Below are 144,179 nucleotides of genomic sequence, written 5' to 3' on the forward strand. Positions count from 1 at the left end.
CAAGCATAAGCCACAATAAAAACAATGCAATAAATACGTAAGGTAATCATTGCATTGTAACATAATTTTTTACGTTAATATAATTTTTTAAATACATTAATAAATTATGTCATAACTAAGACTTGAGAGGGTTGTAAGCAGACGAGCAAAGCAAGGCGGGTAATCCGCCGGCTTTGTGCAAAACCTGGGATAAAAGCCCAGAATCGCATTGCACACATGTCACGTGACGTGAAGGGGTGAGTGTGCGCGTATCATTAAACATATATCGGAGTATCGCATTTACTATCGCGGACGGCTTCGGCACGGGTGGTTGCTGGCAGAGTGAGAGTGCCATATATATAGAGAGAAGGGGAAACTCGGCTCGGCACTCCAAAGTACACAGCCTCCGCGATTGCAGTGGTGTACTCTTTCTCGGTTTCCTTCCACCAGATTGTCGTCTGATATTCATTCCCTCGCGGGCCTCGCGCCAGTGGTAACAGTCGGCCACAGACGACGTGGTTTCCGCACATTCCGCAAAACCTCGAGAAGGGCACGGCATCTGCAGAGGATCATCAGAATCCGCCCTGGGCCGCTGACACCATGAAACTTACGCTGTTCACGTGAGTACGCCGTCGACGATTCACGATTCCACCGAGATTAATACCGAATTAATCGATTACCTCAATGCCCCCCCAAAATGAAATCAATAATTCAAGGTCTTTATTTTAAATGCGACTTCCCCCATTCAAATGGGAACTTTTTATGTCATAGATCTATTTTATTTTCGTTATTAAGCTCCTTGATGACGAAATTGCAATTACATCTCACTGGTAGTGGCTACCACTTATGCAACGAATTTCTCTATTTTCTTACATTTGCTTTACAGTAAATGACAGGTCTTTCTCTTAAATATACGCGTCCAGAAAAATTATAAAAAAAATGTAAATAATTACTTATTATATAATTGCAATTAGCGCGAAGCATTTATATCGTTTGTAAAAATAAGCGAATCAAAGGAAGAAAGTTTTCACGATTTAATTCTTCATCTGCTGATTTCGACCGCAAACTATTCGTAGAGTATCGCCTTCGAGAGACAACCTGGGCAATTGGCAATTCCAAGGCCGATTAACACATTCGTGACTGAAAGGTACAACGTACGCTACCGGTCGTTTCAGATTTAATATCTGTCATCCTGTTACCTGTAATCAAAATTGTTGTGTTTGCCTGCGGAAATTGCGGCTGCCGGGCGTCAATAACTTTCGATCGCGGACGTGGATCGATTTATGACGCTTAATAGCCAATACGTCCTGGATCAGTTTGACGTATTGGTGTTTCCACACGGTTTGAAGACAATGCATACCGGTTGCCGGACGATAAAACACGTGTCCCGCTTCTACAAGAAGTTATTCAATCACCGCGTTTTACAAACTGTCGGCTATTGATTACTTCACGCTGCGCTCCCCTTTCGACGACGATTTCGATTCGATTCATACTCAGGCGCGAACGCGCGGTTGCGAGCCGAGTATTAATAACGGGATGCAGAGAGATACGTTATGCAAACGAATGGCGGTAGCTGCTCGAAGTTCTTTCCTGGTTCTGACCAGGAAATTGATTAGAAAAGCCATAACAGCGAGAGTGAGAGCGCATAAGAGAGGGATTATTATTGAAGTCGATTAATAGACCACCATGTTCACTGTTACTTGAGCAGAAATTCGTATAAATACCACGAGTATCACCGTTGCTTCTCCTTGACATTATACTAACGAGTAACGGTGATATGTTTTCGCTCCTGTATTACAAGTCGACGATAAAAAAAAAAAACAGAGATATTTATTACACCTTATGCTTCATCAAGGCAATAGAAATGCATCAGATATGTGGTGTATAAATTTATTGCAGAATTATAATCAAAGAAGTGGAAAGCTTTGAGTAAAAAATATAAGAAAGAAGAAACATAATGGAAAAAAAAAGATAGATGAAAAAGGAAAAAAACTAAAAATTTAATTTTAAAGAAAAAAAAACATTCAAAAAAAATTAAATATAATATCTTAGTTTATGCAAAATATTATATTTAGTATACTTTAATAGAAATTACTGTCTTCATTTTTTTTTAAAGTTTTAAAATATTTTTTTATAAAAGAAGTTGTTCGTTAAACCTGACGATAACTATTTTAAAACGTATATTATAGAAAATGATTATAGACATTCTCTTTTTAACAAATATAAATCTTTTTCATCAAAGAATGACTGAAGAAAAAAAAATGTGTGTAAAAAGAAGAATTAAAAAGTGTCAAAGGACAATGGCGAGAGGAAGATGAGAGGTGTAAGAGACTTCTTATGCAGGACGGGAGCGATGCAAACCCACGCATTAATGCTAACAATGTCCTGCAGGCGGAATATAATGCGAATGTAATTGTTTCCTTCCAAGGCGAAGTTCTAGTAACTTTAGTGATCCTGTGTCGCGACAAGACATAATCAGATGGAGGATGAGTTACTTCACTCACGAGATGTAAATCTAGATTTATGTACGTCAGAGGATATTATGCTAACACGAAAATATATTCCGCATTCGGACAGTTTCGTAGACCTGTATACGACAAGAATTATGTTTATTAATTACGCCGAGTGACTATTCTCGTTTACCGGTGAACCGGTTCGCTGATAAAAAGAAAAAGTAGATCGCAGATTCTACAAGCGGGTAAATCAATTGCATATATAACTTCTTCGGGCATAACTTCTTTTGCACTTTATTTTAGTTTTCTACTTCTGAATTAATTATCATCACTTCATATTCTCAATATTTTTTTTAAAAATACTTTCCTCGCCGGGAGAAAACTTTTATACTTTTGATATATTCAAAAACTTCTTTATTGATAATATTAATAGTAGTCATACAGCGTTTGTGTAACTTTATTAAAATCAACAATATCAGAAAAAGTGCAAAAAAGAAACAAGATCAATTTCAAGTGGCTATTAAATTATGATAGTTCTCATAAAAACCGCGATAACGATGTAACTAATGCCATTAACATTTATATTACGATGTAAAATAGATTTAATCCTTTTATGCCCATTAACGTCTACAGGTGCTTTGAAAATGTGTTCAACGTGTGCTGTTGGCATCTATAGGCGCCTAATTGTAAGTTGGGTCATTTGATGCTAATGGCGCTTGTACATACTGGATTAACATTGCTTGACATATGTTTTTAATTCAATTTAACGTTTCAACGCTTTCTATATACTCCTTATAGAATGTGCGACGGAGCATTTCGCCATTCACAGCATCGGTTGCGATTGAACATCTGCCGTCTGCCACGCGCATCACGTATTAAAATCAGTGAAAGGGTTAAACGTGTCATAGTAATTCTCTACGTCTCGTTAATAATCACGAATCGATAAGTTAAGTTAGCTGCAAACATTGTTATAAATTAAATTACATATTTATTCTTATTCAGCACATCAAAGTTTTATCCAAATACTTTATCAAATTAAAATATATATATTTTAAAAAGTTCAGAATTATAAATGTAATAACAAATAATTATAATATCTTAAACTTTTAATTATTGTGCATATTGAAAATTAACAAATTAGCATTGCTTGCAATGCTTAATGTAATATTAATAAAAAAATATATTCGACACGTATGTCTTTTATTAATTTTTTTTATAAATACATATTTAATAAAATTAAATTAAATTAAAAATTAGTTAAACATACAATTTATTATAAAAAAAAATCACCATTTACTTAAAGCAAAATTTTAAAAGCAAAAGCAAAACAAGAATATAGGCCCAAAAGAATAACAGAATTGAGATTATTAATTTTCGGCCGTTTGCACTTCAATTAAAATGTACGGATGTATTTTTCTTATCCCGTTAAACGTAGCACATGTCCTTACTAACGGTAAAAGCATGACTTCGCGCAATGAATAATGAGCAACGTTCCGTTCCATTTTGAAAAATTTAGGAGTCGAATTTTTATCCTCAGTGCAAATATTCATGTAGAATATTAATGAAATACCTAATGCATCCACAGGACAAGAATATTTATCGGAAACATGATTGTGGTATGCAGTTTGATAAATGAGACGCGTTATTTTCAATTAACTTCGCATACAGAGAAGCTGCGGAACAATTTTTATTCTTCAGAGTGTCCTTTTAGCAAGAAGCTTGATCATTACTTGCGAATAAAGGACTTCTGTGTAATGACGTAATAGCAATTATAGCCAGAAGCATAAAGAAATTTGTGTCAAGAAACTGCAAAAGGCCAGCAGAGAAGAAGAAGCTCGAAATTATAAAAGTGAAGAGTATCTAGCTTAAGACATTGAAATGCTAATATCTGCAAGATGTTTTTGTTGCTTTTGAAAATAAAATTATCATCCGGACAAATTGTATTCCGAAAGATTAATTTATGTTAATATTATTGACTATGAAGATACGTTATCAATAATGGAATAATGATTATGCAAAATGCAATATTTGCATAATTATGCAAATATGATAATTATGTTGTTTCTTTAAATTTTTCTTAGAGAACATTTTATTCAATTTTATCCTTCTGACATTGTTTAATTTAGTACTATTATTAGACATATCAGACATGTTGAAATTCGCGAATGGGACTTAGGACGCAAGTATTCCTTGTCTCCTAAGATGTTAAAGCCTCCTTAAAATTAACAAGGTGTTATTTGTTAACAAGGTTTGACGTCAAGGTAGACATAATACAGAATAATCTTGAGAAGAGAAATTCTAACATAATTAGACGGTACTATTTGATTAAAGGGAAATACACTGGGAATCTACTCGTGAATTCTGTATAAACAATGATTAAGTTTCGACAAGTTTGTCGTAATACATCTCAAAATAATATAAATATTTGATGGAGTATTACGCAAGCCTCTTTTCAATGTAAGCTTAGAAATTTTCTTCCAAATTATTTTAATATATGAAATTATTGTTCCATAATTATATTATGTAATTAAATTAATTACGTAAGTAAATTATTCAACGATAAAAATAAGTTACTAATTTTTCCGTGACTATCTCGCAAAGAAATCGTGTACATCTTTACTTGATTGAACATCTTTACTTGACTGAATGCGATTATGCACGTCCCACGTGACGAATGCTAATCTGTCTGTGTAAGCACGACCATAATTAATGACTGAAGAGATAAATGAATAAATTACAAATGCAAATCAATTTTGTTAATAAATAATTATCACTCCGCACTTAATGAATTGAAGAAATAAAATTCTAATTATAATTGAAATTTCAAAAAGATTTAATTTGTATAGTTTTCGATTTCATCAATTCACATAAATCGCAAATTATTATTTTCTAATATTGCGAAATATCGAAGCTTAGAAATTATTATTAAACCTGTTTAAATTTAAAGAAATACATTTTTCTAAATGGCAAAAACGATGTTGTTATCCGGTTATCTCCAGATATCAGCGAGGTCGTCATCATTCTCGTTTCGATTCACGCGTTTGTGCAGTCAGTCCAGCGTGGGTATTCCCGTGGCGATGTACCGATCGAGATCACCAGGCTCGTCTCCCGCGAAATCCTTCGAAATTTCTCCCCCTTTCTTCTACCCGGGGGCTCCCGAGAGTTCGGCTGGTTTTCTTGACATTTGTGAGCCGTCTCACGTATGAATGTCCCGTCGTAACGGCGCGGCCAGGCCAATCCCGAGCGCCACGAGCGCGCGAGTTGCACGAGAGCCGTGCAGAGAAAGTGAGTCTCGTGTACGTGAATGTCACAGGTCAAAATCCACCTGGTGTACGCGGATCTACTACGAGCGAACGCGAACGCGAACGCGAATGCGAACACGCGAACGAGCAGGCGGCGCGCCGAGCGTACGTAATAATCGTTGCAGTGCACGTCGCCAGTAGGATCTTTCGTCCTCGGATTTCTTTTTTGATCCTGGCGAAAGTTGCGATTGTCGGACAACTCGGCCTGCGTACTACGTCCTGCGCAAAATTCGCGTACAAATTTGCCCGACATTTCGATCTGTTTTCATTTAAAAAAAAAAATCGCGACTTATCGCAGATGAGAGCTCGAGAAGCAGGCGGACGTAGAAAAGAAGAAATCCGTGTGTTTCTTGAAGGAAAACAACACTTTTGAAAGTCCAAGATCCAAAACAAAAATCAAAGAGAATTGTAAAATAGAATAAATATTTTAAATGAATTAAATTCAATTTAAAACTTAGACGCGAAAAAGAAATTTTACTCTTCGATAAAAAGAGTCTTCGAAGGTCTCTTTTAAAAATAATAAAAATCAAGAATTATATAAGAAATATTGCATTTAAATTGTAAAGAGCAACAGCTGCGTAATCTCGCGAGCCAGCTTTTGGTTCTCAGAGCAACACGCCGACTTGCATATTCCGCTATTTTCTAAATGCAACCTGTCAATTTAACCGCAGTAAACGCCATAAACTTGTTTCGTGACGGCGTTACGCTGCTACTTAAATAACATACTTTTTTAAGCTTAAATACGTCTATAAGCAGCGGCACAGATTGTCACGGTTTTTCACACAATCATTCAATGGCTTAACACTTTTCTTCTCGGTCAGAAAAATCATTTTCTAAAGACGTGGCTTGCGTATACGTTTACGTTTTGTAATCTGCAGCTGTCGCGTATCTAACACAAAACGGCACCGCTCTTCCGTAATTCTTTATGCTTATTGATCTATTTTACAATATTACGCGTATGTTATCTTCAATTCTTCCAATTTTTTTCTTAAATAAATATAAATCTCGGCTATTCCATAAATAAACAAATGTATACAGAAATTGAAACATTATTCTATAATTATATATTTCTTCTTCTTCTTCTTTTAATGAGCATAATTTGGAAAATTTAATTTCAAAAGAATTATATAGTCATTACATACATATTCCGTCCGAAGAATAAATAAATCAAAATTAAACATTAATCAGAAAATGTAATGTGTGTGTGTAATCGTATTTTTGCAGAATATTAGCCCTTTGTATAATAGCCGTCTGCAGATCAGCCGAAGAGGAATATGATTACGTGGAGGAGGCAGCGCCCGTGACGCCGGCGCCAACAAAACCAGCAAGTGGTCGACTAGGAGGTCTTTTATCATCAAGAGGACGCGCAAATGTGCCAAATGTGTCAGGAAAAAAGAGAACATCGGTGAGATTGCAATCTTTTGTATTACGCAACATGTAACATTCTATCTATATTATTAACTTATAATTTATATAACTTGTATTATAACAATGCATACGAGGTAAATCATGAATATTGAAGAATAAATCTAATATTTTTCTTTTTCTTCTTTTTTTTTCCCTCTTTTAGGCACAGTCAACGACGACGAAACCGGTAGAACAAGCGCCCGTAGAAGAAGACGAGCTGGAAGGCGAAGACGCTTTTGATGAAAATCAGGAACACGAAGCGCCTACGACGACGACTGAATCTGCGAAGAAGCTTCGAAATAGCGGTGGCGTTAGACCTTTCAGGTAATTATTTATGTTGTAAAGTATAGATATTTATCCAGATATCTTTACAAATGCGTGTTTAATATAATTTCAGATCAAATGAGGATCTCCTAGCTGCCTTGAAAAGACGAAGAGCTCAGACAGGACCTAGTAGTCATTCACGTGAAACTGCCGCCACACATTCTCCAGTGGAACATACCACAGCCAAATCAAAGTAATGCAATATTTCAAAAACATATTATTCCGTAACTTCTATTGATTTCTTTTTCAAGAAAAAAATTAAAAAGTAACATTCACAAAATTTTGTAAATTATTCCAAACGTCGTGTGCGTTGCATTCACGCAAAAATATTATATTATAATGTGTATAATATATGTTTCCAGAGCTACCACAAACAGTCGTAGCAAGGTTACCACAGGTAACGAGGCGAAAACATCAGGACGCGGAAGGTTCGGAGGAAGAGGTAAGACTGTTCAAGAAGAAGTCGAGGAGACGCAACGAGAGGAAGTCCAAGTGAAACCCAAAACCAGTTCTTATCGTAGGCGCACTTAAATCAATCGCCAATTCGTAATGAAAATTGTCTGAGCTTGTTGATTTTTTTTTAAAAAAAAGACGCGCATAAATTAAATTTGATTCTATCAGTGCCCGAAAATAGTCGTTTTCTTCACACTAAAAGATCTTGTAAAACAAGTTTACCCGCTAAATTTTTACGCATGCCATTGATTTAGAAGTTACAGTTTTGATTTCCGTGTACGTGCATCTTTTATATATAATTAATAGTAAATAAAATTATAATTCATTTTGGATATGAATTATAAGAAGACACGTTCTTCTTGAAGAACAACAGCTTCATTTATTTCTTGCGGTGCGGTATTAAAAATATGATCGATGAAAGTGAGCGTATTGATTATTATATGACAAGTGTTAATCAAAAGGAACAAAATCTTTTCCTTATTAAGCTTTGATTGACGCGTGTAAGAGATGAAAAGAGACGATGGAAAAGTCATGTGTACATAGCAAAATACTGCCGTCCGTCAAGCACCTAAATCATTTATTGTATAAATGTAAATTAATGTCACAATAAAGTTTCTCTGGAAAGATATTTTAGGCTGTCTTTTAATTATTTTTGACATAAATTTTACAAAACAATTATTTAACGAATATGAACACAGTTACTATATTCTTTGAATATGAAGAAAATGAAACGTCTAAGCTCAATAAACAAACTTGTCCAAATTAAAATTATTAGTTCTATATAAAATTATATAGATGTTTTCTAGATGTAATCTTTTTACCATATATATAAAAAAAGTTTAAGCTATGATAATTAAATTGAAAAGCAAAAAATATGATAACAACTTTTTAATTATAACATAAATGTAAAGTGCTATTGCAAATAAGAAAATTATTTTAATCCGTTTATATTTATACAAATTAATCATTATCTTAATCTTAATAATTTTTAATAAAACATTTATTATTATTTCATTTTTTAATAAAATATGATTATTACTTTGAAAACATGATAATCTATAATTATAATATTAGACATATAACATTAGACTGTCAATCAACTGTATGATATGTGCCTTTTCAATTAATTGTAATAGTAATAAATGGATTGTCAAGGTTGTTTTATTAAGAGATATATTTTCATAATTTTACAGTGTCTTATTGTTCATCAAAAGAAAAATATAATTGAAAGAGAATAAATTTTGCCAGATTAAGTAATCAGTTAATTTAGATAATATCTTAATTGTATATAAAAATTATGAATCAATTTTTTATGTACAAATGTGAAATCATATGTGCAGAAGTTTATTTATCATCATGATGAGAATAAAATAACATTTCTCTTTCAACTTGTGATACAAATACTATAAATATGTATTATATAATTAAAAATTGAAACAATTAAATATTTATATATAGTGTAATTTATTTATAATAATTAAATTTCTTATATTATTCCACAATTTTCCATTTGGAAACGAAAATCTGTAACCATTATATAAAGCTGCAAAAACGTATTACTATTATTTTTGTTTCTTGTATATTTTTCATATTATTTTATCTTTTTAGAGCTCAAAAGTAAAAGAGCGATGATTCATTATTTAAAATTTAGACGATCTCGTAACGAGCATATTTAATTACTGACTCATCCAATGGGCGCTGAACATCTAACTCTTCTCCATTATTGTCTCGTCACAATTCGCAAATGCTCGAGCCGTGTAAAAATAATGCACACGCATCCTCGCGGAATGTGCACACGGGAGAAAACGTCCTACGACGAACTTCGGAATGTTGGAGGCGTTCGGCGCGTGCACTCCCGCATTCCTACATTATGCGAACATGGCACGAGAAGTGCCACATTACCTACCACTCCCGAAAACTCCGAAAGTTTGGTGCGACCGACCCACTTTATTGTCGATAAATAATCCAATCACGACTTCTTCACAACGCTCGTTTAATGCCTTTCACCCCCAACTGAAATGTCTCTTGCACGCCCAAACTCGCGATATGCAGAAATGTGTAGCGAGATACGATCGGAACGAAGCGCAATTTAAGCTTCAAAAAAAGCAAAGTAAGTGTATAAATAACTGACTTGTAACAATAGTAAATTCTGCATTGTTCATAAATGATAAATCCTTCGCGTGAAAGAGCATCCAGCGATTATTCATCGTTCAATATTGCACATTTCTATACATATTGACTCTTGCGACACATTGGCGACATAATGGATTTTCGGCAGAGAATTTAAAAACTGGAAAACCACGATCGGCAGGTAGCAGATCACAATACAAATCTGCGACTGATCCAAAACTAATCGAAACGTTGGCGTTTATATGAAATGACCTATAGGCGAGCATAATTCGTCTGCGAGCACGAGAGCGCTGAACTTTAAAGTTCATCGTCGATTCGACTTTATCGGATGGATAATTCGTAAAAGGGATTCGCGGTTTCAGCTGTCCTATGCAAATTTTGATCGACTGTAGATCATAAGATGAGAGGACCACGAAAGAATTCAAGAGAGAGTGTATATAGAATGTTAGAAAACGAAAACAAACGAGGGGGAGAGGGAGAGAGAGAGAGAGAGAGAGAGAGAAAGGTGGTCGCGACAGTGCTCATAAGAGCAAAGTGTACGACAGGCAGAAAAGTGAGAGGAGGTGGCATCTGGTCGGCCTTGAGGCCTTTACGAGGAACATTTCACTCACAAAGAACATCCTGAGTGTCCTGACACCAGGATGCCACGTTTTGGCCACGAACGACGAAAGGGAAGGTGAGAAAAAGAGAAAAAAGCGAAAGCACGTTCATGGCTTGTGAGTAGAAGCACAGTCGCTATTCTTAGAAGTCAAGGAAGAAAAGAAAATGTCATGGATGGAATAAGACATTTTGACCTAAAAAAAAAACCTGCAGATTTCTGATAAAAAAGTTGACAAACCACATGGGATAACAGTAAATAATATAATTAATAATAATTTAATTCCTCAAGAAATAATTCCTTAATTTAAGAACGTTTACTTCGTTTAATTTTAAAGTAGATTTTAAGTTAAACTTCTTTCTAAAAAAATACAAAATTTTAATTGCAACATTTTTGCAGCTTAATCATATTTCGTTTTTTTTATCTGTAAGTCTTAATAAAATCCAAAAGACTGGCAACATTGAAGACAAAAAGAGAGCTATAACATAATATAATATAATATATATATATATATATATACACACACACATAAAGAGAGCTAGTATAGCGAATCAAGATAATAACAAATATAACAATCAGAAGAATATTTCTCGAGTAATTAGTTTGCATCCACGACTACACATGTATGTGCAATACTCTTGCATGTGTGCGAAAGTGCCTACGTAAGATTCTAATCGTGAATCGGGAGTGATCTCGTCCGGTTCACCGGTCATCCTTGATCGCGACAACATTCCACCAGGAATTTCCCTCGATATCTGCCGTTACTACAACCGACACGTTGACACATCCCATTATCTTTGGCAAAACCGTTATCGTTATTGTAGAAAGAAAGCGCAATAAATGAAAAAATTTCAAACAATAGATGGGACAAAAAATTTATTTCATTTTCAACAAATAAAAAAATAGTGCATAATAAAAGGAAACAAACTTTGGTACGTCTCTATTTGTGGTTTCTCAGGCACGCGCAAAACTCTTTGCCATCGCGATTTATCGCTGTTATTATGGCAAAGGTTAAATCTAACTTCATCTTCAAATGTTATTTCTTTGTTTATTCGGATTCCCTAGCAAATTTAAGAACATCTTTTCCTTGACGAAGATTACGTGACATATGATGTTTGCCGACAATCTTCATTTTCAACAACATTAAACATGCTAGTAATTATGGTTTAACCGTTAATATTCTATAAAAGTTTCACTAGAAATGAAACATGAGATATTTTATTATTTGTACGCATTTCTGAATCTCTACCTGTTATTAGGATAAAATGACTGTATAAATACATATATATATATATTTGCGTTTAACTTCAATGCATATATTATAGCCAATTACATAACTAAATGTCTGAGATGGTCATAATATACGACTTTTAAGTGTGAACAGAAATATCCGTAGGCAATGCAAGAAGTCCCATGTTGACCTTTCGATAATGTCGTAGAAGAGATTGTATGAGAGTAATCAAATTCCTATACAAATTTTCTTGTAATCTGCACATATATGTTCCAGGTTATGAAATATTTTGTAAAGTATGTTATTTTTAGGAAAAGGATTATTTTTAATACATGTTACTTATCTTGCTGGTTTTATGATATATTATAATTTTTTTAGCTTACTTAAAATCAATTCCTTAATTAATTAATTAATAAAGGCAGCAATTTATCACCTGTTTGATTACTCGGAATTCTATTGTCATTATCCCAAAGAGATATAATCTAAGATGAACATGGCAATTACCGATACGAGGAAACGAACGATGACTATGATGACTAACATATGTATCTGAGCGAACTGCAATTGCGTTCACTGACAAAATGTTATTGCGACATACGGAAATGATTATAGGAATATGACATTCATTATAACTCAGCGTATTGCACAAACTGTAACAGTGCATATCCTCCGCGAAGAAATAAGTGTGTTTGGTGATTGCACGCGCGCTCTGTGGCAGCTCGTAATTACATTTCATTTGCGAGAATAAAGGAGAGTGTTACGTTGGAAAGAGATACCCTGGTCTATCATTCCTCGCGAGGCTAAAGATTACTCAAGTTGCCACATCAACTCGCGTGAATACATTCATCTCAGGATGATAAATAATAATACGATTTATATCTGTTATTTGACGAGAAATATTCTCAGGAGCGAGCTACGAAAAAAATGTAATAGTATATTAATTAATGTAATTAACTAGCTAATTAAATAGATAAAAACAATTGTTTATAAACGATTTACAAATTTTCTGTAGTGTAAATTTTAGATTTTCCAAAAATTACTTTCTACTAATTTTACTACTTTATACTAATATTGACCGCAACCGCAACCGCACCCGCGCACGCACACTTTTAATATTCCGATTTTAGTTTTTTAAGTTCCTTAATATTGTTTTGATATCTGTTATATCAAAATAAATTAATTTGCTACTTTAATTTGCCACTTTAATTTGAAACTGGCCCTATGTCCTTGTATTAAGTGCCTTTAATCACGATGAAAGATTAAGAAGAAGACGATCCTCTAGCAGTTTTTCCTTTGACGATAGATCAGAGTGAAATTGGAGATGGGTTTTCTGCTTGCTCAAACGCAGATTTTAACACTGAGATTGTTATTTGACACCTAAATCTTCCCTTTCGATAATTTTGTCTTTTATAAAATACAAAACAATTCTCAGCTCCTAATTTTATTCGCTTTTAGCTCCTAATATGTAGTATTCATTTTTCAATGTACTCTCGAAACCAGATAAATTCTTTTATGTTCAAGAGCACGTACGTATTGAAGAATCGCGTGTCACGTGTTTCCGGCCGTTCGATTAATCAACCTTGTATCGATCTTTAGAATCGCGAACAGGATGTCTCGTTTGCCAACACAGCTTTCCTGTCTCGATTGAACGCTTGTTAATAATAAGAAAAAGGCGCGACAAATGTCGTTGACGTTTTACGACGGTAGCGAGTAGGATTGCGATTCGAGCGGTTTATATCCCGATCAGCAAAATCAATGGTAACGATAATAACAACGCGGTAAAGTAAAATGAAATACCGCGCGGAGAGAGAGGTGATGGGAGGAAGAGGAAGGGACTTTCTCTCTCGAACGGAGAGGAGATCCTTATTCACTTTCCCTGATAATCGCATCCGTCCACGCGCGCTAAACGTGCAGGACCAACCGCGGCCAGGATAATGCGACAGCGAGAAAGGTAAATACGTAAATACTTCTCTTTTTATTCAATTGTAAAAAAAATAGTATACACTTTCGATGAATCCGGAAAGTCTTGTGCGAACGGCGTATATTATAACACGCGACTGTAACGAGAAAGCAGAAATTACAAGAAATTATTCGGAAGAATCGGACGAATCACCGTGACGGATAATTTGTAATTGTTGTTACCGGCTGGTTACCTAACGGTGACTGCAGCGATAAACGCGATATTCGCCTGTAAGACCTACGCCTATTTGGCTCCTTTTTTTTTATCTAGCTTCTTGCGTAACTTTTTACACTGAAAAATACCCAATTGCATAATGCGCGATGCGAATCGTACGCGAGGTACGATGCCATTCTCGGGGAATATGATGCATTCGATGCGCTCATTGAATTAACATATCGATATAAGAAAGCGATACACACTCGAGTGACAGTATAATTATAACGTTTTCACCGGCGCCCCGCGATTGATATTGGGTACCCACACGATACATGATACATACGTGTGTGTGTGTGTGTGTGTGTGTGTGTGTGTGCGTGCGCGCGCGCGCGCGCGTGTGTGTGTGTGTGTGTGTGTGCGCGTGCATCAATGTTAAGGTCACTATACAAGGTATCTCACTATCACTAGTAAAGGAAATGATACCTCAGAACATTCCATATCGTCAGATTTAGAAATAGCTTTCATTAAATGCCGTCATAAGAACGACAAGAATTTTCATCGCTGTGTAATAATATAAAGTCGTAACTTTATTAATCCATTTGCATTCATTACGTTCTTTAGATAATTTAGATTAATATTATCGGTCAATCTTATGCGAGACGTCCCTCTCGGCGATGAAATTAATTTACGAAAAAAATTCCCTTATCTCAATTTGCATCCTTTTACATTTCGATTATCAGAAGTATATAATAAAAATCAGAGAATAAGAAAATTATGTATAAGCGAGAAATTATCTTCATACTGAGAGATAATTCCTGTGATTTACGATTTAGCTCTCAATTCGTTTACTTTTCTTCAGACACGGAATATTTCACGCATTCGCTATTTCGTGCAACAAAATGTAGAACTTTGTGATCGTCGCGGTGCAAAGTGGGTCAAGTTGATATCCGGTTTCGCGAAACCGGAATGCCCGGCCGCATGCAAGATCTTTCTCTACGAGCAATTCTCAAGATGCATTTCGTAAAGCGATAGCATATATTAGATGCACATAAGATCTCCACGTTCAAAGAAAAGAAAACAGTGCTCTCATAAAAACTTATTTTCTCAAGAAAAATTTAGATAATTTCTCTTAAATTTTACAAGAGACGTCTCGCTTAGATAACAACTAATACATTAAGAGAAAAATAAATCCAAACAAAGTGCTTTTGAAAAGTGCTTTTTCAAAATGGTCATAATATTCCGTTATTTCTTTGAGGAGGAAATAATGTATTGTGTTATTACATAAGGAAGCGCAACTGTAGATACTCCGAGAAGAGCGAAAGAAATAAATTATGAGAGAAATACGTTGCGGATGTGCACTTTCATGCGTACGTCTCGTCGACGATGGACATCTCGGACATCTCCTATAAACTCGTGATAAATGTGCATTTGCAAATGGGAGACACGAGAATTATTTCCAAGAGACGTTATTAGTCGACACGTGCTAACGTCAAGCGAGAGAGTAAATGGTGGACAAACGAGGAAAGAAAATGCCTGAACCGGTTGATCTCGACAGAGAGAAAAAGAGAGAGAGAGAGAGAGACGAGTGGGAGGCACTTTCCATGAAATTCCTTTGGGCGCCTCGGCGGATTTCATCATCGCGCCTCGTCTGCCCAACGAAATCGAAAACACTTTATTATCACTCGCGAATGCCGTGCTTCTCTCACGATTTATTCGCAACAGCAAAGCCCTTGAAAAGCCTCGTAAAAAGTAAGTGAAGCAGAAGTGAAGTTTCAGAGAAACATTTCTGATATTTGCTCTGATTATCAAAATCGACTCGAAAAGATTCTTCTTCTTTGTATCTTATTCCCTATTTCTCTTCTTCTAAATGTAACTTTTAAATAACAACATGTAAATTATTAGAAATGTACGATGGCTGGAAACTCATAATGAACTATCCTATCGTATATGCAATTTTTATCAATGATGCCATTGTCTTCGCTTGTTCATTAATATTTATGTGACGTTAGAAACTTCGATTCTTTCCTGTCCTTAACATTGAATGAGTTAGTCGTGTTTGATTCTAGATATGCCAGAAGATATTTTGTAATGCCGTGACTCGATTTCACTTCGATGTATCGCATTCGCGAAAGCTTTACAAACAGCTATGGCGAAGAATATAATTTACACCCAATGTTGATTTCTGTCAACGTTCGCCAAATACAGTAACAAATATATTTTATTTTGAAAAATGAGATAAACATAACAGATGTGAAAAATATAATTTCAGTGCTTGTCATAAATTTTTACTGCTAATATAAATTATTAATATTTTTTATAATGTTTTTATAATGTAACATATAAAAATGAAGATTGATCTAAGTGAAAATTCAATGACATTTTTTTATGTTTTGAGGATAAAACCGATGAAAATGTATTCGTATTCACAGAGAAAGCGAAGTTTATAAAAGTGAATCCGAACTGAAAACGGCACACATTATACCTTATTGGTAGTAACGATCATTTATTGGCGACATGCCATTTGTCCTGATGTTTTTACATTTAATCAGTTTCTTTTGAAACCGTCCAAAGCGTGTGGCTACTCAAAATGCTGACTTCTCGGGAGAGTTGCCATCGTCAACGATACTTTTACGTGAATCGTCACGTTCTAAGTTCTCCGACAAAATGTATGCGATTAAAATACTTTCTACTTACTGGAAACCTTTAAAGACGCTGTATGTCTTGTAAATACATATTGATATTTAAATACTTAATAATATGCAATATTCTTATTAAAACTTCACTTAACATAAAAAATATTCTGTTTATTTAAATAATTAATAAATAATTAATAAATATTTTAAATTATGATATATGATATCACATTAGTGAAGTCTACATTAGTCTTTAGACACAAAGTTATTTTATTTTCTAATATATAAAACAATAAAATAAACGCCTTTCCATGCGAAAATAGAATGTCGGAAGATCAAAACAGAATTTACGTCAATTATATATTTTAATTTCGAATTTAATAAATACCAAAGAGATCGTCTTTCTTCTAGCACAATAAGATATTTAAGTAAAATTATCACGTTAAAAATGCTATTAATAGAAATGTCAATGTCATTGAGATATAGTATTGTCCATGCACGTCCGTCAAGTCACGTCGAAATTATGATGCGTATACACGTAGATCATGTAAATGGAATCTGCGTTGAATTGCAGATTCAAGTAATGCAGGAAAATATTTTTGGAATTATGATAATTATGATAATTATGATAATTATTACAGATTCAACATTAAGAGAATGTTTAAAGATATTGGCGAAAGATATCATAAAAATATAGCAATATTTCTGTCAGAATCTGTGCGCCGAAAGCATTATCCAACAAGTAGAGTAAGATACAGAAAAACTTCACGTGCTATCAATGTATACAATAATATCGTAAAGATTATTTATTAATTATCTATCAGCGAATAAGTCTCCAATTAGATTTTTTTAGTTCTAGGTCTGGTGTGAGATAAACAATCTCACCCACTTCCTGAGAAAGTGCTTCCATGCTATCCATTCCGTATTCGCATACCTATAATTATTATGATCAAGATCCTTTCGTGGATATAAGAAACCATTTTAGAGGGTAATTTAATAGTAGCCGGTAGTCTAAACACCTGACAATGAAATTTGAAATGAGGTAAGAAAAAGTCGCAGAGCAGAGAATGGACTTTTCACTGTGAGTTTTTAAAGTAACGTGCAAATATTAAAAATGTCTTTATCCTCGCGGTGCCGTCGAGAATTCCAGTCAGGAATATTATGCGAACTCGCGAGCTGTAACTACTTTTCGAAAGTTACTGGGAAAACGTCGGTTGGTCCTTTAAAGGTCGATTGGGATGCAGCGCGAGTTCCGCGAAAGTGCAGTCAAGGTTCTCCCGTTTCTCGCGAACATGCTCACGTGTACATATCTATCCGCTTTTGTTAAAGTGCGCACGTATGTGTACCAACGACCTCCGCTCGAAGAGACACGCGATCGAGATCGAGAACCGTTCCAAAGCGACGCTGGCAATCTGAGGGAGTCCCTCCCCCTATCGATAGAAAGGAAAATAGCACGCCATTCTTACGGCCCAAGATGCAAAGTGCATCAGGTCATTTCGCATGCCTTTTGGCATTCGAAAGCAGCTTTTTAAGAATAAAGTAAAGAAAGATAAACTTTGAAAATAAATTTCACTTCAAAAATAAATTTTAAGAATGAGAGATGACGTGATCCACGCAAAAGTGCGAATCATCTCTTATTTTTAACATTAAAAATCATTGTCAAATATTCTAAAATCTTACACCTTTCTTCTCTCTGAATTAATAGCAAATGTTAGCTTTTTTCTTCGTACGCGCGATTATTTTGCACCATCTCGGTCAACGAGGGATCATTATTATTTGACAAGGCCGCTGGACACTGGTGATTTTCACGTGCACACAGAAGCATGTTCGCACATAGCAGTCAATGGCCGACCGTATTTAGCCTTCGACTCGCATACAGAAGGTCCGTCGTTGCAGCGGATATTGTACGCGTCGTGATGAATGGCAATCATTTCTGAGTTGATTCAACGCCCATACATAAGTTGTAATAATTTACACTACGAGTATCCTCCCCCCTCCCCCGTTATCAAATAATTACTAAACAGAAGATTTCAAAACAGAATGCAACAGAATGCACAGAAAAGTGTCATTCTGTTGCTAAAAAAAAGATAACTTAAGCTACACTCCATTTTTAAAGTAACAATTATCTTTATAAAGAATATTTTTTTCGATAATATAATAATATCAATCTTAAAATATACCTATCACCTTTGTGCAGTTCCCCAGTTAAAAAATAAATTTTCCACAAACTCAAAATTTTTAATTCGTAAAATTCGAAAACTCATAAACATCTTGTAATTCTGAGGAGACCAGGTGTACAAAACTGTACTTATCATACATTTTTAGAAAAATTCATTATTATGTACACAAAAAAAGAATTTATTTTCTTCTAAAGAATACTAAAAAATTTTATCGAAGAACAATCAGATTTGGTTAAGCAAATCAATTTTTTAGTTTAATTTGATATTCTTTATTAAAATATTATACTATAATACTACTACTATACTATAAATATTGTACTATTTAAATATTATACTTGCTAGGATCCAGGATATATTTTTAATAAATTTGACGAACTTATGATAGATTTGCGAATGTATTTTTAAAATACTTGAAACAAGTAATATTTATTTAAATGTAGTATATAGTTTTCAGTGTATAGCTATTCACGTTCATAAATTAAGATTATAATTGTATGAAATAGAAAATTAAGTAGCGCAATAATTTGACAACTGATACATATATCTTATAATATAAAAATTATTTAATATTAAGCAAATTAATAGTTAAAAAATTAATTTGAGTTTTTTTTACATGAGGTATTAAAGTTAATTTAAAATCTGTCTTAAGTAAATAGTATTGAAGAAACAACCGAATAAACTTCAAAGATTAGAGATTACTATCAGATTGAGGCTTTGCGAGTATCAATCGATTTCTTACTTCGATGTCAATAAAAATACAACAATACTTGCGGACAGAATTTCGAAAGATTTATTATCGCGTTCTTATTGCAAATGTTTCGCTTGCAGCGAAATAGGAATTGTTTGGAAGCCACGGGTTTAGGCGGGTTTTCGAGACACTGGTGGTTAGTCGTTACGAAAGGACCGTGGTGAAGATTGTACATTCCGCGGCTATATTGGATGCAGCGGAGTAAACGATCATGTTCTACATAGTCCGGCTCCTACTCTCGCACCCGGGTTACTTCATTCTCGCCGGAGGAGTAGACGAGCTCTCGCTCGCGATTTGAATATTGTTTTAACGAACGACTCTCCGCGCGACGTCTCGCGTTCCACTCGGTGCACAATACAATATTCGAACGTTACGTTTCGCCTACGTGGCGAAGACGTTTGTTCCGACGATTGAACCCCCCGCGTTATGTCACCCCCATTCGCGGTTTAATAGTCCGGCAAAAAAGACATTGTTCTCTCTCGCGTTTCTTCACGTGCCTGCCTATCCGAGGGGCGCGCACGGGTGCTCTCCTTGCCGAGAGAAAGTCTCGTAGATACATATGTATGTACGAGACTTACACGTACACTTACACGTGCATTGCATATACGTATCACATTGGCATACGCTTACACGTGTACACGTACGTGTACGCCTACGAGGAATCACTGCGAACCGTCTTCTGGCTTCGCGAATATAAGCACCAGTTGAAACACTCGACTGAAGAATCTGGTCGATGATTTGATACGTGATTTATATCTAGTCAATTATCACCTTTGAGAAATGGAAAGGCGTACGTCTTAGAATTTCGATCTCTTTTAAAAAAAAAGTTTGACGAAATAAAATTACGAAATTATAAATAGCTTTTATGTAAGATCTCACTTCGAAATTCGTGTTTTCAGATATATTTTTTTGCTTTATAAATAAAAGTTATTAATGCAAAATAATTCCTAGAGCCAATGAGAACAATTGTTATATGAGTAGTAAATAGTGAGTAATTGGAGTTACATCGTCGAATTTGTAACAAAAAGTTTAAAAAAATTGTATGTACGTGCATGTTAAGAAATCTAATAAAATCTCGTTTGTTTGTTCCCCATCTTTTTACTTCGCTAAACGAAATAGGAAACACTTGAGATTTAAAAGATCATCCGATTTTCCTTTAAAATATGTCGTTTTATAAAATTTCCTCCGAAAATACGGATCATACCAATGTAATTCGATATTCTCCACACCCGATTATCATACCCTGGTCCTGGAATGGAACGACATTCTTCTTGCGCAACGAGACGCCAAGACCTTTAACGCCGCAACTGTCTTCTGATTCTTGGCGCGACGCTTCGGGCTGGATTTATACGCTGTCGGTTTCACTGGGCCTTGACACCTACGGTGACGATTGGCGCACACCATCTTTGCAAATTATTGTTAGAAAAGTCTTGCGCGATCTCTCGTCAATGATTATTTTGAATCAAACGTGATGATCTTAACGAATCAAATCTCAATTTTCTTATATCGCTCTGCTTTCGTCTCACTCTGCTTTAATACATTAATTAAAATAATATATCGAATTTTGAAACGCGACTTGTCGAGACAACGTAATTAAATAGAAATCACTCAACTTTGCAATTTTGACTTTCTCGTATAAAGTAGCTAAATAGAACGAGAGAGATTATGAAAAAGTACAAAAAAATTTACTCTTATGTCGAAAGATAAGTTAACAGTCGAGAAAAAAGTTTGCAACTTTCAAAGAACGACGATAAAAGTTGAACGTGACGAAGATAGAACTCCAAGAGTTCTTTCTTTGTTAAGTGTAGGAGGAAGTGAAGATGCTGCAGCGACTTATGCAATGGCCCCAATAAAGATTATCGATCCTTTCAAGCACGTTTCACTCTTGATGGTATCCATGACGGAATTGCGCTTCGCTGGTTGTCGCTGCGAGGAAAAAGACATGCTCGAAGAGCAATTCTACATTTCACGGTCTCGTACTCCTTTTCTTATTTTGTCACCATTCTACGAGGATCTCTTTGACGCGATCGGCTCCGCATTTCTAATGTGAGAACCGCCTTTTCGATGTACCCGAAGTGACTCAGGCAAAATTGCATATTACGAAAACATCCGTGTTAATCGAGACGTTCTCGAAATCTTCGTGAGATGCGCGAGAATGGAAGATTCCCTCGATACGTTTAAAGAAGAGATTTAAATAGAGTGAGAAACAAAGATGAGCTGCATGAGCAAAATTGCATCAGCAGTACTAACTTTACCTTACGGTAAAGAGAAATTTTAGAATCGGCAAGAGGAAACGATCGACGAGCGATTGAAAGCCTCGCAAATATTGCATCTCAAACTTGCATCAATCACTTTCTAAATATGTCGTTATTCTCGCGTATTTTTAGAAGAGATCGTCTCGAGTCGTCGCGCGTTGCTTTCAATTCTCGGCGTGAGATAATAGAACGGCGAGAACCGAGCTTCTCGAGCACTCAGTAGAAAACAGTCACTTCGTGAAGTTAGGTCAGACGTCGTGAGAGAAGTCAGGTAGTTGGGCCGAGATACACGCCGCCAGGCGAACGTGCAGCCAGGATCTCTCGGGTCCCCGGTGGCCCCCGGTGTGATAGATCGAGTGTATCAAGCCGAGTCGAGTCGAGTTCGACTACGTAGTGTCCACTTTTCATGGGCTGGTGGGGTGCACTCCGAGTGGCCGTGGTGGGTGGCGGTATAAGTAGAGGTCTGCATTCGCCACCGTTCTCATACCCTCACCACGTCCTTCGGCTACCTCTTACTTTTACTTAGTGCCCCTTTTCCCACTTTTTTTTTCTCTCTCTCTCTCTCTCTCTTTCTCTCTCTTTCTCTCTCCCTATCTCTTCCTCTCTCCCGTCTCTCTCGCGTGCACACGCACACGTACACATACATACTCTCATACTTGATCTTTCTTTCTCTCCGTCTATCGGTGCGCGTTCGCTTTGCCGTTCGTTCATTCGTTCATTCGTATCGCGCCTCGTCGGCGAAGTCGCGTCACAAAGCTGGACGGAGGTCACGAAGTCGAACGAAGCGCACGTATCCTGGAGGATCGACTCTCGTCCAGTGAACACAATCGGCGTGCAATTGGAGGACGAGTGCCGGTCACGAAAAGAAGGCAGAGATGATCGCGAGTGTCCGGTGACGATATATATACATATATAGAACATTAGCAGTATTTGCTAGAGAGAGTACCTTGATATTCTCTCGAAAGTGCCGATATACTGGGTACATACTGATTCGAGAAGAGTTTCGTTAATCCGAACCAGCTGTTTGCGTTTCACGACGAAAGCAGAACGAGAAACGGCGAGCTGGTCGAGGAAAGGAACTGTGTGCAGTGCAGACATGTGGTTAAGAAGCGTGCTCCTGTGAGTACTTCAGAAATCAGTCGACAATAATCCGTCGCGTCTCGGAGACTTATCTGAGAGAGCGATCTCAGTGACGAGCGCGTGTGGGAATTAGATCTTTGTGAAATCAAATCTTATTGCTGTGAGAAATTTCACGAAGTTAGTTATTTTATAAAAAAAAAAAAGCAATTTTTTTGAGAAATAATAAATAATATGAAAGATATTCATATAGAATTTTTTCTACATATGAAATTTGTGTAAAAAATGTAAAGTATATGAAAATCTGTATTCAAGTTCGAAATAAAAAGTTTTTTCTAAAAACATTTTTTCCTGTAAAGGGAAAGTAATCAATTTCAAATTTGATTATCGATTAAGAAGAAAAAGCTATAACTGCTACTCCAATGAAAGTCTCTTCTCATAAAGATAACGAGTTCGCGATATGAGTAATTGTTTCTGAATTTATTACAAATTTAATAGAATAGAAAATTATCGGATACCTAAGATCTAGTTCATCAAATAATTACCCTCTACGATCTGCTATTTAAAACTTATCTCGATATATTACATTGATTGTTTAAAAAAAAAAAATAAATCAATTGATAATCAAAAAATTCATTCTTTAATCTATTAAAATTTGAAAATTTTAATTGTTTCGTATGTCATAATGTAAATCAAGATATTAAAAAAAGTTATATAAAATAAGAGATATCTTGCCTCTAATTACATGTTAAAGAAATTTTACATATTAAAAGTTTCTAATATATTAAGAATTCAGGAAGTGATAAAAAAAATTTGATTACCTAATGCCGGTTATCCACGAATAGTAATGTAGAATTTTAGATTCGACACAGTTTGCCTGTTTAAATCTTAATTTCTCTATCTTAAATTTCTTTCACCATTCAAAATGATAATTAGTTTCAATCACCTCATGCGTATCTTTGATGCAATCAACACGCTATTCGAATGCACTGCACTTCTAAATTAGTTCCTATTTACGTGTTATTTGTATACAAATATTGAATATTTAATATTCGCTTTCTGATATAATTCTTTTATATTATAATATTTTACTATTGTTATACACTACTGCGCACATAATAAGAAAACCTTGCAACTTCCCCACCTCAAAAAAAAAATAGAGCGAAGTTTCTATAGATCCATCTCGTACAATTTTAATCAATATTTTATCCCGTTTTCTTATCTTAACAATTACAAGATTTCAATAATTAGGATAAGCCAGCGCACCGAGAAAATTATCTTAATATGCAACATATATGCAACATTTGTAAGAGTCACATTAATCTACGTCCGTTCTACCATAACTAATACGGTAAAAAAAAATTCTTGTTTAAAACGACTTATATAAAATCACGGTTAATGATTATAAATGATTATCGATATAAAAGAAAGCGATTTTTCACGGACACAAGAGATATTACGCTTCTGAATTACGAGAATTATCGTAGCGAAAGGTGTGTTCAATCAGGGACTTACTCTCTTAGATACGCCAATTATTTACTGTTTCATTGAAAAGAACGTATATGTATATTTATCTGGAGAGAAACTTCCAGACATGTCCTCAATTTCAAACTGTCGATCAAGAAAAGAAATTAATCCAACTGGATCATGACATTATTATGTTTAATTATACATAAATCATTATAAAATATGTAAAGTAAGGATTAACTAAAAGGAAAATATATATCATAAGTAGAAAAATAAATTTACAGATTTATGTACATAAAATATACATACTCGAATAGAAAGTAACTAAAAACAAATACTCGCATAAGAAATCTAGTTACTGATTAGTTACTAGTTATTTTAAATTTATATTTTAGTATATATCTTAAATTTTATAATTATTTATTTTAATTCATTAAACAAAATGTTAGAAAATAAATAAATATGATATTTTTTTAATAGAGTACGTTATTAAATATATTAACATTTTAACATTATTGATTATTATTATATCACAATGTCAAAGACATGTTATTCGTTTAAAACACAATGAATAAAATATTTTTAATTTCTTCATATTTAATGATATATTTAAAAATTAATTTTTGAAGTTTCAAATAATACCAATTATTACTCATTTCATAAATATACATAATTAAAACATCAGGCGGAATCATTGGCAGAAGAAAGTTTAGGTCAGTAGATTTTAAATGCCTCATTATTTGCATTTCGATTTTATGATGCTTTCTGCAATAAATAGTTGCAAATATTCCAAGAATATTCCACGAAAAATCTGACCTCAAATTCGTTAGTATTTGTGTTTATGTTATTTTAAAGAATTAAATAAACTCATATAAGAATTAAAACAGATCTAGATTACTGAAAAATTAGTTAAATTAGCTAGTATTTAAAAAATGATTTATTGGCTAAAGAAACTACTATATTATAAAATATGTCATTGAGTTTTTGACTAATTATTACATATGTTTTTACATTATATATTTTTTTCTAATTTGTGATGCTAATAATAAAAAAAAATGAGGGGGAAATTGATAAAAATTTTAGATAAATAAGACTTAGCATTTTTTTTTTTCATTAACTTTTAACAAATTTATGCATAGAGAGCCACGTTTCGTAGGCGGTGCGAAAAAAAATATTTACGAGTTGGTAATAGGCTTTTGCGGTAATATTGTAACTTACGTAATGCCAGTGTCTCGTGCCACTGGAGATACCTACGTACGCAGTGTTTATGCAGATACGCTTATAAGCGAGACCGCTTTCTCCATACGATTTCGCGATGAATTCTTGCATTTGCAAGCGTCAATTTTCGACCTAAGATTAAATTAACCTAAGATTAAATTATGGGATGCACTGGGATTATGCTTCTTAATCCTGTAATTATCAGATTTAAAATTTTTTACTTATATTATACGTTTTATAAAAATATTAAAAAACCGATAATTTTAAAAAATATATTTTTAAAAATATATTTTTTGCAAATATATAGGAATGGTACAATTGTAAACTGAAATATACATTCTATTCAAATATAGTTACTTAGCAGTCTCCTATCTAACTTGATCGCAAACGAAGGTGAAAAAGAATGTGTCTTATATTTGTTCTACTTTACTTGCAAATGGAGGAAAGGAATAATTTACAATCCCAGTCGTAAGCTATTCCCGCACCGGAAGATCGCTCAAACGGAACGGTTTGTCGGTGCATATTCAGCAGCGATTTCCTGTTGTAAATGTCGTAGGCTTATTTCTCTTCCATAAGTACAGCAAATTAATAACAGAATAGTGAAACATTGATTACATGATAAAACTAGATTTGACATGATAAAACTCGAATGTTTTTTTTTTAATCTGCAGAATAAAATTGATTGTAAAACAAATAAAAAAAAAAAAAATTATTATGAACAGTGAAAATTGTATATAAGAAAATTATATTTTGCATTTTTTTAAATATAGAAATGTAACACAGCAAAACAAGTTATAATTGGCGGTGCAAAACTGTTGTAATATTAACATGCACAAGTTATTTTAACACTTTGCATCAAAGATACATACGTGGCATTGCATCAGAGAGATCACCTTTTAAAATAATAATTCCGTGACCACACAGTGCCCTTGCCGGGCACCATTTTGTCGGAGAAAAAAGCTCTGGGCATTCGTGTTAATTTCAGAAGCGGCTCTCCTTCGTTCATGAAGGAAATTGATCGTCGTAACCGATCGTCCTTGCAAATACAACGCCATAAATTCAAGATTTTCATTGTCTCACTACTGTTTTTTTGACCGGATCAGTTTCTCTCTGTTTTTTTACAGCAGAAATATAGAAAATAACTTTATAAAAATCAAAATTTTATTGATATTATATGAATGGCTGGATAGAAATAGCCATGTGTTAATAACGTTAGGTTAAAAAGTTCATAAATTCCAGAAGCTATCATATAGACATCAATCTCTGCAATCTTGGAAAGAATGAAAACAAGATTGTATGCTAATATCTAAATGTTTGTTAAGACGATTTTAATATATTCCCCAAAAATAAATTAAATTAATATAATAAAGTTATTTTCCAAAAATTAAAATAATTCTTTTCACATCTTTATTATTATGTATTATTTATTGAGAAAAAAATTTATTCATTTTTAGCATGTATTAAGTACAATTTTTTACGAAGATTAAATTGCTTCCTTCAGTTTAATTCAGAAAGTTCTTGGAAGTGTTGAAATATTCTTAGAAATGGCACGCATTTACGTTTTACGTTATTGGTGAACTTTAATTTTTGCGCAATGGGTGCGAAGAGTGCCAAGAAAACCGGACGAGCGTCGGATGCAGCTTGCGATTCGACGACCAGATGTGAACTTTCACCACCAATCAAGTCTTGCATTAGCTACATTCTGTCATGGTTTACACTTCGCCTCAATACATCTTACACGCGCTTTATCACTTTCGCTGATAATATATCATTATCGATAATATATCACATTTGCAATAATATGATAATTTTCTTTTGTACTCTCCTTATATTAATCACATATCGATTTGTGTAATATAGAAATTGACACTAGTCAAATTTTCTTTGTGACTTTATGACGTTTAAAAATAATCAAATTAGACTTATTAATGTGTCTTTGCATTAAAATTTACAGAATATGCGGCATCATTGCGGGCACGCTAGCTGATAGTTCATCGGATATCGTGCAGATACCCGGTGATAGTTTGACACGAAAAAATGTCGCAGCGACGACATATCAGCCACCGCGAGCCATCGCGATTGAAGGTGCATTAAATTAACTATAACAAAAATTTAGAAAATTCGCGTAATTTCAATAAAATGCAAAATAAAATAATTAAACACATCGGTCAGATAAAACAATAAGATCCAGAAGTCTTTACAAATCTAAATAGTAAATTTGTGGTATAATTGTGATGAATTACAACTTTTCTTACATTTTGTAATATTTTTATTTTAATTAATCGAGAGATTACAAATTTTAATAAATTTTCAGAGTTCGTGACATCACACAAAGTGCCGGAAGACATAGCAAAACCATTAGATGATGACGAATACATCGACGAAAGGAAAGTCGCGCTTAAAGACAATAAACAAACTAAGAAATTTGAGAATACCGAGAAAAAAGCAATTATTCTCGAGCCTGCCAGACGTTTAGATTTAGCCGAGGAGGATGATTTAGATGGTTTCACTGCAAAAAGACAAGCACGAGTAGAACTCGAAAATTTTAGCGACACTGGGAAGGTTCTGCAAGAAGGCAAAATAAAGAAAATCGATTCTAAAAGGCCGCGGCCAAGCGAACAGGATGAAGTTATTCCGGGCGTCTACGTCAGGTAAATTATTTTTTTATAAAAAAACTTGTTTAATCAGAAATATTTCCATAAATAGAACGCAGCGAGACAAATTTCTGACGATCCAAAGTGACCATTGATAAATAATTAATGAATGAATATTTGTATCCTAATTTGCCATTTCTTTAAATGTTTATCGATATCTGAACACCTAAAAAATGAAATATTCTAATTTGTCTAGTTTTTTTATTTAGTGAAAATTTAGTTAAAAATTTAGTGAAAATTTGGAAGAATTTATGATTTCGTCTATTTTTAGTAATATGTGATTCTGCCTCTTCTCTCTTTCCCTTTTAGTGTAACTACTTTTACATTGCATACAAACATGAAATGTGAAATAAAGTGTCATAAAAAATTTCTTTCTTTATTTCAACGACGATGCAACGTTATTTGCATATCTTTAGCGCGGAATATCCAACAACTATGCTACCTATCCTGACAACTCCACGTGAAGCACGTGGCAAAGACAGCCTTTTTGACTTCGTCCCCGTAAACATTATTCGTGAAGATAGTAAAGATGGCTATTCACGTTTCCCGGATGCGAATTTTGGAGATCTGGGTGATGTGAGTTTGGTACCGGCTGGTACGAATTCTCGTATACAGGTACATTATGCATTTATGAAATACAATAAAATATATATAACAAGAATTTCTTTTAAGCAATATAAAATTACACGTAATCCCATCTGTTCTATTTCTGTACTATTTCTTTCTAAAAAATTATATTTGATATTAAATAAAATTTCAGCTTGCTTTTTTTACATCCAACAGGTGAAGAAAGGACCGAACGGGAAGGATTACGAATATGAGTACGTGTATTATTACTACGACGAGGAGGATGAGAACAAAGCAGGTACGGCGGGTTCGGCTGTGACGAATTCTTACGACATTCCTTCCTCCAGAACAACCTCCGTGCCCAGGAGAGCAGGCACCGCCAGCAACAGGAGCAAATACAATCCCGTGGAGAGATCGAGCACAGTAGAGCCTAGCAACAATGAGGTCATACCGAATAGAAATGGTAATAGAGGCAGACAACTGGTCGAAACTGAAGACGTTACCGACGAAAGACTGCCCGCGAATACTCGTTTCCCACCGAGGTACCTTTCTTATCAGAATTATATAACATTTAATAAACTATATCAATTTGAAACTATATAAATATTTTGATTTCTTTGTGCAATTTCTTTTAAAAAGTGCAATTTCTTTTAAAAGTGCAACATTTCTTCAAAAATGAAATTTTCTAGAAATATATATATATATATATATATTTTTTTTTTCTTTCTTTTTCTACAATGCTCAAATTTTTATCATCGATAACTTTACATTTCGACATCAAATATGACTAATTATACGATTGATTAACAGATCGAGATCGAATCATAATACGGGCACAACGGAATCTTCACGAACTCGTAATAATCGTCCGCGACCGAGCTTGGATTTGGTTGATTCCAGTAGTTTCCGGACTCATCAGGAAGGTCCCGAGTTTCCGCAAACCTTACCAAAAGGACCCGTTAGATTTCTAGGCGTTACCCCTAATGAGGATAACGAAGACAAACCTTTAAGCAGAAGCCGCGGAAGACCGCAGAGAATTCAAGAACCCGCTCCTGTCGAAGAAGTTGTCGACGATGCACCGCCACCTAGAAGACGCGTGAGCACTACTGCTTCAACTGAAGTAATTATTCTAACTATTAAAATAAATGAATAATTTATTTTAAATTTTAAATTTCAGATATAAAAAGAATATTTAAGTAAAATTTAAAATTTATATTAGAGATTCCGATCAGATATTCTAATAAAATTGCATCAAATTAATAACAGAAATGGAAACATTAACATTAACTGAAATACAACGCACTCTCTGCGAAAGTTTTTTAATTTAAACTACTAAAATAAATATTAAATAATGCTTTGTAATTAAATGCATTTTTAATACTAATTAGATTGGAATTAAATTCGCAAATATTTTAGTATAAAAATAATCATAATTTTCGTGAATAAATGAATTTTCAGACCGGAGTGGAATTAAGCAGAGGCCAACCGATACGTCACAGTGAGGAAGACGATGAAGAGGAAGAAGTCGCACCGGAAAAGCCCGATAACAAACGTATATCTTTAGAAGACAAGACGCAAGAATCTAGTGAGACAGAAGCTTCACCGGTTCATCCTAGCATTAGCTCTGATACCACGGATAACCCAACGACAGAATATCCATCAGTTATGGACAAGGTTGCCCTAGATCTTTACGCCTTCCTGCAACAAGGACAAAGTAATCTGATAGACGCATCTAGCAACGAAGCTAACGAAACAGAGAACAGTACAACATTACCCGACGATGAAATCACAACTGATTTGGCAATAACGACGGAGCCTGCTGATTCTACTGTCACTCATGAATCCACTAGCACGACAACGACGACGACAACGACGACCGAACCGACGACGACCACGACAACAACCACCACGGAACCACCGACTACCACCACTCAGGCTCCCGCGGGAAGAGGAAAATTCCGACGACCTGGAATTGGCGGTCCAACTATCTCCAGAAACCGGTATATTTCAGAATAAATCTTTAATTTATTTCTCTTCAATACTCTACTGCTCTAAAAATTCTTGCTCACATATCTTTTAATAATAACAGTTATAATATAAATAATATTATTATAAATATTAACAAATATTATATTTAAACAAATATAAATTAATATTAATAAATAATATCATTTTTCTTTAATCTTCATTAGCTTCAAGTCCAATGGCGGCACTAGCACGACCGAAGCACCCGCAGAACCGACTCAGAGAACCCGAGGACGTTTCGGTGCCAATGGTGGCTCGAACGGCGGTGGGTTCAAACGACCTCGACCTGGTGGTGGCAATCACAAGCCGATTGAAGAGGATACCGTGCAGAAGGAGACCGCCAGCTCGGCGAACGCGGAGAAACCGCCGTCCGGACGCGGCAGATTCCGTGCACCTTCCGGCGGCAGAATCGCCGTCTCCACGACGACGTCGGCGCCGGCGTCGAACGGCGCGACGTCAGCTGCACCGGCGCGACCTACTTTCAATAAAATAAACATCAATCGAAGACGTGGACGGCCGACCACAGCCGCGCCAGGAAGTGAGGAACCCCAGGAAGGTGCAACGCATTCCGAGCAAACCAGCCAGACCGTCGCCCAGACTCCAGCGGAAAGCGCGACGCCAAAGTCTGCCGTTCGCACGAGACTTCCTGGTGCTCCTGCGATCAGACCGGCCATCAGACCGGGTGGTAGGGTTAACTTAAGACAGAAACCGGGACAGACGACGACTACCACGCTCGCACCGGAAGCCCCCGAGGGATCCGTTGAAGAACCGGCCGGAGAAGGAACCGAGGAAGAAACTCACGAGGTTGGCAGTTAACTTTTCACGTTTGCATTTTTTATAATATAAAGATATTATAATATTATAAAATAAAATTTTATAATAAATATAATATCTTTCTCTCTCTCTCTCTCTTTTTTTTATGGAAATATATTTCCTTTAATGTGTTTTTAAAAATTTTAAATCTCTATTGTCTAAAAAAATGCCTAACTAATACCTCTCTTATAAAACATACTGTTTAGAAACCTAAATAAGTAGGAAATGATACAATGTTTGAGAATTAGTTGTAGATTTATTTTTAAATTTAAACGAACGAAATTTAAAAACAAAAAATTTGTATTTTCGTGATTTTTAAAATAATTCTCTCAGCTGATCCAATCTAATTGTATAATCATCGACATTGTTTTATAAAGATTGTTTCTGTTACCGAGCAAACCTTGTAGTTATGCAAATATTTCTTTCTCTCAATCTACGAGCAATTCCGCGTGCCAAAGGTAAGATCAATTCTGAAATTCTACCTCGAATATGTATGTATATGTATATCGCGAGATAATTGCATGCTCTGCGAGATTAGGTACGAGGACACCGTGATGTCACTCGATAAAATTTTCTCTTGGAGTTACTTTCACTGGATGACCTTTCGAAATGTCATCGGCGAGATGGCGGGAGATGGTTCGCGATCGCTTTTCACCTTTCGACTTTACAACTTCGCGGTCATCGTGAGCTATAAATGCTGAACATCAACAAGTACAAAACATAACTAGCTGGAAACTGAGAGAAAGAGAGAGAGAACAAACCAGCTAAAACGATAAATTTTGATTTTATGAATAAAATTGAACGATAACAATTAATACTTTTTTTTAGTTTCCAGATATTACAGACGCGATATTTATCTTTTTAAATAAAAAGAGCAAAAATAATATTGTTACACTATTATTAATTTTGAAAGTCCTCCTTCCAGTGGAAAATAAACTTCGAGAGAATAATCGATTTTATCTGCATTTTTTAAAACGTGGATAAGAATCTAAAAAAGTATCACTGAAGTTGAAAAGTTTATTCTTAATTTTATTTTTTAATCATATTTTTAATCATATTTTCTTCCCTGCAAATAATTCTAATATGTAGCAATGGAATTCAAAAATTATCACGTATTTTAGCGAAACGTCGAGCTCCAAGGAAGTAGCAAATCATACCAAAATTGCTTGACTAATCATTTCTTCTGTTTCAGGCACCAGCGGAAATCAGTTCACCCCCGGCACGCGCTACCACAGCGAACCCCCTGAATAAACTGCGTAATCGCAATCGGCTGCAAGTACAACCGAAGGCAACGACAAAATCGCCATCGTTGCCACCGGCGATCAGAAGATCGCCTCTGCTACCGCGACGCAAAGTAACCGAAGCTCCGACGATCCAATCGAGTCAGGAGGAGACCGTCTCCGAGGAGGAGATCATCCCCGAGGAGGCCGAGCCAACCGAGGTCACTTCCGCCGAGACTAGCACAGCGGCCAGCACGAAACATGAAGAAACTCGCGGTCTAAGCGGTCTTTTGGCACCCCGACGCAGGATACCGGCGCGTCGTCCTGGTCAAATAACCGCCTGAGAATAAAGGACGACACCCGGCATCCTAAACTCCCCCCCTCTCCCCCTTTCCCCCCGCGAGCCAACGTCTAAGAGTCCGAATGACAATTTCTGTAATTAACCAATGGCGTGGAAATAGAAGAAATTATAAATTAGTCATCCTGTCGTTCCTCCCCTCGAAGGATACACTGTCAAAGATAGATCTTATTCCCTTTCTCAAAATGTTTTTTTTTTTCTGATCGGTAAAACAGCATCTCGCGCGTTATAAACGAAAAGGACAGGTGTACATAGTGTCTTTTAAGAAATCAATTTTTCTTAAGAGACAAAGTTTATAATACTATTTTAATTGCTCTCTAAACGTTGCGTCGATGTGACGTCCATTATATATGATAAAATATCTAAATCACTGCTTTTTAATCAATATTGTATTACTCCATGAATAATTATTAATTCATATTTATGAACGTCACGTCAATTTTATATACACACATTAAATCGTTTTTTCGCCAAATTCATTATTGATGAAAACAAGATTCAAAAATATCAATATCTTTTAAATCGCATAATTCAGATTATAACAAATGTTCTTTTCTTATTACATTATTATTTACAGAAATTAGAAATAATATTTAGTTTAAGTGAAGTAGACAATGCGAGCTATGGGTAGATATCAATGATCTTATCGTAAACTATTAATCAATGCATTTATTGCATTAAATCGATTTGTAGGCACGATATACATCATCTTCGCGCGAATGACAATCATAATTATAACTCAATGCAATAACAAGATAAATAAGTGTTTCCAAATCTACTGCGATAATTGTGACTATCATATATTTAATTCGGCGAGTTTTATTTAATGATTAGCGCTTGCGAAGTTATCAAAGTACTATTTCTAACGTGATGCATAGGTGTATGCGTATGTAATAATATCCTCTTTAGGGGATAATATTTTTAGGACTATGCTACTACGTGTGCAATAAGGGTACTTTTGTAATTACAATGTTTCACGATACACTGTAAATATTGCAATTAAACATAAAGTTAATTGTGTTACATTTTCTTTTCATTTTAAAATCCATAAATCCCTGTCCAAAAATAAAATTACATAATTATCTATATATCGTAGCATATATACAATGATTACTTAAATTAATTTGAATGCAAATTATATATAAATTTTATAAAGTATACCAATAACTGATTGAAGATTTTTAATTATTATACGATTCTTTATATCGTATGTATAAATTTTACATACGTATTTCCTGTAATTTTCATAAATGCGTTGCCTCAAGATTAAGATAAAAAGATGCGTAGCGGCGAGGTTGTAATATATAATATTAATCTGTAAAATATAAAAGGTTATTTAATAACCTCTCACTTCTCTTGTGCAATAATTTATACGTTTATATTGTCTACATGAAAAAGATTCATACAAACCTCACGTTAACAATATCCAATAAAAAAAACCCATAACAGACAAAATCTTGAAATATCCAGTACCCCGGGAATAAAGGATTATATAGTCACCGTAGTTCTCGATTGTTCGGACACTTCTACATCCGCAATTGATAACTCCGTCATTTCACGACTTATTTCCGCCGATGTTCGTCGAGCCCGCCGCCGGCGTCGCCACCGGCCGACGGCGACTGCGTTATCTCCGACGGAGGCGACCAGGAGACTGAGGCCGAGGCTCAGCAAAGATGGTGAAGCGCGGAGAGACAGATGTGCAGTTTTGATGTTCCCGATGTCTAAATCGCCAGTGAATAATCGCGCGGACGGCGGCCGATATGCGAGCGGGCAGTAGTCTTCGCGCGTAGTCCTCAGGTGCGACTGAGCTGAGGAGGATTCGCGACCGTGGATCGGGCATCGGTGATCCTGGATCCGTGTCGCGGCACGAAGGTACGCGCGGAGGCGCAGGACGTGTGCCTTTGTTTATGGAGATCAGCTGTGCCCCCCCAAACACATCGCGTCATCCTTCCCTTTTCGCGCGCTCCCGCGACCAGCGAGTTACGCTGCTATTTTCGTCGGATAAAGGTCAGCCGAATGCGGGAACGGGCCGACCGAAGAGCGTCGCACGTGTGACGTGAGGTGCTGCATCGCGTCATTGTCCCCGAAGGAACCTGAGAAAGAGCCCTGCTCGAAAAAGAGGGGAAAAAAAGGGGGAAGGAAAAATGAAAGAGAGAGAGAGAGAGAGAGAGAAAGAATTCCGACTTCCCGCGGTGATCTTATACCTGAAGGAGAAAAAGATTAATTGTTTCCGGTTTTCCTAAGCGAGTTTTCGTTGCCTCAAGTTAAACTTTGGTTTAGATCCTATCTTTTAAGTCGCATTTCATGTCGGAGTATCGCAAGTCTTTGTCTTCTTCGTGCCGTGAGTTTGGACGAATTTCGCACGTGAGACGTGAGACTCGTGGGTCGCTTACTGCAAGTGTTTTAGATTTTCGAATCACTTTGAATCGTTGCTAGGTATTGCTATTCGGGGCAAAAGTGGGCGCGAAAGAGAAGTGTCCCGCATATTAATATTAATTCTAGGAAACGTTCAAGGTGAAATGTGCAATTCGATGAGTAATCAGTTAGGTGATAGACAAAGTTAATCCCGTGATAAGATGATACAATAAAGAAAATTTTTCGAAAGGAATGATAATAAAGGAAAATTTATTTAAATGCTATGCATTTGGAATGTATTTAGCAGTTCCTTTCGCTTCTAGCTCCGTGATAGGATAAGAATGTGTGTCATTCATAAAGAATAAATAATTATTTCAGTGCATAAGTTTATTGTATTATCTTTGTGCTAAATCCAAGTTAATTGATTATTATACTTTTGATTGCCTGTTTATATATTTTTAGATACAAGATGACGACAATTATTAATAAATCTAATAGCATAATATAAACTTAACATTTATATTTTCTAATTTTCAACTTTATAAAATTACTTTAAATTATTAATATATATGGAGTTATCTAATAACAGATTATAAATAATAAAAGTTTAATGAAGTGACTTGTGTAATAAAATAGAAATGAGATTCTTGCCTATTATGTCAATATATTATATCTTTTAATGATAAAATATATTACATTTAGAAACTTTTATTTTAATGTGCCTTAATTTAGCAATTGACTTGTATTTTAGATGCTTGTGGAGCAACCACCAACTGGTAGCTAAATAAATTTTATGACATGAAAGAATGAAACGAGAAACTGTCATTACCTGTGTAGAGCCTGATCGACGAGCGCAAACGGTAAGATCTAAAGATTACACATTTTTACATTCTAATTATATATATATTTTTTTTCAAAGATTGCAATTTTATATTTATATAAATAAAATAAATGATGGTTTTCATCATTTGCATATTTAATTACTACAATCTTGTTCATGCATTGAAAATGTATTATCAGCTTATTATTAGTTAAATTTATTACATCTAAATATTTATCTCATGATATTAATTTTTAAATGAATTACTCTAAGAATTGTATATATTTTTACATAAAACGCGTTTGCAGATGACGACAGTACTGGACAGTAGTTATCAACGTATACAACCTTACGAGGGGCAAGAAGAAGATGCAGATGATGAAGACGATCGGGAGGAAACGCCTCAAGAATCAGGAGTTATCATTCATGTAGTACCAGAGGGAAACAAAGCACGATGGAATCACATCGAAGATCTGGATTCGTTTTTCACGCGAATGTACCACTATCATCAACAGCACGGCTTTGTCTGTATGATGCTCCAAGAAGTTTTGGAATTAGTGCAATTCTTTTTTGTAGTCACCTTCGTTACTTTTCTTCTTCACTGCATCGACTACAGCAAATTATATAGGTATGATCTCAAACGCTTGCGAAAATTGTCTTGCGATATATGTATTATGCCAAACGATATTTAATTGGCAATTTATACTTTTAGTGGTGGCGGAGATGCTAACGATACCAGTCACAAAAGCGATGCTATAATGTGCATCGGAGATTGCATTAAATCGATTTCTTCGTTTTATTGGGGCCTTCTCGTAGTTGCGGCAATTTTCTTTACTCTCCAATTTCTCAAGGTTTTATATCACCTAACGCAATTCTGGGAGATCAAAATGTTCTTCAATACAGCGCTCAAAATTGCGGACAGCGAGCTAGATAATTTCACGTGGCACGAAATACAGAAGCGTGTGATAGAAGTGCAAAAGGAGCAGGAAATGTGCATTCATAAAAGAGAACTTACAGAACTAGATATATACCATAGAATATTAAGACATAAAAATTACATGGTAGCTATGATCAACAAATCTCTTTTACCTGTACGGCTGAAAGTCCCCATCATTGGAGAAGTCATTTTCTTAACACGAGGATTAAAATATAATATAGAATTATTACTCTTTTGTAAGTATAGTTGCAATTGATATATAATGAGATAATTTATGATAGAAATAATAATTTATGTCATGTATGTTTTTTAGGGGGACCATGGTCACCATTCGAAAATAATTGGCATCTAAAGGAGGATTACAAAAAACTGAATAAAAGGCAAGAACTCGCACGTTTATTATCTAAACATATTCTATGGGTCGGTATTGCAAATTTCGTCCTTTGTTTCCTTATTCTTCTATGGCAAGTCCTGTATACGTTTTTTAATTATGCTGAGGTGAGTAATTGTTTGTGAGAATTTTAACATGATGATTTTAACATGTAATAATAACGTACGATAATAATATTATCGACAGACTATTAAACGAGAACCAAGTGTCCTGGCAATGAGGACATGGTCTCTATACGGTCGATTGTACCTGCGTCATTTCAACGAACTCGATCACGAATTGAATGCGCGTCTCAGTCGCGCGTACCGTCCTGCTTCGAAATACATGAGTAGTTTTACATCTCCGATAATGACAGTACTCGCAAAGCATACTGCGTTTATCGCCGGTAGTGTATTAGCGGTATTACTGGTTATAACGGTAATTTACGAGCCCATATTCTCGATGGAACGCGTGGTTGCCTACATGACCATGCTGGGCGCGGTAGCAGCAGCCGCAAAGGCGATTGTGCCCGATGAAAACCTAGTCTGGTGTCCCGAAACTCTTCTAACCGCCGTGCTAGCCCACACACATTATAGACCGGATAGTTGGCGAGGCACCGCTCATACGCACACCACCAGGGCTCAAGTAGCGCAATTGTTTCAGTATCGCGCAGTACACCTCCTGGAAGAGCTGGTTTCTCCATTCGTGACGACGTATATTTTGTGCTTCCGTATGAGACACCAAGCTTTGGAGATTGTAGACTTTTTTCGTAATTTTACGATTGAAGTAGCTGGAGTTGGTGACGTGTGTAGCTTTGCTCAGATGGACGTTCGCAGACATGGCAATCCTATGTGGCAGACTGTAGCGCACAGTCCCACTGTCTCACCGATGCCGGAAGATCAAAGTGTGGGATACGACAATCAATATGGCATCGATTCAGACAAGTACCATGTACCGATGTCAAATCATTATACCCAAGCAGAGGACGGCAAGACCGAATTGTCCCTCATACATTTCACTCTAACGAATCCTGAATGGAAGCCGCCGTCCCATGCGGAAAATTTCGTAACTGCTTTGAGAGAAAGAGCTAAGAAGGAAGTAACTGCCGACTCTAATCCTTACGATAATCCCCTGATAGCTAGTTTGAATAGTTTGTCCGGTCTTGGCGTAAGTGATTTTCGTTTTATTTATTGGCGAATTTTACTAAAATTGTTTATTTTGTTATACCATTAATGTTAATATATTATTACAGTATCGAGATCATGTATCGAATATTATTCGAAGCACGATAAATCAAGTGAGTGTACCTAGCATGAGTAATATCTTCATAAATCAACCGGGCACATCGACTACATCGGTCGGCATCGATCAATCATTGGCCACAAAATCAACCGTTTTACGTCGAGGCGTGTCTAGGACAGAAGGTCCGTTGCACAATGATAGAGGATTCCTATACGATTTGCAGCAAGGCATATCGAATCAGTCGCTAGGTGCTTCTGTGTTTGGATCGGGCCACAGTTATATCATGGAAACGCATACGGATCCGTATATACCTACAGAATTAACTGCTGCCGACATGTCTTTGTCTACATTGTACCTGCATGAGCTTCATCATAGACAAGTAAGTATCTCAATTATTTTTATGTTGTAATAAACTTTTCTAATGTTAAAAATCATGATTTTGGAAAGAGTGCTCAGATATGTCAAAAATAGAAATATCTATTTTTTTAGGTAAGAAGAAGAGGTTACCAAGAAATGGCAACAAGAAGTATATGGCAGCGTAGTCCGGTTCAAGAACTAGCGACACTTCCTGAGGTTAGACAAGAAAGAATACCACTCCTATTACATCAAGATTCCTCTTTAAGAAAAAACAGAGAATCCTAACGCTAGAAATTTTATTTAAATAGTGTCTGATTCGCGCAATAACCGTAATTTTTAACGAAATAAAGTGATTTTTATCTGTTTTATTATGACGAATCCATGATTTATTTTATAATAAGTAAGTAGACGCGATACATCCAAGAGTGGATCTGTCCGAACACTTTTGATGTTATATAGAGGTTACGTCTTCTAAATATTTTTAATTAGACAAGATGCGGAGAAAGCATAATGCTTCTTTCTCTCTATTTTCCTTTATATCTTCTTTCTCTGTGTGTGGCCAACGATCTAATAATGCCTATGCTTAATATCAAAGGCCTATCTAAAAGTTTACATTTTATATGTAAAATATGCATACTTAACATTATTGTATTTTATGTTTTGACATAATGGACAAACTTTATGTAAGAAGTACAATTCATTTAAGAGGTTAGATGTAATATAAAAGTAGAAGGTTTAGCATTTTTAGAAATAATATCAATGTTTCCAATATTTTTTGTGATGCTGATGAATTCATGACTCTTAATATCTTTAAAATTTATCTTTGAATTGAGCATGGCATATCATTTCTATATTAAGAGATCGTTATATTGTTTCGGAGTATTAAATTATAATTTTGGATCCATTTTCTAAATTGTTGCTTTTATTTATTAATTATTAATTTTACTTAAAATTATTAATAATATAAATTTAAAACATTATTCAAGTAATTTTATAAATTAAAGTAGGTTGATAAAATAACATGTCCTTAGTTATCTTTATATGATTTTTTTTTAATTTTCCTCTATTTTTTTAAATATTCATAAAAATTCGAAGATTGCTTTTTTTAAATACAAAAGATTCTACTTTTCATTATATTAATTTTCATATCTAACCTCTTAATATTCAATGAACTTTATTACAGCGTATGTCAAAAGTTTGTCTAATAATAATAAGGATATTTTAATTGTAAATGAGTTAAAAATGTAAAGACTAATATAATCCTTTATTAGGAGAAAAGCTAAAAGAAAAAAACTAAGTTTTTCGTTCAGTAGAGAAAGACATTAATAGTAATTGTTCAATAATTTTAATTGCCTCTCAATGCCACAATTCTCTAGTCATACAAAATTAATATCGCGCCGTAATATACTTTTCTTTTTAGAGATAAAGTGGTTCTATTTATTTTTATCATTTTATTTTTATTAACTATTACGTATGTATATTTGTAGCATGTACATACACACATACACACACATACACATATATATATATATGTGTGTATATATATATATATATGTGTGTGTATATATATATATGTATATATACATAAGATATATACATATTATATATATGCATATATACATATACATATAACGGCGGTTGAATATTAATGGCTAGGGTAGAATGTACATAAAACATTTTCAAAGATCGCGATAACAATATAATTGTTAAAGGTACGAGCTGTCCTTTGACGTAACAGAGGTTGTTACGAAGTAGATTTAAGACAAAAATTTAGATTACTCTTATTCTTTGTTTGTATATCAAATAACTTAATACAAAATCGATAATTTTTAAATGAATTAACGTGTAACGAGTAACATTAAATAAGAAAATGCGTTTTGCTAAATCTTATATTGATGTGATTCTCATGAGACGAGAAATATTATGCTGTAAGGAACATCTGTAATTATAATTATAACAAAAATAAAAATACATTTCATAATAAACTGATCTTTATTTAATTCAGGCAATTACGCTGCATATTTCTTATATTTCATGATCAATAGCGACAAGTTTTTCGGATATTATCGATGAGAAAAGAAATTTAGCTGTATCTTTTACGCCAATTTGTTTCAAGCAAATTATTAAAATCTTTGTTTTCTAGACGTGTTTAAAGTTCTAAAGGTAAACATTTCAAAAGATATAAACAGGACGCTGCTTCTGAAACACAATCTTGATCTTCAGTTATCTCTCGCGCGGAAAGCTTTTGTTTTGTAAGAAGTAATCGATAGTCGGATAGAGAAAAACGAGACTAATAAAATGCAAATATGAATGCTTGCCAAGAGGTTGCAGCGTCAACTACCAAATTGTTGGATGCTTCTAAATACAATCTACGATGTAATCGCAATATCAGTGAGAAAATGACGAAGAAAGACTTTATTTACAACATCCCTACATGTGTGCAGTCAACAAGAAAGGTATATCTTCACATTTTCAACGACGAGAGTTACTTTCTGAGATTTCTTAGACATAATAATTTCAAGAAAACTTGTGTTATCGATAAGTGTATTTCGAGCCAAATTGATAAGAAATAAGAAATGTAATTTGCAGTTTGAAATGCAGAAGCAACCAATTATCCTATTACGACGAAAAGAGATTGGCAACTCCAAAATGCCGCATTACACTGTAATTTCCGACAAAATGATAGACGACGGTGGTAGCGGTGATGCGACCGTTGTAAGTTCTGTATTTCATTTTTTATTATCCACATTTCAAAATAAGTTTGATTATTGATTGATAAGTTTGATTTTATAAAAAATAAATTTGAACGATACAGAATGATACAAAAGGAAGAAGAAAGGAAGAATCACAGTATTTCTTATTAGTAAAATTTTAATATCTCTTCCTATATTCATTTTTAATATTTCAATTTAAAATATTTAACAAGCTACGATTAACATCAATAGTCAATAATGTAACGAAGGAAAAGGCGAATACGTCATGTGAGATAAAAACTAAAAGACAGCATTAAGCTGTATCCTGATTCGCGTTTTTTGCAATTTTCTTCAGTTCATCTGCCGTTTGGCGTTAAAAGCCAGCAATCTTGGTCAACTTTTTCTCTCGAATTCTCCGCGGGGGTATCCGAACTACTTTTTCTTCTCAACGTTTCTTGTAAACGATTCCATGGAAAAGCGAAAATAATATGTGGGTGTCAATGACGCGGAACGATTCGTTAAACACATCGAGGAAAATTTCCGAAACGATCAATAAATATTTTAAAGTTATAAAACTGCACATTTGTCATACTTATTGTTCTAGTAATTTGATTTTATACTTAATAGGATAGGAACACTAAGCGTGACGAGTGTGCAGTTTCATCATTTTAAAATGTTTGATCGTTTCGAAAATTTTCCTCGATATGTTCAACGAATCGTTCCACGTTATTGACACTCACATATTATTTTCGCTTAATATTCTCATATTCACTTTTCTTAAAATGATCATCTTTAAACGATCGTTCCCTCTTACATCTAAATATTGTTCTACTTTTTAATATCGATTTGCAAATGTATCGACTTGTTGAAAAAATAAAAAATAAAGTTTAATTATCATCGAACTTTTTAGGCTGCCAATCGACGTACTTTAAAATACGCGTGTAATCTCTGTCAGGAACCAATTGCTACTTTACTTTCTCTGTCCACTCACGTCAAATTTCACTGCCAGAAATACTGTAAAATATGCTATTGGATTCTCCGTGAAAACGAAACGATGGAGCGACATATCAATAATCATCACCGAATTTCCGAGGATCATAAGTTCGTAGTAGCTAAGAACTCGTTTAAGAATATCCTCGTTGCAAATTGTATTAATCCAAATAAAAAAGGAAAATAAAATAGGAAATAATAGGAATGAAATTAAACGATGGAAAAATAGATTTTTCTGCTTTGATTAAATCTAGGACACTGTGTACATATCACAGGATGTAAAAATGCGTTTTGTTGTAATATCTTTGTTGTAATACTTATTATTTTTCTTATATTTTTGAAACATGAATAACACTATGTGTAATTATATTTTATTCTCTCACTTTAAGATTTATTTGTCACGTGAGAAGCCAATATCACGGACAGACTGTTTCATCAAAAAAATAAAAGGATTGAACTGAGAAGATTGTCGTTTTTTAGCTAGCATCCATGAAACACACATACATATTTTAAAATTCTAACGACTATGAATAATGTTGTTCTAAAAAAATTATGATTATCAGATTGTCGGGTGAATGAACGTAAGAGAAATTCTCGGGGGAGAGAAAAAGTTAGAGAGAAGGGAAATAATTTATATTCGTGCAGATAATTTATCTGAAAGATAAATCAGGTTGCATGCTTTCTATTTTTCCTTCATGAGGAAGATTATTTTAAAACTCATAAATTTTTTCTGGATTGTAAAATCCGGACAATCTTCTTGGATCAGCGTTACTCTTATTTTATTAATTATTCTTAATTTAAAATTATACTATCGACGAACTTATGTATTGTATTTAATTTAATTCTTATCAGTAAAACAAATTCTTTTTAATAATGTGAAATCATTACGAATTATATTATTTTATTTTGTTGCTTTAGATTTCCTCATGCTTAAATAAAAAAGTAGAAATTAGGTTAATTACGCTCCCGCGTGTTAGTCGACGTAATCAGTAATACGACGACTGCGATTATATGGCACTTCCGGTTTTCATCGCGTGCACGACACGCATAGTAAATAAGCGTCATTAATTCCACTTTTAAATTAGACATTTTTTCGTATCTAGATACTCGTTCATCACACATGATTGTTATACAAAAGATCGAGATCTATTTTCATCAATCAATTTAATATCGTACATGCATTATTTTTTTTCGAAATAGTTTTTCTTTTCATTCAGTCAATACACCGAGGACATCACAATGGGGCAACTGTTATTTCGCGTAAATTTTTTATTCGTTCCGTGTGATAAAAATGTGTGATAAAAATCAGAAACAAAATACTACAAGAATACCATATGAGTTACCGTAATGCATTACTTAATATGATTGTGTTCGCGCGAGTACATGTCAGAATCAATAAAGAAGTCGGCGAGAAAAAGCAATTACAGCGCATCTCCAATGAGTCAATTCGTACGTCAATTTGTCCGTTACATTTACATAAATATTTATTATTGGTTAAAGCAGAACCTCAGTTATATTCGAATGTTGCAATTAATTGAACAATCGTCGCGAATAAACGACAGTTTCATCAAGTGAGTTCCGTGCGATCGTAGAACGTCTGCGACATTCGCACTGAAAGAATATCTTGTATACAAGAATATATCTCATTTCACATCCATGAAATATCAGGAAAAGAAGAAGAAGCGTTTGTAAAGTAAAGATTGACGAATATAATAATATAATAATATAATATAATAATATAATAAGACTACATGTGAAAAAAATAAGAATAAAAATTTAATCGTATCTTTTCTTTCCACTCTTTTTCTTTTTCCTTTGTTCGGATTGTACGTCATACATTTGTTTTATTTTAAATACATAAATAAATAAATACATAAATAATATATGTGCGCCGCAACAAATTTAACGTATCGCGAACTTCATTGTTTTTAAGGAAGGAACGATATTTGATTCAGCATCCGCAATTACACTTCTGTATTTAGTAAAAAGTCTAAAATTATCTAAATCCAGTCGCATTCCAGTGTTTATGAACGTGTGAGACAAATGATCCTACCTCAAATATGATTACCTCTATCTTCCTTGATTTTCAATAGCTCTGGTGCTACGACTCTCAGTGTGGCGTTTACGTTCTCGCAGCAATTACTGCAGATAATTGTTTGTCCACGTATTGAAAGATCCTTTCCCAGAAGCTTCATGTTCTGCAAGATGATTGATTTTATGTTAATTACAACGCGACGCGAGAGAAGCGCGCAAGTTTTTCTCGCAATACACGACCGTGAAAATAAGAATATTCAAAAGCTAAGTTCGAAGGAAATATTTAGATCAACGCTAACATCAACAAGCACGAGTTTCGAAAAAGTTAATATATGATTTTTTTGCTTGTTTTAAATCTATGCTAAAATGTGCAAATGTCTTTCATTAAATTTACACTGAGAAATCCAATTTGTAATGTCCCATGTGCTACATATCCTGCGATTATAAGAATGTAAAGAGAGAACAATGATAATATTACGTTAGCGTACATTTCAACACAACGTGCTGTTTTCTGAATAAACCACGTGGCACTGAATCAGATCGATCCATTTGCCACGTGTCATCTCATTTACAAAAACGATTTTATAAACAAATGGATTGTTTGCCGGTAAAATTATCCGTTAATTTTCTTATCAAACTTTTTAAACATTAATTTCAGATTTACTTAATTATTAATATTATATAAAAAATATATATATTTCGGATTTGTACTTTTAAAAGTTCTTTTTAATTTATTTCTATCTTTTTAATTTATTTCTATAGTTAATGATTAGTATAATTATAAATATTAAAAAATGAATTTAGCTCAATAAGAGAAAGCTAAAGTAATTTAATTTTTTAATGTAAAATAATATAATCTATGTAAACATATTAGAAACAAAGTTAACTTTAAACAATCTTATTTACGCATATAGACGTAGGCAACACATATCATCATCGTTACAATTTTTCTATTTGAGTCACTTATTTAATGTTTTCATATATATACACTGAGAGCAATTAATTATAATCAAGATTGTTCCAATCAAGATAAAAGATACGTGAGTCATCGATATTATTCGATTATCATCACTCTCTCGTGTTTATTTCTCTCGTATTCTTTTTTCTAATTGTAAGTCTATCTGAAGATGCGTCCTACAATGATATCTTTGACATCGATTACGCTTACCTTAGCAACTGTAACATCGATCCTCTTTAGATTTTTGCAATCAAGTATCACATTGCATTCGCTTTCCCCGGAAAGTTTCATTATATTAGCACGCAGACGTTCTGCCGCTGGAAAAGTTAGTGCTTCTTCGGGTATAACGACTATTACAGTTTCCCCTTCGATCTATGATCGAAATAAAAAAAAAAATCCATTCATTACCGATGGTTAACTATTGTACAGTAACAAAATATTTCAGATGATTGAGAAAACACATACATTCAATACGGATATTTTTAAAGCGATTCTCCGCGTATTCGCGATCGAAAAAGATTTTGAATTTAAACACGTACAAATTTATTCAATTATTGAACCAGAAATTAAAAAAAAGAATTATGCCCAATAATTCATTCAATAGAATATAACATTGTTTTATATACTATATATACTTATATACTATATATAAAAATAGTTGACAAAATGTGATTTTTAAAATGTGATAAAATAAAGAAGAACTTGTTTACTACAAAAAGAAAATTGGAAAGAAAAAAGTATCGAAAGACGTATTCATTGGTTCATGTATTAATGGCAGAATAATTTTACAAAGGATGACAAGTTTTAATTACGTTTAAACAGTAAAATTGAATAAGCTGAGAATATATAGCGATAACAATTAAAAAGAATAGCGCATTTATGCGCTTCGATAATATATGTTGCATATATTTTCTTTTTTAACGATCGTATCAAGAGAACAACGGTCGTTATTTGATTTTTAACTATTAAAATTATTAACAAACTGTCTGTAAAATGCTGTTTTGTGAATATATTAAAAAATAATTATTATTTAGAAAATATTCATTTTGACATTACTCAATAAAATTACGTATTTTATAAATAGTGAGATAGTGAGAATAGTGAGAAAATTTTTTATAATAAAAAGTTGGTAAATAACATTTCTAAAGAATGATAATTGCAGTATATTGCAGTATATTAAAAATTATTCGATCAAAAGATGTACGAATCTGTTACCTGTTCAATTTTCGTTTGAACGGAAGGCCGCGCTGAGAAATATAACAATGCTATAAGATTGACAACAATGCCAATTAAAATACCGTATTCCAAACCAAGAAAGACGCATGGGACCAACGTCAACAGCATCACAAAGAAATCGATCTCTAAAAAAATTTAGATTAGATATTTTATTATTAATTTTTTAAAATTAAGTCGAACTTTTACATCTACCTATTTGTTTAACCACGTATATTATAATATTCGATTTAACTGCTTTTTCCTAATGAAGACAACTTCACATAATGTGAATTAAGAGATATTATATTTATTATTAATTGAAATTAAAGGCTTATTGTTATACTATTATATTATTGTCAAAGATATCTCTTTTTTGATAATAATAGGTTCAGTAATAAGGCTTCAATTTTAATTAATAAATTTCTAATATTCTAATTCAATACATTAGAAGTTAATTATAGCTTCGTGTAGAACGATATCGAGCATTTGCGAGTCAGCGCGTGTCAATGCCGAATCTATCACGAAATTGCAGATGAAGTTAAGACGAAGACGCCCCCGACCAAAATTAACGACGGGAACAGATTGGCGCTGCTCCGTCTTAACAATAAATGCCACCAAGAACATGCTCGAACATTATTGTTTCGCGCGGGCTTTTCAAGAACAAATACATCGCGAGTGCACCCGAGCGTGGGTGGCGCTCTTGCTGACGCCAACCCCTTTTGTCCGGCGGGTACCATTGACGACTGACGCGGGGTTAGGGGGTTCGCGTGCACGTGAATCGGAACAAGGGAGAGAACCAGGAAAAAAAAAACGAAAGAAAAGAGGCGAGATCCGTGGGACTTACTTCTGGCACGCCACAACAAGGCGTACGTCGAAAAATCGAGCATGTAGTACATGGCGCATATGATGAGCCCGGCCAGCGTTGCCTTTGGTATGAAACGAAAAGTAGAGGTCAAGAGACCAACTGCGAGCAACACCAAACTACCTGAAAAGATCCCGTAATCGCAATTAAACAATGCTCTGGAAAAAAAAAAAAAAGATAGATCTTCGCGTTTCGCTGAAAAATTAAACTATTTTTGCACTCCAATTCCCCGAAAGACCAATCGAACGTGCTCGAGTCTTTATTTAATGTAACCTCGCGATAATTTGATATGTGAATAATCAGAGAACATTAATTTCCATTAAAAAATTCTATTATTTTATTAGATATTGTGTAGTATATTTTTAGGTTTTAATTGCATTCTGAGATACCCGTTTATCGACAAATCGATTAGCACATAAATCACGTTGGACTTTTAAGTGATAGAACTTTTTATTCATTGTCTCATCTACCTGTAAATATTCCTCCTAATGGAGTTTTAACGCCTGATGCATGATTGACAGCCGTTCGCGTGAATGATCCCGTAACTGGCATCGAACGAACGAAGGATCCGAAAATATTACAGACTCCTAGAGCGATCATCTCCTGCGTGGCGTCCAAAGATTTACCCTTTGCTAAAATAATTATCTTATTACTTTCACTAAGCAAGTAGACTGGACTTTTATAGCTTTCAAATGTATAATCCGAATTTAAGCATATGAGCGCGAACAGACACGAATAAACTTTACAAGTTTTAATGTAAACGACATCATCTCGTATTAGTTTATTTAGCTGATGTGAATTAAGTACAAACAACATTTAACGAACGTTTTTACATCGCTAAAAGCTAGCAGTAAAATCTTGCGTTTTTTTTTTTTTAGAGTAAAAGCACGATGCTAAAACATCACTATGTATATCATGCATTTCGTACAAAAATTCTTTTTTCGCTATAAAGCTTTTACTCTCTGAAATTGTGTGAAAGCAGTAATCTAATGATAAAATTTAATTTACCGAAGGCTTTCGCGATGGCTATGTGTTCGATGATCGATACGATCGGTATCGTGACCAATGTCGTTCCCATTGCCGTAGTCATTTCCACAAAATTGTACGTTTCATTTTTAAAGGTTGTGGAAAATGGTGGAAGCGCGAATGGTGGCAAACCCTGACCCATCGTGTCTGAAATGTTTTGTCTGTTAGTCGCGTTTCACGCAACAATGAGTGAAACATACATTTCAATCATATCTGCTCATAAGAGAAACAAAAATCTTTTTTTTTTAACAATGCACTATCACGGGACGAGAGCAAACTCTTATTTTCTTGCGACTCTAATATAAAAAAAAAATTATTCTTTATCGTAATTATCGTATAACATGGATGAGCCTTGTTTCAAGAAATGAATATATTTTGATTAGGTTAAACATAATTTAAAAGTTAGTAAATTAATCTCAAACAATATTAATTAAAAAATATTTACCCTAATAAGCGTGTTTTTAAAGTGTTTTTGATTTCAATACTGGTACGAGAGGAAATATCGTACGCGTCAAATTCGATGATTAATCGGTGGCAAGATTTATTATAGCAAATTTATTTTCCAGAGTATATCGACAAAATACAATAAATCTTCTAGAGTTAATTCTATGAATTTAGAATATAAAGAAAAGCGTCAAAAACAAGATAATCGAAAATAAAAATATTCAATAATTGACTACTTCGTTCAATTATCAAAGTTGAATTTACATCAAATTCATATATCTTGAGTAAAACTAACACGGCGATTATACCAATTCTTAACATGTGTCTTGATATTAAAGAATCGTAATTAAAGACTTTGATATTAAACAAAAATTCATCTACCTACCCGTTAATTTGAATGGATTCTGCCCGTTAATATAAAAAATGTATGCCATAACAGTTCCTATGACTACGACCAATGCATTGCGAGACAGAGCGAGAAGCCACCCTATCTTTTGAAAGATTGTTCCCGTACGTTTTCCTGGTATATTCTGCGAGTAGAAAAAATACAAATAAGGTCCTCCATTATTATATAGAATTATCAAAACAGGAATTGAATTTTTACTGCTATGTATGAAGACTTGTACTTTTGAAAATTTATACCTTAAGCAAAACTAACACAGCAATTGTACCAATTCCCAACAACGTGTCTTGATATTTTATCTGGTTGAGATTCTTAAAGATTGCTATTAAAGAATCCAGAAAACTTTCAGTTCTGCCAGGAATGCCTAGAAGTGACTTAAATTGGGAAGATGCTATATTGATTGCAGCAGCTGACGTAAAACCAGTAATTACCGGAAGCGATATAAAGTCCAGTAAAAAACCTTTAAATGAATAAATATCGTTCAAAAAAGATACATCACGCAGCAATAATATTTCGCCATTATTATTATTCGTAAACTGTGATGTATCTGTGATACGTATCTCTTATTTTTGAGTGTATTAAAAAAACATACCTAAATGAAAAATTCCTAAAACAGCGATGATACATCCTTTCAAAAAGGCAATTAATATAGCCATGTCAGCACCATATTTTGCGACCAAGGGTTGAACCATAGTGGCCATAATGGCTGTTGGACCAATAGTGATGTTTTCACATGAACCAAAAATGATATATATGAATGATGCCATAAATGCTGCGTACAGTCCATACTACAAGATTATAACATATTGCAAAGAAATTAACTACAACAATTTAAAGAAGATATGACTGAATTAATTAAAAAAATTATGTATACCAACAATTATGTAAATGCCAATAGTATTTATTAAGCATCAATATTATTTATTAAATGTCAATACAATTTATCAAACATTTACTAAATACTTTACGAAAATGATAAATATTAAAAAAAAAAAGATATTTTTATTTTCTATATCAATAAATATTCACAATCTTTAAAACATTTATATCGAATATCTTTTAAATAATAACTTTTAAAAGGAATTGACTTAGATTAAATAGGAAAATGTTCAATAGTCAAACTCGAGTTAAACTGAAAATAACTAATTTCATATACTTCTCGATTTATTTACACAAGCAGATTGGCTCTCAGAAATTCCGTTTTATCTCTATGACTTATAATTGAGATACGTCTATCAATGTGCTACGGGATGACGTGATGCAAGATTTATGCGGCAGTTGCTCTCTTTTTCGTGACCTTTACCTCAGGACTTAAACCAGCGACGATACCGTAAGCGATGCCTTGAGGCACGGCAGTGAGACCGACCGTAATACCGGCCAATGCATCGTGCAAGAGCCACGTGGGTTTGTATCGTGGCAGCCAGTCAAGAATCGGCAATCTCCGCACTGCATACTTGCCGCACTTATCTTTCTTATACCACTTGGCCACTAAAAGCAGATTTATTTTTTCGCGAAATTGAAACGACTACCGCAATTATTCGTAACGTTTGAGAAAGACTAGGCGGATCGGACGCGTGACTTTTCAAGATATCGTGCATATTTGTCAAAAGAGATTCTTAAAAAAATTAATTTGTCAAAAAACACATTAGTCTCTTACAGATATTAAATTTTGTTAAAAGTTAATTATTTCTTATTTTAGTTTATTTAACTAATTTCCCCGCAAAAATTAACTTAACTTAATTTAAATTTAATTCATTTATTAATTGCTAATCGATCAATTTTCACAAATAATTGAATTTGAAAACAGTATGTAGAGAAAGAGAGAGAAAAAAATTTGTTATTTTTTCAGTTAATATTGTTCAGCATGGCTTCAATTTTCACTCATGTTATCTAGTTACAAGATACTGACTTACTCATCTATTCTTCGATTGAGATCTTGATATCACAAAATTAGCAAGAGTGACACGAATCTCGTATCTCACTGGCGAAATACTTTTGAAATCTGCGCGTGCAAAGTAATCCACTTTTGACGAGAAAAAATGCAAGCAAAGGAGGAAAGGAGAAAATAAGCCGATCTGCTTGCGATCTCATTCGACACGACCCAAATTCTCCGCTTACTCACTTTTACATTCGAAAATCGTTCTGCTTTCGTCCAATAATCTATTCACTTTTGGTTATGTAGAAAAATTACACGTGTGTTCTTGTGACTATTCCGCACGCAAGTTTGTCATAAAAATGAATGATAAGCAAATTTCCGGTAGACTGGTTCAACATCGAGCATTAACAGCAATTAACTCTTGCAAACCTAATGTCACATAATAGAGCACTTTGTTGAAAAAAAATTATCCGTGCATTTTTTTAAAAAATGACTTTTAAATAATTTTCAAAATTAATCATAAAAACGACATAAGAATATTATAATTTTATATTAATAAATATTTAATATATTAATCTGTTATAGTAAAAAGTAAAATAATTATACAATGTATGAATTACAAAATTGATACATGAATTACAAAATATGGAACTGAAAGAAATAAAAAAATGAAAAAGATTTAATCAATTTGATGTGTAAAATTTTAATATGGATTTGATATAAATAAATAAAAAATATTTTAAGCAATTGTAAATTTTAATTTTAATTCAACTCTGGATTGTGTTTTATTATCTTTATTTAACAAGTTTTTTATATATATTTCACGTACCACAAAATGTGATGAAGATATCAAAATGATTAATAGAGAATCTTTTTTCTCTATATTGTATATATTAAGCTATATTGAGCTAGAGCTAAAAGAAAAATACAAGCTCGCTGATTGGAACAATGTTGACTAAACCGGTTCTTCCGCTATTGAACACACACAACGCACACTCAACACTGAATATGTGACTTCATTGACAGATATTTCATGCCGACTGATTGTGCTGAATCAGACTGAGTCTCAAAGTAACGGTGTATCATCATCATGTTATATTATCAGACTGACATTATGTAAACGATTCGTATCACATTATCACCGGACATCATCTCTTATTAGATTAAAATTCATTGTCAGATATAATCACGATCGGATGCACAAAAAAATCGCCGCAGTTTATCATATCCTAAAGTTCGTTTCACAGCGAAGTCACGAGATGTTGCTGTCCACAGAGATCTCCAAGACGAACACTTGGTTTTCAATTATATTTATTGAAATAGGAGGAAAATCACGTGTCAGATCTTAAGTCAAGTCGATCGTCGGCATTTAAAATAAGAGTGAATTATAAATAGGCGCCACGTGAACACACTGCTTTTCAGCGATCATTTTCACTTTTTGAGTGAAAAATAATAACTCGCGATTTGATATTTCTATCTGGTTCGTGTGAAAGAGGAAGCTACACTGCGATGCACAATTGATATGACCGATGTGAAATCAGCTTAAGCGCGCGTTACGGAATGTAAGGTTGCCATGTCGAAACGAAATATAATAGCCAGTTATGAAAACTTGCGATATCGTGAGCTCGTCGAGAGAACAACAACTCTCTTTCTCCTCCCGCCTTCAACTGCGGATGGCAGCACGTTGCTACCGGGAGGGGACACCCGTTATATTAAGCGAAACTCACGCTAGACTTCGCTACGCGCGGCAAAATTACCGCATTTTGATTATTCATTATGTAATAGCCATGCCAGCGAATACATTTAATCTGTTTACAACTGTGTTATCTACGTGATATCTCGTGATAGTTCCGAATTTTATCTGAGCAACTTGGAGATAAACAGAAACGTATATATATATATATATGAGTAATCCTTAGTAGAGAATCAATTAGAAGCAAACTACAACTCGTAGTTTGGAAATTTATTTTCAAAAAGAAAAACAAAAGAAGCGACATATAACTGTCTGTTTTCAAGAAGATTACTTATTCTGAATTTTTATTCTTATCAACGGTGACGTGATAACCAATACCAGCGCATCTTCTCGCATGTACAAATCGAGTACACCGATATCACATCGGTTTTTATCTCCATTTCGAGTTTCCGTTCGCCAAGAGGATTCTTGAACTCGACTACTCCCATCGTTCTTATTACTCCACTTCAATCCTCTACATTCGCGCGAAACAAAACATACAACACTTTGCGTGGGAAGTTATTGTCACGGCGGAGAAATGCTGCCCGCTCGGATTTCATAAATCGCGTCCGAATACCGTTCTGCCTCTCGCCTTTTTCCCACAAGAATGGCCATGACGATAAATCATCGCGCGGCTTGCCACCTCGATCGCGTCGTTTCGCGTAGTCGCCCGCGTAGAAAACGCGGGGGGAAAGAGAGAGCTCTCGATTTCTTTCGCGATGGGATCCTCTTCTGGTGACGCGTCGCGACGCGTCCCCGGGGGACCGAAGGGTGAAACGACGGGGATGCAACTATGAGGGTGCAACGCCTGCGCGACATCGCGTTGGCGTGCCGCGTTTACGGGGGTGCCGACGATGAATGAGCCGCCGGCGGCTTTCCTCAGTGCCGCGCGAAACAGCGAAAGTCTTCGCATCGCGACGCTACCTCGCACGCAAATAAAACAAAGCGACGCATCATTTGCCCCGAGAGAAACGTGGTGAATATTTCGAAACTGCGATCCCTCATTCGATTCAGCTTCACATTTGACGTTTCGATCGATGAGCGCAACGCTCAAACGCTGTTGTGTAAATTATCTCTGAGAGCAATGAAAAAACTTATTCCAACTTGCCGTGCAACGGAGGTATAAATTCGTCATTCATCAAGTTATATATAGTCGGAATTTGAATTTTTATTTTTCAAGCATGAGTACAATTGACGACCGTAATCTTCCTTAAAATCGCTAAAGTTGTTCGATTTAATACGTCACAAGAAATGTGTTCGTCATTAAGTGTCATGTTTGATCGCTAATTTATCGATGACGAAATTATATCAATTTGATATACTATTTGCAAATCTAAAAACTTTGTTTTAAAATTGATTCATCAATCATTTTATTTTTATTTTTATTTGATTGTATAATTTTTGACCGACAAATGCAGTTTTTGATATTTATTTAATAAATCATTTATTAACTCTTTCGAAAACACATTTCTCTATTTCTTTGCTATTTCTTAAGATTATTATAACTTTACAATTACATGTCACTTTTTTATAATAATGCCTCAAAGATAAAATTAATATATCGACATATATAAATATATATTCGCAGCATTTATCGATATATATTTTACAATTATTTATAACCGATAATCATTACACTTATCTTGTCACGTATTTTAATTGATACGCACGTGAGTAATTTAATAATCATGCAATCATTGATTTACATCGATATAATCCTCGACAGGAAAAAATCATATTTTAATTGACAACACTTATCTAATCGCATAGAAATTTTAATTGTATATATAAACAATATATTGATATATAAACGATACAGTCATTTTTTTATCTTTGATAAAAAGATATGTAATAAAGATTTACAGAGATTACGGAACTTTCATTTTGTGCATAATTATCCGGATATTTGCAAATCAATATTCTATGACTAAAATGTTGCGAAAAATCTTTTTCACGACACCAGAAATTAATAAAAAAATTTTTGACAGTTTGTAATAACATTTAATAATTCACAAACAATATAAAAATTTTAGACAAGATATTCTTTGATCATGTGGAAGTTTGAATGTAAGAAAATGGCAGAAAGTGGCATAGAAAAAAAGATATATATCAATATTTTCAAGAGAGTTATATAAATGTTGTAACAGGTATCACATCATTAAATTTCTAAACCATCTGTATAAATTTGACGGAAAACAAATCATTTAAAATCTGTCGTTCTGGATCGTTTTGTGCTGCGAGAAAATTATTCACTACGAATTTCCGGTGATTGCAAGGCCACCCGCATCGGATGTAAAGTGCGCAAAAGAACCGCTTAAGTAATCCTTACGTCCGAGAAAATAATCACGTCCGAAGGACGACACGCAGAATGTAATAATGGACGTACGACGTAATTTTGAATTACCTAATCATTCCCGTATGTCTTCGTCGACACTGGAAAACTGTGACGTTTCTTGCACGTGCGATTACGAGTAGTGCGATTAAGTAAGAAAATCGAAGAGGATTCTGTAAAATAAGTCAACGCGGTTGACGCAAACTTTTTAACGGTGATCTGGCAACGAATACGATAACGACACTGGCGTGATTGCGGGATAATAAATTTACATGCGGCGGACAATTAAATCGGTCGTTAGTGCACGTTAACGCGATACCCGCCGACGATCTATGCACTCGACAACGACTCGGGTCCCGACGCGCTAATAAGACAGTTGAAGAAAAACGAGAAGATTTTAATCTTGGCGAGTGGCTTGTGCTCGCGTTATTTCACCCGCCGTGCTATTTGTCGGTGGAAGAAATTCATTAAGGCGACTTCGTTCATCATTATTCTGCACGTCGCCGCGACGAGTCGCATCGGCGACGAATTAGCGCGGACGGTGGTGCAAAACGTGCAAAAACGAACGGGGTGCCAGGGTGCTGTCATGTCGCGCCGCATTTCTCCTCTGTACCCGCGATCTCGAAATTCCTCGTCATGAACATCCTAATGTACATTGTCCGAAGCGAATACGAGAGATCGCCGGGGGAGACCGCGAAACAAAATGCCGTAATGGCAAGTACGGACATCGATTTTGTCGGCCAGGATACGACAAGGTGAGTCGGATTTTTTTAACAACTTGTAATTAAACTTATAACGTGTAACGTATAACTAATATAACATATGAATAATTAATATTAAATTAATTATCCGCTTTATTTTATTCTCTTCATTTATATTTTATTGTATGAATTATTATCGTGAATTCAGTCCAATCTTCTTTTTTCCTTCATAATATTTGTATCTCGTAGTATATTATTCGATATTTATATTAATTAAGCCGTTAAAAGCATGTTTACCTTGTAAAAAAATAAATGAGACCTTTAATCTGTCCTTTAGTCCGAGAAATCTCTCTTTAAAGTGTAATATGCTATTTGTTCAGCTTGTGTTTTTTCTCTTTGTACGAGAATTTATCGCCTCACATATTCTCATTTTTTTCGATATTACAGTCGAAAATAGAGTTCCTATTTTATATTTTACTGTGCATTATTTTATAAGCAAAAGCATATAACGTTTAACTAGCATTAAGACTCCCGTTGTCTCGTTACACATTGAATTATGACGCCAAATGAAAAAAATAATAGGCTTTTCAATCTAGCATTTAACATTCGCAAATAAGAAAGATTCTTCGATCTTTACTACAATACAAGTTTCAGATGAAAGAATGTTGGTTTTACTTGGCTCCTATTTCTCATATGTTTAGCAAGGTAATCTGTAAAATATGTTGTATATAAAATGAGAAGCGCTAAAGATACAAAATATAGATAATAAAGAGATACCATTTATTTACTGTTCCACAAAGATGGTTCTCTGTTTTTTCTCTTGATGTGCATTTGACGATAAAGTTAAAAAAATATTATTATATGTGTATCCATCTGTCAAAAGTTATTTTATACAAAATTATCAGATTACTCGCAATTTCAACATTGTGTAACATAATTTCGTGATTCTTTTCGTGGATCCTTTTTATATCTTATATTATTTCTGTTAAAATATATTAGACTTATCAAATTTACAGGAGATTTAACGAATATTTACATGTGAAATTCTACGAATGTGAATTTTTTTTATTATACTCTTTGTCATCGATAGTTATAGTTGATAAAATAAAAATGAATGTAGGATGGCTTCTTTCAACTTTATCTGTGTCACATTTCAAGATAAAATACGAACGTGGCAAATATTGTCATTTTTTGTTCCATTGCAATCCGAGATACGTTGTCACTTGAAACAGAGATATTCATATTACTCGCAAATATTGAAATAGAATAACGTTAAAATCCATTAAATTAAATTAATCAGGTAATAAAAAATAATGACAATCTCACATATACGCGATTGTTACGATTACGTTTTATTTATTCCATGTTGAAGCTCAGCTGATTGAATATTTTAATATTAATGGATATATTATTATACAAGATTATCGATTTACTATTTGTAAAAGCTCGAAATTTTATTTTTGTCGAGTTACATGTCGGTATCATTTATAGCAAAATTTAAAGTAAGTTATAACTTAGGTAAAAGTTTTTACATTAAAAGGGTAAAAATATTTTTATATGAAAATTTAAAATTTCTGATGATTGTTATGAAAATTATATAACTTTTGTACTTATTTAGTGGAGGAATTATAGAATTATCTGATCCTAAAATTTCCAATGTCATTTGTAGATTTTGCGGAGAGAACTAAGATATGCAATTCCGAGACTAGAACAGGAAGCGTTTAAGACAGACATATATTTCAGTTTAATTTCGCAGTATTAAGTACAATTATCGTTTACATCTACGACTGTTATAATTCTACTGAATATTACATCGCACATTACCGCCATTATCGTCGAGATTATAAATAAAAGCAATGCCGCGAAATAAGGAGGTAATGTTAATTAAAAATATATGAAAAGGTCATTACATTATGTATATTAATTAAATCCGAAGTACTTTTTATATGTTCCTATATTTGAAGATTAACTACAAAATATTTTGAATATTTTGAATATTTTGAATATTTTGATACAGAATATTTTGAAGCAAATTATTAAAAATTTTGATTTAAAAATTTTTAAATATAAAAATTAAATCTATTAAAATCTATTAAAATCATATGTTTTCCGTTTGTATATTTATTGTTATCATGGTGTTATTTAAAATTTATTTATTTTATTAAAATTAATGATCATAATTTAATCATTTGATCCAATTTGATTCAATATTTGCTTATGTGTTAATAACACGAATAATGCAAATAAAAAGTTATCCACTTTTTCTGCTAGAACCTGAATTTTATTCCAATGAACCGCGAGATATGATTATCCAATAGTTCTCTAACTTCTACCTCTTCATCATTTTTAAGTAGTTTTAAAACTTTTCTACAGAGTAATTTTACATACAACTGAAATTGCTTGAAAGCGAATGGGGGGCAATCATTTATACACGATGTTCTTCATACCTGTAAAATTAGACTTGAAAACACGACATACATTCATCTATCTATTTTTACATTATAAGATTTAATATCGCTGTACCTTATTTTTTATAGTATCTACTATAAATTATTTATATTTATATTTATCTTATTTTATTCTTTATATATGTAATATAATTCGAGTGATGTTATGTTGTTATTATTACGGTTTATCAAATTTGTCTAATGTAAGCAGCAGATAATTTTTTTATGTTTCAAATCTCATCGAATGCTCTGTTAGATAAATTTAGATATAATTATTATTTCTTATGTAAAGATATTATAATGACTTACTTTTCGACACGTGTCAACCGATATTATATATATCATTGAATTCTCAAAGGAAGATTACAACGATCTAATCGATTTTAATCCTCGGCCAATTGAGTTAAATTAAGGGTTTGTCATCAAGTTTTCTCATCGTCAACTAGTGTTTCGCATCAATAATTGCTAGTAATCAAATAGTAATTATTAATTATTTGTTTAAACTTAAACATATAACGTATGGATGCTTAATACACAATATGTTTAACAATACAGTAATATTGATCTCGCTTGATAACACCCTAATGATGCAATAAAATCAATTTAAAGTTTTATAAATAAATTATAATAATTATAATTATACTTATACATATATATTAAAATAGAGATAATCTACTTTAACGGCATTCAAATAGACAAGGATATAAAATAACATTTTGCGCAGCTCAGAGAGATGAATCCTACTAACAGAGTTTTATTTTTAAAAGAATTTAGGGTTTCCATGAGTTTTTCATGAAGAAAAATTTAGCCTAGAAGAAGATTCTAAATAGGATCTAAATATCCAAATACCTAAGGATTTAGGGATTCCATTACCTAAGAATGTATATAAGAAGTAAATATTCACGAGTCTAAAGACTGAGGGATAAAAAGGATTCGACAAATCCAGAAGATCCGCTTGTCAATGAAAATTAAACGCTATTTTAAAAAAGAAAAAATTTCATAGAAAAGAAAAAAATATCACGAAATATATGTTAATTATTTTAGCTATACAAAGAGTAAATCTTTTTATGATTTCTTTAAACTTAAACTTGAAATAGAGTTTTAATATTTCAGATTTATTTTCTCCTGTTTAGTTAAAAAAAAAATTACCAATTGTTTTTAAAATATTTATCATTATAAGAATTACTTTAATTTTTTAATCTTAAGAAAATATTTTATTGATTTGTATAATAAATATTGGGTCTTTTTCTATAACCATACTAGAGAATGTATTTTATTTTTGTCACGATATGAAAAGTTATTAAGTTGAGTTACGTTGCACTTTTTTAATACGTTTTACATCACTTTTGTTTTTTGATTTCCAGCCAGTAGACATGTTCTTGTCCAAATCGCTCGAGTTTAGAATTAATTACTACGGCTAATATGCTCCTCTCGCACTCCAGTTTTCGCTTCGCCTTCCCGACTTCGTTTATGTCAATTTTCCGCCAGATGAATTTAATTACTACATTTTGGTGGAACAATTAGAATTCAAAGGGCAAGATGCCTACGTTGATTATCTTGGTGTGGCGTGCAATTAATTCTGCGCGTACCACTCCAATCATTTTTGCAATGGCTGTACGAGATTCGTATGCAATCCATGCAATGGCACGTTCTCAATCTTGCACACTGTTCGTAATCGAGAAATCTTGAAAGTACACGCCGTATTTCCGATCAGTATGCAAATTAGTAACAATTGATTCGCGTTCATTTTAACGTACATCCATCATTCGGACATCTAATTTATAAATGGCTCTAATTGCACTAACATTTACATACGTAATATCATAAAATAAGATCTATTTATAATTAGATTTACGGATTATCAATTGAAAACAAATATTTATAAAGTCAGCGCATAATCATAATCAATGATAAACTTGTTTGATTAATAAATATTTACTCATTTTTAATATTTGAGAAGCGATATGATCGCAATAACGAAGCAATGTGACTATATAGTTTTTATTATAATTTATTTAATCAATGTAACGTGACAATAAATCCTAAATACAGTTTTTTAAAAATTTTTTCTAAAATCTGTTTTTAAATTCTCGATTTATATTGTCACAAAATTATCAAATAATTATTGATTTATTACTATCCAAAACAGCTGACATCCGCGATACTTCGCGATAATCTTTAAAATCTCGATACGTCGATTTTACGCGAGATTTTACACTACAAAACGACAATACGAGGGCTCGGTTTTTTTTTTTCGTTTTTTCGCAGACAATGGCATCCAAAAGCGAATTCATTTTCCCATATATGAAGAATCCTTGCATTCAGTATGCAAGGCTTCTTCATATATGGAAAAATGAATTCACTTTTGGATGCCATCGTCAGCGAAAAAACGAAAAAAAAAATCAACACGTAATTGGCGAAGGCCGACATTGTTATCGAAGCGTATCTGCGTCCGTCAGATTGATTAAAGTTACCCGTTAGAGTGACTATCGTGAAAAGTTGAAGCCCAACTCGGGCTCCGAACTCGGTTTTCTCCGGTCTTTTGAATCGGTTTTCCCGCTTCGCGACCTTTTCTTTTATTTCTTTTAAAAAAATCTGTCTCGGTGTAGAGAGTCTTTGCCCCTGGGAAAGTTTACGGGCGAAGTTAACGGTTCAATCCCGCGAGAGAGGACAGAAAGTATAAAAAGGATACACGTGGGACTTCCGACGAATTCTTTACTGCTTCCGGCAAACCAATCGGAATTTAAAATTATTATAATAAACCTCGTAACACTTCCCGATTATCAGCCCGATACTTGAGAAAGTGCGGCTACCATCTTACCATCTAATTAGTCGTATCAAGATGTAATCGAGGTAACACGAAAAATGCTTTTTTAAAAAATATACTTGATGTTTTTGTTTGATAGTAGAGAATAATTAAAAGCATCTATACGTATATCAGTAAATAATGAAGTTGTTTTCAAGACTTTTCTAAGATAAGATAAAAATTTTAAATATATCTTTTTTGCTATTTCATATTTAATTATTTTATATCACGAGAATAGAAAGGATGTGATTAACCTTCACATGTTTACTTCATGATACTTGCCACATGTAGAAACTAGATCTAAGATAAATAATACAGAAATATTTTTTTATTATTACGTATGTTATCTATCTAATTAAATCTATGTAGCTACATAAATTGTATGTATCTCGAAAATCAGTTAGTTATAAGAGCGAAAATCTTTTTAATAAAAGTCTTTAAAAAATAATAACATGCATATTAATTGATTCGTAACATCAATTAATCCAGCATGAATAATTATGTATTTAAATTCAATTAAGTGCGTACATAAATGTGGAAATTGATTATTTTAGATTCATTTGCTCAACGCTCTTCAAGTGTAAGTTTGTCATACACACAAGTAAATTAATGATCTATCTATTTGTTCACACGGAAAGGCTGTCAGTAAAGGTAATATATAATGCGAGATATAATGCGAATGTTACTCGCACGATTATTCAGATCGCGGAAACGCTTAAACTCCATAATAAATCGAATTTGACGTTGACCTGACATCCGTTCGGATTGTTGCAGTAGCGTCATATAATCACTAATTATCTATAAATTCATTTAGAGATTACATCGACGGACGGGTTGCATAATTAATCCGCTTTTATTATACTTACACACATTATACTTGATAAACGGAACGTTAGAATATCAATGCGTCGGCATATAGGAAATTGTAATAATCATCATCGACATACGCAAATATTATATCCACTACATTAGCGAGCTAATTTCTAATTAATCGATACAGCGCGCCCGTTTGTAACAAAACAGATTCATTATTACTAACAAAGTGTCAATTTTCACTTTATATTTTATACTTTTATCGAGATAATAAGATTTTTACTTTTACTTCTTTCTGTATATATTTTTCTATATATATTTTTCGTGGATTAAGAGCTCTACGATTTCTTATATTTCAAATTAATGAATTAATGTTATCATGAATGAACTTTAAATGCGTCATTTTTCCGTCCTACATAACTGATTCAAACGACTACTCACGTAGGAGACGTGATACTAAGTTTTTATTACGATGTATTAATTATTCCTGCGATACGCGTAGGTTGTCACGTGGGCTTGTTTGTTGGATATTACACGGAGTACAGGTGTATGGGTGGAAACAAGATGAATCAGTCTCTGCTCAGAATTTCGGGTGGGTTGTGTTTCTGGAAGTTTAATTCGTCTTTTGAGGATATCGTCTTGAAAGGGTGAAATATCCGCGAGCAAGATTGCCGATATCTTTGTTCTCGAAGGAATTTTCATCAAATATAAAACTTTTTTCAAAAAATATTCTCTCATTATTATTGACATATAATTACATGCTTTCGCATGAAAGCAAATTATTAATAAAATATATAATTTTTTAACAAAAAATCATTTGCTTGTTTTCTTTATAACATTTGTTGTTTTTATCTTTATAACATTTGTTGTTTTTATCTTTATAACATTGTTAACATTTTGCGAAACGCCAAAAGAATAAATGTTCAATCTTTTATTTTATTATATTTTATTTTACTAGAAAACAATTATTTTTTTTTTAAAAAATCTAATTAAATATTCTTTCAAAAATATAACTATCAATTATTGCTTTTAAGTATATATATTTCAAGAAGTAAAATAGTTGTCTCTAGCATAATTAATGTTTATATAGATACAAAGTATAAATGACACATAAAGAGAGAAAAATTGTGCTAGAAAAAGACATCGGAAAGACGTCGTAATGTCAAGACTCGGTAATCCATTTCTAAATCAACGGGATGCTCAAGGCAATGAAACACCATGACAAAGCTTTAAGATAGTTAAGATAACGCAACATTCGATCTGTCGTCGAGAAAAGAACTCTCGACAATCCTAGATACTTAACAAGATTTATTGACATAAATACACAAGTACTCTTGTGCGTGGCAACAGAAAAAAATGACATCGCTTTTCTTTGTGAAGAATAGTTTAATTGTTAATCAAATAAGATTTATTTAGATTTAGATAAATAGATTTTTATAGATAGATTTATTTTTTCCTCACTCGTCTCGATATATTCAGCCAAAGGAACATTATTTTCATTACAATACTATTTCTTCTCCATAACAATGCCGGTTCTTTCGTATCGAGAGCAGAAGAAAAGATAAATCAATATTTCTGAACGATAGAGAGTGTCGAGCTTGTAAAGTCAGCGATCAAGAAGCTAACACAATATTGAAAAACAAAAATATACAAACGCATAGCTGCATAAAATGAAATGAAATTAAAATAGTAATCTCATTTACTTGAAATTAAAAAGAGTTTAAATCAAATTAAAAATAATTATTTTGATTTCAAAACAAATAATCTTAGTTATAAATTGTTTGGTTTAGTATATAAGTATATTTAGTTATAAATATATAATTCATAAAGGTGCAGAAAAAAGATACAACGTTAACAAAAATGTTAGTTACGACACATTATTATTATTCCTTAGTATATATTGATACTAGTATTAGAATATATATTAATATCGTATATATATTAGTATATATATATATTAGTATAGTATATATAGTTTATATATCGATGTTAGTATACATTATTTCTTAAATTGTTTCTCAAATGCTAATATATGTAAAATAAGTGAACTAAATAACTAAAAGAATATTGTCGAATCTAATTTTTCAAGTATTTAAACGAATTTGTGGAACAGTGAGTCGAACTCAGCGCGATAAAATCACTTTAGTCAGATGAAACAAGAGATCGACATCTGAAACACAGACTTATAATAGGGGACTTATATTAGGGGTTAAAACCCTTCTAGGAAAAGAAAAGTTAATATCAATGTTACCAACGGCTACCGAGTGAGGTATCATTGTCAACCTACACAGGTCCGATGGTCTAACGATGTATGAAACACGTCGAGCTAGGCGAAACTCAGAAACATGCGCCACTCTTAATAGTGATAAAATATCGCAAAGATAGGTAGAAATATGCGTGGGCGGATTTGAGGAGAGCATCCGTTTATGTGGATTTCATCTACTTAGGCTCATAAAAATGTCGCAATTCACTCTTAAGTATATACTTTTTATGTAAACGGATACCTACGTTTTTTGATTCAGTAAAAATGATCACTTTCAGGAAAAATATTCTTTACTCATTCTTTACTCATTGTATAATACAGATTTTATAAACAGATAACATTTAAATGATATGATATTATGATAAAAAATTTTATATTGTACAAAATGTACAATAAATTTTACATTTACGTAACATAAAAAATGCTTTCTACATTTCTCCTTGTGATTAACAATTGTGTATTTTATAGAAAACTGCACGTGTGTTTGTATGAAATATACTTTATTATAATTAGTGCAATTATCATACTTCTTAATTGAGAAATTACAATATTTTGCTAAAAGTAAAAGCTTTTTGATATTTTAAGAATTTAAAATTTTTCATGTCTCTCTGAAATTTTATTTATCAAGTTATTTCCTGCCTAGGGACATGAAAAACTGAATACATTAAAAATAATGATAAGTGCATTCAAAATTTGTTATTCATTCACATGTTTAATCTCGTATATTTTTAAATTTCTCTTCGATAAATATTAATTCTGCTTGCTTCATTAAATGATTACATTTGAGAAAAAAATAGAGAGGGTTATACTTTAAAATAAAAAATACATATGTGTATTTTGCAAAAAAATAACTTGCATATTTACAAGCGATAAAATACAAACATAAACATACATGCACATTTGAAAAACTTGTCACTTGAATTGCATGGTAGCATGTATATTCTGAATTTTATATATTTTTTTAAATTTTTATGCTTGTTGCTATTTAAATAAAAAAAAATGCAGAAAAACTTCGAAAAGATAATAATTCATGAAAAAACACAATAGAAATTGTTTTTCATCAGAAAATTTAAGTATATCACAGTAAAATTTATTTATGAACTTATAACAAAGATTACTGTATTCGAAACTTATTTCAAATTTATTAAAGTTACGAATATTAATACACGACACACATAAATAATACCGGCTTATTTAATTAATTCATTCAACTTGACTTCAGCTAAATTTGACTTATTCGTTAGCTTCAATGATATAATCAAAAATTAAAATTAATAATATATATAATAAATAATAATTTTTTCCTGACTGATTTATTTTAAATAAAAAGTACGTGATACTAGGAGTTTATATCGAAGAACATTTTAGTGGAAATTGTACGATAAGTTCAACAGACTCGAATTACCTGGATAGATTAAGGCCACTACTAGAAATGGAGGGAGCAAATCCCTCTTGAATATCTCTCTTACACTTACCATAACGGAATTTCGTGACTCTTAACAAAAAGTTCAACGATAAGAAATAATCGATAAAATGACATTTCAGTAGCTACTTATAACTATACTTATAGCTATACTTTCTAATATCAATAAAAAAAGTTATGTTTCATTAATAAAATGTAATCAAATTTTAATTTGATAATGCAGTGTTATAATTATAAATGTAACGAGAAATAGTATTGTTTTTTAATATTGGAATAAAAGTAATATGCACGGAATATTTTTCAAAATAATAAAGCTGAACTTTATTTAAAGTTACCAAAAACATACGTTAAACATTTTTAATCTCAACAGCAACATAAAATAAAATATATGGAATCACAAAAATTGCAACCATAACATTATCTAAATAATAATATATAAAAACAATGTTTTACTGAATTCGATTTAAAGATGATTTAAAGATTTAACAGAATATTGAAATATCGAAATAACTTTGAGTTTTAAACGGCTAAAAAAATGTATGATTTTTGCAAAAATTAAATTTCGATAGATGAGGCGTTTTAACTCTTCATCACTTGAATATGAGAAACTTTGAAACATTCGCGGCGATATCGCATACCTCGCAGGAGGTCACGAATTTAATCTAAAGAACACTCAATACTGCGAGTTACCAACTACTGCGGAAGTTCCTGCCGCGTTTTCTCAGAGGTGAATCTTTAGCAAGAAAAAGAAGTTACATATCCACCCTCGTCTACCGACGCGTATCTTCTCGGGAGGCATGCGAGGCATGCACAGGCCACAAATCTGATCATTTCCGATAGCTACGAATATTGAGTAGCAATCGGAAATGTTCCGTTTCTATCAGAAGACACAGAAGATTTATCTCTTTTCTTCGTTGATTTCCTCAAAATGTTGTTTGTGAAAGATCTCGAATGCTTACGGCTAGAAAATCAACAAACCCATATGCGTACATAGCGTCCACGTTATGGGAAAGAATGAAGCGCAGTTTCCGTGGTTTAACGATCGCTATCATCGTCAACAGCCCCAACTGATAACAATGCACGCAGTTATCATGCTTAATAAAAGATTTTACGTATACGTGAACTAACAATAAACCTCGTTGCAGGCGAATCCACGTAAGCGTCCGTAGGATTAACAATACAAAGCGGATGAATTCCGATAGATAAAAAGATGACAGCAAAATGAAAAAAAGAGAATTACGCCGGTAAAAAAAAATTGGTTTATTTGCTGCACAATTTGCTGCTGAATCTTTTTTAAAAAAGGAAAGTTTCAATCTGAAAATATTGCCGATTGAATCTAATTATTACAAGTCGAAATTTTTTTCTTAATAATTAAATAATGTACGAGAATAATTAATTTCTATCTCTCTTTCTTTCTCTTTCTGTCCAAACTTTTAAATGATAGTTTAAAATTCTTTCGCATTTGAAAGAATTCGATATTACCTAGTCGTTAAAGTAACATAGGAATTTTTTTGTTATATCGAGTGTCAAAAGTTACAATAGTTTTAATTAGTTTTAATTAACTTAATTCGCCGAAATGAACACTCGTTTTATTTCTTAATTAAATAAAGTAGAGATTTTTTATCCCCGTTGAAATATCCATTACATCCTTCAGTCACAGCTAATTTTCTAATAATGCGAATAAAACAAGAAGATAATTGCCTTCATGAAGATTTTTCATTTTCATTCTGTATCCCATGTATCCCATGCGACCTCAAAAAATCATTAAAACGAGAAAAAAATTTATTTTTATCTCTTGTATTATAGAAGAGAATTTCTACTTTAATCTATTTTCTTCTAGTACTTGAGATGCGTATAAATTAATTATTATTTGATGAAGATAACAATGTGAGAATAAAACGTCTCTTACAATACTGATTAAAATCTCATATTTTTATCTTAACGTCAATCATACAAAATAATATTCCAGTTTTGCATTTAATCTTATCGTTATTTTCATAAATCGTATCGTGTTTGCCTCGCACGTGACAGGATAAAGTATTCGATCTGTCACCCTTGGTTTTTCCAAGGATGGCAGCGAGGATTTTGAGCACTCATATGATTACGTGTACACTTTTTCCACTTAGGATTACGTGAAATATATTCGGCATTACGTAGTCGCAATGTGCGCGTCATCACTGTTACGTATTCAGAGATAACGCATAATCTTCGGACGAGAAAAGTGAAAAGAAGCTTGGATTATCGTCACGTTACATTGAACGGACAGCTTTATTATGAGCACGAGCAAGTCTTTTCAGTGAAACGCGTTCATGCGCAATGACGGGCGTTTGGAAACTTGTCTCTCTCTCTCTCTCTCTCTCTCTCTCTCTCTCTCTCTCTCTCTCTCCTTGTGGCTCTCGCAATTTTTTACTGCCCTTAATTAAAAAATGTTGATAGTAAATAGAATTCCGAGAATCCAATTGGGTAATATTAGCTGCATCGCTTTGCGACATACGCTCGATATAAAAGCGAGACTCTTGAGAGATTTCATTTCGTATAAAACGCTGCAATTGGAATTCTTTCTGTAGAACGTCACATTTATCATCCAATAAATATTTGATGAAACATTATGGTAAAGTTATTTTGAAAATTCAATTAATTTGTATAGATTATGCGGTGTCACGACGATAATAACAAAATTTAACAACATTTATTTTTAACAACAGATTTTTTTTGTCATCAATCAGAGTTACAAATTTTATTAAACGCGATATTTTAATCGCAAATTAATTTTCTATTGAGATAAAATTCTCTTAAAGTTAACCGAAAAATCAGATTTCCTTGTGTCCTTGAATGCTAATTTTCCAACTGAATTATGCATGACAATAAATAACCAAATAAGTATGCGATTCTTTTCTAAAGTAATTGAAGTCATTAATGGTGATATTGCGCGCATTTTTCTCCTCATAGTAAAAAATGTATCTTTTCTTTTTTTATCGTTAGCGAGGTCAACGATATAATAATTACCTTAGAAAATGGATTGTCGAATGCAGAGCAAAAATAAATCACGACAAAATTCATTAGTCTCGCATACACTATTTTCTTGCTATTTGCATACAAAAATTGCAATTTCAAATTGCGTTTGTTATTTTAACCGGCTATCTCTCTTACATATTGTTATACACATGCGTGTTCTGAAAAAGTTTCTATTATTTCTTTATTAATTTGTAAGATTTGCTATTGATAAAAATTTAATTACATTTTGCAACGTATGTATAAATTCTGTTAACAGGAGATTTGTTTCATAAATCGATAAAGGAAATCATTTCTATTTTTAATTTTAAATATTTTTACGATTAAAACAAACGAACATTTTGAAACTGTGACAAAGATAACAAGATTTAACAAGTTATATAACAAGATTAATTTATGAATATATTATAAATATAATTTTTGAATATGGATAAATATTTTCAATCGTTTACGTTTCTAAAAGTAATAATAATATTAAAATTAATTTTAATATTAATATCAATTTAAAATTTTTTAGAAAATTTATATAATATATCTATATAAAATTTTCTGTAGAATTCTCTCTCAAAGCAGCAAACTTGATAAATATAATAAATAATACAAATATTACATTTATAATGAAACTTGGAGTAAAGTGTAGAGACTCTAGAAAGACGTTTTGCAATTAACAATTTACATTTAGACTACATAATACATTAGCAAAGTAAGATGAATTTAGTAGTCTCTATTTACCTCTGCAACAATAGCTTTTTGAAATTCATGAAGTAAGTTTACAAATGCGCAAAATAATTAATTAATCAGTAAACAGTAGCTCGTTAATGAAATTTATATGTTTTACTCATTCTGTTCTATGAAAAAAAGAATTCAAATTTTTATATAATTCAATATGTATATACATCTCGTAAATATCTTTGTACTACGTACTACGAGGAAAGATTGAATTGCACGGGGGAATAAATACGACAGGAATGAAAGAAATGAAAATTTAATTCCTTGTGCTTGATGCTGCAATCAATAAAAAGACTTCTGTATCTGAGAAGCAGAAAATATTAAAACTAAGATCGTTGCAAAAACAAGTATTGAAGTAAAATTCGTTAATAAAAAATAATAAGATCTGTTTCACTTCTCTAAATACGATTATTTGAAATCAATGAAATAATATGTTCCATTTCTAAAAAAAGGCACGTTAAGTCGATACTCGAATATATCGAGATTATTATCGTCGGTTTTTCGTTGTGCCGATTAATTTTCTCGTTGCGCTCACTTCATGAACGGCTTATTGCGGAGATCGTTTTCAATTGTATTGTAATATGTTACATTTATGATATATTATTAAAAAGTTTCTGAATATATGTACATGTGTACATATATGTAGTATATATATGACTTTCATGTACTGATTTAGATATTTAATCCTGGTAAAATTTAGGAAGAGGAGAGATAGATAAATAAAAAATACACATAAGAAACGTATATTCTTATTACATAAATATAAAATATGAGCATTTTTTGTAATCTTTGCTTCTATTTTTATTGAAAAAGATATATCAAAAAGATTTGAATGAAAACTTAATGTTTATGAGAACTATTAATATAAATTTTTACGCGGTTTTGTGCCATTTCTATTATCGTTAAATATTTATTAAAAAGAAATCGAAAATTAAATGAATTTAATCAACTACATATATTAATGTGTTTCCAAAAAAAATTTAATGAATTCATTATCATTTTTAAATTATCTATATTATTTTACGTATTATATACATATACATCTAATTTTTTAAAATGTTTAAATTATTTTACTTTTATTTTCTTGCGAGAAATTAGGATTAAATATATATATGTATATTTCAAACTGTTTAAGTCTATTCCTTTTAGGGCAACGAATCTGTGAAGATCCAACAATACTTTTATAAATATAAATATATAATAAAATAATCTAAAACAAATTTCACAGATTTGTAACCCCATTAAAAAAATTGTATCACTCACCGATCCGATGCGCAACAGCGGAGTAAATCTGCCACGTAGCTACGATGATTCTGTAACACAGAAACAAAATTCAAATTATAACAGTGTTCTAAATGATAGGTATTTTACAAAATAGTTTTTACTTATATTGAATCTACATATTTGTTTTTCAATTAAATATTCATTAAAATAATAAAATAATTTTCAATAAAAATCTTTATAGAAATAAAGGCGTGTAGTATTTTAAATTGTTTTTTCTTTCCCGAAAAAAACTATAAATTTTAAATTATTGAAATTTATTAATCCAAATAAATATAAATAAACTGTGAAACTGATTAATTTTATGTTTTTATGAGAAAGAAAATGTATATTTACCGCAAGGTTGCTCCGCCGGTGCTCGATGCCTCTCCTAGGCCTCCTCCTCCTCTCCAGATGTCGGATTGTCGGATGTCCTCGCAGCACAGGATACTCGCGAAAAACACTCGCGAATTATTATAATCGCGCGCGGACTAATTTTAAATAAAAGTCTTTTAGTTTGGTCACTTGTACGACACTCCCGAAGCAGACGTGCGGCGCGACGAACTGGCCGCAGTTCGTTCATTCACTTGAAAATCGACGACGGAAAAATGACGGTCGATTAAAAAAACTGATCGATTAATTTGCCACATAAGAGCCATTGAACGACTCGTGGCTACGCTGTGTTAGTACATTATTAATAACAATAATATTATCTAATGTTAATATTAATGTTATTAATAACGGTGCAACGGGTACTGTTAGCTTCTTCGTCTTTGGGATTCCGTTGGAGAACACAAAAGAATCCCTCGGAATACTGAGCCCCTCTGCCACGTCAAGGCCGTACCCATTAGGAGGGGTTATCCTTTATAAAAATTCATGAATATCAAAGGAATAAATCACGTTAAATATGTATATACTTTGTTAGAGATTCGTCATTTCGATATGCTTACGAGTCGATTTCGATATGCTTACGCGCGTTAAGAAGCGTTTTTACTATTACATTCGTAAGATATAACACGATGTGGTATCATTTAGCATTGAAGAAATGCGAAGAAATACGATGCGTATTGCGACCTACCCCTACGAACACCGGTGAGACATTGGTAGCGCGCGTAAACACGTGACGTATCAGCCGTGGCACGTAAACCCTTAACTAAAACAACAACAACATAGTTTGGCTAGACGAAATTCAACACATATTACAAATAAAATTTAATTTCCGCGAAGCGTTATATAGCATCTTCGATAATGAAACATTAAATAATATAATTAAATATAATGTTAACTAACATCACCTGCTCGCACGAGCGTTGGTGGTTGAATAATAACGCGTTGCGTACGCGTATACAATACTCGTCGATTGTAAACAAAGTACCGAGGCTGCGCACTATTGTATCTCAAACATAAAGGTTTCTAACAATGTTTATAACAAAATTATATATAAGATATATATATAAGATATATATAGCTTTGCACACGAAAAAAATATCAGAAACAGAAATAAATATTAAATTTTGGAAATAAAAATTCGGAGTAACGTTAGTCAACATTAGTAATTAGGTGAGATTTTAGTAGCAAGATTATATAATATGTGATGTAAATATTTTACGTATATAAAAAAATATAATATTAAAAAATAAATGGCGTGCGCGAAGAGCGCGTTTTGTACTGTTTTAGTATAATAAAAAATTGCTATGATTAGCACACGCGCTATTCCTAAATCTTTCGTTAAATAAAAACTGTCTAATTAAGAATCGCTGTTATTTTGCACCTGTGTTTCGATTATTAGATACAAAAGTGCCATCGCTCAACGTCCCGCATATTGGCAGATCGACTTCAGCCCTTTATCAACTCTCCCATTTTAACGTGCGACATCCTATCGCGCATCCCTTGCCCCAATCTCGCATTTGGAAGTGATAATCTCATTTCCGGTCAATCCATGCTATACTCATAGGATTGAACGATCGCATTTACCTTGTAACCGTAGCCTGTCACCCCGTATCTCTCTGTTACGCTTTCCGCGTAACGTCACGTGAACTCGTAATAAACGTGAAACAAGTACAGTTACGCTACCGTTGGCTCGTATTCTTTTACATGGCACATGTGCGTCAAGCTGCGTATTACATAGAAGGAAAGAATGAGTTTGATGAATGTGCGTTTCGTATGCACGTGTGCTGTATGCACTACAGCCGCGAATTCCATCCGCAAATTCAAAGTTATGTTTCAATTTTTATCACACTGAGGATGACTTAACATAAGCTCGAAACGACGTTGTTTATTAAATTCATTTATTAATGTTGTTTATTTAGATTCTTTTAGTAATTTTTAGTAATTTATGTAACTTTTTAGTAATTTATGTATTTATTTTCACTAATTATATACGAATGTTTTCGCACATACTGTTTTTCGCTTTTATGCTCCTGATCTTTTATTTAAAGTTATGTACTTTATAGGATGAGAAATCATTATTCCCAGTACTCTTAAATCTTTGATCCGAATAAAAAAAAATATTCGAGATTGTTAATTTTAACAGGTCACGCGAGAGAAAAAAAATTTGTATTCTAGTTGATCTTTATTATACATTTTCCCATGCTTAGTAAATATTTTTGTGAACTTTTATGAAATAACAGAGTAATAGAAAAATATATTTTTATTTACGTACACGCATCTCTAGAATTTAGTAGAGATTTAAAAAATCTTTAATTTTTTATTATTTTTAAAACTCTCTCTTAATGTATCGTAATGTGTAATTTCAAAATATAAAATGTTATTGTATTTTTTCACTATTATGGAAAAATTAATTACAGATTCATTAATTAAAATCTAGTTTAATAGAACATTGCATGTGTCCATAATTAATATTTTATATTTTATATTGCATAATTAATACTTTATATATTATATTCGGTGATGTTAATTAACTAATAAATGAATAATGAAGTGTACAGTGACGCTTACCTTTACCTTTAAAGGTCCGTCTATATTGAATTGTGAAAATTCCGGATTTCTCGTCGACACGTGGCACGTCATGGTCCGCATTAGAAGTCAATTATATAGGTGTAATTTCGCCAGCTATGCAACTTAAATTCTATGAAAGTCAGTTGCGAAGCACGGAGAGAGATGCATATACGTGCATGTACATATATTGCAAACACATCGAAGTATTTATCAGGATGCTGTAAAAGTTTTAGCTTCCAATTCATTTCTGAATATCCCTATAAATCCGTAAATTCTCATCTCTTCGGCATTCGGAGTTTATTAGAGTACATGTATACATGCAATCGTGATCAAAAGTCATAAACACCCGTTTGTTGTGCAATTCTAAAAAGAATTTTAAATTCTGGAAGTATATAGATTTGATAAAGGAAAAGGTTATTTAATTTACTTTTATGTTACGTAATAATCACAAGCAGGAATGTCGTAACGACATCGTTTTAATAACGATTAAATTATTATTTTTTACAGTACAAGAACTTCGTGTTTGTTATGTAACATTACATAATCTTATAAGAGGTTACGTAGAGGTAACGCTCCATATTTTCTTACCTTATTATTCAAGTTTAGTTTCAATAAGAAAATATTTGGATAAGATTGAGAAAGTAAATTACTTTAATTTGGTTTTTATCTCTATGTTTTTAATATATTTTTAATAAATTTATTTTATAAAATAATTTTAAATTATTTATAAAAAAAGATATATATTTTTCTCTCTGATAGTCATTTCATCGGCACTTCGAATTCTACATTTTTAAAAATAATCTTTATTCTATCGTATTAGCATAAAAAGAACTGACTAGCGAATATTTCTTTCATGTAAACTCGACTTTTTCCGAATCTCTCCTGTGTCATCAAGCTACCTGATCTTAATTTTCTTTAATTTCCATCTTTCTAAAATAAAACTAAAATATAATTAAACTGGATAATTCTTACATTCCTTTTATGTATATTTACTCACATAATAAAATCTAATATAGAAAATGGGAAATGAGATTTTATTTAATAATGTAAAATTAAACTTCACTATAATAATTAAAAGATTTTGACGTAAACATCTATTATTAATTATTTCAAATAAACTATTACAAAAATATCAATATTTCACAACTGTTTAGCACGAGAAACAAATTTCGTTTCGGAATATATAAAAATTAGGTATCTTTATTTTTTTTAAGAAACTTATGACAGAATTATGATATTCAGTAAATGAATATTTCAAAGTTTTAAACATTGATTGACGTTTGTTAAGATAATTAAGATAAACTGAGTTCAAAGAATGATCGATTGCTCTCTCTCTCTCAAAAGATGCCCGAACATTTTGATGCATTGGAATTCTTTTTGTTATGCGCAATTTTATTTCAATGTGCCGTTATGCATAAATATTTTACCAACAACAAGTATCGTACAAGATGCGTCCGGTATCTGCAACTTGTTAAATAACAAAGAAAGTTTCTGTCTAATAACTTAACATCCCGCGCTTACTTGGTAACTACCACTCGTCTTTCCACGTGATTACATAGAGTTTGTACATTGGATATTTTATAACATTTTACCGTAATATATACCTCAAAAAGAAATGAGGGATAAAATAATCGATTAAAAAGAAAGGGAAAAAAAGCAATTTTTCTTCTTTTAATTCTTGATTAAAATAAAAAGATTGAAATGTATATAACGTTTTTTCATAGATTATATTTTAATTGATCTATTCGCAATTTCTCTGACTTAATTTGTTAATAGTAAAAAAAAAAACAAAAAGAGAAATATTCTAATACACTATTATTAAGTACAAATTCATTTTTTTATTTCAGAACTCTCAACGATCGGAATGCGATCCCTTACGAAATTAGTAACAACGAAAGCTACATAAACAACGAAACTCTACTTTATAACGTATCGTTGAACGAAGATTACATCTTCGACAGGACCGATGTGAAAGTAATCTTCATCACTTTATACACCATCGTATTCGTTTGCTGTTTCTTTGGTAAGTCACTCCATGCCACGTATCTCTTTAATTAAGAAATTATGGCGATATCAATTAAATCTTGCATAATTAATGTTTTATACACAATCATATATACGTATACCTTTTTTTTAACAAAAAGGTTTGTCACACTTTAAATATTATTTTTACGTTTAAGAAATTCAGTTAGAAAATATATATATATAGTGATCTGAGTGATCTATCAATTCACGCAATACGTACAATATTGCAGGGTTAATCTGCCTGCTAATTCACGATAAATTTAATCAACGTCTATTTTGAATCAAAGTAAAAGACATGAGTGATAAGAGGCATTTCAGGCGAAAAAGAACCGCAATTCACGATTCCTTTTTGCTTAACGAAGCGCAGAACTCGTACGTCGCAGAGATGACTTCACTTCCTCGAAGATATCGCATGAACAACCACCGTCGGTGGTTACCATGGAATCGCCATTAGGTAGTCGATCATTTCCGGTCGCAAGTGTAATCTACGCGGGACATTAGTCGATCGCTTTTAAGGCAGGAAGACTCCGTAATTTGCCGATCCTAACCAGAATCACCAACGTATTTACAGCCTCGCGCTAAGTATAGATGAAAACGGCGTCCAATTATCCGAACAGACTAGAGCCATCTATAATTTGACTCGGCACGATGAGATAACTCTGAGAATTCAGTCCCAATGGAAATTGCATTGAAGACTCGAACGACATTTAATTTATATTTGATTGAGCGAAAATTTATAGAATTTACTATCAACGATATACCGCCACAATTTCTTAATTAATAATCAATTTATCATTAAATTGATAACCAAAGGAACGTCTAACTTCTTTGTTTTATATTGCCCTGACGATGTCTAATTACGCGACTTTAATTAACGGCTCTATTCTAGTTTATGATAACGAGTTGTTGTGGATTTCTGATATAATTACAGATATAAAAATTAAAAAATTGCATTTACAGACGTCATGCTGCTAAATATTCTTTAGTCATATGAAAACTTAATAAAAATATGAATTTATTATTACGTAATAAAAAAAAGATAAATTCCACGTATAAAGATTATCAATTATCTCATCTTTGGTGCTATTTCGGTGTTATTTTACGATGTTATTTTCGATTTAGTAATATCAGATGATTAATGATCTTCACTCGCGACTCGATGTAGAACAAACAAGAAACACAATATAATAATGTACACATCAATGAAAAGTTGATGCATAACGAGTAGACACGTGGAATATAGAATGTAAAGTACTGAAAATAACAAAACATATAAAAAAACAAGAAAAGACATGAATCTGCAATTGTCAAACGAGAAAAGCAAGCTTTGCAAGTTAATGATAGCGATATGCAAGATTTGTTTTTCATGTCGCAACGTGATCTGTAACGAATTTACACGATATGTCATGCTTTTTTCCGATCACTCATAAATAACGTAGCTGTAATTTGTTAAATAAGGCAAAAGAAGTTGAATGAAACGTTGATTCAATCCTTCGAACGACAATTTCTTTCGAATTTATGCGCTCAATAAACGACAGCGTAGTCGATATGATATTGTATTTTCGTATAATATAGATTTTGTATAATATAGATAAAAGATAAATTTTAAGAAATGTTTTATATATATATATATGTGTATATATATATATATATATATATATATATATATATATATATATTAAGGGACAAATAGGAGATGAGTTTTAGCATTTATCTTGCTGTATTAAACACTATTGGTTTAATTTCTATTTTTGTTCTTATTTTTCTCTGTGTTCTTATTTTTAAGTTGTATCTTGTCTTCACTTTTTTGGCAATAAGTGCTACTTGATTAAGATTCTTCAGAAATTTAATATTTTTCATTGTTAAGAAAATAATTTTATATTTCACTCTGAAAAAAAAAAAACTCAAAGCAATCGTGCCATTCGATTCACGATAGTATTTCCTGAACATGTGGTTTCGAAAACCAGAAATTCCAAACACGTGTCACGCTGTCCATCCACCGTTAAATAATTAAATATCGCCACTCAAATTACGGACATGCTGATGCGGCTATTTACTTTTCTCGTAGCTGTCGCGTTTCTGAAACGGATAATACTGCCATCACTAGATGGACAATCGATAATTAAATCGGTTCGCGTCACATAATATCTGCATTAATATTCCCATTTTACGAATTATTGTCATTTATTTATCATACTATTTGTTTAACAAAAAAATTTTTTAATATATGAAACTTTACTTTCTTTTATTGTTCCTTTGGAATAATCTAATAAAGAATTCTTTTTTTTAACGGAAACGCAGCAAGATATCAATAACTCTTAAATTAGAAATTATAAATAATAGAAATAGAGAAAATAAAAATTAATTTGGACATTGGGTAAGTATTATCATTATTTAAACTTTGATCTTTATCTGTAATTATCTTGAATTTCCGTGTTATACCGACGATTGTTCTTGAGTCCAATTATTCCGAGCTTAATATCTGGACGTATTCGTCTTGTGTGCATTCTGCTATAGCCGGAAATGCAAATATCCGTCAGTGGCGTGATAAATCCCGAACGCGAACAATGTGCGCACGTGATCGTTACACGCTGAAATTTCAATTTGTTTTTCTCTCTCTTTTCAACTCGTTTTATCCCGGTAGTATACTCACCAAGCGTCGATTTCTCTAACTTCTTTTCATAAATCGCATGACGACGAAACGAGCAAATCGAACCGCCTAGACCGAAACGAACTTTCCTAAACTAATAGTTCTAATATCGTTGAAAAAAACGGTACGTTATCCCAATCAAAATATTGTTATTTATTCTATCGAAATAATGCACTTAATAAATGCTGACGTATATTCAAGGAATTCATAATCAATAAACATTATTGAATGAAAGAAAGCATGTACCGAATACTTTATCCGCGAAATAAACAGAACAATATTTTCTGTACTAAAAATAAAATATTAGATGCAAAAAATTAAATATTAAATGTCAACATAAACATACTTCATGTTATTATGCAAACGTATTAAATAAATTATTACAAATTATTATAAATTAATAATGATTGATTTGTTAGTCTAATTATACATTTGCTTTTTCACGAATAATAAGAATTTACATATATTACTGAGTATTTATATGAATTTATTACGCAAATTGTGATTTATGGTTAACTTTATAGAAGTGTCCAATCTCTTCCAGTAGAGAAAATCGACATAAATGCAATATTAACGCAGGCATTAACCTAATTGGGAACTTGTAAATCCAAGTGGTCAATAATTGTGTAGTGACCAATAAACTGTACGGTTTATTACACGGTTTATGTTATACATGAAATAACATTCCACAATAAATGTCGATACAATTAAAACAAAGAGACGTACAAATAACGTATAGAAAAATTTCATTCAAAAATACGGTGTATTTGTAATAAATTTGTATTCGTTAGTTGGAAATAAGTTGTGAAAATATTATCTCAGTCTCCCAGTGTAATATCCAGTGCGAGGAGTAAAATCAGAAAAATTGCTGCACGCGGAATAATAATAAAAAATAATTCCATTTTCCACCGGTGAAGTTCGATTTTACGCTCATCTGCGATTTTACACACAATGGCTGCATCCGTATGACTCACAGCATCTTGCCGGCACACCTCCTATTTACGGATCGTCATTGCTTTATACTCTTCAGACCCAATTATAGTCTTCATTTAACAGAAATCCTCGAGTAAAATGTATGTACAATATGTACTTTATGTACAATAATGTACAATACGCTTGCTCAAAGATTCCGCGCTCGACAATGTATGCGAAACTTGCATTTGCGTTAATTTATACTAGCGACGACAGGATGCGATTGAAGGACAAATCGGATTAGAACTTAGAACTTCCATTCTAGAAAATGAAAATACAAGACATCAACTTCCTTATGCTAGGTGAAGTAAGTTGAAGCAGACATAAATCAATTTTCGAACGAGCTTTTAAACGTTAATACTTTAAAGAAGTTAAATTCATGAATATCACCGGACTAAAAAGCAAACATAATGATCTATCTTTTATGGAAATGATAAAACCTATCGAATTTATGAGATTTATTTGTTAAATTAAATAGCGATAGAAAAATATCAAATATATTTGTTCGAGAACGCAAATGCATAAATCATTAATTTTTTGATATAAAAAGGATTTTCTTTCTCGGAATAAACTAAATATTAATATTTTATAAGGAGATTTTCTTCTATTTATTAAAATTTCGTCAGTAAATATGGCTATGTCATATTTTTATATATAACATCATGAGAATTTGATGAAATTAATTTATCAAAGAATTGATCAGGTGCAATATGTCTTAAAAAAGTAATTAAGATGTAATAATCGTCGAACATCGCTCTACTTTTCCCTCCCTTTATTTTTATAGTAAATATTATATTACACGCCATTTACGTATTCCAATCCTTTGTGACATAAAAGAAAAGAAAGCTTGCTTCCTTATTATTATCCAAGAACATGAAAACTAATTCTGTTCTCTGCTGATTTAATGTTATCTATTTTCCTCGTTGTTAATATCTGTTATTAAAATCGTCGTCATAAAACATCTGCGCAACAAAGCTCTTTAGTAACTTCCTTCTCGATTCTAAGAAAAATTTTCATTTTATTTTTATCATAAACATATTCTCTTTATCTCCATTTTCTGCAGGTAAACTTCAAAAAAAAGTTACAATCCTCTCAATAACTTTTGTATAAAAATTGCTTAACGAGAAATAGAATGAAATTGAAATATATACATTGCGCAAAATGAATGTATTTAATTGAGTCTTTATTAAAGTACGGAAGACATGATAACATTAGTTGAAAACTCGAAGAATCAAGGAAATAAAAAACAAAACTTTCCGAATTTGACCTAATGGGAATCATTGAAAAATTGATAAGAGAGAATTTAAAATGGATGATGCATTATTTTGTGAAAGAATAAGTATAAAGACTTGAAAGGGTGTAAGCGATGAGCAAACTGAACGATACTTAGAAATACTTACCTCAGTAGCTCTTTTCCGCTTGAATCCCGTGATTCGGAGACTCATGGAAAAAATGTAGCGCTTCCGGTTCTTCCTCTTCTCTTATTATGCCGATATCATGACGGAAACTTTATGATAACGCGCGTTCCTCTTTCATCATATCTTCACAACGGTGCTTCAACATAATTGGCTCTCTAAACTTATTCAATCAATGCTGAAAAGCGCTCTTTTTTTTAGAGTATTAGTGTAGTAATACACCGAGTGTATTATTTTTAATCCAACTTGATTCTTTTTTCCTTTGTTGCATTTCGCGAAAATTTTTTGCGTAATCGAGTATTCCTATAGATACTTCTTGAAAATTTTTCTTTAAAGAATTTAGACTTTTTTTTTAGTTGAACTTCTTGATTGATGATTCATCTTTCTTCTTTTTTTTCGTATTAGAGGACAAAAGAGGAAAGATGAACTGTGCAAAAAGAAGAACAAATCTGTGTAAGAAGAACAAGCCTTTTGTCACATAATTTAAAAAAAAATTAATTTTTTCATTAAAATATTTATATTTAAAAATAAATTAAAAAATTTAATTATCTCGAATTTAATTATCTATATTTTTTGCAAAACCCATTGTGATCTATTTAAAGTTGTTTTCTTTCATCATCAACAATGTAATTCTTGAATATATAACACATGCTTCTTTATGAATTACTTTAAAATATAACACATTTAACTCGGCCGGCAATTCCCGTAAGTAAATAACGCATATCTCAGCCACGCAAATGCCTCGAGATATCACGCAACGTGATAATTAAATCCGCGTTGTAAATTCAGAAGAAGCCATATTTCCTCATATATTCCTACCAAAATTCTATTCAATAGAACAAAACCTCTTTCTAACTCATGCGGATGCGTGTCATGCTCTGAGCCAATCATTATCAAAACTTTGAGAGAATCCCCTTCATTTACAACATCATTACATATAATATATATATGTTACACGCGATGCATGAGCGCACAGATTAGAAAATCTGGCATACTGACGAAATGTAACAACATGAGCGTGTGTTGTGATCACATGACTGTGCTCTGTGGATTGTACGATTCCACTTTACATATTTTCACACGTACCAAATTTCCACGTAGGTTTATAACTTTCTACACAAAGTGAAATTCCATATGGATTTAACGAGATGCACCCCATCTCTCATTTCCATCCCCCGTGCTTGTAGTGAGAAACAAGATGTGGTTTTTCAGTTCCACGTGGCTTTATAACTTTTCACATGGAACGATTTTCCATATGGATTTATAATTCTTTTACGATTGCTAAAAATATAACATATGTGCAATGTACGCCGTCTGTAACATGATTGTGTGCAAGAAAAATTGTAGACATCATTTTGTAGGCAGACGAAGTCCTTTTCGAAACATTCACGATATTCATGCAAATTATAATATAAGGATCGACTTCTATCTTTTATAATGTCACGAGAGAAAAGAACTATGAAGAGGAAAATTCTCTTTAAATTTTACTTTAAATTAAAAAAATGCGAAAGATCCGAAGGATAGTCAGGATACTTTACGAGCGATAGGACTTTTCATGTGTCGCTGTCATGTTCTGCTGACCACGCGAAATTCCCCTGGGATCTCTAATCCAGACACCGCGCCGGCTTAAGCTTGAGATATTTAACCATCCCAATCGCTGACAATTTTTTGTTTTTTTTTTCTCTTTCAGAAAGTATCTTGCTCCGGACATACATTTTACATAAAATTAAATTAGTTAAAAATAAGAATATCACAAACCTTGCTCTTTCATGACTAAAAATATGACTATAAAAATGTTTTGTGTTAAGCAAAAAAAATCTCTAAGAAGATTATCTGTTAGAACAACTTATATAATATTAAGCAAATTAAGAACAACAATAATGTGCTAATAAAATATAAAGATTAAAATTATAAATATTTATAATTGCATATTAGGTAAATATTAATATCTAATATCTAATTTCTCTTTTTCTATCTCTTTTAGTCAAGTTTTATATAGAAATCATGTAAAAAATTGAAAAACAATTCTATAACAATAATACCTAAGAATTCTTGTTGCTTTAACTAAAAAGATGAGAAAATTTTGTTTTTCGAAAACAATAACGAAGCATGAATATTGCTCTCATTTCTTCATATTGAATTCAAACAAAATTGCCAGAAATCGGAATATGATAGAATAATGTTAAACATCGATCTTCTAACTTTTTTCAAAAAAAATGTAAAAACATACAGCTGAAAATATTTTGCGTTTTCTGTCTAAAAAATATGTGAATTTTCTAAACTCAACATTTTCAATAATATTCCTATAGCAAAATGGATGATCTCTCGGCCAAAGGTGAGAGACTTTCAGAATTGTATGAGGATATATATGTTGCATGATATTACGAAATTTATAGTGGCACGCATCTGTCGCATGCCACAAATTCGCAAAATATTCCCGCAACATCTTTCCCTTCCTTTTTCTCTCACGACGATTGAGGGTCTGCATGGTCTGCATAATCGCCACAGGAATCGTCAGCACTTCTATCCGTATACATATATATATATATACATGCACATACTGCAAGATGATAGGGGGGGAAGGGAAGGTTATTTCATTTTGGTACTTGCTTCTATTCATCAATATTAAAAAGAAGAATTTCATACGAAGCCTGTACTTAGTTTTTCATTCATAAAAAGGCTGTGTAAGACTTTAATTGTTGACGCTTTTCCGCAATATTGATTAATTCTTTCGCTTTGTTCACTTCGTGTTACGAGCATAAATGTTAATATTAGTACTTGTGTAAAGTTTTAGTGGCGAGTATAGTATATGATATAAATATTTTATATAAGAATATATAATGTTAAAAAATCAACTTCGCGCGCAAAGTGTTTTCAATGTTCTAATGTAAATGTTCTAATTTAAATATAAAATTGAACATAAAGTTGTTTAATTTTATTGATTTTCTTTCGCTTTTCTGAGATGCACAAGAGACAAATTGCATGCTCGCAATTTGAATCCTATTATCTCAGACAAGTAACACGTTACTTTCACAGTGCAAAACTACTTTCAAGTTGCAAAACGCACAAGTGCACAATATGCAATTTTCGAACAATTAGAATTCAGACTTATTATTCTTATATCTTATATCTTACATTAAAAAAGAAGATGTATTAAGTCATTAAAAATTATACGTCATTAAATATTAAAAATTATATAAAATGTACATTTCTATATGGTTTTAAATTAATTCATTTTATAAATCTTCAAAACTTGTGTGTGTGTGTGTGTGTGTGTGTGTGTGTGTGTGTGTATGTGTGTGTGTGTGTATGTATGTCTGATAAATTTAAATTTTGCTTTATTTTTTTATCTTTTGCAATATTGATATTTTTTTCTGAATCATCCTATATTCGCATACATATCCCGAAAAAGAAGCTGGGAATATATTATGTTAAAAATGAAGGATTTGCAAATCTCTATTTTCAACTAAATCCGCCTTTACTGAAATCATGTCGATAACACGCCGCATTCAGGAAAATGTAAATCGACTCACTGAAATAGGGAAGTGCACAAGTGTAGTCGCCCGAGACGAACATTTGCTCGATAACTGTTATTGGCATGAATAAACTTTCTTGGGAATGTAATGATGGAAACATATTATATATATATATAAATCCTGTGCAATATTCTGTTATGATGATGTATGAGAAGTTGAAGATTCCAACCTTTATATATCAAATACGTTTTCAATTCAGATGCGTCACTTTTTCGAATTCCTGTTTGGCAATCTTTAAGCTTTCGACAGATACAAATATATCAAACATATTGTTAAACATAGAGCTATAATAATTGATGAAATATACTTTTACAATTATAAGCAATACTTTTACAATTATAAGCGATATACTTTTACAATTACAAGCAATTTGGCCATTATAAAAAAATTAATATAATAACCATAATGTGAGATCGAAGTAAAAGTGCTCAATTCGGAAATTTACTTTAATAACATCCATTGTACGCTGTAGTGCCTATCGATCGTAAAACATATTACATAGCGTTGATTTTATACATGTACATTGCGATATTTGTTACAAAAACACACATCAGTAGTTTGTGCTCAATATAGAGGATGAGATGGTATCTGCTATCGAAGAAAATCAATTTTTCAAAAGAATCTCTGTGCCGCCTATGTATCATGTCAGTGAAGAAGACTCTTGTCATTTCATAGAACATAGACGGAAATAGGTGATCTACTGAACAGGAGACACTTATTGGACAAGTATCAGAAATGGCTCATCCGACACACGCGCATGCTTCGCTTCTTTTTCTTTAAAAGAAATTAATTGAAAAATTTTTATAAAACATCGAAATTTTTGTTCATTTCTTCTTTTTTTAACTAATAATGTTTATTACTGGGACAAGAAAAATGTGACTTACGCACAACGTTGCTTTATTCAATTAATATCTACAATCATTCAATTTGATTACTTATTCATCCTTCGAGAAATTAATTTTTCTCAATAATAGACATCATTACGTTCGTTAATTAAATCCTATTCGACTCAGTTTATAGATTGTTCTAATTCCAACAAAATAATTAACATTAAATTGAAAGCGAACAAATGTCGCGTAAAGTTCGATGAAGTACGGAAAGTGCAAATTTTGTTAACAATATACACATCATTTCCATACAAATTATTAACAAAAATGTTAAACTTGTTTCAAATGTTTTTAATTACGTTGAAAATTCAGTAGCAAAATTATATAACAGAATTATTTAATTTTTTATAAGATCTCTATATTATTCTTTCAGACATGTAAGAGTTCAAATATTATTATTCCGTCTTGATTGCGAATCAAATTTAAACTGTGAAAGCAAAGAAATGAATTTCTCTTTCTCCATCTCGGTCTTTCTTCAATGATTATATTAATTATATTAACGAATCGTGTGTAATCTAAAAGTAGTTATTAATTTAAACAAACTAAATGAAACTAAAGTAACTTAAAATAAAATAACTTTAAAATAAAAAATAAAGCTTTATATAAAGTAAGCTTTTAAAGTAAGTTATTATAGCTATAAAGCTATAAAGCTTTAAATATGGATAAAACAAAATTTTGCAAACTCTAATTATTTCAGTTAAAAATACTGAAAATATTTTCCTTTAATATATTTTATCCGATATAAAAAAAAAATGTGTTTGTGTTTTTCTTGTCTACTTTATTTTTGCGGAAATTAAAAGACCATTTATGCGCACACGTTCTCTGTCATACTAGCTGGTGCATGATGCACGATTATTTTATTACATGGCGTGCAAAAGAGCTATAATACTCATAACATGCAAAAAAAAAGTGAAATAGCAAAGGGTGGAGACTTCTGCGAAAAAACAATGTTATTTTTTTCCTTCAGATTAAATATTTTTTAAAACTTTTGCAGTTCTTTTACATTTTTTTATATTTCCTTAAATTCATGTCATGAAGATTAAATTATTTAAAATAAAACACTAAAAATAAATTATTAGAATAACTTTGTAATTTACAATTATTATTTTTGTATTCCCAAAAATTTATTTTATTATCTGTCACACTGGCGACAATTTTCCAGGCGAAATAGATCGGGCCAAGAAGATTGGGGAAACGTCATAGATTAAATAATTACAGAATTCCCAAGTGCATAGTGAAAAAGGTCGAATAGCAGCCGGATTTAAATTATCCTGTATTTGTGTAAATGTTTTCGACCGATTTTACGATAGCGCTATGTAAATTTGCCCGATTGCATTCCGGCGAAATTTCGTTCGAAGACCCATTCGACGGCGGATGTAAAACACGAAACGATTTTCTGATTAATGTCGTATATATATGAATTATCCGGTGAAGAGAGAGTTGCTACCACAGAAAAGTTCGTTCCAGCCAAGTTTATTACCAAGATTAATTTAATAAGAATTAGAAAAAAATATAATAATTAGAAACAGTGCTATTATAAAAATGAAATACGACACAATTCACAGTAAATATTTAATTGAACACAGTAAATATTTAAAATATTTAATTAAATTATAATTGTAAAATATTTACGTAAAACGCATACGAATATCTATAATATCGTGTAAAAAATTATCTTTTAATGAATAAATGATAGTATATAGTATATGGCAAACTCGACGAGACAGTCTTTTAATAACCTGATTTTAATTTTTAATAATTATTTAAAAAAAAATATATATAAATGTGAGTGTGTGTGTGTGTACACACACACACACACACACACACACACACACACACACACACACACACATAAATTTAAGATATTTGCTGTGCCATGTCACTGTGCCATTATTTTTAACTTGCGATTTTAAAATTTGGAATTTCTTATAAATAATTTAATGTATTTGTTCTAAAATAACATTTGTTCTCTCAAATATTTATAGAATATATACAGAATAAAATACAAAAGAAAAGCATGTATTGTGTAGTTATCATAATTTGCTTAAAATATCATTTCTTTTCGATTTTCGCAATATCGCCTGTTTCATATTTCACTTTTAGCACTCGCGACTTCTCCACTTCTCCATTTCACAAATTGAATCCGTGATGTGATTTCGTTTGTCGTTACGAATATTTGCTTTTTCAACCTTCCCGTCAATTTATCCGCGAAACTTTTCTACATATCAATTCATCGATCCATGAATAAATTTGCAACTTACCAATAGTCACAATGCAAATAGATAGTAATTTCCATGAGACATCGAAAAAATATTTTTATTAATTTAAATTCTGACATGTTACAAACCTTGATATAAAAAAGAAATATAGAGAAAAAGTATTAAAAGTAAAATGACAAATGTAACAAATGACAAATGTAACAAAAAATTGATCAATAAAGTAAATTTAAATAAAAGTAGAGAAATCATATGTTGACAAATTAAAATTATAAATATTTCATTTTTATTACATTAAATTTTAGTAGCAAACGCTTTGTCAAATTAGATTTAATTTTTTCTACATCTCCAAACATTTAATTCTTTACAAGAAAGCTTGTTGCATACATGTAAAACTATTTAAAACTTAAAATTGAGAAATTTTGATATAATGTAAATAATGAGTTTTACTTTAATAGAAAATTTGAAAATCGCCGTAAAATAGAAACAAATGAGTATTAAACTATGATAAAATTTTTTTATCGAATCTTTATTGAAAAGAGATCGATTTCAAATCTGGCAATATGGAACGATGATAAAAAAAGAGACAAAAAGAGTAGAGGAAGTAATAAAGAGAAGTGATAACTGAAGCCAGAAAGTTTTGTAAAATATGGACACGTAATTTTGCACAAACGAGAAACTATTGGAAAACGCGATTACGAAATCCGGTGCATCCTACCGAAACTTCGTTTTTCATCCTACATATGTGCTCGCATGTGCGAGCACGTGCAAATGTACCCAACAATCGTCAACTTTACGAACAATCGATAGAACTATTTACGATGCTACGTATTCACAGATAAAGAAGCCAAATTTAAGCCAAATCGATACTAACTTCATTAATCGTTATCTTTCTTAACTAGTGCCATGCTCTCGGTCCTTTTATCTTCCTTTCTCTTATCCCAATTTTTTTTTCTCTTTTGCTTCTCTTCTTATTCTTCTCTAAAGAAAGTAAACGAGGTGAGAAAGTGATCGATCGAAAGGACACAATAGCAGGGCGATGTCAGAGATAAAAAATTAAACAGCAGAAGAAGAGAAAAAGTTTATTAATATCGCGGAATAAGAAGTTCAAAACCGTTAGATTTCACGAATAAAGCGAAAAATGATCATAAATCAGTGATTTTTGTAAGAAACGTTAAATCAAGAATTGTCACTCTTTTTTATGACACAGATACAGGTTTTATTTTTCAATTTGTAATGCCGTTTGATAGCTCGATTGTGAATAATACAATATCATGTCAGTTCGGTCGTCACAGGAAAAGAACTTTTATAAATTAATATCTTCGATCCATTTCGCACGACTTTAGATAGAAGACTATGTAATAGAAAAATCTCGTACACAAATATATTAGGAACAAAAATTTGTAGATGTGTTCTTATTATGTATGTGACTTTTGAGAGAGAGAGAGAGAGAGAGAGAGAGAGAGAGAGAGAGAGAGAATTTATATAGTATTTATTTTTCTTCTACTTTATTTGCAGCTTTTTAATATACAAAAGTAGATACCTTAATGGAGTGTATTAAATTTCAATTTAATTTATTCCAACAAAGCAAACTTCACTGACAGTAAGTTAAATTTAACAACAGCTAAATGGAATGAAACAAGGACGAGTCGGATTTTAAGATTAAGAACTTTAAATTAACTTATTTGGTGTTAGTGTTACGAGTAAATTACGTCATTCAAGATTGTCGGTTCTCCTTTTCGCTTCGTGACTTTTCTTTGTTGAAATCAGAGAAATATTTAAAGCTCCCCAAATGTTTGTATAATGAATATAAATTCTCTTACAATTTTGAGAAAATTGCGTAAGTATCTGTGTATTGTAAATAAATGAAGGATTTAATCGATAATTAAATCGATGAAAAAACAAATCACGTATTTAACAAATAATTATAACCATTAACTTTTATCAAACTCTTTGTTCACCGATCGTTCTGTTCAGATTTTGATATGTTAAGAAACTTCTACACTTAACTTTTTGTACTTTATTTTTTATAAATTTTTTTCATTATATTTATTTAGTAAAAATTGGAAAATGTAATGAAATTTTTCTATATGGAAAACAATTAATTTTTTTAAGAAATACTAGAGTGATTCCATAATAAAAATTAAAGGTATGAAATGTCTCTGTTGTCAAAGAAACTAATGGACATCATCGATGAATGACAGCGTGATATATCGCGCGATGTAATATCCACATGACAATGATCGCACCGTGTTAATAAACAAAATCACAAAAGTGCATCAAAAAATGATAAAAATTCGTCCCTCATTAATCTGACGTGAACATCTCATTTTCATTTTATTATAGCGTACATTTTCACATTTGAAAAATAAATATTTCGCCTTTTCGATAAAATTAATTAATATAATCAGTGATAAATAATTCATTAAGCTAAATGCGACTTGCTCAACTTGATGTTAGTTTATTGATTGTTTAGCATAAATTTCTTATTAATAGGATAAGGAGAAGAAGCTGACAAGAACTTTACACTAACGGATCTTAAACAGGTAATCGCTAACGTTATGTTAATTCACGTATGCATTAAATGCTTATGTAAAATTTCTGTTAGTAAAATTAACATATATGGATAAAATGACTGGACAAAAAAAGGCAGAAAAAATATTGATTTTTAAATAATTTAAATATTTCGATTCAGAAATTAATTTTCATTTCCTAATCTCGATGAGCGACGGGATTTCGAGCCGTTTATAATAACAAAGTGTCTGCGAAAGTATGTAAAAGATTCGCTGGTTACATCAAACCCGTTTTGTTATTGGCATCCTATTGAAACTAGCCAAGTTAACGAGATGCGATCATTGTCAGTAGATATGTGCTAAAGCATCCGAGAGCTGCCAGGAATGTCCTATTTAACAGAGAAGGCTCGCTCGTTCGTATCATCCAGTATCTGTCTGGGTTTGCGTTAGCGCCGAATGAGGCACCGACCCGTAATTCCTGATAGAGAATATCTAGCTAGCGATATCTCTTGCTTGGACACGATAACTGGCATATTGTGTTCGAATAAAAGAAAAAGAAAGAAAGTATATATACGAATAACGTAATATTTAAAAATAAAGAGAGAAGAATGTTAAATACTAGGAAAACATGAAACACATAACAAGCCAATATTACACACTTTACATATTTACGTATAGATATAGACTATTTAACAGGTCACGTAACTCGTTGTTATACGGGTCTCAATAAAAAAAAGTATGCAATACAATCTTCTGTGGTATATTTTATATTCTGAAAAACTGTAAAATGCAGAGACCATAAAAATAATGTTGCGAAATTTTATTATCAACAGATCTTTCTCTTTTATTCGAAGTTGTGTTTTCAAGTATATTATACGTCAACTATAATATTCTTATTCAAACGTGAATGTATAAAAATAATTTAAGTTTTAATTTTACAATAAACTTTTGAGTTTACATTACGTTAAATAAATTTTAAAGAAACTAAATTGTTTATGGAATAAATCGATTAGAAATTTTCGTTGACAAACAAATGATTATAATATGCATATAATGTTTAAAATTTGTAATTAGTAATGAGCTTGTTTTATTAATAGATTGCTAAAAGACTTATTCTATAAATTCTAAATTATTTCTTTTCTTAAATAATAAATTATATTATACATTATCAAAATTATCCGAATAAATAAAAAACAATTTTTTTATATTGATAAGAAATATGTATATGTATTTACCGTAAGGTTGCTCCATATTCGATACTTTTCTTAGGCCTTTTCCTCCTCTCGGGATATCAGGTCGTTGAACCTCCTCCTCGCACAGGGAGAACACTCATAAAAACACTCAAATATATTTCACACATCATGATCACAAATAATTATGATCATTATCATCGGGCGGATTAATTTTAAAAAACAAAAGTTTTTCGGACGATATTTTACGACACTCCACATTTTACGACACTTCACCGTCCACGAAAATATCAAGTTCTATCAAACGAGCCAACATCCAAGTGAGCTATTCGGAAATACACGTTAATTTCAAACAAGGGCTAAGCTCAAAGCGGAAGAAGACAAATCGACCAAATTGAGTCCGACGTCTCTTGATTTTCACGCAAGAGTCACGTTTAAAATTGACTTCGCCATTACTAAACCAACAATTCACAGGTCAAATCACCTGTGGTGCCCTGTCATATTCATGATACCACATTCGAAGTATCGAGAAAATGTGATGTTATGAAAGAGAAAGTCGGTCAATGTCTAAACAACTCAGGAGACCTTTCGTTACTCTCCATACAAAAATTATCAGCTAAGTTTTTCAGCAATTCATTAGGAATGTTGGGAAAGAAAAAGAATTTTAAAAAAGATAATTTATCAGTGAAAACTGATATTAACTCGTTCGATTGACGTTCGCCATATAAGACCATTGAACAACTCGTGGCAAATGCCGAGTTAAAAGTTAAAAAAGAGTTAAAAAAAACGAGTTAAAATGAAACAAGAGGAGTGATAAAGTTAATCGATTGAGATCTTGTTGAAGACTGAACCACTTGTTGAAGATGCGTGTTCTTAATTAGGCGCTTATTGTAATTAATGGAATCGCATGAATACAACATATTACGAATGCGTCAACATACATGTATACATCTTTAAATCAACGATGGAATCGTTAGTTAAAAATCGATAGTTAATGCGTGAGTTATCAATTTGCCGTATAAGAACCATTAAACAATGTGGCTGTGCTGTGTTACTTAACATTAACATTGATATTATTAATAACAATGTAGTGAGTAGTATTAGCTTTTCTTTAAAGACTATTGAGTCCTTCGAGATTTGATCTATCCCCTACGACAAAACCGTACCCGCCAGGGAAGGGTTATCGCTTGCAAAAGGTCACGAATTATTAAAACACGAATACCGATTGTCGCACGCGAAACAACGCCGCGAAATATTCAACGCTCAAAACAAATCCCGAATGTTTTATTCATTAAATCGATTTTAAATAAGTGATCAATAAACGACGGCTTACTTAACGAAGCTAACTCTTTATCGCGTATCCATTTCTAAATCAAAGAAACTAAGTCGCACAGCAGAAATATATATTTCCATAATAATCTTTAGTCTTTTCGAGACGCTTACGAATTATTAATCACGCGCCTTAGTAAGCTCAGTCTCGACAACATTATAAGGTACGTCGTTATACAAGGAAAAATAACGTAACGATAATATTATGTAACATTCGTCACGATAACCGTCGAAGAAAATTCGGAAAATTGTGGCGCGACACGCGCCGCGACCTGCTCGCACGGACGCCGCCCATGGAATGATGGTGTGGCGAACGCGCGTAAACACAAAGCACACCGTAGGTCGAATGTAAAAGAGGCGCGTTTATCTACCGCGCATAAACAGAGTTCAAGGCTACGCTATCAACGGCCTTATTATCATCAAATATTCAACAACATTGCCGAGACCGTTTCCGGACCGTTGTATGGGACGGACGTGTCCCGTCCCAAAATAATTTCCACTTCTCTACACGAGACACCATCGCGCCTCTTATTATCTGAATAATGTATCCGTTATACTTTACTTTCCGAGTAATCTTTAATTTCGTAAATTAAATTTCGTTCGCTCGTAACTTATCTCTTAGATAAATACATATGTAGATTTATCTTATTCTAATTTGAGCGATTGTTTAAACGCGATTGTTAAAACGATTACCAGTTATTGCCATTTATATGTATTTTATAAAATATATCCTTTTATATACGAGACACCATGATATACTTACTTCTTATGGAAATAAACAATTTTAGAAATAAATCATTTTTTTCTCTATTATTTTAAGACGTTGAATATTTCAAATAATGAAATTGTTGGCACGTGAGCTTGTATTTTGTGGAGCGGCACGGCGACCTAGTTTTCATTCTTCTTTTTTTTTTTTTTTTTAAATGATAACGCGGGAGTGGCGCGTTATCATTTCCCTATTGACGCACAGGGTGGGTAGTGTAAAATATAGATACACGACGCTCCGTGTATCTATATTTTGTTACGAAACGCGTTATCGCAACAAGTATTAAATAATGTTAAATATAATATACGATTCTTACACTTAATTACTATCTTGCACGGTTAACTATTTATCAGCGTAATTAACGAAACAGATTTTCATATATTTATTCGTTTGCAACGATTCGAAATATATAATTATGTAATATATGATTTACATTTAAAATTATAAAATATTTATAATTATAAATATATAATATATTTTATAATAATCATAAATGATAATTATTTCCATAATCATGCTGCGTCGGATGTATCTCGCAATACACATTTTCATTTTTTTTTTTTTTTTCGTAACTTCGTATAATTGCACTTTTTTGCTATTATGAATCAGTGGAATAAGATACTTACCACAAACATCGGGAGTGTTGTGAAAAATATCGTATTTTCGTATTTTACCGTTTAGTTCACGGACAATCGTAATTAATTAATCGTATTCTCGCAAGTGCATTATGTGAGTGACAACCTTTAACAATCTGGAGAAAAGAAAGTCATCCCACGACGATGAAGTGAGCAACTTTTACTTTTATTATTTTTATTTATTGTTTCTTTTAACTGTGTGTAATACTTTTTATCCAAGTTTCTTATAAATAGGAAATTATTTCTTTAAAAATAAAATTTACTATTACCAGCCAATGTATTCATATTAGCTAATTACACACCTACAGAATCTGTGTATGCAAATGAAATAATTAGAATGCATTGCCGAGCAGAAATGCAAGTGATTATCCTGACTGCAGGGTCAGGATAAAAATGCAAATTACTTCTTTTATGTAACAATTTGTTTACGCAACAATTTCTATGTTAATGTCAAACAATAATAATCGTGCGTAGTATCAACAGCTAAATAGCTAAGTACAGTATTTCAATACAGTATTACGATATTCCATTCGACATTGTCGACAAACGGCAGACATACAGGGTGTCTGATTCCCAATAATACATTACTTTTAGAGCAGGTTAAACTGAACAAAAAAAATCCTCTACCATTTTCGCAATTAGTAACGAGTTATTAATTATTAAAGATCATAAAATGAGTCCATATCGGCCAACGTAAATGCGCAGAGAAGTGCAATCATCCAACACGCGTTGTAAAAACGCGATGAAAGTGTACACCGTGTAAACTGATATTCTATTATTTATAAAAACATTTTACATCTATAATTTTATAATTTTACATCTATATATCTCACACGCTTCTACCAATCGCGAACGCGATGGCCGATGGGCCGGGCAAATATGAACTCGTTTTACGATCTTTAATAATTAATAACTCATTACTGATTGCGAAAATCGCAAAATGGTAGGGGACTTTTCTGCTCGGTTTGATTCGTTGCACCTGCACACAAGCACTGGGAATCAGACACCCTGTATAGAACACGTTTTTCGCGTGAGTGGAGGATGCTTTACGGTCTCGAGATAAATCATCGCCGCGTACTTGATGTGAAGCCGCCGAGAGAGAGTCGGGAAATTGAAGTTTCCACGCCGGAAGTTCTCGAAGAAGCCATGCAGGTGCTGCTTGCTTCACAGCGCCATCGTATTTTTGAAGTTTTACGTTAATACGCGTTCGTGTTAAAGTTGCATTTTACGGAATCCTCAAACGATTTCCCCGTTCGGGAATCTATCTCCGCGAAAGATCTGACCGTCATGCAATGTAATTTCTGTAACGAACATTTCTTATTTCTCGTTTTTATTTTTCTTATGCTTCTTTTCAATGCGGTTATCTCTTATAGATAGTTTTATGCCAATCTTTGATGAATTTAAAGAGTTTGTTCCTTTGATTGAAAATTAATGATCGCGGTGCATGATCGAATGTATGAAGAATATATTCGAACTATAACTGTCGCGGTCGTATTCCGGCTTTGCGACTCGGCAAGTACATCGTTTCCGACGAAATGCGATGGTAGCATCAAGTATATATTTTCCTCTCTTTCTCTCTCTCTCTCTCTCTCTCTCTCTCTCTCTCTCTCTCTCTCTCTCTCTCTCTCTCTCTCTCTCTCTCTCTCTCGCACACGAGATTTATTCGAACATCCGTAGTTTCCTCTGTGAAATTACGCGTGCAACTAGCCTGGAGCAAAATTCGCATTAGGCACCGTTGCACGGTGCTTTACGTAGGTATCTATGCGATGGGACGATAGAACTAAATGCTCATTCCTCAAACAACTCAGAGAATTATTGGCAACACAGAGAATTCATTAGATAATACATTGGTATAGGTAAATTCGTAATATCGCGCAATTTTGGTTGTAGCGCAGCGAAATTGTAACGAAATTTATCTAAACTATCTTCATGAATTAATAAACATAACGATGTTTAATGTGCGAACGTCTTTAATTTAATCAATTATGAAGATTACGCGATAGTAATTGAGTGTCTTAGACTGTCAAATCATCTTTTATCTAAAGATTCTTTAATTAATTTAAAATCGGTTTTTCTTTAACGGAAAAGTCTAGGGATCAATAAATCTCAAGTTTCAAGCAAATTGAAAAATGAGCGATAATTAAAATAACATAAAATAATATAAAATAAATTTTGTAAATAAGCAAAAGTATAAATAAATAAAAGTTCGTTTTAAATATAAAATTAAATAAATATGATACAAATAATTTGATGATTACTTGCTACTAAAAATATTTAAGTGTTAAGTGTTAAAAGAATAAAGTTTCTCATCTTTCATATTTTGTCATTTTGTGAAAAATCGATTGAACAAAAAGAGTAATATACATGAAATAATTTGTTAAATTCAGAGTTCAGAAATCTTCTGTAATATTCACCCCTTATTTGTACTATGATATCGCGGATGTTAAATGTAATGCAAAGCTACTCTTGCGCGGCGATGAAAGCACAGTCAGCGTTAAACATTTAAGATCGTGCAATGATATACAGACACTAAGCTTTTATGCAAATAATAGTACAATTATGTCTTATTCAATCCTTTCATGTAAATGCAAATTTAGATTTGTGGATTTGAGCTTGTATCATTTTTGCATAATTCATTACAACATGTTGCGAATAATTTCATATCCTTAGTACAGAGGTATTATCATTTCAGTGATGTTATCTCGAGAATAAATAGCACAAGATATATATTTATTTTTTATCAAATTTTTTATAAGTATTATATGAATAAAAAATGTATAAGATACCTATGTATATACGATATGTATTTAATCTCTATAAGCTGAAAAGAATTAATATTTGAAATAATTTTACTTGTCGAATCAAGTTTATATTTATCCATGGGACTTTTATAATAATATAAAAGTATCTTATTTTATAATTTACAATTAGCCAGAGAGAAAAGTCGATCGATCATTGTTTTCGCTTCAATTTAAATTTGTTTTCTATTATCTCTTAAGTTGTTGATGTTTATCATTAAAGAAGCTTCATCTTTTAGCTTTATCTCTTTTTCTTTTTTGAGCAACCTTTTTGATGGTTAACCATAAAGTAGGTTCACTTCAGCAGCTGCGTGTGCTAGCAGAGATACGTGAATAAATAAATTTTCTCGCGACGTTGCTAGGAGGATGTGAGGAAAGAGAAGGCCGCGTTATCGAACGAAAGGATGCTCAAAGCTTTTCCGCAGACCGAAATTGCGTACATACAAGCTGACGTGGAAAGAATTGTTGAAAAGTAAAAGTCTCAGCACAAAGTACGATAAGGAAATGCTTTCCGCGAAATTCCTCGAGCGTTGAAATACCGTCTTGATGATAACAATAATGGTCCTTTTATCTCACATCTCTCAAATCGAATTTTTGTTTCAAGAATAAAATACGTGAGATTAATAAATACGTATAATGTACTTTAATTAATAATTCTGCTCTTTTAATCAAAATTCTGATATTTAAAAATAAATATCACGTATTTTATTTTTGAATAAGAGATTATTTTTTAATGCTCGAAGAATTTTGTGAGAAGTATTTTTTCATTCGTATTCTATACCTAGATTTAATTAACTCTATTTCTCAAGTAAACATTAATATAGATATTATTGATATTTTTTAGTAAGATATTTATAATTTTTATGGATTTGTTCATCCATCACACAGAATATAAAATCCTATTTAATTATCATGAAATTCCTTATATTTCTTGATTGGTAAATTAACTAATGATAAGATACAAACATTTCTTATAAACTTATACAACTTTAATATTTAATCATTTTTTTTTACAATCATTTTTTCTACAATGATTATTTCCTCGAAATAGTCAATTTAATTAAAGTTTCCCTCTATCAGTAAATAAATTAAAGCGAACTTTGTTCGACAAGTAAGTGGATATTGTAGTCTGTGGAGTAAACGCTCTTGTTGCAAACAAAACCGCTTGTCTGCGACAAAATCCACTTAAGGATTGATTTAAACATGCATGACATCGGATCGTTTCGCGATAGAAATTACCTGTTCGCAAATTTAAACCGAAGTCGAATATTGCTTGGATTACAATGGCGAAAACACGAAATGAAAGCGATACGCGCATCAAAATCAAACGTGTACCATTCACGGTACGTTGAAAGCGCAATATTGATTGAAAAATTCATTAAAGAATGAACAGCGCAATTACAGGCGAATGTTCGGTTATAGTCTAATTCCTGTTTTCCGTGGATATCCACGGAAAACAGGAAGTAGACTATAATCGAACATTCGCTTTGAGCGGAAAAATAGGGAAGCGAGAAATAAGTTTCAATTTAATGATAAATTATACCCGTCAGAAATAATTAATGATTTAATAACTATGGATTTTAGCCGGAATTCCGAATCTAATACGTCTCATACATCGAATAGTTCATTTTATTCTACTTTAAATCACATATGTGCTGAATGCAACGATGCGGCTAATTATTCATAAAAGTTAGATCGTTAATCTTTCCAACTTTTTCCGCAGCGAGATCTAACTTTCTCGCTTCACTGTTTAATATTAAAACTGTAGCATCCAAAGCGACTGGATAATATCGCGATTATTGTCCTCTTTCAGCCCGTAATAGTCGTTAAAAGCGGTGCAGCACGTATAATTTAATGTTTCACGACACGACAAAGATCGTTTTGAAATTTTGACAAAAAGAAAATATGTGTTATATGTTGTAATAGAAAATTAAGTTTGAAACGTGCGGCATAATTTATCGCAACTCCGAGCTATAAAGTTGCCAATAAATATTCATGGGTAAGCCGATAGCTATTAATGGCTATACAGCACTGTATAATTGAGTAAAGTATGAGTATCCTTGTGTTTATCCAGAGACGCACACAGAGACTTCTGTCGGTAAAAATATGTAAAATGCCATTATATCAGATATTTTTGATATTAACTTTAGGGAGAGATTTTTATTTATGCCATTAAAAGATAAAGTTAATATAGTTTAGAAATTTTCTTGAACTTTTTACAAGCGATTGAGAAAAATAAATTACTTTAAGGCACTTTAAGGACTACCGTCTGTAGTTGTTACTTTTTTAATTCGCGAAAGTATCGGGATAAAGTTCAAAGACTTTCGATAAAAGTAAACTGAATAAAGCAGGTCGACCACGGAAAAGCAAAAACTCTGGAACCCTTTGTCACGCAATGCCAATAAATTACAACGTCGGAACTGGCGGAGCTGAAAAATGCACAACGTTAATTCGTTACATAGTAGCAATCAAGATGCGTAATTACAATGGAGAAAAACTATCTTAATGTGACTATAAGTGATGTACCATATCTGTAAAAGATTCTATTAACAAATTTATACAATTCACTTAATTTGTAATATAATATGTTAAATATTTGTTATTCTCTCTATTTTTAATTTTACACAATCTGGTGAGATATTACATTTTTTATAAATAATTGTATATAGTTTATGTTAAATCTTAATATATTAATAAGATCAATTATAAAATCTCTTTTTGACAAAAATATTGATAATTCTTTAATTTTTATGCAAAGGCAAAAGGCTTTTTTGAATTAAATCGATTAACAAACTATAAGTATAGAATCTTATTTTCTTTAATTTAATTTAAAAACACTTTAATAAAATTTGAATTTAAAATTTAATTGCTAAATATTTAATGTTGAAAATGAAAAAGCTGTGAAAAAAAATAGCATAAAATCAAATGTAATAAAAGTTTACTTGCAAACTTATTAGCGCAATTTTGAATCTTCCAATCTTTTTGCGTGTATTCTGTAATTTATGAAAAAATAGTTTTGTTTTTAATGTGATTAAAATATGCTGTTCGGATTGTCAGTAAAGTCGAATTGATGTCTTGACTCTCACGACGATTGGAATTTCACGCACGAACTTGCCCAAACAATCTCTTTCAGACCCATATGATGTTAGCTTTGAATTGACGCCTCTGCTCATAGCTTGAGCATACATCGATTAATTTCCCTTGTGACGTCAACTTGGGTCCTTATTTCTGATAGTCGGCCAGTTGACCCTGTCCGAAGCGAGAATATCGCCGACAAGTACATATTACGGAAGAACGTGATGCTGTAAAATCCTTTATTGAGTATATAATCTTGATGTTTCCTATATCGAAGTCTGTATATGATATTTGTCGACATTTTCTTTCATTTTATTGTGAAATCAATTTTTTATAGATTTTTAGTCGTCAAAAAGAAAATTATCTCGCGTAATTTATCTCCCTAATTTTTAAATTTTAGTATAAATGTATTAAAAATAATTTTTTAATTGGAGAACCTCTCTCGACTTTTAGATATAAATTTATAAGAATAAAATCACATTTTTACGCTCAAAGAGTAATACGCTAAATCACGTATCTAAAAATTAATATCCAAATTTACTTTCTTGGCAAACAAAGCGGACTTTTTGAAAAGCAAATTTCTCGCTCCTTTTCTTTACGTAATTAATTATGCCATCCTGCGTTATTGATCTGTAGATTTTCGAAAACGTGACGACGCATTGATGAGTCTGGACATGTCGGCGAGACACAAACAAAAAGTCCGCTCATGAAGCGTACTTTACTTTTCAAAGCAAGAAAGCTTGAAAATTATGCGTGTCTCAAGACTTTTTTATAAAGAAAAATTAGCTTTAACTGAAACTCGATAGAAACAAATTGTTCTCATATTAAATAGCCATATTTTAACAATGTCAGTCTCAAATAAATCGAAGAATCTGCGTTTAAAAAGCTATTCAGTGAAGACACTTCAGACAAAAGCAATGCTCAATGAATCGTCTAAGAATCTTCATAATTATTTCCTGGATGAATGCATCTTCGCCGATAATAATAAGAGGAATTTAACTTAGAACTTAGAAAAGAAATGCCTTTCAATAGAAATCTTTGGGCTTAAGTCTTACGTCAGGACGGAGCTGCAGCTACTTCGTCATATGATAAAAGCAAAATTGACAGAGTGATGAAAGGCAGTATGTCGAGTCCACTTTGATTATAAAATAAAATCCTTTTATCAAGCTCGAAATCGCAAATACTCGAAAAGAATTTTTCAGCGTCAGCACGATTTATGAGCGTCGTACATTTTTCAAATAAATTATAATTGTAAAAATGATCCGTAACTTTGCAAAGTAATGGGTTTCTCGACATATTAAAATTTTTAATTTTAAGCGATATACTTTTATCTCCTGCGCATAGCAAATTAAATAATTTATAGTCATCGGTCTTTTCAAATGATATTCATTAAATATAAACAAAGGGAAAAATGTATTTTTAATTTTGAACTAAGGATTGACATCGATTGTTGTGGTACTCCTGTGGTATCGATATGTAAATCCACGTGACCACGGCGGTGAAACGAAGATAAATCCGACATGGATTTAAAATTAAAAGCTTCGGATACAAATGGCTCGTTATCGGCAAGATCGATCGCGGGTGTGTAGCGCACAAATTCCGCGAGTGTCGATTTACGATTCGGAGAAATCTCGCTCTAGATTCGTATTAATTTATCGTCGCCGATCGCTTGACGAATCGCCGACAACAAAAATCCCCTGACTATCCGTTGAAGATAGCTTGCCGTCTTATGCCGCGGAATCTCACGGGAGAATCTTCGGGGAGAAAAATAAGTTGGATTAAAGCGATTGCGGAAGATGAGAGAGAGGGTGAATAAGCGCAGGAAAATAGAAGTTGAAACGCAAAGTCCTCTTCGTCGCATCCGGTGTATAATTTTCAACTTTGAAGGACCGCCAAAAACTTTCCACTTAAGTTGTCGATGTTCTTTCGTCTTTCCATAATGAGCTATAAGACTACGGCCTTCTCAGTTTCCTCGAACTCGAACTGGTAGATCGCCATTATCATATCTTGATGATATTACGATTTAAGGGGTGGAGTTTCAAACATTCGGCAAAAGTACATTGACGTGCAAATTATTTTGCAAGTGAACAGAGACGTGGCGAAAGCAAAAACGATGTGACAAAACTTTTAATTTATTGCAATGCAATTGCAATAAATTTTATTATCAATGTTTCTCTCTCTCTCTCTCTCTCTCTCTCTCTCTCTCTCTCTCTCTCTCTCTCTCTCTCTCTCTCTTTCTCTCCTTTCGTAATTTTACTCTGTTTTTGTCAGAGAATAACAAAGCATGAACTCGTACTAGGCAAGTGACATTTGTGACAACAACCTTACCCAGACAACCGTCTGAATTCGTGCCATCTCATTTTGTGCATTTCATACAGTCTTCGTGACACCCGCTTCTTTAACCGGGACAATATCATATATGCCTCTATAGTGGCCTCGAGTGCGAGAACGAAGAACAAAGGATGACGTTTCATAAAGAAATTTGCGAAGGGATAAAACACATTGGCCACCGTTTCGCAGCAAATATCAAACGTGAAACGTGAAATGATATAAAAGAAATTCACATAATTACTAAAATTGTAAATAAAATGAAATTAAGAAGAAGAAAGATTAGACTGAATATTTCGCACAATTTATATACATAATAATAATAATCCTTTCGAAATTAAACTGAAAATCCAACATAAATCACTTTTGAGCTGTCAGTGATTAAACAAGAAGTGATTAAAAAATAATAAAATCTCAAACTAAATTAACTTTTATCTTTTTAATAATAAATTAAAAATTTTAATAGTAATATTTAAAAAAATATTATAAAAATTATGATTATATAACTTATCAAATGGTATATATTAATGATTTTTCTTCATAATATATATATATATATATCTCTCTAATATTATGTCCACATTTGATATACATGCCGTGTAAGAGCTGGTAAATTTTATTAATAAAGTATACGTGGCTAGTACACTGTGAAAGCACTTACAGGAGATGCAGAGTTGGAGTATCCGCTTAATAGTATTATTTCGTTATTATATCTTTTTTCGTAGTAACCGCGTAATGATCCATTTAGCTAGAAATTATTAAGCTTCTAAAACTAAGCATGATAATGGATTATTAGAGAATGTTTTATTATACGTTAATCTTAATTTACTCGCGTATCTTTTTTATTAATATTATATAAATAATATGCACAAAATAGAGTAAAACGAAATCATATATCAAAATAGAATCATAATAATAAAAAATCGAAAAAATCGAATCTATAAAGAAAATTCTTTATAGATTTGATTTTTTTCGATTTTCAAGACAATTAATTTAAATTCGATTTTTATTAATCTCTATTTTTTTATATAAATTTTATTATATAAACGAGAAAGAGAAATATTATTCAACGGTAGCTAGATTCCTGTATATTTTTTTCAGCATGATGTGTCTGTATCTTGATGATATATTATTTTGATATTTTCATGTTACAGGCAACCTCATGGTGATCTTCGTGGTAACGTTTTCCCGTCGGTTGCGTAGCATCACAAATTTCTTCCTGGCAAACCTGGCGGTCGCGGACTTTTGCGTTGGCATATTCTGCGTTTACCAGACGCTCACTAATTACTTGATGAATAGCTGGCAACTGGGTGACTTTCTCTGTAAAGTGTACATGTTTGTGCACGCGCTCTCGTACACTGCCAGCATACTGATCCTTGTGGTGGTGTGCACCGAGCGTTATCTGGCCATCGTCCATCCTATCAAATGTCGAGCCATGCTAACTAGAAGACGCCTCAGAATGGTAATAGGCGTGGTATGGATTTTAGCAGCGGTGTACGCCTCGCCGAGATTTTTTTACGTTGAGACCATCAGCAATCGTCTCAACAACGGTGACATCGACATCATTTGTATAGCTAATATCAAGAAGCACAACAAGAACGTTCTGGATGTAGTGAACCTCGTCTTCCTCTATCTCCTGCCGCTCTTTCTGATGTGCTGTCTATACACCAGGATCGCCATAGGCCTCTGGAGAAGCAGCGCGACCTTCGGAGGACCCGGTCTGGTCGCCAGGACCAGAAATGGTAGAGTCCAGCACGTACACACGTCCAGCAGAAACGTATTGAAGGCGCGACGCGGCGTTATCAGGTAAGTCTATTTCCGGTATTGCACAATAACGCCTTCGATTTCCGCCTCGCCGAAACCAATATCCGTTTAGGCGATTCCGTCCGAGAATTGTGCCTACTTGGCCGCAAATGGCCAAGAAATAGTTAATGATTTTGTTTCTTTATTAACGCATCATAAACGCGTATCTCGACTAATTTTGCAAAAATAAAAAACAATTTAAAAAGATGTATATAATAACGTAGAAACAAAATGAAATGTGAATAATTGAATAACAATTGGTAGGTTTGTAATGTTCGTGATGCATTGCATAGTTATATCCGCTTTATTTGATACATTACGATTTAATTACGTGACATATTTGTGTATACCAAAGGTAAATTATTAAACTAAATGACCAAATGTTTAATTAAAAATTATTCTTTGAAATGAAAATTACATTATTACATATTTAATCTGTTCAAAGTAGGTTCTGAAAAAATTTCCGAAAAGATCGCGATTAATATTTAGCCGTTATTCGACGTTAAATGTGTACGTGTGTTTCGAAGCATGTTAATACTGTCAGAATGTTTGTGGCTGGTCGTCAAGGTCGTCTCGTCGCTATTTTCCAGAATGTTGATCGCGGTGGTGATGATGTTCGCCGTGTGCAACCTGCCTCAGCAGGCGCGCATCGTCTGGCGACACTGGGGCCCGAACTACGATCGCACGTCGGACTTCAGCACGCTGCTGACCGTGTCGACCTTCCTCATCTCGTACATGAACTCCTGCCTGAATCCGCTGCTGTACGCCTTCCTGTCGCGCAACTTTCGCAAGGGTATGCGCGAGCTGCTGCACTGCGGGGGGGCGAGAAACAGCGACGGTGCACTAGCGATGGTGTGCGCCAGCGGTGACCACAACCGCCACGAGAACGGCGTCAGCGTCCATCAGAGCTCGGTCGTCCGAAGCTCCATTCAGGACAGCCCGTCCACCCGACGGACCGTCACCCGACAAACCATCACCAGGCAGACCATCACCCGGCAGAGCATTTACGGCAAGAAAACTTAGTGTATCATCGCCGTCGACGCGAGTAAATCGCGAGGCGATTCTTTACAGGGTATTCCAGATCAGGAGCTGGCAGAATCCTTCTCAGGGAGGTGCGCGAACGCCTGCGGAATCTTTTTCAAGCGATCTGTTTTGACCTGCAGCTTATTTATTTTAACGAAAGCGCGAAATGGATGAAGCGACGAAGCGTCGCGTTGGGCGACGGGAGACCTACTTATCCGTCTCGTGAATTCGAATTAATCGAAAGATTCGCGGAATAAGGGCGAAATCTGTATACGAATAAGTCAACAAGTCGAGAATGAATATTTCGTGGCGAGAAAATCCTTTCTTTTTCTTTTTTTTAAAATATTCCTTTTTCGGTGTTTGAAAGATTTCTATTCCGTATCGAGGAACTCGCGTTCAAAGTACTCGTAAAATTTTTCGAACACCAAAATGAGACTTTTCGAGTCTCGATTATAATAAAATAGACTCTACATGAAATTCTGGTTTACTTTGAAAATCAGTTCCTCGAGCCTCGAATCGCAAATCGTATTATCTCAAAGGACGCAGGACTCGCAGCTCAATTTCTTACTGATACGTGACGCCATAATCTAATAATATCGGCCCACATACAGTCGCAGGAATTGCCGCGTTTCGGGAACAACCATACCTCGATAGTGATAGTTTTCATCGCACAAGAGAGAGAGAGAGAGAGAGAGAGAGAGGGAGAGGATAAGAGGGTGAGAAGGAGGAAGGAGTTTCGGTTGCGATCAGATGGTGTCAGTGGCATACAAGTTTGTCGGGGTGAATGCAACGTGTGGGTGTGTGTACACAAAGCTGAGTACGGTGAGCTTAATCGGAGCTTATTCAGAGCGTATTACATACTCCTATTTCTTGCTCCCCTCGGCGCAAACAATACAGACTGAAACTGTTGTGAGTTTTGTCTGTATTCGCTCGGTTTGGCTTTACTACGCAAGATGCCAAGAAGAAATTACGTTATGCGACCAAAGTACGATCGCCGCATTTACGGTTACACATTACGTCACAGTTACATATTGACGTTTTATTTACAGATTCGATTGTATCGTAGAATTTTTGATAAGAATTATATCTTTCTCCACTAATTTTACGCTTACGTATCACACTGACGTAATTCTTACGCATCAAAATCGTGTTTTGACTTGATTTATCTCTTAATCTCAAGTGAGAAGTCGTCATTTTCCATCATAAATTACTTTTCCAAGAAGAAGTTTGCTTGCGCTAGTGCTAATGCTTGCACTAGTACTACTTTAATAAATTGGCAACCGTACTTACTATAAAATTCACATTTGTTAAAAGTGTGTAGAAAGAGAGAATTGAATGATATGTGTGAATGAATATTATAAACTATTGAGGATTTATTATCAGATTATATTAATGTCAAGTATATAGCAAATAAAAAGAAGATTATGAAAAAGAAAAGCAGTGCAATGTTTTATGCATTTTATGCATTTTGTAACTTAACTTACGGACTTGGTACTTAAACATCTAACGCATAAAATGCGTTAGAAATTTTAGAATTTTATTTAAAATATATTCATCATACGAGTATAAATTAAATACGCATAAAACTTTGAAATATGTTCAAGATATATTATTGGAATTCTCAAAACAACAATTCTTCAAAAACATCAATATATGATATAATATGCTTTAACAGTTACAATATTGGAAAATATTTTTATTTAAAAAAAATACTGTATTTGTGTTTAAATTAGTTACGTGACGAGTATCGACACGCATTTTAACAAATAATATTTTTTAGATTAAAAAAATAATGGAATAGAAATACACTAACAATTTATTTGCATCGATAGAAAGTTAATTGATCCGATGTAAAAACGCAATCTCAATAGAGACCGAACTCCATTGGGACTGATAATTTATCTGATCGTATTGGATAGTCATCTGGTAATACTGCCTTCGATTTCTGGCATTTATCAGTGTTTAATGCTTCATAAAAACGCACTCTGTATAAAATGGAATTAAAGCGAATATAAATGTTTTCAGTTTTCGCATAATATTGAGAATAATACAGACAATCTTTTACCTAAAAGAAGCTTATTTGCAAGTTTTAATAATAATTCACGCTCAAATGAATAAACTTAAATTACAGAAAGTACTTTAATTTTCTATTTATTACAAGTGTTCAGTTATTGAATGAAATTGTCGTGATTTATAATTATCGATTTTAGGTTTTATGTATAAATGAAGAATTTCAATTTCACGTTAAGTAACAAAGTTTAATATCAATTATTGAGGTAATTACAAAAAAATGATTATATTTTTGTTTAAGTAAAAAAGACAATGACTCTGGAATACCCTACTATTCAATTTTTATTAAAAGATCTGCATTATATAACAACAAATCACTTTGTAAAATACCGCGTAAAATACACGCGAAGTGTTAAACGCCGCGGTTTAAGTGAACGAAAAAAAATCTGGAAAGATAAAACAAAACGTTTGTAAGCACTGCTTCGACGCGATGCCATGTAATTTGCTCGAGAAGAAAAGTTTCTCTGACTGAGATATACATATATTCTTCCTTCACGTTCTCTCAACTCTATGCAATCTTAAAGGCAAATTTTAAATCTGCACTCTTGACAAGCAAGACTCCTTATTGTCTTCCTGCATCACTCCTCGTAATTTTGTCGTATTCCTCGAAAGTGCTCTCAACGCGTGCTTCTCGTAGCTTTCTGAGAAAGAATCCATAGGAAATCTTAATGGTACATATATCATCTTTATATACAATAAGCTAAAATTCTATAAATTCGAATAAAATGACAACGATTTAAATAAATTGCTCACAATTGTAATTTTCTATACAAGACACTTAAAATCAAGATATTACTTTAAAAACTCTTTTTTATCTCTTTGAAAATAATTTTTTTTTCGGAAAATATAAACGAAGATGTATTTTATCATAGTCTTGATCAAAAATAGGCATATCTATATTTTTTTCATTTATTTGAAATCCATTTGATTGTGGCATTATATACAAGTTTAAAGAGTTCTTGAAATAAAGATAATTTGCAACAAATGAAACAATATAGAAGATTCCAGATAATTAAAGAAAATATTGATCAATACTTTTAGTCAAGATTGTATATTAATTATGATTTTTAACTCTTTCTTTACCGTTAAGCTTTAATTTTCACATTGACATTTTTATCAAAAAAGAAAAATTTATTTTAAATGTTGATAGCTACATATGCGCTTATTATTATATACCGTGTTTAAACGCGACTCACTAATTACATATAAATCTGATTTTATATCGGAATTACCATTTATAATTGTCACTTATTTGAGCCACTGTTATTTGAAACTACCTGGAAAATCATTGCGAATGAAATAGAAATATGTGTACAGCGCAATTATTGGCTGCCAAACATTTGCTCGATTTTCCAGAGGAAAACCCAACACAGACTAATATTATGTTTCAGGAAATACAAACATTAGGTATAATCATTTGTCAAAGGAAACTTTTAGGGAAAATAAATAATTATGGTTTTGTAGAACGATAGTTTCGTGGAACTTATTGCTCCGCGAAACGTAAAACGTTTTCTCTGTGAATTGTCTTGTCATGAAAGTCTTCTTCACTAAGTGTAATAGAGTGAACTTTAGTTGCAACGACGAGCGACGATAGGAAACGGAAACACATTGGGTCTAGTGAGAAAAGAATGATAAAAAGATTGCGGTGTACGTTTCGCACTATTTTTATTGAGAAAGCTTCGCCATCGCTTTGCAGATAACACGGATTTCGCATTAATGTAACGCTACGGGCGTTTGGCAATGATACAAGAAATCTCCGAATCGGCCTGAGAGCGGCAACGCGAGATAGCGAAATGCGAAGTGTTTCAGAATCATCATTTTTTTTTTTTAATTTAAGTGAAAGGAGGATTTTATCAAAATTACACAACAAATTTATCGGTTGATAAAATATGAAGAAAAATTTGGGTAACATTGAAGATAATATTTTAATTGCTAAAGATAAATAAGTACAATAAAATATTATTTCATAAGTTTATTTTAAAAAATATGACTTTAACAAATTAATTTTTTATAATAATACTTAATTGACAAAATTTTTCTGAATATTAAAAGATGCCAATGAATTATGATATAATTTCCATAAAATTTTTAAAAAAAATTCAACCTTCTGAATTTACTTTACCGTTTAAAAAAAAGTGCAATTGCATAATTAGAATCACTTTACAAATTTTATTTTACATTTTAAATGTTGTAAGAATGTTCTTCACAACATTTGGATTGTGACGTTGACATTTATAGAAACATTATGAGAGAAGTTTAGTTTTTGTTTCTTTCTTTGACATTTTTGCACCAACTTACGACTTCAAATCGCAAAGTGTTCGATCATTTCAAACACGTTGTGCCCACTATAAATTTTGCCATTATCGCTGCGAACTGCTCACCGCAACATGTCGTTAATCATATTCCTTTCTATCGCTCCTGTCACGTTATAAACCTTGAAAGTACCTGTAATTTACAAGTTTCTCGCAACACGTAACAATTTATATTCTGTGAACAACATCTCCATCTGAAAACATTATTATGTCACAAATGCACTGGTATAGGAAAAATATTGCAAACGTCATACCTTGAAAAAATGATTTTTTTATTTATCGTTGAAAACACAATTTTTGCAAAATGTAACGATTACGAATGTCATTTATTTTCTTTGTAACTAAATAGAATATTTTCGGGAATGATTTTTATGAAATTTTCCTCTTCGATATTTATGGTATATTTTTGCATGTCAAATAAATATTTGAAGAAGAAATATGTATAAATATGACGAAGTTATTATCTTAATCTAATTTATAACAGTTTGTTTCTAAAAGTGGAAATTTAAACTGAAAGATAATTATATTGTTATATTCTAAATTGAAGATTAAAAGATTACGATGCATGTTAATAACTAGTTTAAGTTTCAGATACTTACTTGTTAATATGACATTCTTAATCGCCTAGATGTTTAATCATTAAACTGCAAAGTTGCGAAAGTCGATGGAAGGATAACGTTGCATCTCATTTTGAAAAAAAAACGTATATTATCTTGCACATTATGCAGATTATATTACTTTATTACAACAAAGTGATACAAAATTAACAACTTAAACACCGATAAATTAAACTATTAAATATTTTAAAACGATATTATTTAACTATTATACATTTATTTTACATTTATTTTTTCTTAATAAAAATTTGATTCGAACCTATTATTTGTAATAATCTCACGTACAGAAAAAATGTTTGATAACAAGACAAAAGATATCCTCGATATTTAATCTTATCTCTATTCTATGTAATATAAATATTTAATATATGCAATATAATTATTATTTTATACTATAGATTGTTACAAAAGAAAGTGATCAGTTTATCAAAAAAGTGACTGTAACGATGTTACAAGTAATACTCTCTAATTCTTATTCGTCATATATAAAAATTAAGCATTTTTAGACCCAGATTCATATGAATTTTCTTTAACATATCGATGGGAACATTCTTCGAATATTTGACACTTATCTGTCTGCATCTCGTATAATTATCTTTATATCCTATTTTATGAAAAATCGAATATTAATAGTATTGAATCTGAAAATCTTTTCCATGTATGCTATTACATATTACATTTTGAAAAATCGAAACGTTTTACTTATACGTAAAATTTGAATTCGTTTCTGTCTTTGATTGATTTCTTCAAACAGGTATAAAAAACTGAAGAAAATACATCTGGCGAACGTTAAGATACACGTCTAGTGACATTGTTTCCTGTGATGGAACACGTTCATCTATGCATGAGGAATAAAGCGTAGATGCCTGAGTCTTACGGACGGCAAAAGAGTCGAGAGAGGCGCGTGACGGTGATTGCATCTGTCGCGGCGAAACGCATGAGAGTCGCTCGGAGGAAGAATTGCGAGAGACAGAAAGCAGAGAAGCGCCTCGCGTCCGTTTTTCTGATAGCGCGATTTTGCGTCCGAGAGAGAGAGCGGCAAGCGCTCCGCGCCTCTCCTCTCCCTTCGATCCACCTTCGGGTCGGCCTTTCTTTCTCAAAGTCGTCGACCCGAATAAAAGTGCAATCGCGAGGAGACAGGTGTCGTGAGCGATAAGACTCTTCGTGTCGCCGTGGAGAACACAGAGAGGGATCTATCGAGTTTATCGTCTCTCGAAACGATATCGATCATCCGGCACTCAAAAGAGTATTCGCTGATTGCGATCTTGTTAAATCGAGATATTGGTTTTTGCCTCGATTAAATTTCTATTGACAATTGAAACTGTGTTTTGGTTAAAATTCTATCACCGGACCGAACATTGTTGTTAAATTGGCTAAAATTATTTTTCTGTCTTTCGAATGAAATCTTTTGCGACTGAATATGAAATTTTCGTTAAATTTAAAGAATTGATTGTCACTTTATTTTTTTTTTTTTTTTTTTTTAATATAGGCTTAACACAATTTGAGAAAACAATGGATTCGATCATCGTACGATTATCCAATCCTAGCAAAAATTTTTAGTAAAAATCAACAAAGCGGCCGATAATTTAAATGCAATTCGTGCTCGTTGTAGGTGATTTATATGAAGCTCTATCGCATTCTCATTCATTACGTAAAGCAAATTTGCAGACCTATGGACGTATTTACATTGCTCAAGGCGAAAACTGACATGAGAACGCGACGGAAAGCGGAATACGGAAGGACAGTCATTTCATGCTAAAGACGTAATCTAAACATTCAACACCGGAGATTTCGCTCGAAGCTCAATTTAAATTGTATACTAGTTTAACATGCGCGTAAACATCTCGCTCACCCTTTGAAATTCAATGATCTCTGATCATCTCATTTCACTTTACTACGTTATTTTATTTATTAAATTAGTTTCGTTCATATCTTTCCACCGGTAGACAATTAAAATCAAATTAAGGAGGAAACTCCGGAGAAACACACTTTCTCGTTTGTTTTAAAGGTTAATTTAATTAAACGTGCCGTATGCAGTGATACAAAACTTTGGTGCCCATTCGAATCCAATGGTCTCCACGGATTATCCAGCAACTGACTAATGCAGACGTTTTCAATCCTCCGACGGTATCAAATACAATGCGATGGTTTCATAGAATCCGTGTTTAGTTCTTAGGCAAACTCGCAAAGCCGCGTGACGTTAACAACGAAACTTATTGGAACCTGCCGAATCGGATTTCATTGCAGAGAACAATATCTCGAACTAATTGGACTTGGATTTCATAGGAAATTGAATCGAATTGATAGATATACGGGTTGTTTGATTATTAAAATATACTTGGGGAGAGAGGGAAAGAGAGTTGTTCACTGTGTGCACTTTGGCACTTTCAATTCTGACTTCTCAAATTAATTCCAAATTAAATATACATTTATTTCAATAAATAATTAAATATACTTTTATTCCAAATAAAATATACATTAAAAGAAAATATAAGTTATTGCAACGTCAAGTTTGTGAGAAATCTCGAATTAAAGAACGTAAAATTTCCAAGAAGAAAAAATTCCAAGAAGGAAATGATATATTTTTTTTTAATACGTCACATTTATTTCAAGCGAGATATTGCGAGACTGCATAAGCAAAATATGCGGACAACTTTATTGGCAAATTAAACATCGCCGGTCTTGGTAAGTTTTTTCAAGTCTATGTGCCTCCTCGATGAATGAAGTTTTATTGGCGCAATTACGACACAACTTACAAAAACGTCGGCGATAACGCTTGAATGATGATAACCGCGAAACCGCCGGTGCATCCTGATATAATCGCAACCGAGGCAAAAGTTGTAAACACCTACGCAAAGCTACGTTACGGAGTCATCAAGAGGGGTTTAATTTTAAAAGTGCACCTCGCAAATATATACTTGATATCATCTATTTACGGCTACTCCGCGTAAAAAAATAACTTTCATCTATTTTGATCACATCGCGCTAAACATTATTTATATTCCAATAATTTGTCGGCCTGGCTAATAATTAGAAAATCTGATCTTTAATGTAAATTAATGAATACAATTCGGATTTACCGTCGGAAATGGCTGTTTGAATTGAGAGTCGGTGGTGGCGACTACGCGAAACAGGTGACGACTTGTCGGGGAATGGATTACCGGAAATTAGAATAATGAAGGGTTAGAGAGAGAGAAGGGGTGTGTGTATAATCCACGTTTAAATGCCGCAGTCACGTATAACTGTATGCAGTTCGGTATGCAGTTATAACGACGCCAAACTGCAGTCAGTTTGTTTAATTCACATGGGGTTGCTTCGTGCGGATTGTTCGCGAGGGACGCATTTCGTCGAGTTTCTGTTGCTTTTCTCTTTTACAATTCTTCCCTCGATTTGTTTTAATCCCTCGCTACATAGCTTTCCGCTAATAAAGTATTTTTTTTTTTTTCTTTGGATTTTAATGCCCCACAACGAGAGATAATTCTTTATAGAAATAAAGTAAAAGTGATTTATTCCTGTGCCTTTTTATTTTGAAACGAGATTGTAAATCACAATATCCTTTTTATCATGTATTCCGTAACAAATAAAATATTTAGCTTGTGTTAGTTCAATATCTCATATAATATTTTATATAATATGAGTTTTTATTTATAAATTAAATATTTATAAATTAAATATTAATATCGACACGGGAAAAGATATCTTAATTGCTTTATTTTTTATTTTTATTTATTAACTTGTTGTTGACTTGTTGATTAAATATACAATATAAAAATAAGTCATTGAAATATTCCGTGAAGATTTTCTTAGATCGGTTTTTACCGGATAAATTTGCCACAACATTTTTGTTTTGACAATTTTAACATAAGTCTACATATATGTATAATATATGTATATAAGAAGATTGCTGAAAGAATTTTTTTCTATCTACAGGCAATTCTCGAATGAAAACGCTGTTGATTTTCCGCGAGGAAACAGACCGGAAAAGCGATGAAATGTGGGCCGCATGTTCTCAAGTTGAAAGATATAAAAGTAAATTTCCACGGTGGCCTCTTATTTACTTCTCTCCCGTCATATTTCATCTTTCATTCATATAACGTGTCAACGAATTCACTGCAATGATAATCGCACTTCAAAAAGTATAAGAATAATTCGGAAATCGATTTTTTTAAATTTAATAAAAGATAAATGCTATAAAAATTTTTTTAATTGTTATTTTGTTTTTATATTAGTGGTTTTTATATTAATAATATAAAAAATATATAAAAAATATATAAAAAATATTTATACATAACTTATATCATTTTGTCTTAGTACTAAAAAATTCTTATGATAAAACCACATTTGTTTCACGTAAAGTAATCGCTCGCGGATATAATTAAAACTTAATTAGCCCCATAATTAATTAAACATTTGATAGACAAATTTGAACATTACTATGTTTAAGTTCTCTAAAGGAAAGTTTCCTTCATGTACGTTTATTTAATATTACAGAATGGCAGTAAACTCGTGTAGACAGAAGTTAAACTAACTTGTCTTGAATTTTGCCTTCCACCATTATTATTTTTCTCTGTGATTTAACACAGAGATTTATATACTTATATATCTGCACTGTTTTAAAATGTTTCAAATAATTTAAAAATAATTACGTGTTGAAATAACCAAGTTTGTCTCTTAAATAAATGAACAGTGTAATAAATTCAAGTAAATTCAAATACTGATGATTTTTTTGCCGTCAATAAAAAAGATTTATTCCCTCCATTCAAAAATACAATTGATTTTATCATAAGCATATTTCTATGCCACATAATAGACAGAAATGCGTTCTCCAATTTCTCTTATGTTTAAAATGATCTACTTTTCTAGACAATTAAACAAAACATAAATAAATCAAATTTTAAAAATATTATATAAGCGTAATTCAATGAAATCATTATCGAAATATCCTGCAGTAGTAGAGAAGTTCCGCATCGTATACGATCGATAGAAATTTATATCAATGATGTGACCGCGATGTGCCGATCGACCTTGAGAGGTAGCCACGAACTATTATAATATTAATATTTATAGTCTAGTAATATTTTTAATCAACTGACTGCGATTTAGGTGAGAAATTATAAAATCACACCGAACTGACAAATCGCAAATTCGTTTTCGCTACGCCACATCTGCATCTTCCAGATTACGTTTGCGACTCATGATAGAAATTCGATCTCGTTTATTCTTATAAATCATTGATAGCGAATCACGAGATTTTTTTAACTTAATAATTTTCTATAAAAAATATGTGCTCCTATCACGTAATAAAGCAACTTTCTTCTGGAATAAAAACCTACAAAGAAAACATACAAAGATTTGGCAGTTGGCAGATTTGAAAGTTGGCAACGCAGAATTTTCGCTCTTTTATCCCCAATTTGTCTCGATTCAACCCTCAAACGTCATATTTATATGCGTAAGACGTTCCACATCCCTCTAAATGTTTCGTATTTAGAGTGAACAAGCAATCAAACATCTAGGCTGAATTGTTTCAGCTTAATATCTTCATGTGATTGATACAATCCAAAGTTACAAGGATTAAGGCTTAACTGTTATTGTGAATCTTTCGAGAGTTTCATACTTTCTACTGTCTTTTGTAATTTCATTTAGTATATATCTTTATTCATTTTTACAATTTTTTATTAATAGTTTACGTGTTAATATATTTTCCATAAACACGATATCTAACTTGAAATTAAATCACCAAATGGTACACAGCTTCACACACAAGCGCAATAAACCATTAAACTTAGAGTATTCATCAAACTATCTCAGATGGATTTTCTTCTTATCGGAATTAATAGTTTTCTAAATTATAAAGAAAATAAAATCTTTTGTATTAAACTTTAAGTTTTAGTTCATTAAACTTTAAGAATTAAAATAAAGAATTTTCTTTTATATATAATTTTATTTTTTTTTAATTTTAGACATAACATAATTTAGACTTAACATAACGATAAAAAAACGGTAGCGATCAATGGAATTTTACTAAAAGTAAAATTTTATTACTAAAAAGACAATTGATTTTTTAAAAATTTATCTATGGAGGAATATATTCTACATTTTTCAATCCAATTATTTCGAGGCAAGTAAGCATGTTTGATATCTACTCGGATTCTTTTGCATTCGAGACTTCTACTCGGATTTTTTTGCATTCGAGAAAATTTTTCCACATTCTGCTTTCAATTTTGATATCGCTATTAATCGAATATCGAGTTGCTCTTCATATCGTAACTTGATATTGGAATTTATTTTTAAAAAAAATCAATTGCAAGATGAGCAATTTCTTCACAAACAAAGTAGAACAAAGTAATTATACATGTATATGTATATATATATAAATTTCATTTATTTATAATATCATCAATCGAGATTATTACATTAATTTTAAGTTACTTTGAACATATTATGTAACATAATATTAAAATACATTATTAATATTATTTTTTCAAAATAACAAACACTATTATTATTAAAGAAAAATATATTTGAATAAAAATATTATTATGAAATATCGATTGTGAAAAATTTCAAGACGCTTATTGCGTGAAATTAAGAAATATCGTATATCATAAAGACTAAAATGGAGCATGCTTGGAAAATTGGTGTGTTATGTATTGGTATGTTTTAATGAAGTTTTGCAGTCTAATAGATATACTCTTATATTTTTCCGTAATGTATCTGCTTTAAATTGCAACTTGAAAAAATCCTGTCAAGTTTAGCGGATATCGATTGCCATAAAATTAGAAGCACTACTAAGACCAGTAAAAGACATGAGAAGTAGAAGTATAATTTGGAATGACTATCGTTTTACATTCTAATGCAAAGAACGATCGCTTTTAAAAGCATCTTCGCAAATAACTTCTTGCTCCATTTCGCTCCACATATATGAGACTGCTTTGAGTTTCTTTTAAAAACAGAAATCCCTTCCAAGATTTGCAGTCGATTTTCTTTTGAAACTTTAATCGCCTTCATACATCACGACTTTTAAAATCGTAGCTTGACAGATAAGCCCCAAATAAAGTTGGCTTGAAATCGAAACTACTTATGAATACGTTTACAAAGTTTGTCTCTTAAATCTAATCCTTTCATTTCTTATATTAAGCCGGTATAGAGAGAGAGAGAGAAAGAGAGAGAGAGAGAGAGAGAGAGAGAGAGAGAGAGATACACATTCCTGATTTATTAAAATCTGTTTCAAATAAGAGAGATACATTTTTTTAGATTAGCAGAATATTTGACAAAATTTCATTTGTTACTTTTTATTTTAGTGAAAATATTCCAATCAATGGTTTCTTAATTACAGATCAATAAAAACATTAAAAATTTTTTATAATTTAGAATTGCAAATAAACAATCTGGTTTTATGCATTATCTGGAAAAATGATTTCAAGAATTATTTTTCTTTCTTAATCAAATTTCAATTAATTAATATTAATTCTAAAAATAATTAAATAATAATTAGAATTCTCTTTTGGCATTCTCGATAAGGAAGAATCAAATTTAGACTCAAGTTGTTGTTCTGCCTAACCAGCAATTGATGCAACAGAAGTGGAATTTCTCAGGAAGAACATTACGAATTTTACTGCTGTATATTCTTTATTTAAGTGAGATAAACTGATGCGTATTTCCGAATGACTTATAGATCCAGAATTGCCTCGTAATCTGTTACGCCAAGACCCAGACACGACAAAACACACAACGTAATAATGTATTTCTTGACCTTCTTGTATACGATGTACTTCGGCACTTGATACCAATTAGCGCTATCAATTAACTACTACTAACTCTTTGCCTACAGATTAAAAATTTTTCAAAAACGCCAAGTACGTAGAAAGTACATAATTACATATTTCATATGCAAAAATATTTCGTAAGATTAATTAATTAATATTAACACGTGGCAGAATAACAATAAATGTTGACATATTTATATATTTTACAATTAGCAATTTTTTATAAAAATAAATGAATATAATATATTAGCATAATACTTTTTATAAATATTGTAAAATTATTGGTTTAGTTAACAATAAATTAAACATATAGACTTTTCAAAATTATTACTATTAAATTAATTTCTTCTTCAGTAATTTCTTCTTCCCCTAAGACTATTTCATTAATTAAATAGAATTTCTATTCTAAATAAACTATGTTTTTATGAATGCATATTAATTATAACATTCTGCAAAGTAGCACATCTCATATTTCACATAAGGATATCCAAGGATATTGCACTTGCATCAGATAACATAATTATCATTAAATTATCTAAGATCTAACGATTGCGTGCAAAATTGTCGTTCGTTGTCGTTCATAAGTAAGATGATTCTGAGTAGCATAAAGCACGAGAAATATAGTGGAGATAATAATATAACGAGTATTTATAAAAGCATGTACTTGTCTGTTACAGTTATATTATTACATATTTATAACTGCATCACATGCCTGTTAGGCAATATTAAGTCACCATTGGGTAGAATTTTTATTATTAAACATAAAACAAAAATTCATTCCATTAAAAACATTTTATTATATTTAAATTATATTTCGTCAGTACTGATTTTATGACAGTTTTGTTACTATGTTTTTTGGATGCCTTCGAGACTTCCATGGAGATTTTCCATGGATTTTGCAAACGATAATGTATCAGAATTTTTAGAAATGATAAATGTTATACTTTGTGTATTTATGTAGAATAATACGGACGAAACTTATGCAGCAACCCAATGTGAAATAAAACAAAAACTGAGTAACACAAGCCAAGTTTTCTGCATAAATATACATATATCCGAAAGAGCAGATGAAGAATTTTGATAAAAAGTTTGAGCTTGAGTAAGTATTCTTACGTAAGTATTCTTACTTAACAAAAACGATAACATATTTCAACTTTAAATAAATTATATTTTATATCATATTTTAATCAAAATGTATGTGAATCTGTATTACATTACAGTTAAAATTTACGAATTAAATACGAAAAAAATATGTAATATCCTACTTGTAGAATGTACCAAAAAATAAAATTCAAAAAAACATGATAAAATGCATTATTTGCATAAAATGCAAGTAAAATTTATTTTAGTTACAATTATTAAAATACAAAAAATACAAAAAATACAAAAAAACATGAAACTAATATTTAAAAATAATATCTAAATATGATAAACAATTATAAGAGAAAGAAACTTTAATTTCGCTTTTGAGTTTAAATGCACCAATATAAATATTTCCTGATAAAATAATTTTGTATTAAGATTTAAACAAAAAAAGTCACTTCACATCCCATATTTTTTATAATAATTTTGCACAGTGAAGAAATGTGGGTTCATTCATTACTTTATTTAATATATTTTATTTAGTGAGTTTTATTCAGTATACTACAACAGAGGGTATTCTATCAAAAATATTTTTGCAGGAATATTTTTCTGCTTTGTTTAGAATAATTTCAAACAAAATGGGTTCTGCGAGCATTCTCCTTAGCCGCTAAAAACTATGCCTGTTTTATGTCTGTTATATAAAAGAAAAAGCTTGCAGCTTATCGTCAGAGATTTAAGACAGAAGAGATCCTTTGATAAATTTATACGGCTGCAATGGACGTGCGACAGCACGGATTGTATGAAAATGTGCAACATTAAGATAACGCGCCGAGATATATTTGCAGAGGGAAGAAAACACTTTAAACGTTTGTTCTATTAACAAAAGAGATTATCAGGCAGATGATGTTATTACTCCATCTCGCAAACAAAGAGCGCGCATCACACGTGCTTGGTGATTACTGCTTACAGAAAATTAAAAGAAATCGCAACATCGTTTATCAAGCCGCAGTCACACGCAAGGAAAATTTACATAAATCATTTGCACCGCACGACGTTCTCCTTACCGGTTTCCCATTGCTCTATTCGCGAATAACAATTTGTGATTCAACATATAAAATATGAAAATCGGTCTTTCTTATCGCGATATTCAAATCGAGAACTATATTTGTTCGAGCTTTGCTCGTTGCATGAAATTAAAATCGCAAGTTGAAACCGTATTAATTTAGCAATAAACATACGATAAATTTGAAATAGCTGACGGGTGGGATCGGTCGTTAGTGATCCGATATAAACGACACTCCATCTCTCTCTCTCTTTCCGTCTCCCTCGAATCATGTGAGCGTTATCTCGAGTTTTTTCTTTTCATTCTCCCGCCATCTCGGTGGGGTCCCGAGTTCACATACGCGTAACCAGTTAATTCCGGTACACCGGCGTCTCCCCTCTCTCCCCCTTCCCTCCCCCCTCCCCGCTCGGCTGACACTCTTATCGACAACACTACCCTCATTTAACAAGATGTTTGCGTACTTTTGTCGGTCGCAGCTGAACGCCGATACCGACAAGTTCCGCCAGAATTGGAGAACGCACGCAGCGTATTTGATTGACGACAACGCGCCGATATATATTTGTTCTTTTTATTCGAACTTCTAAAAAACTGTCTCGCAGACATCCCGAGCGATATCCAATTTACGAAATGATTAACGCAATTAATCATTACTTAAACGTAATTAATCCTGAATAAAGAAGGTCATACTTTTGGAGACTTACATGGGTTCGAGAGGAGAGAGAGAGAGAGAGAGAGAGGGAGAGACTCTTCATTCTTTGCATAAATTGCATAAGACAGGGTTATCGAAAAGTAAATATTTTACGAAATATTTGATATTACATGTCAATCATTATCATATCGGAATAAAGTATAAATATCTCGTGAAGTAACCGCTTCAACATTGATACGACGATCATTATCGAAATAATCGATGTTCGGTAATAAAAATATTTTGCTGCTAGTATAAGCTAGTATAAGGGGAACTCCATATAATTCACAGTATTAAATAAATCCAATATTTAACGATGGGAGTATATAGTTTTCCAAGATGGAGCATAGGAACATCAATCATCCGTGGAAGAAGATTCTCGGATGGAGCTTGGAAAATGAGCCGCAGCGTTTTATAACGTGGAACGCTCAATAACTGCATCAGCCTCGTGCCATGGTCGCCGAGAGAGAAGGAATCAGGATTTCCGAATAGAGAGAACGAGGGATCTCCCTGGGGAACGTCCGGGAATTGCGAACGACCGCGATAGGATATCGTAAATACGATCGACTTGTCGCAAGAAGTACAAAACATTTCGTGATACCAACGCGACGTAGACCGAGTGATCGTCTCAGCAGACCGGAAACTGACCTGATCCTTATAAACTGTTCTACTAATATTCTTCGGTCTGATGCTTTTGCTCTTTTCGCAGACTTCTTCCTTCCTACGCGGAAAATATACCCTACATATTTATTTTATACCCTATATATTTTCCTTCCTTTTCTTATTTATATAATATTTATAATTTCGCATATTATTTTGTGCGAGAGTAATCTCTCTTTTCTTCATATTAATAAATATTACATTATGTGAAAAGCGGAAATAAATAAATAAATTCTCATGAAGAAATAGACCGATAATGCATAATAAAACGTTTCATAGTCTTGTGGAAATGGATTTAAAATCGTAAAGTCAATAACACATTCACGCCTTGCCTCCTTTATTTTCGTTTTCCTTATCCCACATTTTATTTGCTCTAATAAAGAGTTAAATCCAAGTCGAAATAAGGCTGTCGTTCTACACATACTATGTGGATTCATGGTATCTAACGTGCAATTTGCTCTGTCAATAAGACAACAAGTTAGTCACCGTATAACACCAACGTCTCTCGAAGAGTGCTCCGCGGTGTCCCAAGTTGCCTGAAAAAACACGAATTTTAAACACAAAAGATATACGTAAACACATGAAAAAATTTACTTATTTATTTACAAAATAATCTAAACTACTCCATAGTTGAAGATTTTATAAATTTAATATTTTTATTCTGTACATTCACATTTCTTATACTAAAATCTTTAGAAAAATGGAATTGATTTATTACTTTTTCATATCTCATTACTTATATCTTATTTATATCTTACTTATATACTTATATATATATATATATATATATATATCATTACTTTATCATACCTATTTATCTTATTACATAAGAGCATCGAATCATTTTTTATTCGTTTTCCTTCTCCTTTTTTTTTCGTTTCTTAAGGCCGCGTATATAAACCGCACGTGTAAGATGCTCGGAATCTTTCGCGAGCAAAAAAGCATCCGAAGAAACTCGAGAATCGCCGCATATCGCAAAGCACGTCTTCCGGCTGCACAACGTTGTTTATTATACCGATATCGCGCTAGTTTCTCGGAAAGCGAATGCAACCAAAATAACAGCGAGAGGCAGACCGTTTTTCCGGGGATATAATTGTTGTATGGCTAAATTAATCTCCATTCGAGCCGGTTAGAACGGCCCGCGGTCGCCATTGCGCTCGGCCAGGTAACGATATATATATATTTTTCAGAAAGTAACTGTTGCTGTTCAAGAAACTGGATGGAAAAGTGCGAGCGACATTCCTAGTCATAACCCATTGTCACTCCTCATGAAGACGGCTCGCCGCGACGGAGTTATTTTCCACATTGATAAGATAACGCGGTTCGCTGGGGGTACCGGAGTCGGATGATTTCTCGCCACTTGATGACGCCCGACGATATCTCTATTCAGTGACGCACAAAGCGACGCCTTATTTTGGTTCGCACGCGATGCGCGAAAACAATATAGACGCGAGAGAGGATTGATAATGTCCCGTTTTTATCGATTTTTACACGGAGGACGATTATTTGCGAAATCCTGCGTGAAATCCCGCCGCGCGCTCCGTTTGAAATAACAGGAAAAATAACTGGAAAAACGATTACGTACTGACGAAGAAGAGGAGAGATCGCTCTGATTATAAAATATTTGTGCAGACATAATTTTGTTTTGTGTAGATATCGATTATACGAAATGCGGGAAAATTGCAGTCGTGTAGACCGCGATTACAATTTGAAGGCTAATTGCGAGAAGCACGTACATTATGTTATTAATTTGGCATATATACACAATCCGGCTGCCTGTTTCAAATTGAAACAGAATTCAACGGAGACCTTCGTGCTATTTAACACAAAATTTAGAGAAACGTTTTCCTTAATTCTTTTTTGAACAGGCATCTCTCATTTAAGAGAGATATTATCTATTTTTTATATTTACAATAAAAAAGTTATTATTATGAAACATTTACAGATTATTCTAAATTGTTAAATAAATAAATTAAAAGTACAAATAGAAAAAAGTTTAGCGGCGGTTTAAAAAAATGATTTAAATAAATAAGTAGAAATGTGTCTACTGGAAATGTAAAAATAAAATTGAAAAATAATGACATAAAATCTCAATTTTTTTTTATATAAATATTCAAGATTATTTATGTAAAGTTTCATTGTAATGCAGAGATTAGATTTAATTTTTATTTATGTGGAACAACCACACCACGATGAAACTTTATATAAATCATCTTGAATACTTAAAGTACTTATATAAAAAAAATTGAGATTTTCGTCATTATTTCTTACTTACATTTTTATTGAAGCACATTTCTATCTTATATTTAAATAGTTTTTGAACCAGATTCTATCGCAAAATTTTTTATATTATTTTTAAATGTGATCTAGAAGAATGATTTATAAAATTTTTTTCAATTTGTTCATTGTAAGTAAAAATAGGTGAAATATATCCTTAAAGCGTTTCCCATTTAAAAATTCCTGCGTCGATTGTTCGAATCACTGACGCGATAACGCTCAATGAATATCTGAAATTTAATATTTTATTTTATACACACGCCACTTGATGTTCAGGGCCGGGAGCTTTCATCATGTAGGAATACACAGTTATCAGTCGCCAGAGAGGAATATAGCGAGAATTGAGTTGTTTGCGAAAGAGCGCACGGTCGCGAGAGAGAACAGAGGGAGAGAGAGAGAGAGAGAGAGAGAGAGAGAGAGAGAGAGAGAGAGAATGAGAAAAAGAGAAGGAGAGAGAGAGCATAGGCTGATTGCACCAGCGAAGAGTCATGGAGATATCACGTTGTAATACGATTATTTATTGCTGAATCGCGGACCCCCAGCAGCAGCAACAGCCAAGTTGCATCATTCTCGCGTCGCGTGGCCCGCGTGACCCCGTGTCGCGATGATGGAAAATATATTTTGCATTACCACGGGGGTTCTTTAACGAATACGCGATGCGATAATTCGCTTTTTTATTGTCTGTGACGCAGAAACGCGATGCGATCATGATTTTTCGAGCGAATTTCTCGGACGAATTTCGCCCGAATTTCGACAATGGCGGCGCGTCGTTGAGCTTACGCCGCGATTCGAAACCGGTCGACAACACTGAGATATCGAACTATCATGAAAGGTCGTTTATTATTTCCTTCCGTTTCTTCTTACGTCGAATCTTACATTAAATTACACGCTCTGTTTTTCAATTGTTTTCCAATGTCTCAACTTGCCCCCCCGATTTTTTAAATTAGGAAAACAAACGAATGAAAGGAACGTCTTCGGAAAATTTGAGATTATTATTTAAAAAATAAATGATTTTTATACAATTTTTGATTATGAATTACATTTTATAATTATATTACATAATTATATTTCACAGTGATAACATTATCTTTATGTAATCTATGTAGAAAATATTTTAATTTTTATTCTATAATTCTTTGTGCTTGATTTAAAACTTCTTGACATCAAAATAAGTATTATTATCAGATTATTGTCAAATCATATGTATTATTATCAGATTATTGAAATCAAATCGGTCAAATCAATGACCGATATAACAAAGAGGTATATGCCAATTGAAAATTTCTAAATATATTTTCTGTAATCATTATTACATCATTATTACATCACATTATTACATCAATCGAATATCGTAAAAATTTATAAAGATGATATGTAAAATAAAATTTTAACAATTAATACAATTTCAATAATTTTCTTAATTGCACTTTATATTGCAAAAACATATGTCAGACTCAAAGAAATCAAATTTAAATAAATACTTTTTAAATTGATATTTAAAATCGTAAAAAAAAATAATAAAAGAATAAAATAATAAAATAAAACAATGAATAAAAGTAATAAATAAAATGACAAGATACACACAAACAGTAACATAAATCTTTTCTTTAATATATACGATAAATAAATTAAAAATGTATCACACAATACGTTTTTTGATTGCCTTCGTGTAATCACATTATCATTGCAAAAAACATTATCATCATAAATTTTTCCATTTTAATTTCCGTCTATTTATTCCATTTCAGTTTAAATTTATCTCGCTACATTTTCAACTTCCACCTATCTTTAAATATCTTGTTTGAAAACAGCCGATAAGGACGACGAAATTTCACATCGGCGTTCTCCAAAACTACGTACGTCATCGATGTCGGCGGAAAATTTACGGCTAAAATGCGGGGTTAATAGGTTAAACTGCAAATCATAATGATTATCGGAACGCGATTTCTGAAAATGCCTATCCAAGCAAGGTAAGGGCATTCGTGACACCGAGTGCTTACATGTCCGAGAGCGGTTTTCGCCGGCGAGCGGACGGCCGGGAAGAGGGACGGGAGCTGCCCGTCAACAATTCACTCACGGCACTTGATCGTGGGGAGAGTGGGGACTTCACTATAAGAAGATAAATGACAGTACACCGAGTCAGTTTACGGTTGGACCACCGTGCACACGAGATATCCGAGCCTCGAAAATCTCCAAAGTGCTTCCTCCTTCCGCGTCCCGCTCCTTAAGCTTCACCGTCGCGGCGTATTCCAGAATTTTTCCAGACTCCAAGCAAGAGGAGAGACACCGAAGAGGTAGGTCCTGAATTTAAATTTTGTCTCGTCGATCATGTCGCGTCCGAAAAACGGGACACTCGGGAAAAATCTGACACTTGTTGCTGACCTCCGGTTTCCGCCGTCGACGTCGCTTCCGCGAGCACTTTGCTTAAAAATGCAACGTTTAACAAAAATTTACGGCCAAAATTTTTTTTTTTACAAAGTAACTTAATGGCGATATGATTTCCGGGAGGGATCCTCAAAAAGTTCGTGACGCATTTAAAATTGCATCTCGGTTTCGCATTTTGCGAACATTACCGCTAAATGCAACTTTATTTACAGTTAAATTTTTTACAGTTAAATTTACAATTAAATTGCACAAGAAGACTGAACGACTTTGATATTTTGTAATATAAAATCGACATATGATGATTTCGTAATGTCTGACAAACATCGCAATGAGCCAATAAATTCGGCAAAAACGTAACGTTGGCGTTTATATTTTTTTTTAACGAATATTTAACACAAAAAAATTTGATTATGTTGACTTGGGATTTCTAGGATTTTTCCAAGCGTAGAATCAAGTGTGCATCTACCTACATTGCTTATATAACTTTCACTGACGATATCCTGTTTCTATTGCAACAATGAATGCAGCCTAATAATTTCTGAGCGAATAAATCGGTAGTTTCAAATTATTTCTTCAAATAACATTTTATTAAATTCGACGTTATATGACGAAATGAAATGTTTAATAATAACAAACCGTGCTTCACTGTAATTTCCGTAGGTACTATTTTCCTATCGCGTTCTAATTACAAGTTAATAGATTTTGTCTCTAAAATGGAAAATATTGGCTATTTCACGATTGACGTAAAATAAATCAAGTTATTCCTTATAAAATTTAGATTCAGAATTTTCATTAAACTATTTAACTATTTATAATTTCCATGAAACTATTGAAATACTAATGGTTTTTTAATATAAAATATGAATCATTACAAACGAAAGATGTCATCAAGTCTTAAAAATAAGAAATCAATAACAAAATAATACTGATTGTTCTATAAAAAAAGGTTACAAGTAGAACTTTTTCATTTAACACTTGATTTCTGAATATTACAATTTAGAAAGTAAAAAATTTACTATTAAGTAATTAATTATTTTTGATATTTTAAAAAAAAATTCCAATTATTTATTTTCTAGGACTTTTTTTTGATTTGCTCTTATAATAAAAATGTAGAAACTATAATTCTCTTATTAATTAAATTCTTAATATTTAATTAAGTCAAATCTATATATTTTTAAATAAATAGTATGATAATGTAGAACGGACAATATAAAAAGTTTCATAAATTTCCACATGAATAAATTTTTAAGATTAATTAACCGCGATAAAACAATTAAAATAGGAGACACGTTTTTGTATTTTATATCGCACCTTTTTAGATATGAATATTTAAAAGTATATTAATCATCGAGAATAATTTCGATTATCAGCACTCATCACACTTGCGAGATATTTAACAGTCGATAATTATTTGCCAAAGATACCGGTTTATATCATATAAAAGTCACTACAGCTGCAATCTCAATAAGCAGAAAAACATATTTGCGATGCTTGTCAGTCGTTATAAGTGTATATTATCAGATTGAACGTTTCGACCACATATAGAATCTTCTTAGAAAATGCAATAATTATCGGTAATTAGTAGTAGAAAACAGAAGTAGTAGAAAAATATTACAATTAGTTCTGCGTGCGGGAATGTTCGTACGGGCGATCGGAGTATCGCTGCTGAACGACGGACGATTCCACTCTTTAATCATGTAAATAAGGTGTTCAAGGGCTCCGTTTGTTCAAGGATAACATGTCGGTCAACTTCAGGAGCGTTCTCATAAGCGATCCCGTGGACGAGTCTTGCGGAGCACTGCTGGCCGAGTACGGGATTCCGGTTATCACCAAGTACAAGTTACCGAAGGATGAGCTAATCAACGAACTGCAGGTGAGTGGATTAATGCCGCGAAACTACATGAAATAGCGAAACAATTTCCGTACTTTATTGTACCGAAGCGAATCGCAATAGTTCATTTTAATAAAGTTATAAATTCCATTCGATACCCGACGATCGGAGACGGCGGTTGTAAAAACAGAATCGTTTCCGTGGAAGAGGAACATAATTTCAAGCCTGAAACTTGGAAGGGAATTGACTTTTAAGAGATCCTATTTCGATCCTCGTCCCGTTTTCTGTAAATTCTCTAAAATCAAACGCTCTAATTCTAAATTTTTTAAAACTATTCTCGAGCCGCGTGTGGAATCGCGATATTGATATTGATTGTTCTCAATTGAAAATATAACGCTTTATATAACTTTCTCTCTTTTTATAACTCTCCTTTACTGACGCTTCTGAACTTGCAAAATTAATTTTGCATCTGATTTATTTCAAAGAGAGCATTTATAAAGCTGCGGGTCATTGATTCTGTAAACTCGCTGATACAATAATCATTGTTTCTATTTTTAGTAGAATTGTAAACACAGAAACAATAAATATGTAAATTTAAAGAACATTGTTGCTAAACTTGTACCAGTTTATCGAATAACGTTTGTATTTCTTCAATATTTATTCATTCCGCCATCCATTTCGCCAACGATAAGTATTAGACTTTAATCTAAATATGATGGATGATCGCTAGAAATTCTATTCTAGATTTTCCATTTTAGATATTAAGATATTATTAGATATAAAGTATTTCAATTTGCGGATTAGATTTAAAAAAAAAATAGAAACAATCTAATCGTTTAGAGATGATCTCTTTGACAAAATAGAAAAAAATTATATTAATTAACTATTGAAATCATGATCATATTAATTAATGATTGAAATCATGATTGTTATCATCAAAAATACGAAAAATCGAAAAATATCACGTGTCGGATGAGGAGATAGATAATTCCCGATGTTAGATTACGCTAGAATTTTTAAGATAAGCTCGAGTATGATAATAGACCCCCGTCGAGAAGTCGTGCCGGAAAAATATATGCAGCCATTTAAAATTGTGAAAAGGTGCTCCCAATAAATACAGAAATATTTTTCATTCGCAAGTTTGTATGATAATAAATCCCCATCGAGAAATCGTGCCGAAAAAATACATGCAGCCGTTTGGAATTCTAAAAAAGAGCAATGCAGATAAATATAGAAATATTTTTCAAACGCAAGTTTGATACGAATGACTAAAGACAAAATGCATTTTATCATGGATAGAGATAAACTGTTGCTTCGTTTTCGTTTACACAGTAAGCCGATTCTGCCAATTAAATACTATCTTCAAATTGTTTTTTTTCTTTTTATTCCATACGTTGTACCGGATCTTGATAAGCCGATTAAACTTACACAAGGATATAAATTTATATGTTTTAAATAAATTAATACAATTCGTCTTCTCTTTCCGCATTCAAGAAATATGAGATCAAAGTTGAGAGTTTTTAAACATATGCGTAATAATAGAAAATATAAAGATGAATTGTAATATATTTTAATTATATAAATAATAATTTAATTGTTTATATAATATAATTGTTTATGTGTACATTCATGAATGAAGTAAATTCAATATGTGTTTTTATATATATTTCTTGTAATTAGTTAAAATATTGTCTACATTATATAAAATAAGTCTGTCTCTTTGAAGCACCTGCCTTTATTTTAATTATTCTTGAATATTTTACATGATAATGCAATGAGCCCATATATAAGAAAATTAAATTAAAAATTATTACAACTTTGCATAAAATCAATTCATGCTTTTTGAAACACTCTTTTATTCCTTTTAATAATTAATTCAAAACAGAAAAATCATATCTTTTAGACACATAGTGAGAAATAGCTTCAGATTCTTTCTTCACCTCAGATCTTCCACGTACATACATACATGTATAAATTTTCCCGAGATCGTCGAAATCTGAAATTCAGATTAATCCACCTGAGCTAAGAATAATCACGTATTTCCACTCCTCGCAGATCGGGCAAATCTCGGTGCTCCAATCCATCTTAAAGGCGAGACATTCTCAACTTAATGCAACGTTTTGTACGGGCGTAATATGTATGCAAGTAGCATATGGGTCTTGCTCCTCCCCCCCCTCTCTCTCTCTTTCTCTCTCTCTCTCTCTCTCTCTCTCTCTCTCTCTCTCTCTCTCTCTCGCTCGCTCGCTCGCTCGCTCGCTCGAGCTAGTTCCCTTCCATCTGTGTTTGTTCTTTCTCTTCTTAATTGCTCGTGTTCGAGTCGGCGATCCGGTTATATCCGGTTGAGTCGGCCGGCATGAATACCGGTTAGCTGCGGACGGGTCGTTGTACCACCGGTTCGCTCCGCATGTGCGCACACACATGGGCGCCCGTACAAGGAGATTTGCTCTATCCCTTCGCCACTCGCATTTCTCAATAGATCTATTAGTTTCCCTCTGCGCGCTCAATTTCTTCTCTCCGCCTCCCTCGGCTCCGGGACACGTCCGCCGTTTCATTTTACAGAAAATCCAAGCGCGACCGCAAAGCGGATAAAAAGCAACCCGGCATCGCCGTTCGTACGTTGTAAGCGTTGGATATGAAGATAAAAAGAAATTGTAACTTGTGGCTAAGAACTACTCTCGCGCGTCGATAATTTTGCTCTGGAGAAATTAGAGACTTGAGTCTTTTCTATTATATATATATATATATATATATATATATATATATATACGCTTAAATGGAAGAGAAAAATTCGAATTAAAAGAGAAGAAGGAAATTTTTCTCTCACGATTCTATTTATGACGGTCGAGGAAGAAAGTAATGAAAATTCTATGCGATAAACGAATCAATTGATAAGAAGTATATTTGACAAAGAGCTGTGAATTTTTCATCTTTTTCTTCCGCCTTTGTTTCCTGTATGTATTTAAATTTTTTTTCACAAAAAAGAGACGGTTAATGAAGAATTAATTATGAATTATTTAACTAACAAGAAAAACAACTTTTTTTGTGTCATAGATATTAATCGATGCATGAAATGATTTTTATTATTTTAAGTATATTACATAATATTGTTTCGATACTTTGTTTTCGAATGTTTCAATTCGTTTCAACATGATTTAAAGAATATAACTTCGATAGGCGCCCATGCGACTACACATTATCCTTATCTCATTTTTATAGATAATTATACTGAAGTCTGAACTGATTAGACTTGGAATATATTTCGCTCGACTTTACGCAAGTTCAGTAACCAGTTTGCACAAGTTCACAAACAGTAGTCTCTATGAGCAATCAGCTGAATCATATTTCCTAATCATAGACATAACTCATGTCTATGCATATCTTTTATTACTTTATTTGATAAAAGTAGAAAGATAAAAATGCAGAATTCATTTCTTTTCAGATATCTGGATAAATCCGGAAACATGACAAGATCTAGGTTTCACTTTTAAGCTAATACACTGAAAAGCATGAATAAATTCCGTCAAATTAAAACTTTTACGCGTTAACAGTAATTAATATTAATATAAACATAAGCATCTATAAAAGAATATGGAAAGTAATTTTTTTATTCCAACGTGGGCTCATTGCACTTTTGTGTCGCTAATATCTCGAAATGATAGTAGCTAAATTTTAATTTCCAATGAAGTGTTGGAATGGTTCCAAATTAAATTGTAGAATTTATTTCTGCATAAAGGATACATATATGCACATCTCATTGGAAATTCGAAATTTATTTATTTTTTACCCTTTAAATATAAAATTATTAATAATTAATTAATTTGGATTAAGTAAACTTGTATAAATATATATACTTTTTAATTATTCTTAGAATAAAATAATGATGTAATTCTTTCTCTAACAGAATCACGATGCTCTTATCGTCCGATCTGAGACCAAAGTTACGGCGGATGTTTTTGCCGCTTGTCCAAATCTCCGTGTGGTCGGACGAGCTGGTACCGGCGTCGACAATATAGATCTTCAAGCTGCTACACGTAAAGGAGTAATTGTATTGAAGTACGTATATAATCTTATCAAAATAAAGAAATTAGATAATAGAGTCGAGAGAATTTAATATAGCAGATCTTCTGAAGTATGTCAGTCACTCAACCAAGAAATTTGCTTTTGTTTGAGAAACGATAGAAATCGATCTGAAAAGAGCTATGATTTAAAACTCTCTTAATCGAGTTACTTTTTTCTTTCCTGAAAGTCTTTCGAAGCGATTCTCCAAATGATATGATGAATAATTTATGACATACAACAAGTTTGCGGGAATCTCGCCAAACAGTAAAAGAGATATTCTTTATTGAATCAGTTACCTAATTAAATGTCTCTAAATTATTTAATTAATTGAATCTCAAGTTATATCTCTATAACTGGAAACTGGATTCAAGTAATATGAGAGACATTCAAAACAAGATACTAAAAAAAAATTTCAATATCACAATTATTTTGTGATCAAACCTACAAATAACAATTGCACTGTCTGATGTACAATTTTATTATTACAATTTTATTATTTTCTTTTTTTTTTTTTTTGGCAATTGCAGCACCCCGGGAGGTAACAGCATCAGCGCTTGCGAATTAACATGCGCCCTAATCTCAACACTCGCACGCAATGTGGCGCAAGCCGCACGATCACTGAAGGAGGGCCGATGGGATCGAAAACTGTATTCCGGATACGAGTTGTCCGGCAAAACCCTTGCGATCCTCGGGATGGGACGCATAGGTCGCGAAGTGGCCCGGAGGATGCAGAGCTTCGGCATGAACATCATTGCCTTTGACCCGATCTTGAAGTCCGAGATCGCCGCCGAGCTCGGCATCAGGAAACTCAACTTGGAGGAAATATGGCCCATCGCTGATTACATCACCGTTCACACGCCACTTATACCTCAAACCAGAAGTATGTATCTATTAATGTGAAATAAAAGACCTCGAATAAAACAAAAAAAAAATTGCGCAAATAAAATTTCGCATTTGTATCAACAAGCGGAATACTAATTAAAAGCGTTGACTTCGATACACTTTTTCTATCTAAAAAGAAATTCAATTTCCTTCTTAGAAAATTTTATTTGGAAGGAAACTTAACTGAGAAAGACAAATTTTTTGCAACAATCTGTCGATATAAAAATGTTATAAGAAATTAAAATCAAAATATAAAATAATAAAAAATAATGATATTTAATTATAACATGCATTATGCATTATAAGTTATGTATGGGTAATCGAATTTTATAAAAATTGTTTATCAGATTCTTTTTAAAGAATTCATTATAAAGAAGCTTAACATTCTTTATTTCAAACAAATTATACGTAATTATAATAAATAATAATAATTAAGAATAATTAGGCAAAGCAATACTTTGTGTCATTTGATGAGCCATGTATTCCTAATCGTGCGTCACTTGCAGATTTAATCAATGCAACGACCTTGGCAAAATGCAAGAAAGGAGTATACATCGTTAATGTCGCTCGTGGCGGCATCGTTGATGAGGAAGCTCTCTTGAATTCATTGAAATCTGGCCATTGTGGCGGAGCAGCTTTGGATGTCTTCATCGAAGAGCCGCCGAAGAATCCAATCACTTTGGAGCTCATTAAACATCCGAAAGTCATCCCGACACCTCATCTCGGTATATATATTTCCTTTTTAATTTATATACTGCAAAAAAAGAGAATTAAGTTCAAGTACTCAATGTTTTCAATCGACAACATTATTTCAACATCGATGTTTTGCCCCTTCGTATTTTATTATCTTTATTTGAATACCGCAGTCAAATGTTTGGCATACTTTTTTTATTACATCATCTTCCAACTTTAAATACTTCAAACGGGAAAAAAATAGAGATAATGATTTGTTTGATTGTAGGTGCCAGCACGGCGGAAGCTCAGCAACGAGTCGCGGTGGAAATTGCCCAGCAATTCCTGGCTCTGTCCGGCAAATCGACGGAATATGCCGTCACCGGCATCGTGAACGCTCCGGTGTTATCTGCCGCCATGACAATCGAAAACGAACCATGGATAGAATTGTCGAAGAAATTGGGTCAATTGGCCGGTCGTTTCCTCAAGGGCAAGTTAAACACAGTCATTCACAGCCAGACCGTGGGAAACGGCATGCAGGACAAACAATTCATACACACGGCTGTTTTGGTCGGCATATTAACTGGCCAGACAAAGAACGGTCTGAATCTGGTTAACGCACCCACCCTAGCGCAAGATATTGGCGTGAATCTGCAAGAAGGTCACATCGAGGATGACAATAAAGCGGTCCTCGTCAAAGTTGGAGAACATGTCATCAAAGGTAATATCGTACTATTATTATCGTAAAGAAATTAAATTTCAACGCGAAAGATTTGGAAAATAACCAAGAACTTGAAAAATTTTCCTGCATATTTATTAAGAATTAAAATAAAAAGATACATTTATTATTAGATTAAATATTGTATTACTGATATTACCGTGTATACAGGAACCGTGCGCGATAACCAGTCGCTGTTGCTCGCTCTGGATGACGCCGTTTTCACAAATGGCATTGTACTCAGGGATCATATCTGCCTGTACCGCGCGAACAGAGTGCAGGATCTCGCCAGCATCGTGAACGTTTTCTCGTCGAAGGGTATCAACATTCACAACTTGAACGCCAATGGCAATTGGGTCATCATTCAAACTGATCAGGAGGTCTCGATTCAAGTGGACGAAATTGAGAGCTTTTGAACGCGACCGCATGATGATGATGACAACAAATGATTCTTGAAATGAGAAGAGAAATGTGGAAGCCCAAATTTTGAAGAATCCAGTATTGTCCAGTTGCTAGAAATACGCGGGGAGCTCTTATGCTACTCTAGAATGTATCTTTTTAATTATATAAATCTCCATTTGTAATATCATTATTTATTATCTGATTATCAAGGTAGATGATTAGAAGCGATGTAAATCGATATTAATAATGTAGGCTATGATAAGTATTTTTAGTAAGGAAACGAATATATATATTGATATAAAATATTCTCGTTAGAATGATATAATTAATCATTAGATAAGTTGCACTTTTTACAGACACACATAGAAAAAACATGTAAAAAAAGGTATATAAAACATGTCTATATAGATATTTATATTTTTGTATTATTAGAGATTATTGTTAATAAAACATCACATTATCAAATCACCATTTGCCATGTCGTTACTGACTGTACAAGGGTCTAAAAGCATAAATGAATAATTTGTTGTATAAAAAGGATATAAGAACTATTCTAATTGTAGAAAAAGCTAATCTCATATGACTCACGTGGTTCACCAGTGTTAGCAAAAATGGTTTATAAAAATATATTTATAGAGAACTACTTGAAAAATAGTATATTCGTGATCGACTTTAGCATTTAGGCCCTTGCAGTGTCAAAATATACTGTTCTACAAACATATATAATTTATATTAGCTTACATGATATACGATTGCTTTTATCATCATTTTTTATATTGGATTGTACTTTGTAATAAGCACGCATCCAATAAGATCAATGATCTTTTTGATGTATAATCGATATTTTCTAAGTTTTCATTCCTCAGTAATCATTGTACAGCTCGCAATAACAATTACAAATGTAGAAACTAATTTTGCATGAAATTAAATTAAATGTCTAATGATTTATAAAAAGGTAACATTGGCACGTGACATAGCATAATGGAGTATCACATTTTTCAATGTATATACATTGCGCTTACTAAAATGACAGATAATCATAGCAACAAAAATATCAGCATTAGAGATATAGTACAAATAAATTGGTCACTGTTTCACTAAGTTAATATATATCACAAAATATGTTATTATAAACTCTACAGATAAGTATGCAAAATCTTATAGTGATATAAATAGGAATAGGAATAGAAAAAATATTTGCAACACAAATAAACTACTTATAATACACTAAATTGCAGTCACGTTGCGCGCTTAATAAATATAAATCGAACCATTTGAACAAATTATTATATTCTTTCGTAAGTGTTCCCTCGACAACAACCGAAGACAAAGACAACGCCATCCTGCAAAAAGATAACATCAATTGATCAAGTAGAACAACAGCATTATCATCTTATCAGAAACATTACTTTGACTAGCGATGGAAGTGTGCTCCAAAAATCAAGATTGGGTATCATTTCCCAGCCTGTTGCTCCCCTTAATGTTTTCAGTATTATAATACCACCAAAGAAATATAAGCCAGCAAAAGTGAAGAACAAGATAACCAAGACAGAACCTGTAGATAATCCTTTGGTTTCTGACTTTGGTATTATTTTACATCCATATGGTGATCTCAATGTAAATTCATACTGCAAATATTATTAATTAATTTGCATTATATGTTCTATTGTAACAATAAGCAGTATTATCGCTATTTTCATACTTACTTCTTTAGAATTAATAGGTGGCTCTATTCCAAAATAAGTTTCTTTATCTGAATGACACACAATCTTTATTATCGACTTAATACCTCCATGTTGCATTTCAAAGACTGGATATTTGTTTGAATCTAACAATTTTAGTTTGGTCTCTTCTACAGTTCCAAAATTTAGTGTCTCATTTTTATTCTTATTCTTAAGAATTCTAAAATCATACATACATAGCTGCAAGAATATATTTAATTAAGAACAATGTACAAGATACTTGTGTTGCAAACAAATAAATAATTAAACAATATATCTGCTAAGATTTAGTTCATCAAAATTGTCTCATATCTTACCGATACTCCAGTTCCGTTAGAACATGTTGTATCGTTGTCCTCGTTCACTTTTATTTTTCTATTTGTGCATGGATGAAAATATGCTGTCAGGTTATACTTAGTATCCGTTAATGGTCTGAAAATTAATCGATTATTTAATGATTTAATATTTTATCATACATTATTTTATGAAGTATTTGATATATTTCAGATAAAGGTTAAAAAATATAAATATATCAAATATTGAATATTTAAATATTAAAGATACGAACAATGCTATAACGATGTAAATATTTAACTATACCAAAGTTGCAAAAGCGCCAAAAGTTCTATAATATTGTATATAAAATCTATAAAGTTAAAAATTTTAGGCATTATTTGTTTAATTAATTCTACGCGAGTTTTCTTGTAAATTATAGATTATACTAATATTCTTTCTTTCTTTCTCTTTAGACAATTCATACGACGCAGAAATAAAAGAAAATCAGACACAGAGGTTAATAGCTTGTGGTCTACCAACTCTGAACTAGCGAGGGCGATCAAATTGTAATAAGAACCGTCCGGCAGCGAACAAAAGCAAGGCATCAATTGCGTGCATTCTGATGACGTCGTATCGCAGAATAATATCAGAAATAACGAAAGTACGGTAAACGTCGCACATCCACGACAGCACATCTTTCCCACTTTTATTTTCATTGACACACTCACTTCTATTCCGTCATCTGTATTTCTCTTAACATTTCGACGAATAGGAAAACGATCACGATGACGTTTGTGCGAACTAGACGCCGCACGCTATTCGTCAAAACAGAAGATAGAAAATATCGAATAGAGAGTTCGAGAATTTAATAAGTGAATTTAATACCAATTCCTATATGATCATATTTTCAAAATTAAAAGCTTTGCGAATAATTTTAAGGTTGATAATTAAAATTGATAATTCCAACGATCAGCAAATTATCTATTTATTTTATCGACTGATTCTCAATCTAATTATTATCACCGATGAGATATTAATTTACGTAATCTTATCATGTTAGATTATTATTATATTTAATTTTACAAAAATCTTACAATCCATCTTCCTATATGGTCAATTTTTCAATCATAATCAAAATAATTTAATCATGTTTTTATGATATATTATTTACTATTATTACCCATTAATAGATTTCAGTAAATATTAATTCGTCTTAAGGATGTTTAAAAGATGTTTTAAAATTCTGGGGACGTAAAAATTAAAAAAATAATAAAACAAAAAGATGTCTTTAAGTGGTCTGAGTGTCGGTCCACAATAAATATTTAATCTTTAAGCCGTAAGAAATTAACCAAACATAGTCGAGTATTTTTTTCATATTCGATTATAATTGATCAATTTCTTACTTCTTAAAGCTTAAATCACCTATTGTGGATCGACACTGACGTTTCAATTTTAGATATTTTAAAAGGGTTTCTTTTAGACATTTCATATATATATGACATTTAACATATATTCATTAGTTTTATTGTCATGCGTAGTCATGCAGAGATTATGGATCTTTAATAATATCTCATTGTTGTTTATACATAATTATACATTTTATGTTCTTATATGAAACATTTTTTGTCGAATACTTTGAACAAGGGAGAATTTCGCGGACGATCCTCGGCGCCGGTCACGGCGACGCGTCATTTCCGGCCTGTCGCGATTGGCGCGCCGCGAGTTCCGGCGCGGCGACGGCGAATACGCGTCCGGCGCATTTTCTTCTGCGCTAGCGCAAAACGCGATTACCGCTGCCGCCGCCACAGTCGTCGTCATCATCATCGTCGTCGCCGCCGCCGTCGCACGCGCGAAGGATGCCGATGACTGTCAACGCGGAAATCGGCAAGCACGTATCGCCATTTTGTCCGCGTGCGCATCGTTGGCGTATCAGTGCCGATAATCTCGCGGTGCAACGAGTGTCGGAGATTGGATCGCGCCAGGAGGCGTCGACGAAAGGTAAATAACACTGGATAAACCCGGCTTGTCGCGAGGATCGCGCCGACGATTCGCGGCGACATCGCGGTCCCTCGTACGACGGACGTCCACGCATGAACCGAAGAACCGTGCGTGCGAACACGCGACGAGGATGCGCGTGTGTCGCGAGGACACGCGAGATGAAGCGACAAGAGAGAGAGAGAGAGAAAGAGAGAGGGAGGGGAAAGAGACGGAAGGTGCGCGCGTACCGCAAAGGTGGAAAATCGATCGCGCGACTCATCATCTCCCGCGACGCCCGACCCATCTTACCGACTCGTTGGAATTCGGAGCATAGCGCGTACGTCGTTCCCGGGGGTGACGTCACCGCGTCGGCACCACCGTCGGGATGATCCGCGCGCGCGCGCGCGCGCTGGGGTCTCCCCCCTCGAGACCGAGAGCCAGAATTCTCTCGGCGCTCCGATCCGCGATCTCGAGTCATTCGCGACCACCGCCGCGGTCATTTCTTTCTTTTCGTTATTTCGCTTTCCTTTCCTCCCTCCCCCCGTGGAAATCGCGCGCGTCCGGGAGGCATGAAGTCGCGGTAACGCGAGCGGTTAGGTGTCACGGTCACGGCTGGTGAGTCACGATAACCGATCCCTCGCGAATCTTCCGTCTGTTATTCCTGGATTGTGAGAACTCGCTGTTCCCCGTTGAGGCCCCGTCGGCTTCGTCGTGAGTATTTCTTTCTCATTAAACCCTCCTGTTTATTTTCTTCTGACAATTGACGCATCATTGACTTAGATGCTCGCACGGAAGAAAAGTCTGTGGCGAAAATTCACGTGTTACATGCGAATATATAATCTGTGTGATTTTCATGTTTTCTCTTTTCTTGTGTCGGAGGAGGACGCAGCTCCGGCCCTAAAGAGGGTTAGGTTACCCGGTCGTCGACGCGTCCGTTCGATAAAAATATTCGTGGATATTGATACACGGTCGCGCGAACGCCACCCCCGCCTTTCCGCTTCTTCCGGCGAGACGAATTATTTATAAAAAGGAAAAACGAGGAAAAGAGAGAGAGAGAGAGAGAGAACGTGAATGCGCCGCGCTCTCGACCGATGTGAAACCGATGTGGTCTCATCCGTTGATTTCTCGGAAAAGAAGAAGAAACAGAGGCGATTAAGTTTCACGAGATTAATTATCGCGTCACGTAAATACGATACGTCACTCGACGCATAATGAGGAATTTGCGAGAACTTTCGGCCCACGTCAATGTGCGGAAAATAATATCAAGTAACATGGACTTACCTCCGGTTATGCCAATGTAAATTAATTCCATGTTTAATTTACTCTTTTTTTAACTTTTTTTTAAAAAAAGGTAAAAAGCAAGTTAAATCGCGAAAATCAGTGTCCATTGGACTTTAGTAGATTAACATTAATTTAGATTTAATTTATTCTATTTCTTTTTAATCCTTAGAAAAGACCAGAAAAATAAGTTAAAGAGATTAAAGTTAATCTACACTGTTAAAAACAAACGTTAGAATTGCACGGCGAATTTTGTGACCGCAATTGTGGATGTTGCAGGATCGTACACGAGGACTCGACTTCGAGACAATGACGACGACGACGACGACGACGACGATGACGATGATCGCCGAAAATTTTCATAGTTTCTGCGCACTATTAATACATCCCCTTCCGGAGATCGCGGGAAAAGATATAAAAAGAAAGCGGAGAGGAGGTGTACGGGAACCCGCGTTGCCGTAAAGTTATTTACGTATCGCGTGCCAGCGCGCTGGATCGCGTACTTAAATTTTAACGCATTGTACTGCGTTTGTTTCTCCGGGGGATGACTTCGTTGACGGCTTTCGAAACGGCATTGATCTGCACCGCACGCGTGCCTCTCTCTGCCTCTACTACTGTCTGTCTGTACGTCGCGAAAAAGAAAAGCTGAAAAGAGCAGACGAGAGAGAAAGAGCGCTTCCGAGTTTGCGGCGGGATCCGTCACGGGGGATGAACACGCGAGCGAATATTTTCCCGTTTCATTTATGCCCTCGATATGGATGGGATATCGATTGGCTTCTACATAGCATACTCTCGATGAAACCTTAAGGTCATCGATACACATATTAATGCGGCTCTATACGGAAAGAATAGTTTTGCTGAAACATCTAAAAATTTGAGATACACACCAGATACACAAATCTTGAAATAGCTTTGTCGGATCATCAAAATGTAGGATATGGATTTAAAATATGAACGATTTTTGCACTGTCTTTATTAAGCTATAATAATTATTTTCCAATAAAATTATTTTCAGATTTGTATATCTGACCAAATTTGTAGCTCCAAAATTGTTCTTTTTATATGTTATTCAATAATGCGTATTTTAGCATTATCATCACAGAAAAAAAATTAATCTTAAATCAAGACAGGTATTATCTTAAATCAAGACATATATAAGCGAGAATATTATAATCTTAAATATTTTAGTCTGGATTTGATTGAATTTGTATTAAAGCAAGTATAGATATTCTCATTTAGGTTAAATTAACTAGAAACACATTATAGTCTTTATATATCTTCATACTTTTGAGTTGAGTTGAGCAAAACTAACAAATTCAATCAAGTCAAGACTATATATTCTCATATATAAATTCATATATAATATTATAATCTTAAAAAAGTTTTAGTCTTGAATTGTGCAAAAATAACATACATCAATGCATAAATTTAATCAAATCAAGACTAAAATATTTCAGATCGTAAATATTTTTGCTAATATATGAGAATATTTGTCTTGATTTAAAAGTAATTTTTTTCCTTGCGCATTCTCGCAAGTGCGTCTATCATTTTCTTCTTTTTTACAGAACGTTGAACCTTGAACGAGCTTCACGTGGGGTGTGCATGTCACAAGGTCTCCGATAATCCCGTGTTTTCCCGACACCTGCACGAATCTAAGCTAAAAATCCTTGACCGAAAACGTGTATAAATATGTAGACACTCGACGGGGGACGCGGGGTCGCTTTTCCTGCTTGCCAGTTCTCTCGCGGCTAAACGCCGGTAAATGGATGCGGTCGACTCTTTACGCGACGATAAATTACCGTCGCATTAATTAATAACGCGCTGACGCGCGCCGCATCCGAGTTATGTCACGCGTCGTGTGTCGCGTCTTACGTAAGTTAATTGAATCGTAATCCATCCGAGTCACGAAATCCGCTGTCGTTGTTTCCCGTCCCCCTCCATCCTCCCTCGCATCTAATTAATATCCCCTTTACCCTCGAATGACGCGGATATAATTTACACCGGGAAACGGAGCGCGACGTGTCTTCTGTTCGCGCGACAGTAACGACCCGCGGATATCGTTGTCAGGCGATCCTCGTAATTGTTGTTAATCGCGACTCCCATAATTGTTGTAAATCGCCTAAAGGACATTAATCTTCTTACGCTCGAGCGTTCATCACTAACTGATGTCGAGGTAACGCGGATGGACAGATGGAAATACGATCTCTTCACGCTTAGTCGTACATTTTCTTTCGTTTTCTCGATTCATCCCTTGGTCGCATATCGGAAATTACCCTCGTCCTTGCGTGTATGTATGTGTGTGTATGCGTGCGCGCGCGCACACGCACGTGGCGCAATTCGTTACTCAGTCGCGAAGCGGATGCACGCGCGCTCTTCGGCGCTTCGTAATAATAATACGAAATGCGAAACGCGGTTTATATTGGAGAAATTCCGGCGTTCTAAACTACGCGTCGGGTGACTCCCGCAGAAAAGCGGGACGGCTGCCAAATCGCGAAAAGAAAAATCGTTCGTCGGGCGTCAAATCCGCGTACTATCGACGCCGTTGTTTGGCAGGATTATGCGTTCTCTCCCGTTCGTCACCGACGTTTCTTCGTCCTCTTCGTCATGACGATTACTCACGGGGACCATATATAACATCGGTATCGAGCGCAGCAACCTCGAGTCTGGTAGAAATCTTTAGGTGGGATGGACGTGTTTTCTCCGTCTTGCGTGATTTATAGAATTGGCGATTATCCCTTTGTTTTTCTATTTTGTTCCCTAATACCATCTTGATATCAAATAATATTGAATTGTTCGAAGAATTTATTGATTAAAAATTGGCCAGATTACGAATAGGTACCATTAAATCTAAAGAAGAAAAAGAGCACAACAATGAAATATATATGAAAAAAAAAAAAACAGTTTTGCTGAAATATCTAAAAATTTATACAAATCTGGAAATAATTTTGTTAGGCCATCAAAATTATGTTTAATGTTGCAAAATTTTTTATATTCGAGCGACTAATTTGAACGTTTAACTAAATTATTTTCAGACCTGTATCTGGCCAAATTTTTAGATATTTTAGCAAAACTGTTCTTTCCGTAAATATTCTTTTACGAAAATTTGCCCTCGAGTTGATACCAGACAAATGTGATTAGCGCTCAACCGATCTCTCTGTTGTATATAGTAATCCTCGCAAAAGACTCACGAGAAAGGAGAGCAAGGTGAAACGAAGGTTCGAAGCTAAACCCGAATTAAATCCATCACCGAAAGCGATATTCGTTTTATTCGTTTTACGATTTCACGGATTCGTACGGATTCTCAATCGCATCACGAAGGTCGACGTTATATCATCGCGCGGGGCAATTATCGATAATGCCGCTCGTTGGAATTGAAATGTCACGTTACCGCATATATTACATGTGTACTGATTGATAATGAGTCTTCTAACTCGTAATACAGGCCTACAGACTAGAGCAGATGAAAAGATTCTAAAAGATTAACGCACTCTCGCAAGACGTCGGTGTTCTTGACCTGTCGAAAAAATCGTAAATCTGACTTTTCGAGGTTGATCTTGCGAATATTGATTCTTTGAATGCGAACATTTAATTATCATTTAGAAATCTGTGGTGAAAGCGAATAAAATTTCAAATCGGCATTCCTAATTCTTCTCTAGGAATCCTGAGAAGCCAGGAATTTCAAGGTTCCCGCGAAGGATTCTCCGTTTCAAAATCGCAAAAAACTAATACTACTAATAAAAGATACTCGCCTTTTTTTCTTTCGTATATCTATTTCCATTTTTATTTAATTCTTTTTGAATAATTTTTTAGGGTGAAAATAATGGAGTAAAATGAATTTCAGGTACTCGACGAAGAAGCTCGGGGAGATCGGCGACCCGCAGCACACAATGTCGTATCATCGCGGTGGGCAGGCGGGCGCTGTAGCGGTTTCGTACAGCACCAGTCCAATGGCACCACATTCACCCAGCCGAAGATATTCGAGCGGCACCAGCAGCGGTAGCACCACCACCTCCGC

The 144,179-nt window shown here is 32.9% G+C and overlaps 9 protein-coding genes and 2 long non-coding RNA genes across 21 annotated transcripts in view; 7 read left to right on the forward strand and 4 right to left on the reverse strand.

Moving 5' to 3' along the window:
* Positions 1-288: 288 nt before the first annotated feature.
* On the forward strand, positions 289-8,546 carry LOC105424897 (uncharacterized). The gene is made up of 5 exons (XM_011635397.3): positions 289-599; positions 6,959-7,139; positions 7,305-7,465; positions 7,539-7,658; positions 7,828-8,546. Exons 1-5 carry the CDS (start codon positions 580-582, stop codon positions 7,994-7,996), a joined length of 651 nt encoding a protein of 216 aa, XP_011633699.3. The 5' UTR covers positions 289-579; the 3' UTR covers positions 7,997-8,546.
* Positions 8,547-22,095: 13,549 nt separating this feature from the next.
* Positions 22,096-34,231, forward strand: LOC105424898 (uncharacterized). The gene is made up of 9 exons (XM_011635398.3): positions 22,096-22,928; positions 27,526-27,656; positions 27,886-28,222; positions 28,642-28,840; positions 29,009-29,334; positions 29,603-29,912; positions 30,251-30,792; positions 30,985-31,621; positions 32,823-34,231. Exons 1-9 carry the CDS (start codon positions 22,906-22,908, stop codon positions 33,192-33,194), a joined length of 2,877 nt encoding a protein of 958 aa, XP_011633700.2. The 5' UTR covers positions 22,096-22,905; the 3' UTR covers positions 33,195-34,231.
* LOC148937363 (uncharacterized) lies at positions 33,863-34,797 on the reverse strand. The gene is made up of 2 exons (XR_016138459.1): positions 34,619-34,797; positions 33,863-34,523 (listed from the first exon to the last, which is right to left on the reverse strand). It is a non-coding gene; the product is annotated as an uncharacterized LOC148937363 (long non-coding RNA).
* A 71-nt stretch (positions 34,798-34,868) lies between these two features.
* Atg9 (autophagy-related protein 9) lies at positions 34,869-41,274 on the forward strand. 2 transcript variants are annotated; one of them, XM_011635400.3, is made up of 8 exons: positions 34,869-35,080; positions 36,315-36,423; positions 36,692-37,011; positions 37,096-37,556; positions 37,634-37,818; positions 37,898-38,857; positions 38,943-39,311; positions 39,422-41,274. In XM_011635400.3, exons 2-8 carry the CDS (start codon positions 36,370-36,372, stop codon positions 39,572-39,574), a joined length of 2,502 nt encoding a protein of 833 aa, XP_011633702.2. In that variant the 5' UTR covers positions 34,869-35,080; positions 36,315-36,369; the 3' UTR covers positions 39,575-41,274. The 2 variants fall into 2 exon arrangements, with proteins under 2 accessions (XP_011633702.2, XP_088929396.1); XM_089073270.1 differs by lacking the exon at positions 34,869-35,080 and adding an exon at positions 35,581-35,722.
* Positions 41,275-41,452: 178 nt separating this feature from the next.
* On the forward strand, positions 41,453-43,853 carry LOC105424900 (uncharacterized). The gene is made up of 3 exons (XM_011635401.3): positions 41,453-41,745; positions 41,879-42,004; positions 42,893-43,853. Exons 1-3 carry the CDS (start codon positions 41,596-41,598, stop codon positions 43,157-43,159), a joined length of 543 nt encoding a protein of 180 aa, XP_011633703.2. The 5' UTR covers positions 41,453-41,595; the 3' UTR covers positions 43,160-43,853.
* Positions 43,854-44,300: 447 nt separating this feature from the next.
* On the reverse strand, positions 44,301-53,460 carry LOC105424901 (sodium-independent sulfate anion transporter). 4 transcript variants are annotated; one of them, XM_089073271.1, is made up of 12 exons: positions 51,828-52,022; positions 51,218-51,402; positions 50,507-50,702; positions 50,154-50,374; positions 49,897-50,041; positions 49,050-49,214; positions 48,512-48,673; positions 48,024-48,164; positions 47,180-47,325; positions 46,175-46,336; positions 45,026-45,170; positions 44,301-44,583 (listed from the first exon to the last, which is right to left on the reverse strand). In XM_089073271.1, exons 1-11 carry the CDS (start codon positions 51,829-51,831, stop codon positions 45,027-45,029), a joined length of 1,671 nt encoding a protein of 556 aa, XP_088929397.1. In that variant the 5' UTR covers positions 51,832-52,022; the 3' UTR covers positions 44,301-44,583; position 45,026. The 4 variants fall into 4 exon arrangements, with proteins under 4 accessions (XP_088929397.1, XP_088929398.1, XP_011633706.2 ...); XM_089073272.1 differs by lacking the exons at positions 44,301-44,583; positions 51,828-52,022 and adding exons at positions 52,037-52,219; positions 52,620-53,460 and having other exon boundaries at positions 44,839-45,170; XM_011635404.2 differs by lacking the exons at positions 44,301-44,583; positions 51,218-51,402; positions 51,828-52,022 and adding exons at positions 52,037-52,219; positions 52,620-53,460 and having other exon boundaries at positions 44,839-45,170.
* A 943-nt stretch (positions 53,461-54,403) lies between these two features.
* LOC105424902 (trissin receptor) lies at positions 54,404-108,627 on the forward strand. 5 transcript variants are annotated; one of them, XM_089073277.1, is made up of 5 exons: positions 54,404-54,498; positions 55,799-56,609; positions 76,114-76,289; positions 103,756-104,407; positions 104,995-108,627. In XM_089073277.1, exons 2-5 carry the CDS (start codon positions 56,491-56,493, stop codon positions 105,425-105,427), a joined length of 1,380 nt encoding a protein of 459 aa, XP_088929403.1. In that variant the 5' UTR covers positions 54,404-54,498; positions 55,799-56,490; the 3' UTR covers positions 105,428-108,627. The 5 variants fall into 5 exon arrangements, with proteins under 5 accessions (XP_088929403.1, XP_088929399.1, XP_088929400.1 ...); XM_089073273.1 differs by having other exon boundaries at positions 54,416-54,642; positions 55,670-56,609; XM_089073274.1 differs by having other exon boundaries at positions 54,416-54,642; positions 55,764-56,609.
* Positions 108,628-126,090: 17,463 nt separating this feature from the next.
* LOC105424904 (uncharacterized) lies at positions 126,091-135,383 on the forward strand. Its single transcript, XM_089072664.1, has 7 exons — positions 126,091-126,257; positions 128,081-128,221; positions 132,081-132,232; positions 132,766-133,118; positions 133,627-133,845; positions 134,082-134,513; positions 134,682-135,383. The coding sequence occupies exons 2-7, from the start codon at positions 128,087-128,089 to the stop codon at positions 134,924-134,926; spliced, it is 1,536 nt and encodes a 511-aa protein (XP_088928790.1). The 5' UTR covers positions 126,091-126,257; positions 128,081-128,086; the 3' UTR covers positions 134,927-135,383.
* On the reverse strand, positions 131,929-134,140 carry LOC148937364 (uncharacterized). The gene is made up of 2 exons (XR_016138336.1): positions 134,004-134,140; positions 131,929-133,874 (listed from the first exon to the last, which is right to left on the reverse strand). It is a non-coding gene; the product is annotated as an uncharacterized LOC148937364 (long non-coding RNA).
* LOC105424903 (uncharacterized) lies at positions 135,318-137,786 on the reverse strand. Its single transcript, XM_011635408.3, has 5 exons — positions 137,450-137,786; positions 136,951-137,065; positions 136,619-136,834; positions 136,322-136,540; positions 135,318-136,255 (listed from the first exon to the last, which is right to left on the reverse strand). Exons 1-5 carry the CDS (start codon positions 137,623-137,625, stop codon positions 136,199-136,201), a joined length of 783 nt encoding a protein of 260 aa, XP_011633710.2. The 5' UTR covers positions 137,626-137,786; the 3' UTR covers positions 135,318-136,198.
* Positions 137,787-138,767: 981 nt separating this feature from the next.
* The window catches only part of LOC105424905 (uncharacterized), a 12,759-nt gene continuing 7,347 nt past the window's right edge, over positions 138,768-144,179 (forward strand). The window contains exons 1-2 of one of the 3 annotated variants that reach the window (XM_011635410.3): positions 138,768-138,907; positions 144,006-144,179. The exon at positions 144,006-144,179 is cut by the window's right edge and continues 159 nt beyond it. In XM_011635410.3, coding sequence (XP_011633712.2) covers positions 144,052-144,179 — 128 coding nt within the window. In that variant the 5' untranslated portion in view covers positions 138,768-138,907; positions 144,006-144,051. Of the gene's footprint in view, positions 138,908-139,326; positions 139,598-143,994 lie in introns of those variants that run through there. The other 2 variants (XM_011635411.3, XM_025217728.2) reach the window with 2 other exon arrangements.

Source organism: Pogonomyrmex barbatus, unplaced genomic scaffold (genome assembly GCF_055798465.1).
Source record: "Pogonomyrmex barbatus isolate J1 unplaced genomic scaffold, ASM5579846v1 scaffold14, whole genome shotgun sequence".
Classification (NCBI taxonomy): Eukaryota; Metazoa; Arthropoda; class Insecta; order Hymenoptera; family Formicidae; genus Pogonomyrmex; species Pogonomyrmex barbatus.

Excerpts from the sequence above, each read along its gene's own strand:
- LOC105424902 (XM_089073277.1), top strand. The coding sequence starts at position 56,491 with ATGAACATCCTAATGTACATTGTCCGAAGCGAATACGAGAGATCGCCG. Across the intron at positions 56,610-76,113 it reads GTCGGCCAGGATACGACAAG|AACTCTCAACGATCGGAATG; the intron begins GTGAGTCGGATT and ends TTTTTATTTCAG. Across the intron at positions 104,408-104,994 it reads GCGCGACGCGGCGTTATCAG|AATGTTGATCGCGGTGGTGA; the intron begins GTAAGTCTATTT and ends GCTATTTTCCAG.
- Atg9 (XM_011635400.3), top strand. The coding sequence starts at position 36,370 with ATGAAACGAGAAACTGTCATTACCTGTGTAGAGCCTGATCGACGAGCG. Across the intron at positions 38,858-38,942 it reads ATAGTTTGTCCGGTCTTGGC|TATCGAGATCATGTATCGAA; the intron begins GTAAGTGATTTT and ends ATATTATTACAG. Across the intron at positions 39,312-39,421 it reads ATGAGCTTCATCATAGACAA|GTAAGAAGAAGAGGTTACCA; the intron begins GTAAGTATCTCA and ends CTATTTTTTTAG.
- LOC105424898 (XM_011635398.3), top strand. The coding sequence starts at position 22,906 with ATGTGGTTAAGAAGCGTGCTCCT. Across the intron at positions 22,929-27,525 it reads TGGTTAAGAAGCGTGCTCCT|AATATGCGGCATCATTGCGG; the intron begins GTGAGTACTTCA and ends TAAAATTTACAG. Across the intron at positions 28,223-28,641 it reads ATTCCGGGCGTCTACGTCAG|CGCGGAATATCCAACAACTA; the intron begins GTAAATTATTTT and ends GCATATCTTTAG.
- LOC105424900 (XM_011635401.3), top strand. The coding sequence starts at position 41,596 with ATGAATGCTTGCCAAGAGGTTGCAGCGTCAACTACCAAATTGTTGGAT. Across the intron at positions 41,746-41,878 it reads GTGTGCAGTCAACAAGAAAG|TTTGAAATGCAGAAGCAACC; the intron begins GTATATCTTCAC and ends TGTAATTTGCAG. Across the intron at positions 42,005-42,892 it reads GTAGCGGTGATGCGACCGTT|GCTGCCAATCGACGTACTTT; the intron begins GTAAGTTCTGTA and ends CGAACTTTTTAG.
- LOC105424903 (XM_011635408.3), bottom strand. The coding sequence starts at position 137,625 with ATGAAAATAAAAGTGGGAAAGATGTGCTGTCGTGGATGTGCGACGTTT. Across the intron at positions 137,066-137,449 it reads ATCGCCCTCGCTAGTTCAGA|ACCATTAACGGATACTAAGT; the intron begins GTTGGTAGACCA and ends ATTAATTTTCAG. Across the intron at positions 136,541-136,618 it reads CACCTATTAATTCTAAAGAA|TATGAATTTACATTGAGATC; the intron begins GTAAGTATGAAA and ends TAATATTTGCAG.
- LOC105424901 (XM_089073271.1), bottom strand. Across the intron at positions 49,215-49,896 it reads GAATCCATTCAAATTAACGG|ACACGATGGGTCAGGGTTTG; the intron begins GTAGGTAGATGA and ends AAAACATTTCAG. Across the intron at positions 45,171-46,174 it reads TCGATGTTACAGTTGCTAAG|AACATGAAGCTTCTGGGAAA; the intron begins GTAAGCGTAATC and ends ATCATCTTGCAG.
- LOC105424904 (XM_089072664.1), top strand. The coding sequence starts at position 128,087 with ATGTCGGTCAACTTCAGGAGCGTTCTCATAAGCGATCCCGTGGACGAG. Across the intron at positions 128,222-132,080 it reads AGCTAATCAACGAACTGCAG|AATCACGATGCTCTTATCGT; the intron begins GTGAGTGGATTA and ends TTTCTCTAACAG. Across the intron at positions 133,119-133,626 it reads ACTTATACCTCAAACCAGAA|ATTTAATCAATGCAACGACC; the intron begins GTATGTATCTAT and ends CGTCACTTGCAG.
- LOC105424897 (XM_011635397.3), top strand. The coding sequence starts at position 580 with ATGAAACTTACGCTGTTCAC. Across the intron at positions 600-6,958 it reads ATGAAACTTACGCTGTTCAC|AATATTAGCCCTTTGTATAA; the intron begins GTGAGTACGCCG and ends GTATTTTTGCAG. Across the intron at positions 7,659-7,827 it reads CATACCACAGCCAAATCAAA|AGCTACCACAAACAGTCGTA; the intron begins GTAATGCAATAT and ends ATATGTTTCCAG.